Below are 144,179 nucleotides of genomic sequence, written 5' to 3' on the forward strand. Positions count from 1 at the left end.
TGGCTGCCAGAGCAGGCCCACAAGTAGGTCTGAACAGCCCTTTGTCCACAGAGACCCCATAACCATACTTAGTGAACAGAGACACAGATTCCCTCCACCAAGTGAAGGTAGCCAGCTGAGGCACTGAATGAATATCATAAAATAGGTCTTACCAGCTTCTGCAAGATGAGTTCAGCCCTGTTGGTTTTAACAGTGACCATGGGGATGTCTGGGAATTAATACAAGCAAGGAACAAACATTTAGTGCTACTTAGACAGAAAACTTTGCCGTTCTTCAAAAATTGCAGCTTCGAGGCTTCCCTCTACAGACCTTGCTGGATTTCTCTTCCACAAACTTCTCCAGTTGCCTCCTGACCTGCCCCATAAAGAAACAAAAATCACAGCATGCAGACTTGCACTGTGCAGAACCATCGTGGTCCCTTCTGGGGCTGTGCGTGTCACCTTCATTTAATCCCCACACTTCTGGTATCAGAAAAAATAGTGGGCACTTGTTCATCTCCATGGCAGTCATGATCTTCAGACCCTTTTTCTTATCTTCTCTGCATTAGCTTTTTGGTAGGCTGAAGAGTATGACATATGTGGATGTTCCTTCTGCAAAGGATGTGAATTCAGGACTCCAGGGGTCTGTGGCTGCTCCTCTGCTCCATGGAGAGTGTTCCCATGCCTTCACCTTGTATCTAATGGTTTGTCTTGTATGGGCTGAGTTATTTCCCAAATATTTCTGGTTTTCCCTAGAGGAAAGATTCTTGATGACAATATCTGGTTTAGATACCAGTCTGGTGTTTTGAAGGAGACAGACTTAGAACAAATTGCATTAAAGTTATCAGGTGAAGATCTCAGTGTGTCCGTTTAGTGAGATGCAGAAATTTGTGCCATTAATGTTTGCCACTTGACAGTGGTTTCTTTTCATTACATGAAATGGGAAAACTGAGCCAATTCATTATGAAGATAGTGAAAGTTTTAATAAGGCTAATACAGGCTGAATCCTACAAGTGCATGTGGGGAAAGTAATGTATAAAAATGCAACATCAAAGAAAGATGAGCAGAGAATGGCGAGCAGAGAAACATGTAATGAGCCAAGTCAGGCTGAAGTCTAAGATAATTGCTTAAAGATTGCAGCCCTTGGGAAATGCTGTCCCACAGCAGTAGTAGAAAATGTGTAGGAATGAATGGGACCCAGTCAATCTGTAACGATCTTGAAAGGGCCCAGAAAACTTCCACCATTTTTCAGGTGTAGAAACTGAGGCTCTGGATAGAGCTAGCAGTGAGGGTCTCACCTGGAGCAGATCATTTTGATCTGAGATCAGACCTGACCCAAATTGTTCTTTGCCCAAAAACCTCTTCTAAATATTTTTTGTATTAACTTTGGGGCTAGAGAGAACTTAATAACCTGTCAGTGTGAAGTAATTAACTTTCTTAATTGCAAAGAGTGGGGCTTGTGCCCCAGTGTAAGTTCTTGCTGTTTGTAGAGTATTAAATAAGCCAGTTGGTCAATGGGGCTCTGATGATTTATTAACATCATGTTGCCAATGATAACACATGCTGAAACTTAGGATGGCTCAAACTTAATTTTAAAATACTGAAGGGAATCTCAAATCTTTCAAGGACTTATAGAACTGGTTGTATATTTGTCATATATTAACACAAATACAAAAAAGCAAAATACATCTAAATAATAAGGAATGCATCTTTCTCCAGTTCAAAGTACTGCCAACAACAAATAGCAAATTATTTTTATAATGTTTTCTTGCAATTCCACAAAAATGGCTTGATCCCAGTGTATTAAGCAATTCCTACATTGTGTACTAAGTACCTCTGTTTTTTCAAAAAGAAGAAAAACCAACCTAAATCTATTTTCGTTTGGATAGGAGTACTTTATTTTTTAATTTCAATGAAGGCAATCCAACTGAACTAAATTCTCACTAAAAAAATTGATCATTATTAAAACAGCTGAAACGAAACACTACATATTTTTATTTTTGTGGGTTTTTTTCTGCTAAACATACACAACACCAAACTGCCCGAGTTAAGATCATTATTTCTAAAATTTGATTCATTATTTATACCTCACTTAAGGTGATAGTGCACATACCTAGTAAAGATTTATTTAGCAACTGTCTGCTACCCCAAGAGAGGCTGCTGTTCTCCTTCACTTTTCTAAATACCCACATAAGCAGCATTTCAGTGGAAACTGATCCATAAACAATTACCAGGTACTAAAAATCATATGGGAAACCAAGCAAAGCTTATATTAAGAGGATTTGATTATGTGCACTGCCATTAGCTTGGATGTATTTTTACAGTTCAGATTAGCAACTTCAAAATATATGTATATAGCACAGAGAATTGTAGGAGGATTCTGGAGATGTAGTAACAGGTAAAATATTACTACACTTCAGATTTGCTTGGGCTTTCATCTGAGATGCATCTCATCTAACCATCCATAAAGATGGTCAGGTATTATCTTCCCCATTTCACACTTTAAGAACATGAACTGTAGATAGACTGAACAACTTCTGAATCCATCAGAAAGATCTTTCTACACTGGGAAAAAAAAGCTCAGCTGAGCCTCAAGGCTACATCCACACTGGTAAACAGTGCAGACCAAAGATTTTTAGAGCAAAAGAGGTGACAGTGAGGACCAGAAAGCTACATTACAAGAAATTTTAATTTTAATTAATTAATTTATTTTTACTTTGGACTATCTTTTGTTTAACCCCACAGACCAAGTACCTATTTCTCTCTGGAGTGCATTAGATGTAATTGGTTTACTTTTATTCAAAATTATTCCAGCTCATGCACTTGAGACAGTTCCTCAACACGAGCAAAAGCATAAACAATGGAAATGATCACAAGACCTACTTTAGAAGTTCCCATCTGATCCAAGCTAAAATTCAAGGGTAGACTCAGCCTTTGCTCTGCCAGCTGGATGGGGCCTGATTCAGTGTGGAGCCAGCAGTGAGGTGAGGATAAGGGGCATTTGCAGAAGCTCCAGTGGAACCAGGCTTTGGGGCACAATGTTTTGTTACCCCTTAGCTATCTCTGCACAGATATGCTCTGCAGTTCTTGGGTTTGCATTCTTGCTGAAAACACACAGAACTTGCTTCATACCACATGTCACAGTGTGCGTGAAAGCCATCCACATGACAGGCAGTCTTCCAGAGATAACAGTAATCTTCAGGTGATGCCAACAAGTTTTACTGACTGACTGTGGGCAGTGCTCTGCTGAGCCCAGCCACTCAACTCAGTCTGCTGAGCAACAAGAAAAGGTCCCCAGCTTTGCTATGCTCTGTCAGCTTTCCTTACTGCTTCCAGAAATTAGTTCTGGGGACTTTGTTGATACATTTATGTGAAAAGACAATGTACTCTTCAGCCTCCTGATACACATATTAGATTATAACCACAGATCGTGTTCCATGAGAGTCCACGTACATCTCAAGTGTCAGGGAGTTTTCCATGCTTCCAGAAGACAGAATTCTATGAAGGCAGCAATGTGTAGAGTTCCCAAGTCAGCTTCAGTGGATTTTCATGCCTGTGTAATGAAAATGAACACTGAGATATTGCTTGTCATCAGAGACCTGCTGTATCTGTGATGCAAATAATAATAATTGTTGAATAATTGTTCCTTTGTTACTTTTGCTTTCAATAGATAGACAAGGAGAAAAGATATTTAAAGCCAGAGAGGTCAAAACATACCAGAAAAATTCAAGAATTTTCTTTTCTGGAAGAATATAGCTTTTATATAAAAGACTTGAAGGAGCAGATTAGTTTGTTTACACTCATTTAGCTTGAGGGATTGTCCATCATGTGAACACATCATGCCCCTGTTGAGGATTTTGGACCCAGCTAATTTTCAGTGTAATATAAACCATGAGAACTCTGGCCCTGAGCACTGTCCCCATATCCTAGAATTCCTGAGGTCTGGAAAAATTCTGAGTAGTCTACAGAGGTTTGTATGTGAATGTAAGGATTTTTATATGGAGATCCACTCCTAAGCAGGTTAAGGGACATACTCACTATTTAGACACAGCTGTTAAAGCTTTTTTTTTTTTTTTAAATCAAAGAATATAGAAGTATCATTTAAAAGTTGAAGAGGATTTAGCACCAAATCTTTAGTCCTTTATGTAACCAATTGCTGCTTTGTACTTCATAAAATATAGTAGAGCAGTCGAACTGCAGGCACCATAACTTGTACTTTGAATCTACCTAAATGTAAAAAGTAATAAATTACAGTGAGATATCCTAGCTTTTTAACTGGGATTCCAAATCCATTTGCCTGTCTAATGCTTTTTCAAAAAGATAAATGCCAAACATGTAAGCTGCACGTAAGCTTCTTGGTCCTTTATATTATTTCCTATAAATAAAAATATAAATGCTTGTGGTCATGCAATTTGATCTTTGTGCACATGGTACTATAAATCTAGTCATGATACATTTCCCTTGAAAATAAATATGATCTTTTCTTTTAAGATGTAGGACAAAAAGGTTCTTTATTAAGGACATAAACACCTAATAATCCAAATAGCCACTTAGCACAGAAGGTAGACACATTGCCCCTGGGCATGGGTGCTCACTGGATACATGGTCTCCATGCCAGGCAAAAAACAAACTCTTAGTCAGGAAGTTTTTGGGACAGAGCTGTGCTATTGTGAGCCCTTTTCTCTCATATGAGAAAGATTTTTTATGAACAGGATTAAATAGATGTTATATAAAGGAATGTCTGTATTCTGTGTCAGGTACTTACTCTACTTTGAAGTTATGTTCTCTGCTTCACAATTGAAACTATTCTTTCCCTTTAACTGAAGTTGCCAAAATACAGTCTTCATCAACATTGATTCAACACATCATCATCTAAAACAAGGTGATAAAGCTGGTATTTATATCTGTCAGGGGACTGATTATAGATGATGGCAACAACCATCTCAAAAGGTGTAATTCTCTGCCACAGTGTATATCAGTATTTTTCTTAATTATTTTTGACATTTTACCTATTACTCCAAGGACTTTTTCAGAGGGCGGAAATAAAGGGGAAAAATGGGTTTTGTGCCACAGATGAAGAAATACATCTTCTGTAAGTAATTCCCAGAAGAAATCTTGGAAATCTTATGGGGTCAGGAAAGAGGCAAGAAAGCAGAATTTGTCACCCTTGCTGAATTGGTCATCTAAACTTACAGTAACACTGAAGCTGAGTGACTTATCTGCCGCCCCTTAGGGAGGAAGAAAAGTGAAGCTAAAGAAGTATAGAGGGGGTGAAAAGCACACTGTGAAGGTATCATCTAAAATAGTGCCTAAAGATTCTGATCTTTCAGTCACTTAGCTCCTATTTCCCTATAGCAGATGTGGGCATTATTTCTGATTTTAGAGATCCCACAAAGCAAAAATGAAGAAGTGTACAGCTGAGGTTTTGGCAAGAATAAAAGTTCACCAAGTTTAGGACAAGCAAATAATGTTTGAGAGTGCCTCAGAGAAAAACTGAGCTGAAGAGCAGTACAGATGCAAGAGAAACAGACAATGATCACCATCTACAGGGAATATTAAGGTAGGATGAGCGATAGGCAACCCACAAAACCAAAAGGAACCTTGAAAAAAGCATGTGAAAAAGCTTGTTACAAGTCACTGCTTTTGACAACAGTTTGATGCGGGATGGACAACATCCCGCAAACTTTTGTAGCACAAACTGTGCTACAAAAAGCAACTTGTCATATCTCTAGAAAAATTTCAGCCACAGTTGGCTGCTCAGTTTAATGACACCATTATTAAACTCAATATGGGTAAAGCAGCCTATAATAGACAAGAACTTTCTGCTTTTATCCTAAAAACCAGTGAACACTGCAGTCATTCCAGACTAATACATCAGCTGGTTTCCAGCCTTGGAGTTAGTTTCTTTACAGAGTCTTCTCTCATCCTCTGAATCTTCCAGCATCCCATGTTGATAACCTACCAGCATGAGCATGGTTAACAAAACACGAGTTTTACATAGCTATTGGGCCTATCTTATCTTGCATTACACAAATACAAATAAAACTAACAGCACTCCATGGAAGTTCCTATGTGTTAAAATGGATTTTTAGGTACAACAGAGTTTGTAATATGGGCCACTTGACATGCCAAAACCATGTGAATTATTCTGTATCTAACAGAAGGAAACATTTATCTTTCAGATATTTGCTAGTTATGTTAAGGTGGTTTGTCCTTAACTTATGCTCCATCAGAAATGAAAATGCCTTTTTCCTTCTACATCTAGTGTTGGCTACATGGTGGCCTGCCTTTAAGAAGGCATTTACTGCCTACCTCTCAGAGATAGTAGAGGAAGGGTGAGTGATTTTCATGCTCTGGCACTCATTGTAGGCTGTTTAATTTGTCAGGACTACTAGGCCATGGTTTTGTGCTTTGACAGGTTTTTGTTATTCCTGCTAATCCCATTTCTGTTGTGTAATGTGCGTGGCAGCATCTGGTGACAACAGAATAGAACACCTAATTGTGAATGAATACAGCGAGCCCTGTTCTGCCACATTGCCTGTTGCACTATTTTTGCATTTTTATGGCTGAGGGTGGGCTTCCAGGAGCTGCAAAGCAGACAGCCCATCGTTGTAATCAAATTTGCCATTTGCATGTGTGTGTTCTCAGCAGCCTTCCTGTTTCTACAGCCCCCAGGATTCCCCGAGTTTGGTTTTCTGGCTCCCTCTTCTGAATGGAGAGCATGATCTTAAGTATTTATTAAACAAGTTCTCATTAGCTATTTAGTCACAATGTCAAACTGATGGTTTTAAGTGCATTTGGGTGTCACTAAAAGGAGCAGTATGTGAGGAGAGCCAGCGCAGTACCTGCACAGCTGTCACTGCCTTCACCCCTTGTATGGCTTAGTTCACTTGCTGGGCACAAGGACCCAGCCTGTCCTGATGCCTGGGGTTATTATTCTCCAGGTGCAGGACCCTGCATTTACCTTTGCTGAGTTTCATATGCTTCCTCTCTGCCCATCTCTTCAGCCTCTCAAGCTCCTTCTGAAGGGCTACAGGGCCTTCTGGGGTATTGGCCACTCCTCCAAGCTTTGTGTCACCAGCAAACTTGCTGAGGAGGCATCTGGCCCTTCATCCAAGTCATTGATGGATAAGTTAAACAGTACTGGGCCCAGCACTGAACCTTGGGGGACACCACTGTTGACAGGCATCCAGCTAGATCCTGTGGTAGTGATTAAAATCTTCTGGGATCTGCCACTCAGCCAGGTTTCAATCTGCCTCACTGTCCCCTCATCCAGTCCACACTTCCACTGAGTTTGCCTACAATGACATTGTGAGAAACAGTGTCTAAAGCCCTGCTGAATTCAAGGTAGACAATTTCCTCTACTTTGCCCTCATCCACCCTGGAAGCTGTTCTATCATAGAAGGCCATCAAATTGGACAAGCAGGATTTACCTTCAGTGAATCCATGCTCACTACTCCCATCTTGCCATGCATGTGGATAGAGACAGGCTCCAGAATGAGACACTCCATAAACTTTCCAAGGATTTATGTGAAGGTGACTTGCCAGTCATTCCCTGGGTCCTCCTTCTTGCTCCTTTTGAGCTCTAGGGTGACATTTGCTTTATTGCAGTTCTCAGACATCTCCCCTGATCACCACGACCTTTCAAAAATGATTGTGAGGGGCCTCCCTGTGCATGGGCACAGCCTGTCAGGCCCCAGGGGCTTTTGGATCTCAGGTCTGCCTGGATGTTCTCTAACCCAATCCTCCTAGACCAAAGAACTTCACATATTTCCAGCTTAGATTCTTCTCAGCCACAAGCATTAGTATTGCAAAACAAGGCTGCCAAAATTCACTGCCCACATCAATCTTGCAAGAACTTTCAAAAGATTAATTAAAACAAAGCTCTAAAACCCAAGAGATCTGAAGTATATGAATCACAACTTCAAAAAGAAAAACTTTAAGGAGAGTGTTCAGAATTTTAAATTAAAGTGCAAGCTTCAATTTTCTCCTGGTACCACTTGGTACAGTTTTCCTTCCAGTAAACAACACAGCTCTTCTGTATTTACCACAACAATATGGAATCAAAACACAAAATCTGTTGGATGCAGAAACCAAAAAAAGATCTAAAGCTGGTATAAAATGTAACACATTACTCATAAATATTTCTTCCTCCTCTGTATTGTAGGATGTTGGATTTACTAAGTTTTAAAAAGGTGGTCAAGCAATACAGTAAATATGAAAGTTGTTTCAGGACTGAAGCAAGAGACAGCACACAATCCACATATGAAAATAAGATTTTGTCTTATCCTCCCTCTTATAAGATACAGTTCAATTCTAAACTGAGTTCTAAGAAACATATGATAGTGTGAAAGAAAAAACATTTATGAACGTTCTGTATATAGAATAGAAACCAAGGGAGAAATGTTCCTCCTTATCAAAGACTTGTATTAGATGTATCCTCCTTCTAAGCATCTGTGGACAGGTTCCCCAGAAAAGATGCCTTTCATCAGCTATGGGAGCTGTTATTCGTTATCATCATCTGTTTATAATCAATGAGAACAGTTGGATGCTCAGCAGTCTTGAAAATTGAACCAATTACTTAGGTCAGTAGTTTCTAACCTTTTTCTATTTGTGGACTCTTAAGTATTTTCCACTGGATGTGAGGCACTGTTAGAAATTTTGCTCATGTAGATAGCTGTCACTTTCTTTGGCACTTACAACAAACTGTCTAGAATTTATCCCTTCCCTTTCATCTCCTTATGAATATATCCTCAGACTCTGAGCTGATCCTCAGACTCTGAAAAAACCCCAAACCACATTAGCTAAGTGTATATATTTTTGGTTATTTTTTTTTAAAAAAGCGACCTGAATCCACGTGATCTTAAGCACCCTGACAAACTATGCAAACAAAACTTCCTCAGTTTGAGTCTGTTATTTTGATTACAAGCCAGGGAAGATGCAGTTCTGCAGACATTGTTCTCCACTGGCACAAGCAGCTGCTGCTCAGCTTCATGCCTGTGAAATGTTGCCTTTCCCTGGCTGCCAGGCACTGGCCTCCATCATGTGCCAGCACGTGTTTCCTTTCTGATCAATGAGCTGTGCTGTGAGACCGAATGGTCAGGTAGGGACAAGCATCTTTAACTCAGAACTGCTACCAAAAATACTTAAGTGACACAGTAACCCTTTACTTTCGTGCTACAACCTTCAAAAAACTTGTGAACATACCTTTGAACAGAGAGTGAGGGAGAAGAGCAGACACAAGTGAGGGATGGCATGAGCACCCTAATTCACCCACAGCAGCACAAATTAAAATGTCCCAGATTTGACTTCACGTTCCCAAGCAGAAAGGCCTGGGGCTGCCTTGGGAAGGAGCTCTGACTGAGCTCTAACCACAGGTAACTTCTGCAGTCCCACTGGAAGGTGTTTCCACCGTGTCTGGTGAATAGTCACAGCAGAAACTGTTTCTGGAACTCACACCACTCGTGAATATTGTTCTGCCCCCTCATGTCACTCTGTCAAAGGAGAGTCACTACAGCAAGTCCAACCAAATCCAACAACCACACACTGAGCAGAGATTTCTTTGTAAAATATTTCTGATGTCATTTTGCTATTTATTCTAATTATTATAGTTACTGGGATACACAGCAATTACATATATTTGATCTAATCTCCATTACATTACTGTTCTGCACATAAACATGTACAGCCAGTGAGGAAAACATAGAAGGAGCCACATTAATCAGAACAGGCTCTTAAGGCTCCAAAGCAGCTCAAGCTCTACCCTCAGTTTAGGCAGTGAAAGTGTACCCAGGTCAGCCCTGTTGAGACTTGGGTAATGCCTGATGCAAATGCTGTGGGAAATGCTCTGGACCAACAACTGACAACATACGTAAAAAAAGTAACTGCTGACAAGTTGCCTAAAATAAAGAAAGGTTTGGGAGGAGGCAAGACCCTCCCTGGTTTTAATGAAAAAAACCTTAAGTCTGGACTACTGTATTTAAATTAAATCTATTTGCTTTTTGCACAGTTCGAATAGATGCTTTTTAATTATTGCTAATTGTTTAAGATATTGTTGTATCCCCCTGAAGATTTAAACTGAATAAATTTAATTCTTTTAAAATATCCTTCAGCTACAGGCAATAAAGTAAGAAGCCCCATAGGTATGGCAGTAAAAATAACCATAAAGGCATAAGCATTTAAATGAGGAGAGCATGGAATACTTCCCACTAGACCAAAAAAAAAAAAAAAAAAAGAAAAAAGAAAAAAAAAAAAAGTGGGAGAGAGTAAAGAGAAAGAAAAGAAAAGAAAGAAAGAAGGGGTGGGGGAGGAGGAGGGGGGGAAGCTATGTGTTTTGGAGACACAAGAACCAAACCATGAAACACACAGTTGAAACATTTAGGATGACTATGAAAAAGGTCTATGTTCACTTGTTAAGGAATGCGCTAAGGCAGACTAAAGCATATGAATGGCCCTTTCACAGGTCACAGATTCCATTCAGTTCTTGGACATTGTTATTATCCGACAGAAATAGATGGGCCTAATTAATATTCTGGACATACCTGAGAGAACATTCTTAAGGAAATCATCCTATGGTGGTTTGGGTTTGTTGTGTTTTGGGGGTTTTGTTTTTTGTTGGGTTTTCTCTATGCTTTTTGGTTTTGTTTTTAACAAACAGGAAATGTTACAAGTAGCATCTGGTAAAAAAACTGTGAGCGTAATTTTGATGTTAGAAGTTTAATAAAGAGTCTACTTCTGAATATACTTGTTTATGCAAAGTCTTGGATTTTTTTTATTTTCGTAAACAATTTTGCTATGTAGATTAAAGCTGAACTGCACAGTCATTTTGCAAGCAATTATAGTCTTGGCACTTTTCTGAACATAATATAACAATTACCACAGCAACTGCATTTTATCAGAGCACTCCAAGCATGCAGCAGGTTAATATCAGTTTTCAGCAACTTCAGATAATATTTCTAAGATGCTAATGTTAGGCAGTTTCAAATGACCAAACAGCTTCTGATATGAACTGAGCTCTGGTCTTTTAAGATAGTGTGGTTATACAGGCCCTAATCTTTTAAGTAATGGGACTACTGTTCCCCTTATAAAATACTATTAAACTTGATGGGACCCTTTGCAAACAAACCCAAATGCAGGGCCAGTTTCATGGCAAGAAAGATAGACTGATTGAAAGGTCAGTTTTCCAAAGAGCATAATATGCTGCACAGCTGGGTTGGGATCTTGGTGCTCCCACTGCCTGATGTGGGACAAGCTGCCCCCTTGTACAGCTTCTCCATTTACCTCAAAACCTTTGCAAGAATCAGCTACTCACTGAGTGTTCACTGCCCTAAAATTATTTTATTATTAGGCTAATCTACACTGAATGTTAAAGATATGTGGTTTGGTTTGAGCTATTTGATTCCTGCTGAAAAATCCCCAAAAGAATAACCTCATTTTTTGTATCCCAGTTGCCCTCACTGCTGACCCTTGTGACAGTTTTGCTGTTGACTTCACAGAGAGTAGAAGTAGGCCCCAAAAATGTATGATCCTCCAAAGTCATCCAAGCAGTATCACTGCATTTTGAATTCAGGACACCTCTTCCATACAGTGACTTGTTATCATCTTAAATGTCTGGACAGAATATAAATATAGCTAAAAGTAGATACTAATTATCACATCTATTTTCAAGGCATGCATGGAGGGAGGCAATAAAGAGGAGGGGAAGTTTGTGGGTTACTCCCACACATAAATCCTCTATGTGTCAATGGGTGAATAGACTATTTTAGTCTATTGTGCAAAGCTGTTTTATAACAACAGTAAGCTGAAACAGAGAAGAAACTATACTGGAAAGGCAAATATCAAAATACATCACTACTAAAATGCTTGCAGGTAATCAAGTAGTTCTGTAGTATATCCAGAAACAGGAGTCAAGTTTTTTGTACTCAAACCTTAATACGGCATATGTAGAAAAAAAAAATCCCATTGAAATAAATAGACCTATTCATTTCAGAGACAGTGAAAAAGAGACGAACTTTCTTTGCCTCGCCACTTTAGAGCCCCTTGATAGCATTTTCCTTTTTTATTGTCTTTTAGATATAGATGCCCCTCTGCTTAAGTATCACCAAAGCTACTAGTAACAAATACCTAAATATATAACAGATGCATAAGTGCATCTTGGGATAAATACATTATGGACAATTAACTGTCATCATACCCCTCAATTACATTTTCACCCGCTCCTGTAGTGTACACCTGTGGCTTGTTAGTACTGCAATAAGTGTTGGAAAGCAACTCTAAGGTTCAAAGGTAGCGCTGCTAAAATCTGTTTTCCTCTTTTTTCTTAAATGTGTATTATTTAAATGTGAAAACAGAAAAACAAACACAAGAAAAAAGAACAGTAGCCCTTTTTGTTTACTGGCTGACACTGTTGATCTAGTGAAAATTTTTCACTTTCCTGTTACCTCACACAGGAAAGACCATTTGCATGGAATATTGGGCCTGATTCTGAATTCAGAGTAGTGTAGAAATCTAGTAATCTCTGTAGTAATCTCTAAATAATGTAAAAATTAACCCAGAGAAATAGCAATCCAAATTCACTTTAGCACCATTTTCAACATTATTTTAAATGTGGCTTTCTCATCTATGAGGGAATAATATAAGGATCACAAACACAACTTGAGAATATTCTGTAATGCACATTGTATTTAGTGAAATGTAAAAGAACTTGTTAGAAGCATAATTAAAACTGACACATAGTTAGGTTACATTATAATCAAGTCTGCAAGTTTGCAAAATGGATATTGGTACAAGTTGAAGTAACTATTGGATATCTTTACTATAACCATACTTAGATCCATAATAGCTCCTGGAAAGATTACTTATTATTAAACATGTAAGTGGCATAATTCAGTAAGCTTTGTATATGACATTGATAGATTGCCTGTAAAGAAAAATATTAAACAAAAAATATACTGTACAAATGGCCTTATAATTGTAGCTGAAGGCAAATCCAGCACAGAAATACCTTTCTCAGCTCATATCCCAATGTCATTAACACATTTATGTGGCTTCTATGTTTGTTTATGTACTGATAAGGTAAATCAGCTGAGAAAAGCTAACCTTGCCCCCATTGATTCAACTACAGTAAGATATTTACCTACTCACCAATAAATTTCAGCAGAGGCTCTTACTACTTTCCTTTTTCCTTTTGGCAAGAGAAAGTTTTTTTTCAAGTCTTCCCATAATTTTTTCTCAGATCATTTGTATACGTAAAAGTCAATAATCTTTTCTGTATAATGAACAGTGGTGTCAGATGACAACTCTGCAGCTTTTTGGCAGCTTGCTTTAATTGTATTGTTTTTTCTTTGCTTGTCTTTTTAAAATCCTGTGAAGGTGGGCTGAAGGACACATACCCAGGTATTCACAGGTAGCATTCAAGAGCTGCATTTTGTTCTACATCCCCTGTGACTTACCTGAGAGACACTGAGAGGCTGCAAGTTGGCTCGCAGAATTAATGAAGAATATTGCAGGTGCTTATTTATAGGCAAGAATCAAATATGCCTGGTTTGACCAACAGTGACTCAGGGATTATCAAACAGCAGCATTTCAACGTGTTCAAGCAGCCCTTTGAAGAACTGGGTTAGCTCACTACATGATAACAGTGACTGGCCAGTCAGCATAAGCTGTGATGAGTTATATCATCTTTGCTAAATCCACAGTCTCAAAAGAGTTTAATCACAGTTGCATGACACAAAGCCAATGCTTTGCAATGACTTTCAGTTAATTTGCCTTTTTGCACCCACATATGAACAAGATATCATTAAGTGGACCCTAGAACGAGCAATAGAAGAGACGTAAACACAAATATTTGAAAACTGTTAGCATTATCTATGGGGAAAATACTTAGCAGAAACAGAAGAGGAAATACTTGTTAAATTGAGAGAAACCTTTCTGATACATGCTGTGTGCAAATCCTCTGATGTTTGGGTGCTTCATTGCATGTCTGAAAAGTCTAGAACTGATCAAACAGCAGAAAAATGCATTACAAAGAATAATCCTGCATGATTCAGGAACTGGACAGGATGATCTAATAAGACACTCATTTCTAGCAATTTTTTCCTTGGAAGTATTACTACTGTTGCTAAAAAGCTTGCACCATTACAAACAATAATAAAAACCTGTCTTTCCTATGTCATGTGTTCTTTTAAATTTATTTTTATAATTAGGAACTTAATCAGAAAGCATCCTTAGGATTTTAACTTCTTAAATGATAATAGGAAACACCCTAATTTCTATTGTCTAAGCACTTTCATTGACTAGTCAGGGAAAAATTAGTATCAGTAGCATTTACATTGTTCTATAAATGGCCCGAGCAAAATCTCATAACAAATCCACAGTGTAGTCGGAACTCATCTGTTCTTTGCACTTCCTACTTTGCAGATGAGACAGTCTCTAAAGACTGGGTAGGCTGAAGACTGGTTGGACAACTCTATAAGTGAAGTCTCAAGACTCTTGTCATTCTAGCTGTCTAAATTACTTAAACAGGACTCAGAGGGATTTAAAGGGGAGAAACGACATGACAAACAATTATATTCTAACACACTATTTATAACAATGCCCTTTCAGATTATTGTTCCACTCAGACTGACACATTACTGTAATCCCAGGGATGAATCAAGGGACTTAGAGTTAGATCGTGCACAGCTTGTAGGCATAAAAAAAATAAGAATAAAGAACTGACATTCAGGAAATATAGAGCGACTCAAGGATAAATTCTGCTGGGATGAGCTTAATTTATCAATGTCAATAACAACGGTGAACACATCGCAAGAATACATGCATATTAATTGAAAATAACTCAGATTAAATCACTGCAGTTTGACATTTTGAGATAGGCACTTTATCTTTTCAAGAAAGAGAGCACTATAAAATCTTTAATCTGAAAACACATCTTAATTGCGTGTTATCACCTCCTAATTGCTTCTATATTATATTAAACATTTTGCTAATTACTAGCCTGATCATGGTGTAAATAGCTTCAGGCTAGAGCTCATAACCAGCTGAAGACAACTGGGCACAATGAGGGCCACAAAGAAGTTTATCACTTCGGTGTATTATCGCGGACTTCCATCATTATCAGTGTCTATCACTCTTTATCTCTGCTTCCCCCGTGAGATAAAGAAGAGAGGCAATAATGTAGATCAGAGGTTGGGTTGCATTTCAGTTAATCCATCTATTTCTAGCTCTAGATTTCTAATATTCCCCGGGGACAAAAGTTGTCTGCCTACTGCTGTCACTAATCTACTGCTGGAAGACTGAGGCCAGAATGCTATTTGCTGTGCCACGGGCCTGGGTAATGGAGGTGCTCCCGGACAGCTGGAAGCGCGCGCTGCAGCGGAACCGAAGGACACGGATGAAATGCGTTGCTGTGAGCAATCTTCCCACTTAGCTTCAGACACCAGCCAATACACACATGATACATAGGGACACTCTGAGGCAGCAGCCTGAGAATTCATCAGGAAAGAAAATTATTGATGTATAGGCAATGAAGATGCTCATACAAAACTGCCAGGTGACCCAGCAATGCAAGCAGTCGCTGGGGCAGCGACTAATCATTTAGGTACAGCACTTGTTTAAACAATTACTGTAACATGAAATGAGCTGACCAAAACACAATTGTTAGGAGTTTTTTTGAAAGAAAAAAAAAATTGTCCAATATCACATTCAAGAATTAAGAGGCTTTTGGGGTTTCAAACTGCAAGGTAAAATGTACCTTTGTAAAAAATTACTTGCACTTCTCAAAGAAACCAACCTTAAATAGGAATAAATCATCACAATGGTAAACAGCTTTTCTCACTGTCCCCATGACAGAACATAATTCTCGCCAGTGCAAAGAGGATGTGAGCCTATGAATTTTGCTCTCTGTGTTTAAAATTAGATTTTGTCAGGGCCTGCTGTAAGATGTCAGAGGCCCAAGTTCATCTCTGTTAATAAAAGCTCATTTTTTGTCTGTGGCTACAAAAAAGACTTTATGCCTTGAGCTTCATTTGCTAGATGGATAAACCTCACAACTTCTACTTAATAGAAAGTTTACAAGTCAGGCAGGAAGAAAGCACACTGAAAATGAGAGAATATTTTCAGTATGGATGAAGTATGGATGAATTTAGGCCTGAGTTATGAAGTGCAAAAGCAAAACATCCTCAGCTCCAAACTGTTTTTTATGGGAAGACCATATTTAATGAAATTGTACATAAAAACTTAATCAGAAAGTAATGCTCAAATCTGAAGAAATCTTCCACCCTCCCCACAAAAAGGGAAGCTTCATGGATGAGGTGACACTTTCTCCACTGAGATAAGAGGTGCTATCTCTGCTTCACCCTTTACCTTCCAGATTCCCCTGCTCACACCTCCTGGACTCAGCTATGGAGGTTTTGTTTTCCCACTCTAAGGATGGTGTCACTCTCTCTTTACCTAGGTTCCTATTTTTCAGAAGCAACTTAAAATAATTTAGAGAAGTGGATGGTGTCCCTGACCCTGGTTAAGGGGTTGGAACCAGATGATCTTTAAGATTCTTTCTAACCTAAACTATTTATGAGTCCATGAAATAGGAAGTGCTAACTGCAGCCCTTTGCACTCCCTGTGTCCCCCCTGGTACTGCAGGTACTGCTCCCCGCTGGCTGCTGCAGGTGCTGCCCACCTCCCAGGGTCTGTCCCTCTCCTCCCCTGTGCCTCCTGCATCCCCTTGGCTGTCCCATCCCTGCTTCACTCTCCTGGGGCAGCACGATGGATTGCTTCAGTGACTTGAGCTTCAGCATGACAATGACATGGATCCAGGGCTCTGAAAGACTTTATGTCAAAGCTTGAGAAACTGGGTTCCTTGTTAAAAAAAAAAAAAAAAAAAAAGAATGAAATACAGCACAGCTATCTTGAAGGAAGCAATGATGCACAGCTGTTTTATTGCCTGGTAAAGGTAAGACATTTTAGGGAATATATTCTGTCTTTTAATGAGCCTACGGCAGAACGCCCTGGATTTATCTCAGCTGCCAGGATCCTCTCACTCTTTCAGGTTTCCATTATCTTTCTCTATTTCCACTTTTCTTTGTTTCTAGGCTGTGTCTATTTAAAGCGCCTCAGCCGTTTTCTTCTTCTCCTAAGCAGTTTTTACAGGTGTCTGTGCTCTCCCCAAGAATTCCTTAATTTGCCATCTCACCTTTGCCTGTGGTTATGGGAAAGCCATGCTGGATTGTCTTCCTTTGCATCCCAAGTGAGGAGAGGGAGACATTTCCCAGTAATTTAAATATTCTGACATGACAACTTGGTGCAAGGCTGGGCCCCCTATGTGGTGGTAAGGGTTCAAGAGTACCTTGTACACACAGGGATGCACACAGCTCAAAGGACAGGCTGTGCTACACAACATACAACTCTTCCAAGGGCTCATTTCTGCAGTTGTATTTTAAGCCCACGCTACAGATGAATTTTATGATATTTGCTTGTTTGTGTTTTCTCCTCTGTGTTAGCATATATTATCTCCACAGACACTAATTCTTGATATAAATGATGCTAAGCAGTAAAGTATGGTCCATTAACTTGATTTTTAAAAGTATCTAAAATTTACGCAGTGATTTAAATAATAATATAAATTATATTAAGTATGTGCAGCAGCAGAGGGTACGGCCTCCTAAACAGAATGAATTTCTCCTTGGAGAGCACTGATTAGTTCATTTTTCCTAATGAATCTTTCGTTATAGTCAGAAGTTCCTTTTTTCCCCCCTCACTGTCTCACTTATGAAGCATGCATATGTATATATGTATGTTCCATTTATATATTTGATAGCTAGATTAAGTAGTACCCTACTTCACCTCCAGAAAGGGCACAGCACTCCTCAAGGAGGCAGCTGCATTTCTTAGGTGAGGGAAACTGAGGCCAAGGCATGTCACACACAGGTCCTCGACCTCTTTAATCTATGGGCCAGCACTTCAAAGCAAGAAATTCATGGCTAAAATCCACTCTGCAGAAAAGTGGATGAATAGTGCTGCTTCTCTCAGCAAAATTTATAGTTGGGGCCAATTAGAAAGTGTTACCTGTTAAGAATGATGGAGTTATTATTACTTCTGCCCTGTCAAAAAGGTGTAGCAGATGGTTTTGCACTGCCTCTCCCAGTGCTTAGCAGTGCCCCCCTGCTTGAGCTCTCCCTTTGCTCTGCATATTCACACAGCTCTTCCCCAGGGCAGGGTGAAGGAAGAGAAGTCCCTCCATTCCCTTAGAAGTGCTTTACATGCTCCTGGAAGACAGGCTGCCATCTGGCCTAATGAGCTTTGGAACAAACTGCTTTTAAGACAACTTTCCTTTACCTGCAGCGACGCTCCTTTGGTGGTTGTTTACCAGCACCCCGGTCATTTAGGCAGCAGTTTAAGATGCATCACAGTTGTTGGTTTTTTCCCCTAGAAATATCAGTGGAGGTAGTACTTTCCAATAAGTGGACATTAATTCATGCTGAATTACAGTGGGATTCCCAAGAAACTACATATGAATACTGAAAGAAATCATTATGATTAATGATATAATTTATATGTGCATGTTGATGAAAGAATCATAATCTAGAGTAAATTAGTAGAGATTTATGTACTAATAATTTTGTTGTGCTCTAAGGTCCAGATGAAAACCAACTAAGTGATGTTGTATTGACAGCAGTTCATATTAGCATATCTTAAAGGGATAGTATAACAGTATCAAATAAACAATTTCCAATGCATATCAACTCAATTTCTCTTCCCCTTCCCCCTCAATCTATATTGATGACATTGATAGGAATAAGGTTTCATCCCTTTTATTTTCACCTATGTGCCAAAGAGTCAAGGTGAATGAGATGACTGAAAGTATTTAAACAGAAATAAAGGACTTCTAAGTGAGAAAAGTAAATGAACTGACATGACCCATCCACACGCTCCTGAGTGCATGAGGGCCATGTGGCTGCATTCAGGGAAGAGGAATTCCATGCCCTGCAGGACAGCTGGTGCAGCTCTCCCCAGGGCCCCTGGTGCCCCAGGTCAGCAGCACCCCACACACCCCCGGGCTCCCCAGGTGCTGCAGACTTGGCACAACCCTCATTATCCCAAATGCAGCCTTTATTGCTGTGGCACAATGCAGCCGTGGCACTGGGGAGAACAGAGGCCATGGAGTGAATTCATATTTGGTTTCCACACAGGAAAACACCAGGAGAAGCATCTGTTTTATTGGCAATATTTTTTCAAGTGCTTATTGCATAAGCTGGAGCACACCTGAAGCTCAGGGTAGTGGGGGCCTTTTTGAAACTCTGTGTGGCAGGGGCCACCCACCAATGTCACAGAGTCACCTTGTGGAGTTTGAAATGCCAGCTGATGGTAACATGTGAAGTAAAGTGCATTACTTGATAATATAAAGAGGTGGTTGTGAATTGTCACACATTAATCACTATAGTAAATGTTTATAAAATGCTTCTCTGAATAATTACTAATAGATCTTGCCTCTGAAATTCTTATGGAAAATAATAAGTGGAACTTAGGTGAAATTGTCTATTCCAATTTATTTTTAAAAACAAGGATAAATCACTGATCTAGAAAAACCAGCAATATTTTTTCCTAGGGTGCTCTTAGTACATAATATTAATTTTCAAAAAGTTTTTTTAAGAACTGGTATAATCTAGTCAAAAGAGTCATATGTTTTTCTAATTAAGCTACTTTATCTATCTATAGCAATTCAGAAAAAAACTCCTCCTCAATCTTAAAGGGTTTGCAATTTCCAAGAAGAAAACATCCCCTGAGCTTTGTGTCTGAGGCTGTAGTGATATGATTTAACAGCAGCACTACTACAGTACAACAGTAATTTAAACAAGATCCAGGATATTTCTTCCTGTATCTTCCCTTTTAAATTAGGTATTTAAATTTTTTGCTGCAGGAGACATACTTTTTGTAGGACAAAACTGAATACTGCAGACAATGTTTAAATTTTATAAAAACTTAGATATATTTGTTTGTAACAAAGCCTTTAGAAGAATTAATTCTCTTCTACAGGGAACCAATGTCAATTTACAAAGGACAAACTACTAACAACAATATTTCTAAAGAAAACCAGTGCCTTTGCATTTTACCTAGCTATGGAACCTGTAGCCACCACTAGACACTATGCAAAATATCTAACTAATTCTCAAAATCCTCACTTAAACCTTAATTCAAGGGAAAGACCTCATGATCTTACAAAAGGCATTATTGCTGGAGATTAAACTGCTTGATGCTATGTATTGTTCTAGCTGTAGTCAAGAGGGAATATTAATTGAGATGTTCCATGGATTACAGTGTGTATTCCACCGTGGTTCACATGTTTCCTGGTGGTCTTTCCAACAGGAGCAGCACAAATGAGGAGAATAAGACAGATCATTTTGAACCTTAGTTGTTAAGCCATTGTTCTGTTGTGCACAAAAGGTAATGCTTGGTTGATTTGCTTTATTTCTGAGCTGTTCTGATTTTTTCCCTGTGCACCTAATCTCTGCCACTTCCTCTGTGAGTCATCAGCAGCTGGACCCAGTGAAACCACAGGAACTAGCTCCTGGTAAAGAGCTCTAATGGTGCTATTACTCAAGTTCAATTCTCTTTAAGCCTGGTAAAGCAGCATCATGAGTCATATGGTACAGACAAGAGTTCTTTTGCATTTGTTTCTTTAGGAAAATCAAAACCCATGCCTTGCTTTTTGAGAGTGATTACAATAGGTGTCTCATATACCTATGTCACTCTGCCTGTCCTTTGCAGGAAGGATGGAGTGTCATTTTCTTTTCAAGTCCTCATTATTTTTTCTTGTACTTACCAGTTGCACTGCCTATAATTTAAAAGCAAGATCTTAAAAATAAAACAAAACAAAAATTCCCCACCGTTTAGCTCTGTCCTTTCTGCTCATTTTCACTGCACAGAAGTGCAATGTGGTTCACACCTCCATTCAGCTGATTTGATTAGTTGTTGCTGCCATACACCTGCTGCTGTCACTGCAGTAGTCTGTATTTGTGGCAAACATTCCTGCTGTCTGACAGAACAGGTGGATATTGTATAGGAGATTGAAAAGAATGGATGAATGGTAATTGTTCTGCATCCCTGCTTACATAAACTCAGCAAAAGTTGGGTCTATAAAATGAGTCTCATGATTTGCCTTCAGTAAATAGAGTGGTCAAGCATCTCATTTTAAACTAAAGCCAAATTTTTAACTGTAGAAGAGACTAACCTCCTCAGATGAACTTTACAGTGAGATGGCTGGAAAGATTTTATAACCTTTGTTCATTTCTGATACTCAGGCATTTCTATACAAGACAATCTGAAGACTTCAGAGAGCTCTGGGGGATCTCTTTGACTCTTGGTAGGAGTTCCTTTCCTCTCCTTCAATTAAAACAAGTCATTCTTAACATTTAAAAATGATCCTTATTAAAAGAATATCTCAGTTATTATCCTCTCAGACTGTCGTTTTGCCTTCTGATGAAGGCTTGCATGCTGGTTGAAGGAGGTTTACTTGAATTGTAATGCAATGCTGCTCGGGGATGGATGGTCTGTGACAGTCTGTAACACTGGGCAGCAGGAAAAGAAATGGAGTTTATTGTTCAGACTATTAACAGACTGAATTATATGGCAGACAACAGAGATCCTCTTGCAAAGTGGACAGGCACCTCTGAGCATACAGGTCTTTGAATTTTTCTTTAAGCATGAAACAGGGAACACCCTAAATCCAACATGCTTTCCAAGTCAGAAGTATTTCAGTGAAAAACTGAGTGACAGTGCAAGTAGCATTTAATGGGTAGGGAGAAATGGAGAAACCCAATACAGAAAACATGAAACCTCCCAAAGAGAGGTAAAGTGACACTGTAGTCTCTGAATCAGATAGTTTGTTTATTAGCACAGTTGCATTTTAATGGATTAAGAGCTTCAATGCAGCACTCCCAAGTTGCAATCCACATACCACAAGTGATATGCAAGGATCTGCCCTCTGACATATGAGCCTGTGCAGAGCTGCAGGCTGAGGCTGCTGTCACCACGGCTCTGGTGGCAGCACTTGGCAAGAAAAGGTTTGAAAATCATAGTCCTGGTGATTGAACAGTTTTCCTTTTCATTCAGGATAATTTTTAGGCAAATAGTGTGCTTCATCTAAAGCACACACATCATTCCTCCAGTCTGAACTAAACCAAATATTTTGATGTTTTCATGCAATGAATGTCATCTAAATAGCAATTTGGCAGCAGTGCCAAGATTTAAAATTGTTTACTTCTGCCTATTTCTCCAGCTAGCTATTAAATTTGTAGCAGATTGTAAATCATGGTTCTGTAGAAGAAAAATCCAACAAATATTTGAAGACAATATTGTGTACATTTTTAATATGCACTTTTTTTCAAATATGCACATCTGAATGTTGTGTGATGGAAGAATGTATTTTTCTAAAGTCAGGAAAGAAATATAATGAGATAAAATTTTAGGCAGACTTTGATTTGAAAGTTTCCATAAAGTTTTATGACATCTATTTCAGATTAATATTTCATTAAACTACTTTCATGTGCTATCTTTAGAATGATTAATGCGATACTTTACTTTAGTTTTACCTTTTATCTATACAGCCCACATTAGTGTTTTGGAATCATGCTACTGATGATTTTTTAGCTCTCAGGTACATAAGAGGATAGGATGGAACCAAAGAGCTTTCAGTTTTCATCCAGTTCTTACAGATGTACTTGATTTATAGTAGAAGCTAGTTTCATATCCTTAAAAATGTTGTAAACAATTTGCAGCTGCTTGATTTTTTGATGCCATCATAAATATTCATGATCATTTTCCAAGATCTACAAAGATAAGGTGACCTTAGACAAAAAAAAAAAAATCAGACTTGGGTGGTACAGACTGTTAAGTCATTGCTTTTTCACCTTTCTAAGAATTGTAGACAGCTGCAATGTCTGTACTAGACATCCCATGCACAGCTTCTGGAAAATGTTTATCAATGTATTTGAAACAGAACTGATGAAAAGCCACTGCAGTAAAGCTATGTTAGCAGAGAGTCTGATAGAACAGTTTGGCATAAATATAATGGCCTGACAAGAAGTCAGTGGGTGTGTAATCAATAACTGTGAGCGTGACTTTTAATCACCTTAGTAAACATTTTTCAGCATGCCATAGCATAGTTCTCTGACCATAAGAATGGAAGAGAAAGGGAATGACTGCTGGAAAATGGATAAAGGTATAAAAAAAAAGTAGAACTGGCAAAGCTGTTTGAAAACCTGTTAATTGTTCAGCAAATAAAGATGACACCAAAGCAGAGAAAAAATATTGTCTATAACTAACATTTTGCTCATCCCTCAGCAAACTTCTCTCTGTTTTGCCCCTTGAGATTTTTTTCTTCAGTGTTTTCACACACTATCTAAAACAGGTGTGCTTGTGTTTCAGGTGAAATTTTTTACATTTTTTAAGACTACTAGTAGAGTGTATATGGAGACAGTAATTGCATCAGTGCCACAAGCCAGTCAGATTAGCCAGGGATGGGAAGGTAGGGGGTTCTGACTAAAATGAAATGTAAGAAAAGACTTGAGAAGGTGAAACAGTTTCACTCAGGAAACTGTTCACTCAGGACTTTGAGGGGGTTTATCTTCAGTGGCATAAATTGCTTAAAGTGATGTTGAATTACATGAGCTTGCCTTAAACACTTGGGTTATCTGACATGTAATTTAAGCATGGCCTATGTGACTCAGATTTCTAATGATATAGCTCAGCAAGTAGTGACTAAAAATGACACATCAGTGGCAAAACCCCAAGATTTGTCCCAAAATTCATGGCACACATTTCCTACTAACACAGTGCATCTGCAACACACCTTTTTCCTGGAGTGTTCACAAGGTTTAAATAAATTACAGGTAAGATTTTCTTAAGTATATGATTTAGAAATCCATGCCCCATTTTTTAAATTGAAGGAAAATGTTTAAAGTGATTTCAAAGGGACTGAGGTGATGAAACACTCTAAAAAGAATCCTACCAGGCTCCTCTTACATTCAGTATTTGTCCATAGATGCTTAGATGTCCCTTTGAAGGTCAGTGAGATCTAATGTACTAAGCATCCAAGTTCCTTTTAGAACTGTGAATTATACCCCTAACATAAGCAATTTTGAAAATGAATTCTAGCAAAGTCCTGTGGACACATTGGGATCAGTAAGGGATCAGAAAGTCTCACCTGTAAGTCTTAATAGCTTTAGGAAACCTTTGAAAAAATCCCATATTCTTCTTGTATCATTCATCATCAGATGTAAACTGAATACAGTCCTATGAACAGAAAGAACAATATGAGTTATCTGGGTTTTAATCTTTATTCTTAAATTAGCATGCAGTCTGAAAGAAAAAATAAGAAAAATCCAAATAATTCCAGAATAATTCCCACATACTCAGAGATGTCAATGTCATATGGCTGACTCCGAACTGAGCAGCACAGTGAAAACTGCATCACAACCAACTCCAAAACATCACCATCACTGCTGCTTTCAGGTTTCAGAAAACTTGTATTGAGATTAATGCTAAAACATTCACTCCAAAAAAAAAAAAAAAGAAATTAAGGATAATCTATTAGGAAGAACTAAAACAAGGTTATATTTTGATATATTACTGTATTTTTTTCTGAGATGAAGACTTTTAGGAAAAGACAATGACATATGAGTTATACATCCAACTGATTAATCATCTTTATAGAATGTAATTCCCTGATATGAAAAGTCTAAATTTCTTTTTTCTCTCTGCGATTTTAATAAAACTTTTGTTATGCCTATAAGGCCTGGAGAACTGTTGCAATAAATTAAGGAAACATGTTTTCCAAGTCAATTTTTAAACTGTGAATATGGGAATTTCTCAAGATAGTGAACACTATCTAGACAACAGAATGATCTAAAGAAAGTATTCACTATTGGCAGAAAATTAAGCAGCAGCTCTGCTGCTTAATATTTTCATGCAAATTTGAGTCAGGTCAGCCTTATCCATCTGAGGATGCTCAGGATGTATTATTTGTTAATGCTTCCTTTACCAGGCAGCACAAGGCACTTGGGTAGATGTGACTCTTGGTCACTATGAAACCATGCCCAAGCATCTTCATGATTTTCCCCTTAAGAACCTAAACCCTACTTCTCTGAAGGCTACTTTTGGAGCATAGAGAGGGATTTTATTTTAAAATTTTTTAAAAAATCAAGCCTGATTCACAGCCAGTCACATCCTTTCTACATTTCACAGACTTGACATATCATTAGGAAGTGGTGCTACTCTTGGTTACATTGGCATGTCATGTTGCATTAGGAAACATGATGTGCTGACATAACCATGCAAGACCCATCCAAATGACAAATTAAATACTGACAGTTAAGGAAGAGGCACATTTAGATCTCAACACACATATTCTGCATATATCATAATCTGCACAAGCAAAGTGTAAATGATTGGAAAAAACCACACAGGAAATAGTGAAATTATGAAGTCAAATCATGCTTTATTCAGCATTCACCCAAATTCCCATCTCAGTCTGTTCTTGTGTACACACACAATAGTGAGCACAGTCCCTAATTGATCATGTATGCAAAACAAGACTCAAAAATATATAAATAGTTGGTTTCAAATACTAGAAGAAAGCACAGTAACTTTTTATGACCTCCATAGCTGTTACAGTTGATCTTTATATTTCATTCTTTCCCAACTTTTGGTGTGTGTTAACATCTGGGACTCATCACGCTATCCAGCATTTCAACAAAAATGATGTCACTGGTGCCAAATACTTTGACAAACATGGCTACTGCATAAATCTGAAGAACAGAAAAACCAGACAAATTATGTTTAAGATTAGAGACAAAATGTGTTGTTTGTGCCATGAGTTTAAATATGTTGAACACAGACTTGCTTCCCAGAAGGAAGACATTGACTGAAAACTGTAAAAGCAAGCAATTCTTTTTTTCCTCTCTCTTTGAGAGTCTGGAAGAGCTTTTGATCTTCCAGTGTCTGTTACAACCTTGGGGAAGGTTAAATTAACCCTTTGGACAAACATTCCTACCAGCATCCAATTCACACAAAGTCACTTAATCACCAGCTAAATTGAATTTAAACTTCTCTAGAGAACATGAACTGACGTAACCCAGCTCTGATGACAAGGAAATGAAAAGGGCTGACTTTGCTGCCGAGATGCACTGAGGGGCCCAAACCTTTGGTTCCATCTTTGGAGACACCAGGCACTGTGATTTCATTGCACAGAGATGTTGGTGCAGGGATGGCTGAGGTGCAAGTTGTGTGCTGCGGTGCTGAGACCCACGACTGACACCTTCCCTTGCAGTGCTGCTTGGAGGGCAGCACACGACAGGGGACAACTCTGGGCAAGGCTGTCCCTTCCCACCCTGCTGAAGGAGCAGAGGTGGCAAGTGCAGGAAGTGCTTCACGTGCAGTCCCTTCTCCTTCCTTCGGAGGATGAATTTCTTTCTTGCACTTTTCTTCCCGTGCACCCATCTGAAACCCAGCAGACCTTTTCAAGAGTTGTTTTGTTAAAGACATAACTCAAAAGGGAATTATTCAATTCAGTATTGGCCACTCCCACCAAGAATTCATAAAAGCAGCATGACTTTACCAGTCTGACAGGGCAGGGATGCAGGAGATTTCAAGGACACAGGTTTATGGAGCAGAATAGCACTACAAGCTCTGCATTACTCCGCTGCCAGCGTGTACCTACTGTTACAGGAGTTGTGATCAGTGGCTTCTCCAAAAAGGGTGTAAACAAAAGAGGATGATTAAAGGAGGCACAGAAGCACCAGTTCTTGTTATCAGGCCTAAACCTGGCACTGCAACATTTCCAAGGGGTGATAATTGCACGGGGAATTTCTGTGGCATAGACACTAATTCACATTGCAGTCAGCTTAATCGTGTAACCTCCAAACAACTGCAAGCAATATGGGATGTACATAGCAAGGTATGTTTACTACCCAAACAGACAGACAATTATCTTGCCTGAGACTTATCAGTCTCTAAATAGAAAGTAAAATATTCAACAGAAAGATGTATTTCAGCTATCATATAAAAGGGAAGATGAGACTCTAGATTATATATAAAATGGCAGATAACCAAAAACAACACAGCAAAGGTGTCAGATAAGGATTTGAGTCTTTTAATCACACTGCTAATAGAATTCCAATAAAATTAAGTCACCCATCATTTATTATGCCAGACAGAGTGCAAGTTCAAATATTAAGCTGAAGAATTATTAACTCAGCTTTCAGCTGGCTCCAAAAGCTTTCATCTGCACTTGATATTGGTGAATACTTTCGCACCAGCTACTATTACTTTCAGCCCTCGGGTATAACATCTTGCACACAGAAGTAGCAGGAACACATGGATATTTTTCCCACACACAGGAATATTAGCTCTGATACAAGTACAATATCTCTTTATGCTTAACCATGCCAGTATTTCCTTTTTGCTTTCTACCACATGCCTTTGTGTAAAATCTCTGATAAAACTAAAAGGACAAGGAGCTTTATAAAATAGAATAATCCTACTGGACATGCAATCAATTAACTGCAACATGGAGATGGATATTTTCTGAAAGCTCCTTACAGGGTCTAGACAAACACAGAGAGATAACAATGGAAAATTGTTTTGCTTACTAATTGTAACCAAATGTATGCTGTTCTATCAAAACATTCTCAGGAGGATGTCAGAGACTTTTTAAAGTAAACATATTGTGTCATCCTTTTACTGAAAGTGGAACAAGGGTCTGCAATAAAAATCCTACATATCAAGGACACTCAAAGAGGTTTATATATATATTACTGATCTTTGAAAATGCAGCTTGAGGGGTACATTAATAATTTCACCCAGCTGGGCAATAAACATTCCTGCCAAAAGAATTATGTAAAATTACATAAACCCTTTTTAAAGAGAATAAAGTTTCAAGAAGACAAAGTATAGACTTACTTCACTTTTTTTTTACAGCTGTGTTTTACAGAAAGCATTTTAGCATGTAATATCTCTGTACTTGTAAAGTACTCCAAAGAGAAGCCAAAATTCAAACCTTTATGCAATGCTGAATTTTAAAATGTTAAAAAAGTTTAGCAGCGAGAAACCAACAAATCTCAACCAAATAAAAAAGCTTTTCACAGCTGAAACAATAGATAAAGTAACAATGAAAAGCTAAAGGCAAGCACTTTCATCAAGGCCTACTTTAACCTTTAAATACAATACATATCAAAAGGGAACTACCATACGGTTAAAGCTTAGATCATTCTTCAAGTGTGGATTAATTACAGAGCTGGACTCCTATGCTGAAAAATTAAGATCAAATAAAATCTCACATTTTTCAAAAGAACCCAAAAATTGTAACAATGGATCCAAGCCTGGAACATCCATTAGCAAAACATTCAAGCATATTCCTCGTATTCCTATCCAAGCTTCACAGGAGGACACGGTACTTAATCAAGCAAGCAAAAATTAAGAAAATCAAGAGTAAACAGAAGTGTTTTGATAAATAATAAATAAATCAGTTTTTCAATTTTGACCAAGATGACTAAAAATAGTTAATTTTACTCAGCAAGATAACTAATTTTGCATTCATTTCAGTCACAGAGAGTAAATACGTTACTAGAAAAGCATATGCTGCCATGGAGTCTTAGCAAGTGTTAAGCATAGAGCTACAGGGAATTTCAGCCTTGTAAAATCTACAATAATTCTTGGCTGGGATTTCTGAGAATTCCCAGTACAACTACAACTTAAAAAAAACTTCTCCTTTATAACTTCATTTTCAGAAAGAGGAAGGAGTTTCCTCAAACAGATTTTTAATGGAAATTCTTCTAATGAACATGCAAAATATTTTCCATCTAATGTACTCTAGAAAAACTGTCTTTTATGAGAAAATCACACAAAAGTTTAAAGATCCTGGAATAAATTATGAGAGATTGCTACTTACCAACTAATCTCCCATGGTCCTCTGTGAGCTCTGACATGGGAGAGCCAAGCCTGCAGGAAATATTCCTAAAGCTACTGGGAAAACTTAGCTCTAAGAGGCTGAGACTGCAACTGGCTGGGTTACCAGCCTCAGGAAAGTAAGGATGCCATATTTGTTCTCCTCTTTTGTTTTCTTTCCTCCTTCTAGGCAGTGCAGAGATTGTCAGGTGAAAAGTAGACAAGTGTGAAAAAAAGATAGGGAACTTTCTTTTGGTCCTTTGATCCTTCAGTAATCTATCTGCAAAATAGAGAAGAAAAATCAAAGCATAAAATTTAAGCATAAGAACAACTGGATGAGAGCAAAGGTCTCTCTGGCAGAGTCCTATTTCCTGCAGCAGCCAGTGGCAAAGGTACGAGGAAGAAGTGAGGAACCAGGCTTGTATGTTGAGATTCCTGTGCTTGGCTGTACTTTTGCAACCAGCAGTTTCTAAAGCACTGTAATAAAGGTGACATAATAAAAAAATTTAGTTGTGATTTAAAAAAAAAATTACTATTTTTGTAACATCACTTTGAATCCAGATGCCTAGTGAGTTAGTTGTCCTGAGGAAGCACAGGCAGATGCAATTCCCATAGAAAACTGAGTAAAATGTAAAATGGGGAGCTCCAAACAAGTCACTAAAGCATAGAAATGAAAAGTTAAACCATATTTGGGGGCATGACATTGCTAGAAAAAAGATAAACAACATTTTTTATAATTTCTTTATCATTTCATAAAAGAAAATTGGTAACAAATAAAAGTCAGCCCTAGAGTTTTTTTATCTTCCCTGGAGCTGTGGTGTTAGTGATACAACCTAAAGAATGGAACAATATGAAATGGATGGCTGAAATATCAGAGGGAAGAGAAGCTGGATTTTTTTAAAATTGCTGCTAGCAGTATCCAGTAATAAATTTAATAACTGACTGCCTTTGGTTCCTCATAGACATTTTTTCAATATCTGCTGTTTACTATTACTTCTTACAGGCCCAGTGTTTCATTTCACACTTTCCATCCACATCAGAGCTCCATAAGACCCATTGGTTCAGAGGGACTATGCAAACACTGATCTAAGTTCCAGCCTCAGTGATTTTACAAACTGAAGCGTCTCAGTGCGTTTCAGGTTTTTAACCAACACAAAACTCCAGAGAAAATGTCATCAGCACATGTAAAATTATTGAAGTTTCTGAAACAGAAAAACCTGCCCTCCAATATTGTGAAATGATAGGTTATATCTGGTATATTTAAAGATGAATTTGAAGCATTTTCCAGCTTTTTAGTGGAATTTTATTGTTTACATGAAAAACTGTTTACAAACATAAAATCCACTTACATTTTGTAGAAAATCAAAGTCCTTTGCTAGAATATACATAACTACATAGATTCATTTGAATTGTCTGCAGAAAACAAGTGTTTATGGGCATACAGATGCGTAGATGGACATGCACACTCATACATTTCTATTTCCTACTGGCTCCTAACTTTAGCCTGCCACAGGGGAATCACTGCAACAATTCTGCTATCAGACAGGACTTGATTACAAAGCAAGGGCAGAATTTACAGCCTCCTGATTTTAAACTCCTACAGTCTGAGCACGTATGTCAACTTCAGCTTGAAAAAAAGTTACTGGTTACCAGCACATTGTTGTGTCTTTTAGCTGAACTTTGCAAGACATGGAGTAGTTATATTAAAAATTAAATTTATTTCAGTTAGAAAGGAAGATCCTAATACTGAACAACACATAGGTTTGTATAAAAATATATCTCCTTTATAGATATGAAAAGAATCCAAAATGTGCAAACAGAACCCCCCACAAATGTATGCACAGAGATGGTGGGACATAACCATGCTAAAATTAAGACTCTACAAAATCTGAAGTAAATACGTTTTGTGACGTTGTTCTGGGTTGCTCCATGACAAAGAGAATTCATGGCAAAAATATTATTAAATACAGAAAGCAATGTTATCCAAGTGGCATAGGAGGGAACTTCACAATGATCTTTTACCATAACTTCTTACACAAAACTCTTCAAGTCACTTTTTTGGAAATTTAAGCCTTTGCTGCTATACTAAAGGTGCTCTTTGGGTATGCTAAAATTTCATAATTTAATGATAAAATTAAATATTTTGGCAAGAGGAACTGATAAGTTAAGAAACTGTATTTACACAACACACCAATAGAAATACCAGTCAGAAAACCTATTTATTTTCTAGGTAGGATTCTTCCATGCTTGCATGTGACCATCCCAACCATTTTAGAATTTCTCAGGTAGATAACATGCAATATGAAATTATTCATTAAGACAAATTACTACAATCTTCTGCCTAAATTCATGCAAATTTAACTCCTTACTACATAAATTATTCCACTACTTTCATTGCAATTGATTAGAGTCAGTTATCAGCCAGTGTGAGTGACAATGGCAGAAAAAGGCCCAATGCAGCTGACAGGAGAGAGATTTTTAATAGTTGCCCTAAACATACTTTTGTCTTCTCTACCAAAGCTTGACAACAACCTTTCAGTGTATTTCACTGAGATATTTTACATGAATGATATATAGAATTTTCTGGCTCACAGTCTGCAATCTTCTCCACTAGATTTTGGAAGGAGCTGACACAATAATCAGTGAAAGTTTTCCAGTTGCAGTTTATGCCCTTAAAACACACTGCTATAATAAAACAGTCTAGGGGTTCATTTTTAGTTTTGTCTGGATGACAAAATATATTCTAACTTCAGCAGTTCAGGCTATGCTTTCAAAATTTAAAGCTTAAGATTCAGATATTATCACTTTTCATCTTTTCTGTCCTCTCTTTCTCCTCCACTTCATCCACTATGCTTTGTTGTCCTTCTCAAAAGAGATTTTTTCTTTTATTTGTTACATTTCTTTTATATGTAGCCCTTCATTCAGCCTGAAGTTCAGAATAAAGTCCTCACTTTATATTGAAATTAAAATGCAATTGAATAAAGTAAATTGAAAAGACCCTAACAATATTTTCAGATGTTTCTTCCTTTGTTAAGGAGAAGAGACAATGATAAGAATTCTACCCAGAAGCTGCACTGTGCTGCCTGTGATCATCTCCATCCTCTCTCTGATTTGTCAGGCTGTGTGTGTGAGCAGCTACTCTGACTGCCTTTTGCTGCCTGTTGTATTTTGGAGCAGGTGAAATATTCCAGCTCCACTGGATGGCCAGACTGGAGTCACCTGTCAAGACATGAAGGAGTGGCACAGCTCAGGGGTGGCTTTCTCTAGGAATGTCACGGGGTACCCAGTGCAGTTCTAAGTGGACACCCTCTCCCAATAAACCAGTGGCATGTTACATTGGGGATATTCTGGATCTATTTTGCAGAGACATCAGAAATGGCAAAGAGAAATGGTTTCAGCAGGAGATAATAGGCTTTATGACTTTTCCCAAATTATTCCCTTTTTAGTAGCCATCATCTTGTCGGGTGACATCTGGAATGATTAGAAGACGATATTTTAGAGTGACAACTGGGCTGTCATTCACACTGTCAGTCAGCAAACACCCAGGTTGCCCAGGGTTACAAAGCTGGTTTATGCCTTTGTCCTGCAGTATTTAGTGCTGCTGATTCTTTGCCTTGATTCCAGCTGAAGCTGTCTGACAGGCAGCGCCAGAGGCAGGCAGAGCGCTCATGTCGAGGGTGGGAGTCCCGTGGTGCCTTTGTATGAGGGGGTTTTAGAGCTTTGGTGGCAGCCCATCAGGCAGGAGACAACCCCAGAGCATTAGGCTGGGCCTAGCGAGTTCATCTGCTTTCAAAAAATAGAAGGGCAGTGTTTATCTCTGCCCTAGGAACACATCTAATTATTTTAGCCCTACATACCTGAAAGGGAGCTTTCTTACACAACACAGCTGTCTGCAGAATTATTATCCTAAAGCAGGCCTGCAAACAAACCAACCCAAAGCAGCCTTCTGCTCCAAGGATGAGCAGCACCTCTGCATTCCTCAACAGGCAGAGAGCATCCTCACCAAATTGGCATCAAGAATAAATGTGCTCCACAGCAACAACTTCACATTGCTCAGCTGTTCCTTGATACACAATCAAAATTCCATTTCACTGTGCACATCTCTGATGAATACAAAGATCTGAGACTTTGAATATTTCAGTTTGGGTACCAAAACCCAACTTTGGGTACCCAAACTCTGGTTTTCAAAGGGAAAATTCACCTGCAGTTGTCAGAAAACTCAAAGGAGTGTTGTGAGCATGTACCAGCTCTGATACTCAAGACCTAGGACAGACCAACAGGGAACCCAAGAAGCAGAGCACCAAAGACAGCCTGCCTGCAGCTTCCCCCCATTTCATTTGCCTCAATGCATCCTTTTGACATAAAACTAACATTTCTTACAGACATAATTAGCAAATGGACTACTAATAAATCCTAATAATTTTAAACTAATAAACTAGCTGACAAATTGAGATAAGGAATGCCCAATATCCAGCGTGTTTTCAGTGAGCAGGTAAGTAGCTCACTATTATTGTGGTTTCAGACTTGTAATAATAAAAATCATCCTATTGGAGTGTTTCACAGACCAGTTTAAAACTCATAATGTCTCTGTGACATTTGCCTTCTGCAAACAGGCTTGCAGCCTTGTCATCAGAAAACATAGGATGAAAGACTGTGCTCAAAGCAAATTTGCTTAAAAAATCAATAAAAATGCCTTAAAACACTGGGACAAGTTGCATAGCCTGAAGGCAAGGAACTCCTTCTGTAATGTTTCTAGCTAATGCTTCTGAAGCATGAAAAAAGTAATAAAATTTCATTAAAAAGTTGGAAATGAACAGATGACTATTTTTGTGTTTTTGAGACCATAACACCTTTATTCAGGGCTGTATTCTGCCTCCTGTGTACTTCATTCCTGGTGCTCTACCAGAAGATGCTTGCCAATTACAGCAACAGAAAAGCTGAAACTAGAATTCAAGAAGCACGTAGAAATGTGTGGACATGATGTTAAAACAAAAGGAGAAAAAAAGCTGTTTGAAACATGCTTAGGTAACATTGCCCTGGAGCTCAAGCCAACAACTTTCTATAGAGCAACAGGAAAGCAAATAAATCACTATAATTTATTTATACTAACTTTTTAAATAGTTCACTCTGATTCTTTTTGAGTACCATCTCACAAACCTAGTTGTTAAATATAAATTAAAAGTATTCAAGAGGTAATATTTGCAAAGCACTTTTGCATCCACAGATGAATGCTGCTGTATAATATGAACATTGACATATTTGACAAGGCAACAGAGTTAAGTGTGATACAGAGTCAGACAAAAGATTTTTTTTCTTGTCTGAAAAGCCCTTGTTTTGTTACTAATATTAGAGCTACAGAGGCCTATTTGACAAAAAGCACCTCCTAATTTGAGAGCTGTAGCTCTTAAGCTCCATAGTAGCAGCTATTTACCTGGTTGGCTCACTCTTCACAAAATGTGCCCATTAAGCTCAGGGGATAAAGCAAAAAAAAAAAAGCTAACCACTCTACTGAGCATGACTGAACAAACGACTGTGCTGGTATGTGTTTGATAAGAGACAGCAGAGGAAAAGGAGATAAACCTTGGGGTGTAAGACAGGAGTTACATATTCCATTTAGAACAAAAGGGAAGGCTATTATTGACTTTACTGGGAATAACTCATGGTAGCACAAATTCTGGTTGCAGGTGTTTGGAGGATTTTCCCTGAGGGAAGGTTTATGGTATATATACATACATACACATACGACACCAGCTTATGTCAAGGGAATTTATGCATGCACTCTCAACCGAGAGTAAATTTTAGCCCTTTTCTTCTTCACTGATGTTTTACAAGCATTTTCCCAGCTTGGCAGGGCTAAATTAAATTGGGCAACGTTCTGTGTGTGTTTGATGTCTGCTAAATGAAGTGAGCGTCCAATTCGTCATATTTACTCAAGCTCACTCAACTCTAGTAAAAATTAAAATGTTCCAGTTAATTTAACGAGATAATTCAGCTCTCTGAAATCTTTCTTGCTCAACATTTGTTGCCATTTAGAAGCTGAGGGTATGTGGTGCCATGTAATTCTTTGGACAGATCTGAGGACTTACTAATAAACAGTAGACTTTTAAGACACTGGACTGACATTGTATTTAATCTCAAGCAAGTTCCTGAGCTGCCACTGGAGAGGGGAAGTCTAGGATCAGACCCTTTGTGTTCATTTTATAATGAAAAGGGATCACAAACAAAAAGCCATGGAATGTTTAGGCAAAAATTGGGCTGACTTAGGTAGAAGTCGGAAGATGAAAATTACAAAACTGCCATGTTGAGTAACTTGGATAAAAAATATAAAGTAAGCAAGGGCTCCAAGAACCAAAATAATCAAGTACCCACTCATGCTTGGTACTTGGAAACAACAGCTCTGCCTTGAGGTGAATACATCTTGATCTTGCAACTCTATTTTATGTCAATACAGACAAGGAAGCCATCATGCAATATTTGTGGTACGTATGTGATAAAGTCCACTGAAATATTAGTAAAACAAACCAAGACAGAGAATTTACACATAGCACTGAGATTTACTCACAGGAACTTGCAATATTGTCTCTCTGCAAACTGGCAGCACTTGAGCATTCCTTATGGAGGAGGGGAAATCCAGGGAGATCAGCCTCCTGATGGCACTGGGTGTCTAAAGCTAAACAAAACGATTCTAAGCCTCCCATTCAGATGCCTTCAAACATTCTGCCTTCAGTTCCTCAGGTTTCTATGAGACTGTGGAAGAGACACATTTAGGTAAGAGTCCATTAAGCATCTTAGCAGCTTGGCAATGATCAGTACACTTGGAAGAAGATGCAGGTAGGTGAAATGTAAAAAACTAGTACACAAATGCAGAGTAATTTAAGCATATAGGTGCTGGGGATTTTAGCAAAATTACAGCTATGTGCTACTCCTGTTGCAGAATCAAAAGCAATGCAGAGCACACCTGGTTTCATTAGACAAACCATGAGCAGCCAACGATGACTATCATTCACCCTTGGAGAGATGTAAGTCAGATGGGTGAAGAGCTACCATGACAATAAATATATTTTATTGTGCAAATATATGGGGATTTTCAGGGATTGTTTTTCTTTTAGTGATTCTTAAAATGTTTTCATGTTCCATTCAGAAAGACAAATGACCTAAACATTATTAGTGATCATGTTGAATTGCAGTGAGAAAACCAGAAAATACATTTGCAAAAATTAAAATATAATTAAAGTACTTTAACAAAAATAAAGCTCTTTCAGAAATACATCATTATTTCTAATCACTTTGAGCAAAAGATGTAATGCAGAGGTAAATGGGAAGCTTTTTAAAAAACTAGACAATTAAGAATAGTCAAGAATCTAAAAAAACCCCAAACCAATCCTCACCTGAAGAAAAGTTAAAAGCACACGGTTATTTACATTAGAAAGGAGACACATAAGAAGAACAAGATCCAAGTATGAAAACAGAATAGATGGAAAAGGTAAGAAACTTCACCTTAGAACAAGGGATTTACTGAAATTAAAAGATGGCAAAAGCAAAAATGATAAAAAGAAACTTATTATCTTCATTCTATAATTGAACTATGGTAGAGAGCTTAATAAAATATTTTGCAGTTTTCTGTTGTATGGTGCACTATAGTAAAAATAGAAGCATTTTAAATAAAGTATCCATAACAATATTTACAAATGTTATAAATCTAACGAGCACCTTTCAGAGAACGTAAAATATTGCATTTAAACTTTAATGTGTTGATTCAGAGTCTTTCATTGTATCCTATATGAGATAAATGTTAAAAAGAAACATTCAAATGCTATTGAAGCAAATTATCTCAGTGATCAGAAATTAGCATTTTCCCAGTAATGGGAATGGGGATTTTTTGATCATTTTTTTCTTTCAATTTTTGTATTTTTTATTTTACAAAATGGAAATTCTCATTTCCAACTACTTTGGAGCTCACCGACATTGGATTCCTTTGAGTGCAAGAATTTACCACAGCTGAACTTTAGAAAAGGAATGAATATCCACAGTGATTAGAGAGAATGGGAAATAATATTTTGGGAAGAACATTAAATCTCTGAGACTTCCATTACTTTCAGGCACTCTGACTTGGTTCCTGGGGCGGTTTACTGTTTTTTCTCACTAAAACTGTTTCCTCTGTAGCACCTGTAGGAGGGAGGCTGTAGGGCTGGAAGGAACACTGAGTGTAATGGACTCAGCTAGACCAGCTCCCCAGACAAGCAGCGCTGATGGGAGCCCATGGGTTCAGAATTTCCACGGGGAAGCAGCTCCCTAGAATGATGCTGGAGCCCTGCAGCTCTCCTGAGAACTCTCCTCCAGGAGAGAGCTGACATCAAAGGAATTTGGCCAAACACTGTCCTTTAGTACCCAAAACCTCAAATACGGTAACAAAAATGAGAGAATGAAACTGGAGCCAGAGGCGGAGATAGTAGAATAAAATACATTTTCAGTTCTTTAGAGAGTGAAAAAACCTATTGTCTGCCCCTACGCTGAAGATGGAAAAAGCAGACACATGCCTTGAGTTCATAGGCTGAGCATTATTTGCAGCTCTTTCAGATGATGAAAAATGCAGATGAGGCTGATAAGACGACTCAGGGGTTTCTGCTGGGTGCTGCAGCATGAAGAGGTTGCCTTTCATACAGGACAGAAAGCCAAATTAGGTCCATGTAACTGTTCAAAATTCATTAGAATGACCTTAGTCAAGCTTTGCTTCCATGCACACTATGGTATATGATAACATAGCCTGAAGCAACAGCAGTAGTGGTGGTAACATTTTCTGAAATATTTCTACTACTTGAAAGCCATTGGATTTGTTAAAATTTCTAAAAGGATTATAACAGGATGAACTGTTTTTTTTCCTTTTACTTTCTCAAAGCCAGTATAATAATATTACACAGAGCTTTTCATCTTCAAAGATCTTTACAAATCTTAGCAATTCACAGTAACTGAACAGTTATAAAACTATAGTAAAACTCATATTTGCTGCTTTGTTAATTTTTTCATATTATTTTTAAGAATTAATTTTACATAGCAATAACTTCTTTCCTTGGACTTGTTCTGCAAATGTAACATGAAACTCATTACTAAGAAAATTTGAACAGTCACATCCTCCATATAATCATTAGTCATAATATTAATAAAAATAAAATATATTCTGACTCCCCGCTATTCCAACAGAAGGTGACACACTTTCAGTGTAGACATTTAATTCATTGCTCCTTCACTATTTAAACCACAAGCAGGAATAATGTTGAAATGAGTATTACCAAAAAATCATCTTACCAAGTAGGACCATATACAATGTCTGTGTCAGGTAAGAACACAAAGTAATTTTACTATTCCCCTTTCAATTTCTAAGCATTTGCTATAATAACATCCAAAATATTCCCACAATATTCAAGTCATTGGTGTACAAGCAGGCAGTTTCATTACTTAACACTAAAGGTCTGAGCTTGCCCACTGTGGGCAAACACCCTCTGCTCCTGCTCTTGCGGGTGGATGCTGAAGACACTCACCAAGCAACAATACTGACTTGTCTGGCCTTTAATTCACATCAAAAATGTACATTACACAACACAAGATGCTTACTGCAGGGAAGGGAATCTGCATCCAGGCCCCACTGGAGCAGTTTTGTGCACCTGAAGACTCTCAGGCACCTTTGCTCACTTATTCCCAACAGCACGAGGGCAGCTCAAAGGCTGCCAGCTTGCTCTGGAGACCTCGCCAATGCAAAATGCTGCTTGAAGCTGGAGCACTTTCTGCTCCTGGCACTATTACAAGTGTCCCAGTTTGAACACTCTAATAGCAATAGCTTTGAAGTCAGAGAAGGGGTGAGGCTTTTGGTGGCCCTAAAACATCTCTTAAATGAGGCCCAATTCTGCAGCCCTTTCTCACACTGAGTAGTACTTAACTGTCCCAGTGATGCCAAGGTGACAGCTTGCATGGAATTGTCACTGCAGAGGCAGAAAAAGAAAATGTAAAAACTATATTTAATCACAGAATAACTGGGCAAGGATCAAATACTTGAGTCTTAAGTGTCACTCATTCCTTTGTCTTAGCTTGCTCCACAGTAAGAAGACATTTTACATCATCAAACTGCCCTTTGCACAAGGGTCCCACAGACATTTCATAAACCCTAACATTGCCCTAGAGAGAAAGAAGCTGAGACATGTCCTTCAAAGGAAATGGAGTAGAGAGGAGGGAGACAGGGTCTCCTGATGTCTGGACCAAGTCTGGTCTTGTAGTTCAGGGTAAATGTGGAGGGGAGCTGAATGAATAGCAGACTACATACCTAAAATAATAGAAAACAGAAGAGTGGCAGGTCATAATCATAAAAAATCCTGCAAAGAAAAAAATACTCTTTTTTTCTCACAACATCCTTGCAGTATGTTTTTTTTTCCTGCCAACTGATTCCAATACTGAACACTAAAGCCTGGGTTGTGGCCTCCTGGTAATACATGATTTGCAAGAGCCTGGTCACAGAGACATCAGAAAACCATGTAAATTGCTTGGATGGGAAAGCCTCTTTCACAGGAGGGAGCTGTAGGTGGTAGAGAGGCTCCCTGCCACAATTTTACATTCCCTGGACATAGTGATATAGAAAGAGACAACAGGGCAATGATGATCTTCAGCCATCGGGCACCCTCCGCCTGCCCTCTGTGGCAGGGATGGGTAAGAGTGAGGGTGGTTCCTGTCCCTTGTAGCAACCACCACACACACCTTTTAGAGGTTGAGCTGTTTTAAACAGTGTCCAAAGGCTGAAAATGTTATGGTGAGTTTTACTATACACCTAGTTGCACATATTTAATTTTTACTGTCACTTACACAGAACAGGGGATTTACTTCCCGTATTTGACAAGGTTTACTCCTAGGGGATTTACTGCAGTATTGGAATATAATTTCACTTTGAATGCAGCCTTGTGATATCAGAAAAACAGAAGCTAACAGAGCATGCTCTGGGAACTCTTATTTCTTCAGCCAAAGTTATTCTTATCCACATGCAGAACTAAGCTGATGGCTTGATCTGGAGTACCTGCCAGAGGGGAAGACCTAATTCAAGGAAAAGCAACACTCTGTCATGCTCTTCCCTTCTGGCCTACCTGACAGGACCAGGACCCCTTTCCATGGGTTGTATCTTCTCTCCCATGCCATGCTGTTTGACTCCTCTATTCCCTTTGCAGACCCTCATGGAACATGGCTGGGTCAATAATGGGAAACACTTGAGTGAGAAATGGATACTGCCATGATGCACAAACCCCACTGCCAGGTTATGCATCTTCCTTCCACGTCAAACAAGTGTTTCACTTTGAGCACACAGCAAAATGAGCACTCAGCTCTGCCGACTGAATTGTTCAGCTGCATCTCAAATCCTGCTTGTTCGGTGCTGGAACTACAGCAACCTTATCAAATTAGTCTAAATTATTTTTACCTGTTAAGATACATGTCCTGAACATTTTCTTTCAGATCTCACTAAATACACAAGCCACAAGATATATCAATCAGCATCCTACATTGTATTACTACCCAGACACAAATGTCAGAATTAAATGTAGTTGTCGTGCAATAAACACCATCGCATCTCCCTTCTAGGGACATTTTTCAACCAACCTTTCTGCTAAAATCAGCATGGCTGTTCTGTGTTATTTGCTTATTGTCTAGGCTCAAAGATCACCCTTTCCTTTTCTTTAATTTGAAAAAAGAAAAGCCCTTTTTTTTTGGATTAACAAAAATATTAAACAGCAAGACTGTGGAACATAAAGGCCATCGGTTGCATTTTGCACAGGATAGGTTCTGGTTGAATGAGATCTGGGATGTGTGCCAAATTAATAGAAAAAATCCTGTTCTTCCTCTCCAATAGCCACAATGTTCATTATTAAGAAAAGCATATGAACCGCAGGATTTGATTTTAATAACACCAATGTCTTCATTAATCTGTACTTTCCATTTAGCCTCATTATTAAGTAAATGCTGAGTTAATGCAGCACCTATTATTGTTGGATTTTCCATGAAAAACCTCCTTTCCCTCTTCTTTTTTTATTGATTCAAGGACTATCAGGTGTGTGTGTCATGTTTTTAAACAGGCCATCCGCTGTCAATGGCTGTTTTCTTCCCTCAGGTCCTTGCAGCTACTCCAGCGACGCGCAGTCTACAAAGCTGATAAGTAACAAAAAAAAAAACAGCCCAAGAGAACAAAACCCTGATAAACCCACTCCTAACTCAAAACCATATTTGTTTTGGTGGTGTTTTAAATGCTGTCATGTCAAGGAGCCTCTTACTATCACCTGCAACTGAGCTGATCTTCCCTGGATGCTCCACGCAGCCTCCTTCTAAATCACGGTTCCTGATGGCCAACACCGCTTTGTATCTGCCGAACAAATAGTGGCCTTTTGTCCAGCACAAGTTCCTAAACAAACTTAATCTCTCTAACACTGTGACAGATGACATTTAGATGTCCTTGTTACCCTTAAAATGAGTTTTATTGACAATCAGAGAACAAAAAGAAGGCCCAGATAAAGCCCAATGTTTTATAGGCCTGCTAACAACATCTTAGTTCTTAGTGCAGAGGGTGTAGAGAAAGCCTGGAGTTGCCCCCATTTTCCCCTGCTTTGCTATATCACCATGACAACAGATATAGAAATCACTTAGTGACTCCTAGAAAGAAAACACAGTGACACAGTACCCCTTGTATGGCGAATCAAACTAAAGCTTGCATTCAAATGGCTATTCAGCTTGGGCATTCATGTAGAGGATGGGGTGGATTTTACACAGGTAACAACAACAGAAAGGCCAGCAAGCACTCCAGCCACAGCATATGGTAAAGTCTCTGTTTAATTAATGCATCCTCAATAGAATTTATCCATTTTAAATTTGTTTTCTTTTACTTGAAACATCATTAATGTAAAGGGCAACATTAATCAACATCTTACAACTTAAAAGGGCATTAAAAAGTGATCTTTCCCCCTCCATGCCACAGAATCTTTTCAAGTACTTTTGCTCACTGCGACTGATTCCAGGCAGAGTTCTTAATCATAAGGCAAATCTAGAGAGGCCTCTACTGGCCAGCCTCTCCAGCTGCAATTTTTTCCATTTTTAAGTGACTTGGAAAAGCGAGCACTAGAGTAGCTGCAAGCTTTTATCTTAAAGTTGCACACAGAACGGATTACTGATAAATATATGGCGCAAAACATAGGATAATTGGGCTTTTTTGAAGCTATCATGTAAGGTATAACTTGGCTGTTTTAAAAAAGTAAGAAGACTAGAAAGATTTATCCTGGCTGTGATGTGTTTGCCTCTATGACATTTTGAGACATTTTAAGATTAAAGGTCTAAAAGTTAATGGGTAATCATTTTTCTTTGTGGACAGGGCTCTCCTTAAAGTTGGGGCTTAAATCCATTTACACTTGAAATTCTCATATGCATGTGGCATTTTATATATGCATTTCTCACAACTGGAGTAAAACATACATCAAAGCTCAGAGAAATGAAATCAAGAGCACAAGAAAAGAAACTTATTGAATGATAGAGGATCCCTGCTTCTGTGGGGTTTACACAGTGACAGCACAAAGACAAAGAACTTTTAAAAACCCCTTTTAGGTAAAATTTAATGTTTCAGGCAATGGTTGTGCTTGTGTTAATATCAGCAATTTTGTTCAGAAAATAAAAGAGTTTCTCTTGTATCCTTTAAACAAAAATATGCAGTGTGAGTTTGAAGACACTTGAAACTAAATTGACTTTCTTTAATTTTTTTTATTCTACTTATCAACCTCAAACCATGGGAATAAAAAGTACCTAATAGGCAGAGAATGCAGCTTACTAGGTTTTAAGTTATTGCTGTGAAGATAGGAAACTTCTAAACAAGATGCAAGGAGAATGGGCAAACTGACAGATCTGGTGAAATAAATCCCAAAGCTGAAGGCTGAAAGAAGACACTGATTCTAAAAACAAAGTGCAAAATATTGATGGAAATTACAATTACAAGGGAACTTATTACCTTGGATTGTGGTAGGCTGCTCCAAAATCTTAGGCTAACTTACTAAGATTTTAATTTTTTTCTGTGTAGAATACATACCATGGTAACTCCTAATGCTATTAGTTTTTTAGGTCTACAGTCTCTAGTGAATTCTTAGGAATCTTTAGGAAGTTACACAGGTTATTTGTATTACACTTATGATTTAAAAATTTTCAACCTATTAGTGGTCTGTAAATAAACATTTTTTCTTAATAGAAGAAGATTTAATAAATTTCAAATACCTTGAAAGCATTATCAAGTAAAATTTTAACATTTACAAAATAAATCTCACATCACATAAATCCTTATAAAGTATTAAAATGAAGAAGGAATCATATCAAAATAATTCCTCCCTGACCCAAGACAATTTTTTATAAACACCTAGGAATAGAATAAACACCTAGAATAGGGAAAACCCCCTATTTTAACAAGGCTGTGTTAGTTTGTATTTCTCACAGCACCAAGCACTGAATATCTTTCTGTATTTTTTTTTCTCTGTTACACTCTATAAGCCACCAGCTAATTTTACCTGTGGTTACCTTTTCCCCGGAAAGGCTGGGGGCAGGGAAGGAGGTGTGATACAGGTCAGCTCCTACCTCATGGTCAATGTAGGCTGGAAAAGCTGAGAGCAGCTCGGAGCTGGCCCTGCCATCCAACAGTGACACCTCCTGGGGCAGGCTGCTCCGGGGGCTGCCACGCTCTGCCTGGCAGCAGGCACAGCCCCAGCCCAGAGGGTCTCTGAAGAAACTTTTCAGCTCTGAAGCACTGCAGGGAGGAAAATGAACAATCCCGTTTAATTACATCAGTTTAGTGAGGAAAGCACAGGAGCCAGCGGCCATGTGGACGGACAGTGTGAAACACTAATGTTATCCTTCAGGTATTTCCTTAAAATAAAAAGGGGGATTCAATTTGGAAAGTAACGTTCCAGAAATAGTTTAGGGGTATGTCCAACAATGGTGCCCAAAGCGCAGGGCTAACATTAGACTTTCTGGTTTTAATGGGTTTTGTTTATTTGTTTGGTTTGGTGGGGGTTGTTGGTTTTGGGGTTTTGTTTGTTTGTTTGTTTGTTTGTGGTTCCTTTGTTTCATGGTTTGGTTTGGTTTTGTGTAGTATAAGCTCACCTATGCAGAAAAGCTGGAAACATTTTAAATGACAATTTCCTCTGGTCTCACAGCATTTCATACCTAATTTTTAAAAACTATGGGACAAATAGCTTACAGTCTGCAAGTCCAGTTCTGTAAACTCTAGGTAACAGGGACAAATCTTCCAACAGCAGGAACCTAGTAAGGACTGGTCATCACAAAGAGATTTTGTCACAAGCCACAGTGTCCTGAAAGAAAATTGATAAAACTGAGTTGGAGGAAAAAACATATTGTAAATATGCCTAGATTTACAATATCCTTTACTTGCATTTGAATTAAAACAGAGAAAAAAATTGCAAATTTAACCCAAGACCACTCCTTTGCAAGAGGAACAATTTTTGCTTTAGATTCTCACAGAACTAATATTGGGTAACATTATTACCAATCAGTTCACAATGGTCAAGATATCCACCGTGGTCTTTGACGTTAGCCTAATAAAAATAAATTTTAAGATTCATACATTTTTAGGAATATGGACTGTGAGCATTTCATCGAGGAATCTCTGGCATGTGGTAATTTCCTGACAGAGATAGAATTACACAGATTTGGTGACATCAAAGTGTAAAAGAGCTCACACAAATTGGTTGAGAGGGATTTTGTTTTCTTATTTCTACTGAGTTCATTATTACTATTTAAAAATCCAAACAAACAGCATATGAAATACCAATTAATAAACATTTTCAGTATATGACTTTCAAGGAAATTCTGTGAACAAAAGTGATCTCAAAAGGATACACAATTTCAGTCAAATCTAACAAGTGATCTGACAGCTTTTTGGGAACTAGCACACTAGAAAGTGCAGAGAAGCACCCAGGGGGAAAAATCCCCTCTACAGATCTGCTTTTGCAGGTAAAGCTGCAGTAGAATGCAATCGAATTTTCTGCATTTTTTTATTATAATAATTCACAAATATGTAGTTTATTAATTATAAAAACCAATCCAGAATTAATAAACTGGAAGTTAGAAATCCACAAGGGAGATGTTAATCACCAATTAAGAAATGTATTTTTTTTCAAATCAGCTACGCAAAAAAGGGAAACAATACAAAAAATATATAATATTATTAGCTGATTTAATAAAAAGCCCAAGAATCTTACCTACAAATATCTTTTATAAATATAATTATTCTAATTTTCTTCAATAATGCATTTGTAAAAGAAATATTTTATATTAGCTGCATAGCAACATACGTATCTAATAGAAGAAATTTTTGAAAAGATTTTAAGATAGTTTTATTCACATGTTCAATACAGAAAAAGCAGAATGACTTAAAACTGTATTTTATATACCTAATTTATATTTTAAAGTATGATTGAATTACAGATAAATTGGGATGAAAAGAATTGCATGAAGTACAGAACTCATCTTTTTTTAATCTTATCGTTATATTTGAAATACCCTGTTTACTTTCTGATGGTGTGGTGTTGCTAATATATCATAAAGAGAGTACAGTTAAAGAGTTTGCAAAAAAACACAGAGTAGCAAAGATAAAAGATAGTTAGAAAAAAAAAAAAGAAACGGGTGAGGGGGAGAGGACTAAGACTAACACCTGGGGCTGTACCTGGCTCTGCCTTTGTGATTAATATTACAGCTTAGGGAAACCAAAAATTGCAAAATGACCAAAGTTTCCCCAAGTACCTGAAGCAGTCATTTACTAATGTCTACAGCAGCCAGGAAACAGATTCCCTCTCTGCCCTAGAAGAGCCCATTTATCTATTTCACAGGGGATTTGCACAGTGCAAAGCTTCCCAAAGCCCATGGGCTGACAGAGGGAAATGGCATCCAGCAGCACAGGGCAGCCTGGGCAGCCCATCAAGAGCAAAGCCACAAAACAGAGCCAGAGGCAGCTCTAAGGCTGCCAACACAACTGCCTACAAAAGCTGCCAACGAGCCAGAAACTGCTTGTGGGAAAATATCACTTACCCTTAGCATCTGGGTCCCGTGATTACTGTCCAAAGAAACACAGACTGGTAAGATAATGGCAGGATAAATAGCACTTCATTGCTGCTTTTACTCTCCCTTTACTCCCAAAAATTTTTGATACATCACCCCCTCCAAAATGGGTACAAATTTTTAAAAAATCATTTGTTTTAATCTTTGTGTTACTCATGTAGAAGAATGAGTCTTCCTGCCACATCTCTAAAAATAGCTTTCGCACGCGCTTCCCCTGGCTCTCGATGTACGACACATAGTGGGGCCATTTGTTACCATTATTGACATGTTTGTGGTGAACTGCAAGCATGTTTACAGTAGAAATGAAGTCCCTGCTCTCTTGGAGGTAATCCTGGGGTGTCTAAAAGACTCATGGGAGTCCTTGACGTGGATTCTCTGAAATGAATTTCTGTTCCCATATAAATAAATTATCTCGGGGCCAAATATTTATATTTTCCTTCTATTTCAGGAAGGCGGCAGATGCAAAAGTTCCTGATGGTTCTAGCAATAGTGCCCTGTACAAGCTGTCTGCTATTGGATGTAAGGATGAATGGGAGCAAAAGAGGAAGAGGAGGGCTTTGTGCTTACCCCTTGCAGTGTAACAGAATGAGAAATGGGGCTTTTGCAGCCAGTAAATAGGGCAAAGTGAGAACTGGCTCCCTGAGGTGATGGGTGTCAAAATTGCTAGTGGACCTAAAGGCCAGAGATGCCTCATGGCGAGTGAATTGGCCTTAACTTCCCCAAATTATGCCAAAAGTTGACCAGAAAATTTTACAGTCATTAGCTTTTGATCAGAATGGATAGATTTCCCTTTCTATTCACTGCAGTTTCTGTTAAAAATATACAGCCTTGTCATCTTACCAGCATAAGCTGGATTTTTTCCTGCAGAAATTCACTAAAGAAGTAAGCTTTAACCAGAATTGCAGTTTGTAAATTTGTACCCCACTGAAACATACCCAGGCAATTGCTCATTAAAGCTGTCCACTTATGTGCAACATACATGGGATTGTGCAACATGTCAGGTGTTAAACAAAACATGAGGTGACATCATTCTGCAGACTGGGCTATAGAAAATACAATCTCCTGGTGATCTACAGGGAAAAAGCTCACTGCTTCGTGGTGAACTTAAAAGAAAACGACAGAAGAATACAAGTTGTTATTGTCTTTATATTTTGAAATTGGGCAAATTTGTCTCTGCATTCACAAATTCATGTTTATAAACAGCAAGACTACACTAAATCTGCCATTAACATATTCTTTCTAGTAAGGAATAAGGAGCTTAGAGTAAAATAAACAAAATTTATAGGAATATCTGTGAGCTGTAAATAGATTTAAGAGTATAGCCAGCAAAAAAATATCCAAGGGAGGCTAACCAATAACATAAGAAGAAACTGTAAACTGGAGTTCCTGTATAATAAACAATATGAAGCAATATGGATTCAATGCCACAATCTGTTTTCCTGTGGTTTTTTAATCCTCAAAGACAGAAAGGTGTTTGGCTACAGCTATGGACTCCTTTGATTGATAGATTATTTGATCAAATGTTGCTGAGAGATGGTTATTTCTATTCCTGTGTAAACTAATGAATTTCAAAACCTGCTCATGCTTGTAGTGTTATTAGTACCTTCATTAAACAAACAGCAAACATCATTGCTAAACAGTTGAGCTCCCCCCGATCCATTGGACAAGGTCTATATTCAAAACCAAATGTATCTCCAGTGTGAGGTTGAGCTCTGAGAGGAAGTTACTGTACATGTCATTACTTGATATGTACAGGTAAGCCAGTCTCGTCCTTGCAAACAAGAAAAAATAGATGTGAAAATGCATTTTTTTCAGTGAAGCAAAGTACAGAAAACCCAACAAAGTACCCATGATGTGCTACACAACTCTTACTTTCAGTGCTGTGGGAAGATGAGTACAGAAAATGTTGTTGGATGGCTCTGAGTATCGTCAGGAGGAAACATATCTTGGACAACATCACATGTATGACAAGAGATGGATGATAGGTTAACTCTGTTTTACATTAAGCAGAAAGGTTGACAGTGGTATAAAAACACTAAAAGGTTGTTGCTAGAGTCAGGCTTTACATGCTTTCTATGCAATATCAGAGTGCTTGTTGTGGAATAAATCAAGAAAGCGAAGTAGGTTATTTGTTCCTTTTAATAGGAAGCCACTAGACAGAGCATTTAGCTTGCTTTTTCTGTTCATACACACTTTGTTTACTGCTTTTTTTTTTTTTTTTTTTAGTGTCTTGAATATTTAGTGGCATACGGATCTTGCTCACATTCAACATTTTCATATTTCATTGTATTTTAATTACCACAAAACCTTATGCATAAGCTGCATCATAATATTATTTGCTTCCACTCCACTGAAAATAACATTCAATTTCTTGATCATGGAAATATTTATAATTTTTAATATGGAGTTGTCTGAGAAGACACAGTTTCAGCAGTGAGGCCCAATGTTCCAAATAAAACACATCACCTATGTTTCAGGACAAAAAAAAAGAGACACATATTGTATCTTATGTATTTGAAAAGAATGTCAGTGCCGCTTCATCCTTCATAATCTTATAGTTCCTACATAACCAACAGAAAAATGTTGAAACTGTCACTAGTATTCATCAATTAAAAAAAGCAGATTTTGTCCTAAAATATGTTTGAGTGTTTTTTTCCTTATGCTTTTATACAGGCAGACATTTCTTTTAAGACATCAGCTGAAAATGCAGAGAACTAGTTAGCTGCACACACACACTCCATGTTCATCCTGTATTCTTTGGAATAACTGTCCAAATTTTATTAGGATTTTCTTATAATGATGTTAGATGATGTCCTTGTGATACCTGCATATGTAGAGATCTTAATATTGATTTACTGTGTCTTTTGCCCATCTTTGAGCAGTGTAGATAGCAATTACAGCTGTTGGTGGTATCTATTTTGTCTTTTCATAATTGTCATTTTTTGGTTCTACTTAGGATTAAAATATGAAAATTGCATCACATGCACATGAGCAGGGCTTTAGCCAAGTTATCAGCAATTTCACGGCAGAATCATAATTTTAAGCAGCATCCTCTTCATCTTGTTTATGAAAACCACATACTGTAACATAAACTTTAGAAGGAATGCATCATCGTAAGAGCTACCCTGACAAGAAGCCTTCATTCAGATCATTAATATCTTCCCCCAAAAATCATCAGGGACAGAGAAACACCTGTACAGTTGTACCAGATGCTTCTGAATAGTTCTGCTTGGGTTGCTGTCTGAGATTGATCAATTCAACCCTATTCCTTAGCTGGATCTAAAATCACTTACAAACTCCTTGTGGTCAGCATTTTGCTCAGCTAAAGTTGCAAAGGTGCAGTGGCACATGCACTTTCTCAACTGCACAATGGGTTTTTTAAAAAGCAGTAAAAACAAACATTCTGATGAATAGTAAATGTCTGTTCATTCTTCCCAGTAATCAAAATAAAACATATTCCAAGGATATGGCTAGAAAAGAGGTAGATAACATATGCAGAGAAACAGCAGAAAATATTTTTTTAAACTGCCGAAGTCTCTGTTTATAAAGCAGTGATTTTCTTTAGCACTAGAAAAAGAAATCCTTGTGCAGGGTTGACTTGGTGCTGGTTTTTGTATATTCTGTTCATGTACAACACAGAGCTGAGATAATAGAGAGCAAACATTACATGTAACATCCTCACAAGCATCAACTTTATGTACCAGTCCTCCCAAGCAGGATATCTCCTCACTTGGCAATGAACTGAATCTTCTATTAAAATTAAGTTGAATAAAGAAAAACAATCTGAGAAGGTGTTTGGTTTTGGTTTTTTGGTTTTGTGACATTTTGTTTTTTTAAACACACTCTGACTGGTATTTTAAAAGAACTTTGGCACACATTTGGATACAGATGAGAACAATTAAATGCCCTCTAATAATTAATGTATATGCAATCTATAGCATGCATTCTCTTCTTATTAGAGGCTGTGGGGTTTTTTGTTGCAATCTAGCTAATAAAGGCTTTCTTTTCCACAAGAGAATTTTGACAGGGTTGACTCCAGACGGCTTTCCAGCTGAGGTCTGGGGCCTTGCTGAACCTTCAAAATTTTCCCATTTGAGCTGCATCAAAGTGAAGGAAATTCAAGGATCACTAACGTCTCAGATGGTAGCACTTGCCCTAACAACCAAGGTTCAGGAATTCTTTGGAGCAGGCTGAGGTCATTTTTCTCCCCTTTTCTCCTAATGCTTTTCTCTATTAATCAGAGCTCACAGCTCAGATTGGTCTTCAACTTCCTCCCAATCCTTGCTAAGCCTGTCATTTCTAGCTATTATTTACTTTAATGGACTTTGGCTGATCCCTTATGAAGCTTTGGATCTGAGAATAATAAGGCTGGAGAGTAACGGGCACAGACATGGGTGTGGGTTTGCCTGCAGATTAACCGTGGCAGATGGGCTTTATTGCGGTTTCCTGTGTGCCGAGTGTTGATTGAGAGGGTATAATGAGAGAGGTGGTGTCTGCACAATGGCTGCAGCCACTTCATTGCACCTCGCGTCTAAACAACCCCATTTTTCTAAATCTTTGGGTTGTGAAATTTTAGGAAGTCAGAGCACAAGAACAAGTACAAAAACAACTGTAAATAACCATGAATGTTAATCCAACCCTAATTGGTCCCTTCTTTCATTATGGGTGCATTTTGCTGAGCTTCCCCCCCACCCCCCGCCTGCCTTTTTCTTTTAACAAATGAATGATATGGACAGCTATGCATACATTTGACTTTTTTAACAGTTTACCACAAATATTACTTCATATCAACTAATATTATTATTAATATTAATGTCCCATTAGCTTTTGCATTATTAACATCAGCAGCAAAAGCTTATCTTGCGATCATCCTGTTATGCTTTAGGTTTTTGTCATCTTGGGAAAATTTGTTTGAATTAAATTATCTATTGTCTAGAGAATATCAAAAATAACAGCAGGAAAATTGCTTAGTATCTGGCAGAATGAATCAAAAATACGCTTTTCTAAGTCCAAATGCCATTAACTTTAAACAGCGATCAGATGATAAATTATTTTCAGCTATAGGTACTATCAAAAGATCTTTTACAAATTCCCCATTTTAAGGATTTTACTTAATTCCTCCCTTTCACTGATGGATTAAATCACAACTATTGATTCTTTTCTTCCTTTGGGGCTTTACCCATCTGTCCTAACGCTTTCATCCCAGCACCCCTTGGGCTGAGAGAAGTGTTCTACAAATGAACCAGTGAAAACCTGGAGAAGATTCCAGGTCAAGTTTGTGTACAAGAGTTTAAATTTTTAGTGACAGTCTTCCCTTCGCACAGACGAAAGTTTCCACACAGAGCCGCACAAGCTAGCCCCACCAATTATCCTCCTCCTTTGAAAACCATTATCAAGTTTTTCAAAACTTCTTTCATTTCACTGTTGTCACTGGATGAAAAGGAAACTAACCACCATGTCAAGACAACTCGGCTGCCTGGCAACCAAGGGCCACATTTTAATTCTGACTTGCTTCTGGTCTTGACTAATGGAAAGTGACTATGTTAAGCCAGTCAGAAGAGTTGTTTGTCACTTCTGAAATGCAAACAAAACTATATTGTTTCGAAAGTCCTGGGCGTGATTGATGTAAAGATTTACAGTAACATCATTCATTTGCCCTTGTGTTTTAGTGGGATTGATGTCATATCTTTTCATGCTTTATTAAATGCTTTTGGAGAGCTCAAACACATGATGCTTTTTGTCCTAAAGAATCTAAAGAGATTTTTCTTATGCAGGAAAACTGGAGTCCAACTTGAGAGATTAAATTATTCGACACAACATGTGTCTGTAATTTAATAAGAAACATCAGCTGAGAAATGTGAATATATAACCTGATAAAAAGCAAAAGAAGCCAAGACAGGGGGAAAAAATAAAATCAACAGTTTGGAGGAGGGGAAGGAAAGATACACTGCTAAATTGCCAGCAGTAAAGCTTGTTTGGATAAACTTTCCCACAGCTGAGTTAATTTTTTCACTTCTAATACAAAAAGACAAGTTCAAATTCTGCTCTCCACTTCTTTAACTGTAAATATATGCAGTCACAATTATAAAACATGTGTCCATTTTTCTATAAAATATTACTAAAAATATTACAAGTAATATCAACATCAATTTTCCTGACTAACTATGACAGATTCAAAGAGGTTTAAACAGCTTTTTTCTAAAGTCATCTTAAAATTCCCTCTAAAAACAATTATATTGTAAATCATTTTTGTAAAAGCCAGGCTGACTTTTCTATTAAATTAAGAATCAGGAAAGGATGAATTGACCTACAGGCAGTTTTCTTATCTGCAACAGTGAGACAGACTCTCACATTCTCCATGTATAGATACAATTTTTTGTCATGAAAAATATATGTGAATATATATGTGTGTATATGTGTGTGCATATGTGTTAAACAGAAAGGAAAAAACAGCTAATATGGCAGTTTCTGTTCTATTTCAAGTATATAAATTACTCTTCAAATGCCTATTATGCATAAGGCAATAATTTAATGAACATTTAATGTAGTAGGTTTAGGCTTTTGGAAGTATATTTATATACTTCATATACATCAATGTTGTGCTAGAGCTGTTTTCCAAAATAAGTACAATAGCTTTTTGCTGTTCTGATGATACCTGTTAATAAGCAGATCCTTGCCATTACCTTTTTTTTTTTAACAGATATTAAAATTTAAGCACAGTAATAACACACCGTAATTACTGTTGCCATCTGGGATTCTTAGGGCTAGTCCAAGAGGACTCCAGCATGTCAATTCTCTGTGCAGAGGTTTAGAAGTTTGGATGAATGGAAGGTATGTGTGAAGCAAGGAGAAGCAGTTCAGCCTTCTTGGTCCATGGTGGACGGTGTTCTATTCCACACCCTCCTACAAATCAAGCTGTCCGATACTCAGCCTGTGCAATACCAAACCCCTGCCTAGAACTCTGAGCCCATGAGATGTGGGGATTTATCCCCAATGCTATCCAACCTTGACAACCAAATCGTCCAAAATATGAGTGGTCAGCTCAGCACCAGCACTGTGTCCTCCAAAGGGAGAGGATAATTGATACTGGTTACAGGTGTCCGCCAGGAGGTACCACATGCCTTCAGTCCCCAGAATATGCTGCCATCAGTGGGGTGAGCAGCTGCCAGAGCTAAGTGAGCAGGTCTCAGCTGAGGGCCATGGGCCAAGAGGGCAGAGCACCCAGCAGAGCACCCAACAGGTGAAGCCCAGCACCACTGCCGTGGCTGAGCTGGGGAGAGTGGGGGACTCCCAGCACCAGCACCAAACATTGGTTTGTTGAAGCACATCAGTACGGATGTGCGCCTCTCTGCTTTCCAGAAAATAGTTAAGATCTCTGCATGGCCTGCTACTTCAAGATTGCTCAATGCATGATTAAGCTGAAGGATTAGTGACTTCAAGGAAGGAGAAGAAGGAGGAGGAGGAGGAGAAGAAGAAGGAGGAGAAGAAGGAGGAAGGGAAGCAGCTGCCCAATCTTTCCACTGAGGGGAAGTCAAGTCTGGCTCAAGAACAATAACTCCATTGACTCAGGAAAATAAGTATGCATTCATTCAGATTATCTAATCAGTCTAGGTCTAGATATTAGGTCACTGCGTTACCTCAGTCCACCACCAGTCTCAGCAAGCTCTGCATCTCCAAGAAGAAACAATTTAACAACATGCACATTCCAGGATCACAGCATTTTTTCAGTCCTTATCATAGCCAAAATGCAAAAGCTGGGTGTAAAACTGTCTCTCTACAGCCAAACTGCACACAAAGCATGTTGTAAATCAGCGTCACCCCAGGGAAGGCAAGCTGTAAACTACCTTTCATTTTACACAGCTACATCGAACCATCATGGTGGAGGAAGCCTGAAAAGGTCAAGAGATTTTTCTAAACTACCTACATCTCCGGAGTAGCTCAAGAAGCCACATAATCTAACGTCCTCAGATAGTATCTCTCTGGCTTTTTTTTTCCCTTATGGAAAAGAATGTGTAACATTCTAACTGCCTTCAGCTTCTGCTGAATTAAACACATTCCAGCGTCTCTAGAGCAGCACTCAGGCAGTTGCACTCCCCCTTGCACTCTCCTGGGTAATACTTCTGGGGGAAAGAATACATAAGGAAGCCCTCAGCTGACAATCTGGGAGGCCTGCCACTGCTTATTGCCATCAGTTATTTTTCAACTGATTCGAAGATAACACAAGGGCTGAAAACTTGTAGCAACTTCTTTTGAGAAAATGGAGTCCAAAGAAGTTCCTCTTATTCCAGGGGATTACTCAAGAGATTCCAGTACTCTACTTTAGACCAACTCAAGATTCAAAAAAAAAAAAAAGGACAAATTCTTCCTTGCAGTATTTGAAGGCCCATGTTCCTTTCCAAAAACAAATATGCAAATAAAATTGCAATGCAACTGACTGAAACTTTATACAATTGTTCCAGGTTCATAAACATTTCATGAACTCAGATTAAATTTCAATTACAATACAAGTACTTCCACGAGCGGCAGAATGAAAGATGCCTGTTCTCCCCTGGCTTTGTGCTCATAGTTAGATTCCCTGGGACCTCAGGGGGTGCAAGTCTCCAATGGAAAATGTTGTTCCAGGTGGAATATTCTCTGTTCTGCAAGGACTCCTGATACCTTTCCCTCATCAGAAATTACGTACCTCTTCCCTTGCTACCAATTTCCACAAAACCTATGGTCCTCAGATTCATTTCCTGTAGGGAACAGACTGAAACAGACACAAAAAATGCAGAGATATGTGATGGTATAAAACATATTTACAAACAGGACAAGAACTAGATTTCCTTGGGTCTAGACAAAACCAAAAATAAGAAAAGGCCAAGGCTACACATGCAAGGACTGACACAAGCAGTGAATCAGCAGTGTGCCACAGAAAACACCTTCTTCTCTGGCTCCTGGCTGAGCCTTCAGACTTGTCTGCCTTTCCATCTGGTTTAGCCAAAGCTCTTTTCTCTTTCACCTTGCACAGTGCTGTTTTCTCTCTCTGAGGGCTGCCTTTGGGCTGCTGCTGAGCTCCCCTTGTCCCAGCAGTGCCCGCCGTGATGCCCTGGCACTCTCCGGGCCCGGCACAGCCCCGGCGGGCAGGCCCTGCGCAGCCCCACGGGCCTCCACTCACGGCTCCCCGCCAGCCCTCACCTCGCTCCCGGCTACCAGGGCTCCTCAGCCGGGCTCACACTGCCCCCTGTGCCAAGGCAGCCCCTTCCAGCCCCCCAAACCCCCTTCTCCAGGATCGCTGCCTCCCGGAACTCCAGATGATGCACCGGTGCCTCACATTGGTGCGCGTTCGTCAGCTTTTCATTGTACGTCCTTTTCAGCAATGAATGCAGCTTATTTGTGTTGCACGTCGTGCCATGCAAATTTAGGGCACTATTTTAATGCATGATAAATAATTACTATAATTAACAGGAAAAAAAAAATGCCTCCTGGCAATTTGTCAGGACCAGACACCTCTTTTCATGCCAGATATTTTCATATGTATGACATGTACATATAAGATCCCTCTTGCCTCTGTGTGGGGACATGCATCTCCCATTAGCAGTAATGGGAATTATGTGTGTGCACTGAGGGGAAACTGTAGTCTACCCTGGCTGGTGTGCTATGTTAGTTGTGCTTTATTGGATCATATGGAGCATGCCATATAAGAAAAGAAAAAACACCTTTCCATCTTCGTTGTTGAGAGAGAAATATATAGAAAGCCCCTGTACACAATCATGCTTTTAATTACGTGCTATTTGCAGGTGCTGTTTGTCTCCAATCTCTTATAGCCATTTCTGAAAGAGCAATAACACAAATAATCTACAAAACAAAGTGATTAGGGATAAAAATAAGCTAGGGTTACTAGAATGATGAAAATTTTTTCTTAAAATGAGCATTTTTAATAAACCACATTTTGAAACTATAAACATTCTCGTATTGGTAGATGTTGCACTGCAAAATACTAAACTTCATTTCACTATCAATTTTCTGATTCATCTGAAGAAGTTCATTATCTGTTAAATTGAAGGCAAGCCTCCCACAGAGGAATGCTATCTAAAGATGGATGTGTTTGTGTGTGAAAGGATAGCCTTTCTTAGCTGTTTATCAAAAGGGACAATCACAGAGTAGGTACCATACCACACTACTTTGTAAATAGAAAGCACAATACAAATATACATACAATCATGACACTGGTTCATTTTTGTTGTCTGGTTGTAACACATTAATACAAATTTAGTCCAAACATCCAAAGTTATGCTGCTAGGAATGTTACCATCTGGTTTTAATGAATATCTGGGGTCCATTTTTCAGTTAAGCTTTTCATAGTGTGTTTGTATGTTGCTTTTTCCAAGCTATCTGCATAATTGCTTAAAGATTTTACTGCAAAATTAATATCCTCACTGTGAATGAGGGAGAAGGGCAAAAACCAGGATGACAAAAGCTGAAATGAGGTGAAAGGCAAATTCAATTTTTCCTTGCACCATAGAAACCTCGTCAGGACTAGCTTTATCTGGTAATCCACATTTAAACTTTAACCTGTAGGGGGGCTCTTTGTGTTAGTTAATGTAAGCATAAAAAGAGTCTGAACCACTAATCAGATTAATCATATTTTGTGAGACTCAAAAGCTTCATTAAAAGGACCTCGTTTCCAAGCTACACATTTCAGAAAGAGAAAAAAAGTTGGCTATGAAAAGGAAAAAGTAACACTGAAATTCAAAAAGACACAGACTGTGTGTCTCCTGGAATTAAACCAAAGACAGTTAAGACCTGGAACAATATCCACCTTCATAAGACATACCTTGAGGATGCCAAAATAATTAGGATATTTTGCTATTGAAATTATATATTCCCTACATTTACAAAGCTTTATCTAACCACAACAGAGAACCATTTATTAGGTAAATACAAAAAAATATCTTCCCATTCCTCACATTTATGGAAGTCTCCCTCTCTGCTTGCTGAAGCAATAGTATTTCCTAAGTACTTCAGATGACCCCTCAGGGACAGGAGAATGTGAACATCAGAAGAATAAGAATCTGTCATCTCCAGTTGGGTTATTACACTCTCACAAGAAACACTCAGTTCTCTACTAAGCATGAAAGTGAGGGAGCAAGTTACTCTCCCAGGTTGGTGCAGCATTGTGCTCTCTTCCAAAAACAAGAGAATATCTCCATTTTCAATAAACAAATTGTTTCCTAGAAATGAAGCTTCACTGATCTGTTGTTCATGGCTATGGAATAAAACACGGTTTACTTAAGGTTTTCATGAAGTTTAACAGGAACCATCTGCACTTGAGACAAACATTTTGCACTTAGTGTGAAACTCATTCCTATCTCAGCCTACCCTGCACTGATCTGGACTTAGTGGGCCTTTGAAATCAGGAGACGTTTTGAGAAAACATTAACAAAGTTGAAAGTCTATGGAAGATTATTCAATACTGGGCAAATGAAACATATCAGAGCAGTTATATTCTCCTTAAAATATATTTAAGTGCTGAGGAGAGAAATCAAGACATGACATCATGGGAAAGATCGTCTGTAATACAGACTCATCCATTTTCCAAGCTTGGGACTGCAGAAGTGCAGTTAGTCTCACTTTTGTTTTCCAAGTCAGGAGGAGCAGCCTGCTGCTGTATCACAGCCAAACTCTTTGTTAGCTTTTCACCATTATGTGTTCATTTTTCTTCCCCCATAACTTGCCAAGGTAATCTTGCTCCCACCAGCTGCACAACCCTTTGCAAGGTCAGTGTTCAACTGATCCTTTACTTCTGGACAAGTCAGGCAACCTGAAATACATTGTTACTCACACATCCACAGTCCTACACTCTACATAAGGTTATGCATTTAATTAGTAGCTTTCTGAATGTCTATTTACAAGTTTTGTCTGTAATTGCACTGAGCCTGCACTGCTTGGCATGGTCAGTTATACCTAAAGGCACTGCTTGTTCCCTGGCTAAGATGACAGCAGGTGAGGAATCTTCTGTAGGAAATTACCAGTCACCAAGGAATTGTTGCCACATGCAAAGGTCAGAAAGGAAGGTCAGAGCTTGGTGGTAGGCCAGTTCCCTCTCCCACTTCACTCTTGGCAGAGCTGATGATGTTTTCCTCTTGCTGCGTGTGCTACAGAGGCTTTAAAAGAAACACCATGGCCAAGCTGTCTGCACTTGATAGACCAGACACTTCACACAAAGTTTTACCACAAGCTGTCATTGTATGGCTACATTTCCAAGTGTGTGCCATTGTGTGCCATCCTGTGCCCTGAGGTCTTCACTGTTTCTTCATCAAACCAAGCAGCTGTCGAAATGTGCCTCAGCTCCATCCAGCACACATTCCCCAGCTTTCCTGTCCAAGGAAAAGGAGGGGAGAAAGGACAGCAAGTACCAAGGTCTTGCTCCAGTGAGGAACTGGGATGTGGCCAAGGACAAGCTCCCAGGCCCCTAGCGTAGATGTAGACTATTATACCAATGAATTCTGCAGAGAATGTCACAGAAATCTAAGTTGTTTATAAGTTTACCTGACTTGAGAAGGTTTGCACCAGTGCAAAACTGGAGCAATTGCACTATCTTCAACAGAGTCCTTCTAAGTCTAAACCAATGTAATTTAAAGCAGAATCTGTCCCTTTACTTTAGATAATGATCTAGAAATGCTGCCCAAAAGATACAGAAACAAAGAATTTTGCCTGAACACAAAGAGAATTGTTCATAGGTCTGACCCAAAGCTGTGAATTTAAATTACTCAAATGTAACTCAAAGAGAGCCGACTTTTGTATTAATAAAAATTTAGTAAAGCACTGAGACGCGTTAGGACCACCAATTTGCATTAGTTAAGGTTTTCTCAGCCTTCCTGATACTGTCTCACCTTGGTTTATGACAAGTTCCAGTGACATGCATATGAATACTCCTAGAGTATATTTCTGTGCAGTGCAAACCGTTATGGGAAAAAAATATCCCCTATCAGGTTGTCATCCAAGCTGTGGTACTTCCCAGGCCATAGCAGGGCAGAGTCAGAGGGATTAACATGCAGCACTACTGCCAGTCTGCTAAAAATGCTGGAAATGGCTTCAGGCTCTCTGCTTGCCTCTGGCCTGAACTGCACTGGGGCCGTTCCTAAGTCAGGTTCTCGCTGACCTTGAGGGCTAGCTGAGAGGAAGCAACTACTGCAGCTCTTCTGAACATATTCTGCATATTTCTTATTATATAGGTTGGGAAAATGAGTCTCAGAGACAGAAAAACCACACACTTGTTACCACAGAATTTTGTGCTGGTGACCCTGACAGAGTCTCTGACCTCCAGGTGTGCCGACCTTCCTCCTGCTTGTGCACTGTTTGCACCCTGGGCATGATGGCACAGGGTGCAGGACATGGGAACTCAACAGAGCAGGTTCATTTCTCCAGAGATGGACCTACAGTGGCACAGCAGCCAACCTAGTTCAAAGGCTGGGAGGATTCCAATTATATTCGCCATCTCACAATAAATACGTTCAATAATTTTTTTTTCTCCCTCATTTTGATACTACTAGGTTCAGATAATGGGATATCTAGTGAGACCATGTTAAAAACTGGCCAAGTCTGTATAATCTTTCAGTCAGAATGTTGTGTCTAGTAAATGGGATAAGTTTTCCACAAAGAACTTGAGAAACTTCGTGAAAATAAGAAAATAATTTATGAAAATCTGACCCTGCCTTGCTTTAAATTTGCAGGTCTGTAAAAACCAAAACAACTTTTGAGTTCATTACATAAATTGGATAAGGTTCACATTCCCTGACTTGCATAACATGACTTGTCTCTGCTCATTCCAGAATAGATTTCTCCTTTTCCTTTTCTTTTCTTCCTAAACACATACACATACATACACACACACAAAACCCCCAAACAAAAAACAAACAAACAAACAAACAAAAACCCTTCAAACAGAAAAACAGCTTCCCCATTGTTTTATTTCCATAACTGATGAAGTAGTTATTTTAAAAGGTAGTACAAACCTTATAAATTCAAAGAAAGGCAACACTGGAATGCCCACCGGTGCTGCCCACAGTAAAGAAAACACATTCAGAGATTTTATCACTTCAAATAAAAATTTCTGTTCTGCAAGGAGAAAATCCCCTCTCTGCTGTTGTTCCAGGCTCTACAGATCATTAGGTAGGTAAAGCAACTTCTGATCTTTTGATCATTCACAGCTCTTTGGAAAGAAGTTTCCCACAAGGCTCATGATGCTCTAAGTCACTTTTTTTTCTGTTCTGCAACCTCCTTCTCTCCAAGTTAAAACTCATGCAGAACAAAACAGCACTGCTGAGCTCAGCAGCATCACGAAGGAGGAATCTGTGGCACCCTAAGGCCTGATTGTATAAAAATGTGTAACGTTACCAGAAAGGGGATGGGAAAACATTCCCATGACTACTTGGTAGGGCTTCATGCCTATGAGGCATGTGTGAAGAGAGCTTCACACTTATGAATATCCTGGAGTCCAACCCTCATCTCTTCTCTGAGATCTTAAATAATGTTCCAGCTGGGGACCCAGCTATAAACATTTTTTGCACTTAGAGAGCAATAAAAAAAGAACACACAGGATAGGAAACACTTGGTTAAATTTGCAGCTTTTCTCTTCATTATAAATAATGAGGATGCATCTTTTCCTTCCTCCTCCTGTCAGCCACCTTCTGTTCCCTTGTTTCTGCTGTACCACCATCTAAAAACTCCTATCTTTAATCTTTAAATACCTGGATTAACTCATAGCATCTAGAATACTTTGGGACATAAAACTGCATATGGCAAACTCCTACAAGAGAAGAGTAAAATTAACTCCCTCTTCTGTCAAAGCTGTCCCCAACACAGAGAGGACCCCAACCCTGAAAATTCCTGATATGTCTGACTCTGCACAGGGAACTGCAAAATTTTTCCATCTCCGTGAGATCCCACAGAGAAAGTCTAAACCTATGCACTTGCCTAGATTGGATTTGGGTGCGTGTAATGACAAAAATACAGAAAGATATTGTTCATTGAGCATCATAAAAGATTTGGATGGAAATAGAGTACAAAAGATCAGACCAGGTCCTTAAATTGTAGATGCAATACAAACCAATCTTCAACTGTTTGGATTTTTGTTTGCTGTTGCAAGTCAGAAGAGGTATTTCCCCAGAGAACCTGTTGGTTTGCTGTATTTCAGAATGTTACTTCAGCTGGACAAACTATAAGCATTTTTGCAGCTGCAAACATGTTGATTATCCTAAAGTTTTAGTGACAAAGTGGCATTGTGTCCTTAAGACATTATATACCTATAGTATAGCATATATTCCTATATTTTCATTCAGATATCAGAGTAATGATAGAATAGTTTTCTCCTGCCCTAATTGCTGTTGAGCCAAACAGCTCATTTCTCTACTTCTCACTGAAGAGAAATAAGGTATTTTTTTCCTGTGCTTGGCACTGGAATTTTAGGGTTTTTTTAGAATGTTTCCATTTATGGACCCATCTGCATCCTATTCCACTGTTACTGCACAAAGGAAAGAGAAGCAGAACTGCATAATAACAGAGGGACAAAGAAATTTCTCCTCGTATGCCCCCCCTCTTAACATGAGAACAGATTTCTAAATATTATTGCCTACCATCTCAATCGAGAGGCTGCACTTCACCAGTGATGAATTCTCTCTATTGAAATCATAGTATGGGCACACTGGTAAACTCATGTGTGCAAGCTAGCATCACCTAAATTACAGTTTTATGACACAGTATTAGAAAAAAAAGGTTATGAACAGAGAACCTGATTTTAACCGGGAGTGTAGTACTCAATTTAGTAGGGAAATCTAGTCATTGAGGGAAGCGTTTTTAAAAGCCATATTGTTTGGAGGAACAGATATATCCCTATCTTTCAAACTATCCTCTCATGGGTCTTAATAATAGTTCTTTTCAAACAGCTTTTTGTAATGAAATAAACATTAACCCACATGCATAGATTGCACACAGGTCTCAGTTGTTATAGCACAGTCTCACTCTGCCTCTCACTCATCTCATATTGCAACTTTCCTGCTTTTAAAGGGTTAGACTTCCCCATAACAGATTTGATTGTAAATCTATTAAACCCTTTATAATGCAATGCTTCAGCTATGGGTTGTATCTTTAGCCCACTACACAAATGCAGAACGAGCTGCCTAAGTTTATACAGTAAGTTAGCGTGAGAATGGAAAGATGAAGTTTATTTTCCTTCCAGTTCCACACTTAGGCTACAGTTTCTACAATAACATAAACAGAACCTATGCAGAGCTCAGGCAAAGTCTGCTACATTTGCCTGGTGATTCCTTTTTAAATGGACAGAAATTATTTGTCTCTAATTCCTACAGGCAGAGTTTGAGATCATCTTAAAAGGACTCAAACTAGGTTCTTAGATTGGTGAATTTTTTGAAAAAATTCCCTAAAACTATCTTTATTTTCAGTTTGAAAGTAAATACTGTTTTCTGTTTATGCCTGGTGAGTCCCTGATGTCAGTAGGTGAATCCCCTCTCCTCCTTGTCCCACCAGGGAATTTCTCTACCCTTTGGTTAGAGAACAAGTGAGAGCTGTGCCTTGAATGTCACATGCCAGTGGAGGAACGCCTTTTCTTCCAGGAAAAATGTGCACTTCCAAACATAACAGGGCTCATGCAGAGTAAGTCAAAGACACTAATATTGATACTGATAGTTATGTAACCTGTGCGACAATATGTTTAGTTCAGAAATTAGGAAAATGGATTGTTGCATGAATGTCAAATGTTGTTTTCTTATAAAGGAGAAATATAGTTTGGAATCCAAAGGACATTTCGCTTATCCTTCCACCAGTAAATAAATCCCTCAGCTCTCCTCACAGGTAGATCATCTGTCTTCTTGAAACTGTTATCACATGGGTGAATTTTCCAGTAGCTTTTTGAATGATTGCAAAACTATTTAGCAAAGCAATCCTGGGGGAAAATGCATAAATGGTCTTTAATGCAGCACAAACTTTTACAACTTTCAGAAAAACAAATACATTTCAGTGAAAACCAACAACTTCATAGTCAGATATGAGTATGGATTTACTCAGCTGGCTGGTGGTGGATCACCCACTAAAGAGTTTGAAGGGTCTCTGTTAAGAACTGGGAAGTTAGCATTAGAAATGTGTCTGACTTAAGAGGGAGTTTTAAGCAATTAACTCTGCAAACACACAAAAGTGAAGCACAAAGAAACACTAATGGGAAGAGATCATTAATGCAATCCATCCACATTCTCCATCTATACGCTCATTACCTGCTGACAACACCAATAGGATTTGCCTATATGAGGAAATGGGCCAAAATAGCTATTGCAGAATAAGCCATTCTTTAATAGCTTTCTGTTTGTCCCTGTGTAGACACTGTAGGAATAATTAGTGCACTTATTCTGTTCTAGAATAATTGCTGCACTAATTATTCCAGACTAAAGTATCTTTTATTCCAAAACAATTTGTCCACAAGGGGAGCTATTGTGAAATCTCCTCTGCTCAATTTCCATGTGTAAAAAGGCCATAATCCGTGTGGTAGGAATAGCTGCACCCCAGACTCCAGGAGCAAATCAAACTGTAGACAAGTTCTAATTCTCACATTGCTCAGGATGGTTTTCTTAAATTGAACACATAGAGTTGTTGTGTAAACAGGATTCAGTTGAATGGCAATGAGTAAGCTCTTCTTTTAAGAGCTTTTCCTTTATAAAATTATTTTAGTCACATTTGCATCCTAGTCTATTGGATTGGATTTAAGGATTGTAGTGAGTAGAGGCTGACATGGTAGATGAGACTTTGCCCACTCTTTTGCAAAGTGTGAAATGCTGAAATTGGATAAGCACGTATCATAATTAGCTAATTTGTTAGGGTAGCTTTATGCAGTCTGTGTGTTTAGAAACATCACTGATCTCACAGTTTTTTGTGATGAATTTCAATTAAACTAAATACTGATATGCCTAGACAGTGACCCTACAGCACCAATAAAAACCTTTTAAAATGAAGGATGGAATTGGTGGTGTCAGATCTTCCTAAACTGGAATGAGAGTACCAATTCTCTAGTCTACTACTGCTTTCTTTTCAGACAGAATCAAACCTCTATTTCGTTCTGTTTCTGGGGTACTTTTTATTTGGTGGGTATTTTTAAATCTTTCCATTTTCTCAAGCGAAGCATAACCTTATCTGAAAAACCTGTTCCCTCCTTCTTGCTCAGGAAATGGCAGAATAAAACAGTGAATTAGGTTTCCCCAAATCCTACCCCACACAGGATTTGGCCCAGTACTTGAGAACTGTAACGATCAGATAGCAAGGCTGCATAATATCCTACTTTTTGTGAAACTGCATACAAGGTATTTATAAGCAATAAATATAAATTTTCCACTTCTATATTTCAGATGGGTGGCACTGTCCCATCACTCAACCTCTACCTTTTTTGGTCTAGAGAGAAATCAAAATCAGTTTGTGCTATGTTTCAAAATAAGTGGCTGTATTGCTTAGTGTGTATTTTCAGAGATATTTGTAATGGTCATGGGATATGATTTGCACAGCATTTACCAATCTCTCCCGTGTCTGGCTAGGGTCTAGGAAGTCTAGGGTCTAATAGGGTCTAATTTTTCTCAAAATACATTCATTGTCTTGAAGCATCTAGCCCCTGCTCACAGTATTATTTTGGTATAAATCCCTCAGCCTCTGATCTTGAAATTTGTTGAGCCCAAGATATATTGTTAACCAATAATTCATCAAAATTTACTACTAAAATTTCTTTCTAAGTATGGTAGTATTCTAAGAATGGACTGACTTTAATTCTATCACATCACATCTATTGATTTCTATCATAAACAGAATTCAGCACAGGAAAATTGTCAATAAAAGGCTCCTTAACAAAAGAAAATATTGGCATGTTCAACATCTGTAGCTACAGAAAGCTCTGTTGATGGATTTCTTTTCACTTCACCAATCTAATAGTATGAATTTGATTCATTACAAATAACATTTGTCTATTTAAGGCTCATAAGACAGCTTTTTGTGATTCTTGTAATAAGTTTTTTGTCAATTAAAGTTTCTGTTCATTTACGAGATGGATGCAATTAGAAATACAAGATGTTCAGTATTCTCAGCTCAAACTCTTATTATCTTGTGTTTCTCATGTGCTACTGTAGCTGTTCTACCCTGAATTGAACTAGATTATGATTACTAGTTAAGAACTGAAAACACTACCACTTTTTACTTCTCTCTGTTACTTTGTAAATAAGTACTTTCAATTACAAAATTGTTCCCAAAGAAATAGGAATTATGTTGAAAGTACCCCACTGTTGCTGTAACAGTTTCAAATTTATTGAATCCTTCTCACTGTATTACAGCAGTTCCTGCTGTTTTACCTGGACTGCAGCAATACTGACTCCAGCCTTGTATTTTGTGATGTTTCAAACCATCTGGGACAAAAAAAACACCCTCAACATTCTTCTATCTTCAAGTTACTTATTATAATCAGAATGGAAATGCTATGAAGAAATAGCTAAGAAGTTTTATAGCTATCTCAGATTTTACATGCAAGGGTCTAATTTTATTCGTATTTATTAAGGGCAACTCTAGCATAGCAGCACAGGCAATACAGCTGGGAGAGGTCGGCGAGAGAAGCAACATGTTTAACATTAAAATGATGCTGAACTTGGAGAGACATCCTTCCTCATCTGCAGCTATCCTACACGTAGTGCTGTGCTTTTAAAGTCATTCTTGTGAGGAAGTTTCATATCAAGTTTCTTGGTCTGATTGTCATAATGATTAAAGAATGAATAGAGGCCCTGGATATGGTCTCTATCACTGTATGAAGGCATGGAAAAAATTCAAATTCAACCATCCTGTTGCTTTAGTACTGGATCATTCTCATTTCTTTTCCAACACATCAATAATTTCCACATGAAAGCTGTAGGATGATACTCTTTTGTCCTTATATCTATACTGACCTTGTATTCAAACTTTGCCTCAATCTTTTAAATTGCTTCTTTAATTTAGGTCATGGGAACTGACCACTGCATCCCAAACAACAAAGACAAAAAATCCAGAGTAGCAAAGGTGCCAGAGTGAAGAAGTACTGGCTTGGTTTTACACTATAAATAACTCCATTGGACCCTTCTGGTGCACTGAGAGAAAGCATATTTTTTTCTATTTAATCTTTGGAGTCCTTGTTGTATACATGCATGGAAGAGAGGGAAAACCTGCTCCTACCTGCTACTCTTAGTACTTACTTATTTGAGCATCTAGTAATCTAAAACCAAATATTATTCTCTTATTTAAATTGTATCACTGAGTTTAAAGGGATTATTTATTTGTCTAAACTGGTCCTAAGTAAGAGAACTAAATGATACATAGAGATTATTCCAAAACAATATAAACAAAACCAGATCAGCTGTCTCGCCAGTTGCTCACATAGAGATTCCAGAAAAGCTATCCATAACACATCAAATTCTTTCTTTTTATTTTTATTTTTGACAAACTATTCTTTCATGAACACAAGGGCAGGAAAAAATCAAGTGCCAGATGGTGAGCTAGGGTATCAGCAATTGGATCCAACGGCACATTGAAAGCAGCCAACATTCTCAAGGAAAGACATTCAATAGTATCTGAAAGAAAAATCACCCATTTTCAGGGAAAAAAAGGAAGATAGAATCAATGAAATAGACAACTGCAAAGCAAATCCACAAAGAGAATGACTGTGTAAGCCGAGATCAGAAGAAACTGAAATAGTTTCAAGAGAGCTGTTTAGACAGTGATTTTTGTTATAAATTACATACACAGAGCAAGTCCTGCAAATAACCAGTTTTCCATGCCAGGACAACAGGGAGTCTGTACAGAAATTTATGCTGAATTTGTCAGAGGTACATGACATCTTTGGCTTTTTGTGACATTCCTGTGCCTGTTTTTCACTGGTATTCTCTTCACTCCCAAAAGCATTACAGAATGCTTCCTCTGTTCCATCCCTTGCCACCTTTGTAGATGCATTCACATTACTGAAACTAGCCCTCCATGAGATCCTGGCAGTTTAGAACAGCCTCAAGCAGAGAAAGAGATAAACACATATTTGTATAACTATGAAATGCCTCAGTTGAAGGTAAGCAAAGAAATTAGACTTGGAGAGTTCATAAGGGGAATGCAGATTGTAAAATCCACAGACTCCCTGAGATAAAAATAATGACCAAGTACTTTAAGCCTTTAACACACTGAAGATCATACAAAATGAGCTTGGCAAAGCACAATACACAGAACAGTCATTTGCAAACACCATACCATGCTCAAATCAAGGAATCATTCCATATAACCTTGCTGATTTGGGGATTTGTTTTATGATGGGCTATACAGTGAATTTCCAAATGCACTGTCAAATCAGACCCTAATCTCTACTTACAAGCTGGACTCCTTTCCTTTTTGAGTTTCTTACCAAATCCCAGCTCCCTGCCTGAGATTTAAAAGGGCTTTAGTTTTCCCTTTTGCAATTAGGGGCTTTTAATATTTTGTCCAAGCATTTTAATTTTGCTTGCCAAGTGCAAGCAGTGTCTTCAAACATAGTAACTCAAGCAACTACAGTGGGGTGACTGTAGATATCCATTAGTTTAACCAAGACAAACATTTGGCCTATAGAGGATTAGTAACCTTCTCACAATCTATTTTGAAACGCAACATGAAGCCACCTTTAGACTGTGACAGAATCTGTTCTGTCTCTTGAATGTCAGAGAAAAAAAATTTCTGAGTTCAGTTTATTCTCTAACGATTGATGATAGAGCAATTTTAGTTTCTTCTGAAACACATTCCTCTGGTTCCTACTTTATTCATTGGACTAAGTGGACCACATGTAAAATAAAAAGGAAATAACATGGATATCTACACACTTCATTTTCATTTATAGACCTAGCAAGAAAATGACCTTGTAAAATTACATTCTTCCAATTGATATCTAATACTTTTCACTATTCTTTGCACAGTCCGATTTGAAAACCTGCTGACATCCAGATGTCCCACAGTTTTATATACATACCATATAAGAATAGCAAGGGAAGAGGATCCATTGTTATGTCTTTCTACTGTGTTACATAAATACAGGACAGAAGAAGGGAGGAAAAGCAGGACCATGACTGAAATTCACTCAGTGTTTTGGCTACCAGAATGGGCTGACAATATAAACAGAAAGATTTTTCATCCCCTGAAGTGGAGCAGCAGAGTGACAACTACTTTGGGCTGCCAGGACACCCAGTAGGGCTTCTGCATTTTGAGACATGAGTCCTTGAGGCAATATGACTGAAGGGATGCAGCTCCCTCCAGTGCGGGGTTTTGCTTAAATGCAACACTGAGCCCTGGAAAAAGATATTAACTCATTCCTCATTTGAGCTGCCAAACATACCAGGAATACCTGGCAGCAGCTCTCTACCATGCTGCCAACCATTCTAGGTACACAGCTGGCTCTTTCAGTGATTTCAGAAGAACTCAGAGGATTTACAGCACAGCTGCAAAAGCAATGGAGGGACAAAACCAGAATTTGATTTCTTTGCACAGAGATCTATCCCAGGCAACTTAAACTGACCCAGGCACAAACCTCCAGAATTAAGTATTGTCCTGCATGGCCCAAGCCCAGGTTCAACTCCCTCTCTGTAAATCAGATAATTAAACAGCTGATACCAAGCAACTGCCTCTCCCATTCTCAGAATGTTTTATGTTCACATCACAAGCAATCCTGCAAAGCCTTGGTAAGTATATTCATTATTTATGGTCTGCCATAATTATATTTGGTACTTCTAGCTTAGCCCACAGGAGGCAGTGTCATCTGTGCAAAGTAGAACTTATCAACGCTCATGAACTTTTTCAGGAGTTTTAAAGACCATGATTTCTCTTAAAACCAAGAAATTCAAAATGGCAAGAAGTTTAGTAAGAACATCTGGTCTAGGGCAAAACAGGGAGGGGTGCCATCAGTTTAAAACATGAGGGTTTACCCTCAATTTTTTTCCCCTCCAAATAAAAACTGCAACCTATCTTCTGGTTTCTATTTTTATGGTGTCCAGGTTCTCAGTTCTTTGCATAAATTTTCATAGACTGCTTTGGAGTTTCTTAATAGCAAGATATTTAAGTAGAAGCCAGTGCTCACCTTCAGGCTGGAGCTAGCTACCACTGACTGGCAGCATCTAATCTGCCTGCTTTTGAATGTCAGAAACAAAATAAAGTGATAAATCTGGATGGAGATGTCTCTGTATTTTTCCTAATGCAATTTCATTGAGTAAATATCAAGAAGGTGGCTGGCAGGCATACAAACAGCATTGTTCCTATTGGTGTATATAGGCCCAGGGACATCTCCAGGACTATAAAAAGTTGAAAAATGTTAAGGTCAGTGGTGTAAAGAAGGAAGAGAGCTTCAGACTACATGGTACCCTATGGCTATGGCAGAAACTGTTCAAACCAAGAAACTGGTGAGACAGGGAAGGTTTCAAAAACAAACACTCAGCTTTGAACTGAACCAGTAAAGAAACAGATGATGAAACAGACACTCAACAAAGGCTCTTCACAGAATGCCAGACAAAGTTTCAGGGGTTTTTTTAGTCTGCTAATTTGTGTTTATCATCACAATGAAAGGTTGGGCATGGAAATATTCTCAGACATTAAAAGCTAAAACTGGACTGTCTACATTTCATTCTCTTTTTATTAACCACCAACAAGTGTTCTGAAAGTAATAATACAGGGAAATTAATTAGATGACTATATTTCAATCATGGGGTTTTCTTGACATTTTATACTAAAAGAATGCAGCTCAAGCAGTTTGTAACTGACAGCAATGCCATGAAATTGCACTACAGCCTTGATAATTATCCTCTTCATTATTTTTATAATATATAAAGAGATGAAGTACAACATCCCCCTTTCATTTTATAATAGTATGCAGTATAATGGAAGCAGCTGAAGGGGGATGTTTGTCTTACAATGCTACAGTTTAAATCTAGTGACAAGAAGTATCACATTAATGATGCACAGAGAAGAGCACTACAAGCAGCCATCCTTTATATAATTACTCTATGAAAGCTGTAAACATATGGGATAGATAATATATCCCAAATATTTTTTTTCTCATTCCTTAATATTCAAGGAATACAAATGGCAACTCATTAGAGGGAAAAGTATATAATTCCATTAACATAAATTTCCTTCATTGTTAAAATTTAGTGTAATCAAAGCTTATAAAAACATTGATGACACAGAAAAGTTGATAATTTCTTTTGTAGAGCAGTACCAAGAACTTGTGTACTACACAAGCCCAGATCATTAATTGAAAGGGGAAGAGTCCTTTTGGATCCAGATGGGGACACTAAAGTAATAGAAGTCTTATCAAGTATTATGGATAACTTTAATTAGGAAGAGTGGTAATAAAGCAATAACAATTCCATAAATTGGTGAACTCTTTTGGAAAATATTCAGAAAATGTAGTTGAGGAAGTCTCAGCTGGAACACAACAAACATGGACAAGAAGATGAGAAGTTACTCTCTGCCTGTCTGCCACAGCACCAGCTCAACTTGGTATATGAACAACAGAAGTCAGCTCCAGATGGCTACAAAAGAACTCAGTCTGTTATCTTAGTAAGGCAGAGCTGGAAATCAGGGTAGCTTCATGAACAGCAACTTTGCAGGTAGTTTCAGTAGAGGTTTCTGAATTAATCATGTAAAGATATGAAGCACTTAAAGCAGCTGTGGTGAACAGTAACCTCCTGTCTCTGAGCAAGAAGTTGGGATATTCTCTTGGTGCAACTCAAATAAAAAGTAAAATTTATTTAGTCTAGGCAACATCAGGTTCTTATTCTGAACTAATTTATCCTAATAACATGACAATATATGGCTCCTGTTATAGATTGCCTGTGTCCAGGAAAGGAGCTGGTTTTTTATTTTGCTAACTTAAAGACAATAAGAGTACCTTTAGAATTCTTTTCTTCAGTCACTGTAAAGAAGCGTGGCTTGCACATTAGTGAAAATCCATTGGTAACTTTATAATTTTTTCCTATCCCAAATGGAATAGAGACAGTGGTATCATGACTCCAAAAAGGAGCCTTGCATCCACAGAATACTGTCGTGGACCATATTTGCTGCAATATATGGACATTAACTTGAGGATTTCTGTTTCTATTGTTTCTATTATCCTTATGACATGCTTGTATGTGGGTGCTCTATGCTACTTATCACATCAGTCAGTTTCCCTGAGGTTTTTTCCAAATTCAAGCTTTTAAAACTGTGGGGAAAAAAAGCCAGAAATATTTGGCTCTTTGCCCAGGTATTGTACATATCATAAAACATATATTCCTGCATTTTCAGAGCAGTGTGTTCTTTTAAACATACCTGACAGCTCCAAGTGTTTTGGCAACACATACACTTTTGCAGTGAGTTCTGGATAAACCTACAATTTCAGTCATTCACTCATCAATTTCTGTGTCACACAGCCCAGCTAAGCCTGTCGTTTTCTGGAAACGTGGATACAAGTCCAGGGGCAAGGGCAATGTCTGCTCTGCATGGCTTGCCTGTACAGCACAGAAATACAGAACATGGGGTAGGTAGGATGCTAAACACAAATCATGCAGGTAACCCATGCATCCACGGCACTGCCAGTGTGTTCTCTGCTGAAAGGTTCACAGTGCATGTGATGCAGGGCCAGTCCACAAGTGTGTGGTGAGTACAGAAGTGTCAGATCTCCTGTGCACACAGAGATCACCTCAGTGTGAACAGCACATCTCTGAGACAAAATGAACCACTGCAATCCTGCCCAGTGACACAGTGGAAGACAGCCTTTCCACATACTTAGAGCCAACTTTATCACTAAGGAAAGCAGTTTTCTGTTCTAAAACACACTATGACTCTTCAAGAATGCTCTGTATGGTTGGGTGTGTACCCCAGGCATTTATTTTCATCATTTTTCCATGGATCAGAACAGATGATGGTGTTTTAGGGCTTACTAGGAATAAGGCAATACTGGCTTTTGATCCTAAAGAACAAAAGGCCAGCATTAACCTATGTGCAAAGACAGAAGAGCTGAAAAATGGGGGGGTGGGAATGGAGGGGAGAGAGAGAATCTGGCAGATCTTTGAAGTAATCCAAGGTCAAAAGTTTCCCCTTAAGACTATATGAGCAATGTGAACTTACGGTACCCAGGAAGCCACCTCTCAAGGCAAACACTTTCAGAAGACAAGTCCTTGAAACTCTTCATAGTGTCAAAGGTTGAAATGAGCAAAGTGACAGCTGGTTTAAGGCATTTCTCCTTTGAAATTTCCAAACTTCCTGAGTTTTCTGAGACATTTGGCTGATAATGACAACAGTTCCCTAGGCATATTAAAAAAAAAAAAAAAAAATCACGAACCTACACCCTTGAAATAAATAAAGGAATTCAAGACAAACCAAAAGGAAAAGAAAAATCAGAACCCTCTGCACCACTACCAGAAAAAAAAAAAAGTGACTTATCTATCCAAAAATGTGAGTTATCAAAATTGCCCATTAGAATACAATCAGAGAGGGCTTTAGAACGAGCTGAAGCATTGAAGACCTTCTCACCCATCAGGTGTTCATTGTTTGCTTCAGTTGAATTTCCAGAGCAGCTTCCATGAACTTGTCAGTGTCCAGCCTGCCCATATCACTCTCCAAGCAGTTTATGCTGGGAGAGTAAGTTTACACTGAGCTGACAGCAGGTGTGCACACAAATCATTTTAGCAATTTAGGAAAGTTAATGAAGGCTACCTGAAAGGAACAAACATCCTCCTGTGTTAAATCGTAGAATTTTTCACTTTTATGTATAAACATAAGAAAATTCATACTTATGGGAACAACAGTGTAAGAACCTTCCAAACAGCTGTTGCTTAAATAGACAGACATTTTCATTTATCAAAACTAAAGTTAATATTTTCACTATTTCCATCACTAAATCAATAGGATATTAAGCACATGAAAAGTCTTTAGGACATGGATAGGATCATTAGATTAGGCCTGTTCACATAGGTACTACAATTTCCCACTGACGTAAGTACTTAAAAGAGATCTACAATTAGAAGACAGACAAAGAGAGGTCATTTCTCAGAAAGAAAGCTTGAAAGGACATAAAGTATATAGCAGATACACTATCAGATTTCTTCATATGGAGGCACTGCTGCAACAGTGTTGTTTCTTCAAAGTGATAAGCCCTCAACAACAAAAAAATACACAGATTTTCAAACACAGTGAAATATTTTCTAATATGAACATCCTAAAAAGGGGAAATCAATAAATGGCATGAAAAACTTCAAAGACGGACCTCCTGTCAATGACAGAGGTTCTTCAGCAATGTAAAGTCTTTGAAGAAGGACTCCCAGTGCTGGGAAACCTTTGAAGTGACAGAAAGCAGACATTTATAATTACAGAAAGGTGCGGTGTCCAGCAGAGATAGTAAAAAGATATAACTGGGGTATGTGTGGGGGAGGCTGAGCGGTGGCTTGGGCCCTGAGTGACCCCGTTCACTTGAAGCCTAAAACCCTGCAAGGTCAAGCCTATATCCATATGAAAGAGACAATTTGTGAATTGGAGATGTGGGTAGGGCTTAGAAATGAAATTACTGCAGCTTTCACACTTTTGGCATATGTTTATTAAACAAGGCATCTCTGTTTTCTCACTGCCTCAGATTCCAGCACACACATACCCACACAGCCCCTTCTCACTTTGCAGCCCACAGTTCCCCTGAGGAGAGAGTGAGGCTTGTTATGTCCATTGGCTCAGAAGCTGACTTAAAGCAAGGCAGTCCAGCTTTACTTATATTTATCTATACGGTTTTCATGAGTATATCACCCCTGAAATATTTGCTTCTGTCTTCTCCCTGTTTCCTGGTTATTTCTTGATAAAGTGATATAGAAATCCAGAGAAGTGAAAAATTATATTCTGGAAGAAAAATAAACTGTCTGGACTCTGGAGTTCTTTGAATTCTTGTGTGCAAGAAATTGAAAATGTGAAAGTTTAATTCATAATAGATTTCTGCCTTCCCCTTAGACTACAAGGCAAGTCTCTGGTGTGCCTTTGGAGCAGAGCAGGGTCTGAGAGCAAAGATATTTCAGCATGGTATTGAGCTTACACTTGTGTGCCCAGCTGAGAAACAGAGGAAATGGCTCTCACTTTTCCCTGCCTTCCATACATTCCCAGACCCAGGTTCTCCTAAAGCACAGGGTTGGGTCTCTTGCCTGTATCCCAAAGATCATACATCTACATCCCAAATATTCATTTTTAGTTATTTTCCTGTCTGTGACATGTTAAAAACATAAGGAAAAAAAAATCAGCATCTGATTCAAGCCAAGTTTTCTTGGGAAGATTAAATGAGAGACAAGCAAATGAATCAGCAGGTGTTGTCACCTTTCTGAACTCATCTGTTCTTTCTTGTATAAGGCCAGGATCTGGAAGCAGGACTGCTCACAGTGGGCTGAAATGGGACCCCAGGTCTGTATTCCTCTGCCCTGGTGTGAGGAGGACACCGGAGAATCCTCTTCCTCAATGACCTAGAGCTCCACCTGTGAGCCTCAAATCCACACAGTCCCTTGGCTAGAAGTGAGCTATCCAAAAAGCAAACACCAGCTCCCACATTCTTGCATAGCTCAGAACTTCCATGCAAAGGCTGGTAGAAGATGGCACCCTTTAAACCCTGAAATAAACTCATGAACAGTGGTGCTTGTTTACTTTTACACACACATGACACCCTTAGATTTCAAACCATTGAGTAACCTGGTTTATGAATGGGAAAACTGAAACATTGGAAAGAAACCTTGTAGAAAATGAAGTCTTAACACAAATATACCAACATTTATTAATGCAGGACATTGGGAGTATTCAGCATTAAGTCTATTTTTGTCTTCACATAACTTCCAGTCCTAGGTTAAGGTCAGAACTGGAGGAAAAAATACCAAAGTCCGATGGAGTCTTCAGAGAAATTGCTGAAGCTTATTTTGTTGAACTCTTCTTTTGCTGGCCAGACAGCAACCATGTAATTAGGATAACTATGCAATAGTGTTTTTAAGGGAGTGCTATAGAGAAAAACTCAAACTACAGTACATATAAAAGCACTGTATTTGTTTTCTCATGCATCAACAATTTAGTTTTTGTTCTGTTCAGGAGGTTGGCCCGAAGGGAATGGAAATCACAGAGATTATTACCTTTTTATAACTATCTTTCTAAAAGTTATGGCATCAGCTACACGAGGTGTGTAGTAAAAGGATAAAAAAATCCTAAATGCAAGTGGAGAGACCGTATGGAAACTCAGAAGCAATTATCATGCAGACAAAATTTTTAAGAGTAGTGATGAAATTAAGCATTATTGCCAGAAGATGTTTACTAAAAATATCTTTCAGGTCTTTCAAAATTTTGCTTGGAGGATTTGGCATGACAAAGAAAGCAGATGTCAGATAACACATAACACATCAAGAAAACAATAATATATTCTGAGCTTAAGAGTCCTGCTGGTGATATGGGACAAAAATATGCCTGGGCAATCTGAAATAGCTTTTAAATAAAACAAAACCAAAACAAATTGAGGTGTTTTAAAGTGCCTACATAACATGTAAATTTTTTGCTACAAAAAGTTAGGTGACAGACAGGAAAAACTCAGCAAAAACTATATTACCCAAATGCAACAGATAAGTGGAAATTGTTTTCTGATATGTAGTATTTGCTATCTGTGTAATATACATTATAAGATTCAGACCATTCTGAAGCAAGGTACACAGTGCTGTTTATACCACAGCTGTTAAATGCCAACACTTTCATATAATAAGCCCCCTGAGGGGGACATCATTAAAAGAGGAGGGTGCAAACACGGAGCTTTTCCAGCTGAGCAGTAAGGGTGTGTTCCTCATGGCTGCTGGAGGATGAGCCTTTTGCCCACGCAGCAGTGCCACGTTCTGTGTGCTCTGCCACAAGACAACCATATGGCAAGAACCATCCCTTCTCAGATACCTCTCTTTTCTCCTTCTGTCCCTGTTACTGGGCTCCTTCTGGAGTCACACACAAGGAGTTCCTTTCTCTCACATCCTGGATTCCAGGATATTTCTGTGGTCAGTTTAGCAGAGCACAGGTGACTAAGAGCAGCAGCTTCCCCCTGGGCATGATGAGGACACTGAGTCTGCTGATGATTCCAATGGCAGCAGCAGTGCCCCCTGGACAACAGCACAGTACCAGAGGTCATTGTAGCACCACGGCCTCTGGGGTAATGTCTTATTTGTAAATAAGGCCAGAGAAAAACAAAATTATGTTGAGTGCACTGATTACTCACAGGGACATCCTGTATTGTAAGAAAGGGATCTGAGTTACTATCCACTGAGGAACCAGTGGTGAGGTCTTAAAAATAGGAACAAAACCACCTTGAATTTAATAATGTAAAACAAACTAAGAGCAGAGAGTACTACGGTTCAGAAGAGGGAGGCTGCAATATCACCAGTACCAGTATTTCTGTCAAATGGAAAAACCTCCAGGCTCATTTCCAGAGAAGACAGTTGCTATCATTTGTGTTACAGGTAACAGGAACTTAACAGTCTCAGTGGGAAGCTAGGAGGGACTACATTATTCATATATTTAAAAGGAAAAAAATCGTCAGATTTGGCCACAGTCTAAAAATCAAGAGAAAAAATAGCACAGAATGACCTAAAGTTACATGCCTGGTTGATATCCCTGGTTTTTGCTGTAGATGATAATAAGTTTGGTGAGTTTGCCAAGATGTCATCTTTGTCATATTCTTTTTTGCTGTTCTTTCCTTATATTTTTCCTGAGAACACAGGAATCAGATTTATGAAAAATGTATGCTGTTGTCAAGTACATACAAGTAATTTCTGTGAAGTGTTAACTAAGAAGGACTTACCTGCCAAAATTTAAGTATATGTTTGTTTTTAAGCACTTTTTATTTTCATTCTACTGTGGGAATCATCAAAATATGATAATATATTGTTTAAATTCTAAACTTCAAATATAATAAACTAACCTGAGACAGGACTAATGCTGAGAACTCAGTAATTCTTCTTATACCCATTGCATTTCAGGCACCCTTCAAGCTCCAAAATGTACTTCAGATTCTAGAGAGGTCTCACAAAAATAACAATCAAAACCAAAACACAGACTTTTCATTTTTTTCAAATATCAGCCAGAACACATTGTTTACTCCTTAAGATAGCTTTTCCTAAACAAACAGGGACTGAACACAATGAAATATTGAAATTTTATATTAACAGCTGACAGTGAATCTATAACATTATAAAACTTCTCCAATACAGAGTCACTGAATGTATTTAATTCTATCAGGTAGCACCAATATACAAGTCCCATAATAATTTCTTTAAAAAAATATACTGCTAAGAAAGAAGGACATGGGCGAGACATCTAGTATTCTTTATGCAGCAAATCACAAACAGAGGAGAATCCCTTGTTCTGACAAGTGCATCATGTTATGGTCTTATCCTGCAAAAGGTGATGCATGTGTGAAATCCAAAATCAGTACTTGTGAAACTAATTTTATCAATATTAATTAAATCTACTTTTTAATATTAACTGCTTAGCAGGATTGACTTAACACATGAAATAGAACAGAAAAAAGAAGATAAAAGTCACCATGGAACAGAAAATGTTAATCAGTTTAGTTTTCTCGGCAGCTTTCTCAGGACTTTTGCTGTTTCTGGCTCCAATCTGTGTGTCCCCCGTGCAAGACAAGTGTTTGAAATGAAAAGCAGTGGACAAGAGTAAGACTTCAAACACCACAGCATCAAGATTTCTATGGCTTTTCAGGCATTAAGTATTAAATGGATATTCAACTATTTAGCAGTGAAAAGGAAGCTAAAGATGTCAGATATGACAGGGGACAGACAGAAGCTGGAATTTTCTGGAATAGCAGAGAGGTCAGCAGAATATGGCTTCTTAAACGGAACTAAACTGCTGTGTGGAGGCAACTGAATGCTTCTACAGCTCATGGCATGTGGGGACCCAACTCTGAAAGTGCAACCCAGAAAATCCCTCCAGGTCCCTGTAAGCACTGATGTGTTTTGTCTGCGAGTTTCCCATGAACACCTTAAGACTTGTCCCTTCACTCTGGACAGGTGAATGCATTGCTTTAGGATCCACAGATTACAGGATATACTGTGGAACAAATTCAACATGCCAATCTCTCTAAACACAGCAGATGATAAAAGTTTTCTCCAATTCTTGAACAATAATAAAGCTCACTGTCACTTGTAGTCCCACTGTTTATTCAGGATTTGGAGGATAGTAACTTCGCTTTCTGCACTGAAATGATGGCCACTGAAGCCCCCTAGCTACTGGGATTATTTAGGAATTAAGTGATTACCTACTTAGATATGTCTAAATATATTTATGTGCTTTTATGGAAAAGGGCCAGGGACAACAGTCTCCAGGACACTTGATTGTTGTGCTGCTCCCTGAGTGTCCGGTCCACTGCTCAGTCAGACTCATTTCTCTCTGCCTGAAGGGTCACCCTTCCCTCCAAAACCAGGATTCAGCCACTGCATGACAAAAGCCTGAATCCCACATCCTGAATGAGTCAGATCACAGTCTAGGTGTGCATTTATATCCCACAGGTGAACTTATTATGGTCACACTATGTTGGCAGTGGTGATGACTGCCCTTCCTCAGGCATCTTGGGGTGGGAACAGACCCAAACAATTAGGAGGCTGTAGCTGCTGGGATGAGAAGGGTTGTCTATGACACCAAGCAAAATGAATTCGATTCCCACAGCTGCTAAATGACAAAGACTTCAGAGACACCACTCCTTCACTTTGAAGGATAGCAGGATACAGAACAGGAGGGGAAGAGGTGAGCCTCATCCTAGAGGAAGAACAGCTACTTAGACTCCTCTCTGCTATATTTTTTTTTCTAAAAAGAAACCACATGGACCAAAAACCCACAGGTGAAAAGGAAAGCAATAAGGGAGCAGAAGATTGATTTTCTGTAAAATCTAGATTCTTTGAGCATAACAGAGTTTTGTTGTATTACAGGGAAGCTGGCCATCTAGCTGGAGTCCACTGGCAGAATTTAGAACCCAAAGTGTGTAGGTCTTTGACCTTAACTGATTTTCAAGGTAATTTTTCTCAGCTCTTTTACAAACTTATCTCTATTTCTGTGGCAGTATCAGCGTAAATTCCCAAGCACAAAATTTAGATATGTCCCAGACTGTTTGCTTTTTTGTATTTTACTGTCAATAATATAATACAATATATTCAGAGTCGAACTTTTAGAGGGTTTAGAATTAACCTGTTCAAATTGTTATTGTTTGAAGAACATGCATTTTTCCAAGAATCACCTACCTCTCATATCCATAAACTATGCATAGTATGGTGAGCTGGATAACATCAAAGGAAGTAGATCTTTTTCAGTAATATATCTTATTCCGTAAATCAGCTTGAAAGGTATTTTTCAGCTCATTTTGATTTTTATGCTTTCTTTTTCCTGCTGCTTGATGTAAAACTGACAAAGTAAAACTGACAATAAGCTGCACAGAGATGCAAGCTTCCTGCTACAGAGGAGTAAACATTTCTCCTAACAGATGGAGTAATTTTCACTTCTATCATCATTAACAAACTTCAAAACTCTATGCAAGTGGAGAAGCCAGCAAGCTAGCAGTGTACCCCTGGATGCTCCTTTACTGCTATATTTTTACAGATATCTGTATTTTTAGAAGATCATGTAAGTTAAAACATTATCAGCTACATATTGGGCATCCTCTCAGCCTGCAGCCCATCCATTTCAGCAGCATCACAGCAGTTGGACTGTGAAGGACAAGACAGACTCTTTGAGTAACTAAACTCTCATCATTCAAAAGCCAGTATTTTCCAGCCCACAGCAACGCTGCCCTGCAGTTATTGCCTGCTCTCTGTCACAGAACAGCTGCATTTTCATGTGGAATGGGTGACAGTAAAAATGGGAATGTCTAGGTGGCCAGTGGGGCAGCCACACAAACAAAGCAACTGCTTGGGAGTGAGGAAATGTTTGGGGGAGCAAATCTCAGGGGACACCTGATGCTGGAGCTGGCAAAGCTGTGCAACTAAACTGTGCTTGCCCCAAAATGTCCACAGGAACAATTTTCCTTTGACCCAATCTTTATGAATCTTCCCCATGTAAAACACACCATCCCTTTCCACAAAAGGCAAAGAGAAGGTTCTTATTCTCTGAGTAGCCCACAGTCTACTGCTAGTAATGTGTGTGTTACTGAAAGCAGCATTATACAGTGGTGAAATTGTTCTTTCAATTAGTCAAATTATGATAATTTTTTCTTTTTGTTGTTAAGCCTTTTCCTGTCTACAATACACTTATTTTTTTCTAATGTATAAAGACCTCTAGCATCTGGAGTTGTTTTACATAAATTATTTTTGAAAGGAATGCACATTACGAATTACAGGGGCTTAAAACTATAACTGCATTTACAGACCCACTGAAACTGCTCCAAATTTAAATATAAAATCTCCTTATACAATGTTTCCTTTAAAATTTCCATTATTTTATGCATCCAAGCTGGTAGTAAATTGTAAACATAAATAAAATCTGTTGAGATATTTTTATAAAGATTTTTTAAAGCCATTATGATTTTAGACATTTAAGACATTATTAATTTATTTCAGCATTTGTGAGATGTAAAACTGTAGCTATAGCATTTTGTTTTCATGTGTAGTTGTAGACTTTACTCATCATGAAAAGGATTTTTTTTTTCTTTTCACAATTTCCCCTTCACATTTCTTTTAGCTACAGACTAATCTGTAAGAGCATTTTGTTTGACTGAAATGGGCAGCAATTTAATTTTCTTTTTGTTTCTCTAACATATCAGCAGAATCAGTTAGATGCTGCAAATTACTAAGGAACAATATTATCCAGAGAAAATTACTGAAATAAAGAGTAAATAACTCAGTGTTAAAGAAGAATTAATATAATGGGATCACTCAGAAACTATCAGGATCATTAATGAAATTAAAGTATAACCCCTACTAATTTAAAATTTCAGTTAAAGGCTACATTTAAAATTGCTAAGTGTCAGGGGAAAATATTTAAATTATGAAAATTATTATAAAGCTCTGACTGGAAAGTACCCATTTACACAAGCCTTGAGCCACCCATTGATTTTATATGCATTGATACTCACACTATATTATTGAGCAGAAAATTATTAAAGGAAATGGTTTAGTTCCATTTACTTTTAAATATATTTACAATACAAATAAGGATAAAAATACAATTCTACTGTATTTCCTATACCCGAATTTTATGAAAAATACTTTTCAATTGATTTTCTGAAATATATATACACTTGTTCATGTACTTAGGGGATAGATTTACTAACAACATGTTGGGTAGTGAGGGGGCTGTAGCATCATATCAGGGATGAGGCTGAATTGCTGCTGGTTCTTTGAATTCCTCTCCCTCATAACCATACACTTACCCCCAGCCCCAACCCCCCTTCAAAGCACATGCAAACACAACCATCTGTGATGCACTGGCCAGGATTTCCGTGTAAATACCTGCAAAATTTTCTAACTTGATGTTTAAAAACTCAAAAGATTTTTTTTCTGACTGTACCCTACCAGGAGGTTGGCAAAATGTTAAACTCTGAGGAAGGAGCCTGGAACTCCTGCTATGGTGAGAGACTGAAGCAGCTGAAGAAATGATTAATATCTGTCAGGTTCCCAAGGTGACATCTTAAACCCATGGATGTCTGACTGATGTTCAATGGAGAGAACCTTGGATTTCACCCACCGTTTATGGGAGTGTAGGAAGAAAAGCTTATAGACAGAAGTAGCACCAGTTATTTGATAAGAATCACTGAATAGTGGAAGCTACAAAAGCTTTCTTTTCTTAACACAACCACTGGAAGATTTTAAGCCACTTGAAGCCTTGAATCAAGTTTGTCTATCTTCACTCAGCTCTCCCAGTTCAATCAAAGCCACTGCAAATAATGGAGAATGTAGGCCAAATTCTAGGCTGTGCTTATGCAGAAAGTCTGAGCAATCCTTTTTCAATTCTTTCTGTTAGATGTAGAGTTAATTCTGATACCTAACTCATATTTTGTTTCACACCCATGGCACTGATACATTTTCAATCCTGGAAATGCTACCAGCAGATCTACCTTCTTCCCTAATGGCCCACATCTTCCCTAATTAAGCTTATGTTGTTGCCCAGTGTATTTCCTATTTGTCCCAAGCACAAGGATAAGTGTGGGAGAACTGAAGGTGGCAGCAAAGGAGTTGAAAAGACCACACCCTTCAGGGGTTTTTATAAAATCAGTCCAGTGACAACACCAGGGTAAATAATGCCTTAGTGTGCTGTAAATCAATTACAGTATTTGCTGTCAGTGACAACCTCCTGGCCATCTCCACAGTCATTCCTCAGTTACAACAATTTGCTAAGACACCAAAAATCAGATGATAAAGTCAATAAACATGTAAAATTTGAATTAGCTTGCTGACCTCAATGGAGGTATTGCAATGTTAGAACAGCAAAACTACAGACAGATTCCAGATGTACATGACATATTATTTTAAAGATGTTTCAGAGGTCTGGATGTACTCTCTACAACCTCCTCAAATGTAATCAAATGAGTACTCCTGATCAATTACAGTACTATTAAAATATACAATCAGAATGATCATGGTCTCTCAAATATAATTGATTTTGTCCAGTTTGTGAAAAACATTTTAGGAGATAAGTTGAGAGGGGTTTTGTGTTGGATTTTTCTGTTGTTGTTTCAGGTGACCTCATGATTTATTTCCAAATCTGGAGCAGTCTGTTCTTTTGCTTTCAAAACAAACTGAAAAAAAACGTAGCTTTAATAACAAAAACAAATCTACAGAAAGAATTTACTGAGTGTACTTCTCCTTCATTCCATTTGAGATGATCAAACAGCAGTTTTTCTTTGAAAGTGTTCATTGGCTCTCTTATAGCTAGGATATTTGATTATATTTAATGCACTTTAAAGATACTTTAAAAATGTGGAACAGAAGAATGAAAGGAAGGGAAGTGTCGTTAGCCCATTGCAGATGGGTCAAAATTATTTTGCTGTCCAGAGAAGTTTAAAACTTGAATTCTTTGATGGCACTTCAGGGGAAAATAAAAGTAGTTATTAACACAAACACACGTGCACTCGCACACACAGTGACATTTTTATATTTGAGATGAATCATGTGTATAGATGTCATATATATACATATGAGATGGAATTTAGTCATATCAAAAAACAAATAAATCCTTGATATCAATTACTGAGACATTTTGCTTGCCTTGTTGTAGGGATCTGACTCTGCCCCAGTTCCTATAAAGTTTTTACAGATGCAATTTCCATCAAAAACAGTGGAGGCAAAAAAGGAAAAGGGAGAGAAGAGGAAACAGTACCATATTTTCTTTGCAGTATACAAACTTAGCTTGGAAAAAACCCCAACACAACACCTCACTTGAAGCCAGGTTTTTTAAACGTAACTGCAAAGTACCAAATGCAAAGTCCAGACTGTTCAGTAAATCACCTCCAGCCCCTGACAATCAGAGAGCAAGCAGAGCAGGAAGCAAACAGCAAGAGGCTTCTTTGTTCACAGACCCAAAAGCTTCCTCGCCAGTGCTCATCTCACATCACTCTGTTTTCTCCTTCACTCTCTTTGCTCTCTCCCAGAGCAGCACCAGCAGTGATTCTGCAGAGCACAATATGGATTTTCATCCTTGTCTCTTGCTGCCCATGGCCCAGCTGCTCCCAGGTATGGTCCTGTCAAAGTGCCCTGCAAAATCCTTCCATACATATAATTAAGCTTCTCTCTGACCTGCTGTGTGGCTTTGCTTTTGCATTCCCAATAAATTCAGGGCTTTTTTACTCTATATATGACTTTTCTTATATATTCTATTCACTCTTCATTGTCAGGTAGCTGTCAGAGGCTGCTTTCTTTAAAATCACTGTTCAAACAGTGGTGCATGAAAAGAATAAAACTCCTTGCAGGTGTGTTTAGTAACAGACTGAAAGCAGATCTTAGAACAGAGAAATATGTAAAGAGGCAGAGTTTATGAAATCTAATAAAAAAACAAACCTGCATTTTGAAGTGTTTCAAGTCACATGGGCATCAGAAAGAATCAAGTGTTAATATTTTCAAAAACTCCAGGTTAATTTTTAAAATACTAGTGGAAACATATATGATTTTTGACCTCTTAACTGGAAAGGTATAAAATATGGCTTAACTTGTTTAAAAGGCAATTTGATCTTGTTAAAAGGCACCAGTGGTAGCATTTCACTGAGCTGCTCTGCAGTTGAGAGCCAAGGACTGTGCCTTAATTCCTGAGTTTGTCCTGAGCTTTCTGGTTACTTGTCTAATTCCTGCCTGAGTTTACCAGTGGACCAGTAAAAAAGAGGGAACCATGTGGATTTTTGTTGCACCTCATGTAATTCCTGACTTCAGAGAGCTTCCACTGGATTTGATTTCAGGGCTTGCAAGGGTCAAGGGAGAATTTTGTCCAAAAGAGTTGGCCTGTAGATAGCTGACAGAAAAAAAAAAACCACCACTGATAAGAAGCTCTGTTATTTTGGAGTGGGTAGGGGATAAAATAAGTCAGAATAACTGAACTAGCTGAAGAGAAACAGAATTTCATCAAAAGACTGCAAGTGAACAAAGGTAACCATTTACTGTGTGTTTACTTGAGACCAAACCAAACAAGTCATTTGAAGCAAAAAAGGCCTGTCTGTAAAGAAGCAAAGTATAAAATAGCAGCAGCAAAATTCACTACAATGTGGGCTCCTTCATGAAAATTACTACTACCATGATGCTAATATATATATAACACACAGGAACAATTCAAGCATTTGCACTAGAGCAAAGCAGATGGGAACTTTCTTTTCCCTGCTTTAGCAACATTAAAATAATTACTTATAATAATCATGTTTACCAACCTTAATGCATGCACAGTATATCAAATATTGCCACATTGTGAGACTGTCTACCCTCCCTTCTTCCTGCGTCTCATCCAGCCCAGACTTTCTTCTCTGCCTCAGCCCACAACTACTGCTGCTTTACTACCAGCAAGGCTCCAGCACATCCTGACCCCAGGATTTTACTATGGAAATTTTTCTCATTCCTATCTGTCTGGCGTTTCCTTGTCTCTTTGAGCTCATCTTTATCATAGTCCCACTGTGACAGTCCCCTATCTACAGGAAGTCCAATTTCTACAACTGCACCAACTTGTTAGTGATTACTGACCTGAACTCAGACTAGATCTGCCATTTGTGAAGTTTCCCTCAATGTTTTGTTCTGTCAGCATCCATTTCCTCCACTGATTTCACTGTTCATTTGACTTTCTGTGCCACTGCCCTCATGCACAGAACTCCTTGACAGCTTACAAAGAGAGGCCTTTTTTCCACACCACCATAACTTGCAGACTCTCCTACTACCTCATTCCTCGAGGGACTTCCAAACATAGCAGGCATCTGACTTCCCTAATTGCCCTGTCATAGAAAAAGCAAAAGCAAACGCCTTTCAAACTGCTCATAACGTTACCATCCAAGGGAAGTAGTCAAGTTCCTATTGTCTGAATTGTTTAAACCAGACAGTGCAAAGCATTACACCACACACATGGGGAAAACCCAGTATTCACAAGGGACTAAACTTGGCAACCTTAAAGGTGTTTTCTGTCTCCATTTTTTGTGATATCCTGAAGTGCTTTCCTACACTAAGGTGGAAATTGGCACTTGGAGGTGAACCTTTCTTCCAGTATAAATAATGGCTCTAGGTTCCTTCATGCAACTTTACTTCCTTGCCTTAGGTCTGCATCTGCAAATGCCAGTTCAATTATCCTTAGTGATTTTATTAGTCATTTCTCTACTACCTGTGAAAGATCTTCTTTTGTTCCCTGCTCAGTGGAGTGATTTAACAGAGTAAAATCCCATCTCTGAGGACACCTTTAAGAAACTGGTCTCTCCAAACTATGCACTGAATGTCACAGTGCTGGTCACCTCTCAAACTGTGCTCTGCCTTCTTTGCCAAGTGCTGAAGGATTGGCATGCTTCCACGAGTGGAGACAGGACAGCACCGTGGGGAAGGCATGGGGAGCATGCACATTTGTGTACCACATGGGAATGTAGATGCCTAAGGAAACGCAGAGCAGGAGAATGAGCCGAGTCAGGAGCTGTAACCAAGCAGAACCTTTTTCCCCACGGAGCCACAGTGCAGGAGGAATGCCTCCAGGCCTCTTGGCTCCACAGCCCCTCTCTGACCAGATGGGTGCTTTCTTCACACATGCAAACCTTCAGGGTTTAGCTGGAGTATTCACCCTGTGACCAGAAATGGGTTAGACCTGAACCATAACTCCTACAGTCAGCCTTCATAGCCTTCATTTTATTGTATTAAACCATAATATTTGCATTTGTATTTGACTCAGCCACTTTTCAGACTCTTCTGTCCATTTGTGAACCAATTTTAGATTTTTCTCTCAGGTAGTTAAGGAGTTTCAGCTGCTGGTGGAAAGAAACAAACCAAAAAGCCAGTGAACATGCCAAGGGGAGAGCAGGGATAATATCCTGTAGCCTTTATACATCTACTGAGGCTCTGTGTAAATTGTAAGGCCTCTTGTTTTACTGCACACTGTTGGCATAGTTGAAGCAGGAGTCTTGTAATGTCAGCCAAGAAGACCCACACACAGTCACTGAAGCCCCAGGAAGAAAAGAATTAACAGCCTTCAAAAGTGGAAAAGTTTTAAAAAGAGATATTTAAAAGCTTTGACTTGCAGCCAAATGTTAAACAGTAAATACAAGTTTTAAGTGTCTCAACGATTGAGATGAAGTATCATAATTCAGCAGCATGGAATGGGACCTCTTACTGGGAGAAGCTAAAGAAGAAAAATGAACCAGCACAAAAGGAACCCCCTCTAGGGAAGATCTCACACATTTGGGTCTGGAGTCTAGTTAGAGTAGGCCAAAACCTGATACTTTTATCTCCAACCTTTGACCCTGACATCTGGAAACTTAGTTTGAGTCAAACAGAAGGAAGTTTTCTTTTCTATTTCAAATACTTTATAGAAGGAAAACTTCAAGTATCTACAATCAAGTCTGTTAGTACAAACTACTTCTATTTGTGCACTTGTAGTGAACTCTAAAATATGGAACATTTGTGCAGGAAATGCATGCGTCAGAACTTTTGGAAAAAGAGAGTAACTTGGTGAAACTGGCACATTGTTCGATGCTTGTATGGGATCCAGATAACAGCACAGATAAACATCTCCAAGGGGGTGCTGAAGAGTATAAAAGGTCCAGTTCCTTTGATGTTCTTAGATGTTCTCATTTAATAGCTATCAGCCCTAGTGCCAGAAATAACAACATGTTTAAACATTCTGTATCAAAACACAAATTAAATTCATTTAGCGTAACCTGTTTCCAAAGTTAATTTTCATCTTTAGCTGGAACACTAAGTGTGATGTAACTCATGTTCTTCCTGGCAGTTATTTTCATTATTATGTTTATTACTCATTTAAGAGACTTTTTTTTTTTTTTTTTTTTTTTAACAGAGGGATTAATGAATTTAGACTGCACATTATAACATCAAAAGCTTTGGTTTCAAATAAGCCCATCTGAGCTACAGGAGATTTTCTCCCCTTATACGAAGCTAAACAGCAACTTCAAAAACATATCTCAGTTATAGTATTATTTTCTAGTTGAGTGAAGTCATGGGGTTTATGTCAACCTGTTATATTTGCATATAATAAATGACTACTTATTTGTATTGTCCAAGTGACTCCTTTGACTCCTTTAACCCACAATCTGTTCAGAAGTCAGATGCTTTCCACAGATACCAGCTCTCTCCTCAGGAGGACTTCTCACCATGTGAAAGAACAAAAATAATAATAAAGGGACCTCTTTTTCAGGATTCAAACAATTGTTTGATATCAGATGATCAGAAGGGGGGAAGACACATGCTAGCATTTTAACATCATGTTGTTCAGGCCAATAAAAATAAAACAGGAAATAAAGAGTACAATACATACCAGTTAGCAGAAGTATTTCTTCCCTTATGTGTTACTTTTGATCACTAAGCCTTCTGTTTACTAGTGAAATTTTTTTCACCCAGTATTGATTAACAACAAAGTCTCATAGGATGAGCATACAGAGGTCTCAGAAATAAGCCTGAATTTATAAATGAAGACAGAGATCTGCAAAATTTTCTGTTTAATAGTGCTCTCTAATATATCTGAAGTTCCTCATCAATTATTTTCCTAGAAATAATAGAATATTGCTTACCATGCTGGCTGAATTATTTTATTTTTACTAATTAATACTGTTACTGTTACTGCAAGATATTCTCCTGATTGGTTTTGGTGATTATAGGGTGGTTTGCAGCACTGTTTTTTAAAGACAGTAATGTTTGAGTTAGAGGCCCTGCCTCTGCTTTTCCCCATACGGACAAAATATCTCTCACATCAGTGGAAGATACAGGCCCCAGCTAAGGAAATTACTTCTAAAGCATCGCTTTTTATTGTGCTGAGAATTTCACTGTGTCTGAAGGGATTCAGGCAGGAGGAAGCAGCAATACACATCTGTAGTCAAAACCAAGGTACTGTCTGTGAGACTGTTTGAAATTCACTGATATATCTTGAAGTTATTGTGGATAAATACTACAAAATATCAGATTTTTTTAGAAAAGGCCAGCAAAGTCCTCTTTGGAAGAAAGTACACACATAATTGTTTCTAGTCTAGAAAAGACACCCTTGCAGGGAACATAAACAAATGGAAAAACCCTCTGTCATTTTGAACTACAAAATCAGAGGAGTTCTTCTCCATACTGTTTTACTCAAGACTACATGAAACACATTTGCATTGGCTGAGACTTCCATCGTGCTCTCAAAATCACCTCCCATACTAGAACATCCAACGTTCTAGTATGAAATGTTCTAGTATGTTCTGTATGAAATGCCCTCCTGATTTCCTTCTTGGTCTCAACCTGCCCCCCATGATCTCTCTTGTCATGTGCAGCTGTCCACTGCCCTCCTACAGCTCTGTTTTCCACAAAGGTGGCCAAACAGAAGAAGGCACACAGGCACTAAAATGTGCATTTTGGCAATACAACCAGACCACCCCAGTTAATATTTACATTATGGAAGAGTGAAAAAAAATCTTATCTTTGGGCGCATCATCTCAGGTAGCAGACTGCTTCTGTCCTCATATCCTCTGGTCCTCAGAAAAGGCCACTGTGTGGAGCTGCCACCCACTGGAGCAGGTGTGCTCTCCAACCAGCAGCCCATTGTCACAGTTCTGGTTTGCATGGCATTTGGCTCACCATTTTTGGGTGACTTGGGCTCCAGGAGAAAGGCCATGCTATTCAGATTAAAGGATTTGGTTCAGTGAAACAGCACTCACATTTTCCGTGTTGAAGCCAGAGCTGTGGCAGATGATACTTTCCAGGTTTACAGGTAGGGCTGTAGCTGTTGATGCACCTATTCATGTTATCTAGACCTCTTCCCAATCTTTACAATGAATTCAAGGCTTGGATTAGCATGCTCCAATCACACAGGCACCAGAAGATTTAAGGTCAGGTGGCCTTTTTATCAGTGATCATCTCTCAATCCTGACACAAAAACAGTGTGAGTGGCTCAGCTGGCAAAGTTTTATTTTACATGTAAGTGTTGGAGGGAAAAGAAAAAGTTAATACAAAAATCAAGGCAACCAAGGAGAAAAACACAGAAATAATTTGATGTTTTAGTATGATATTTGATAACTTGATAGAAATTGATAATCTGATATTAATAAACTGATATTTTAGTATGCAGAAACCCTAGAAAATATTATGTAGAGAGAATTAATTATCTTGTTTCTTTGTAGTCCAAAACCAAATAAATATCAGGAGTGCCAAGGCAGAGGGGTTTTTCAGGTCTCTAAATTTTCTTATGTCTTAACTCTACAGTACAGCAAGGGATATATTCTCCTTTTGAAGCCAAGACCTAGCATTAACATTTATAGGAGTTATACACACATCAAAAGAAAAACCTACATTAAGCAATTTATAATCTGAATATTTTTTCTCTGACCAGTGCAATTGCAGGATTTATCTAAAGGAAAGTGCAAAAATTTCTCATGTTATTTCTGCTGCAAAGTACCTGTATGCTGGGGGAAAGATAGGAGCTAGAGAGCCAGAAGAAGAAAAGGAGAGGCAAAAAGAGGATGAGGAGGAGGAGAGGAAAAGAGAGAGAAACACGCCCCTAAGATTTGAAAACTACTTAGAACAGTTTGTATTCTTCTTGGTATGTTTTCCTTAGCCTTTGAGGGACCCAAAACATATTTGCATATATTTAGAACTGTATATAGAAGTGCTTCCCTTCCCTACAAGACCTTTTCATTTTTTTCCTCATTTGAGGAATGTGTACATGGCACAAGTTCACAATGTTTAAAACCTTCCTACACAATGCCATGAAGTACTTGTACTCCTTTCCATTTTTTCAGTTTCTTCTAATCCTCATCACTATCTTGTGATTAAACCCTCTTAATAATTATATGCACAAAGGGATTCCTTGGTCATACTTTTCTATTCAAGTTGGTTGATTAAAGATGTCCCTTATTCTGATCCATTCTATACCTTTTTAGTTTAATATCTTAGAGAAATAACCACTTCCTTTTCCTTGCTTCTTCCTTGGTTATTTTTAATAGATTTTTCCCATACATATTCTCTTTTATGTGATGTATAAATTTAAATTCAGCAGAGAAAATCCCAAATTTCAGCTCTTCCTTTAGAAAAGTAAAGTGCTTCTGTGACCATTTAACAACTTTTACAATGAATTCATACTAAATTTGTGCTTGGCCATAGGGCCAAAAATCCCTGGTGAGAATCTTTTCAATCCGAGCTTTGGATTAATAGGGTCAGTGAACCAAAAACACTTCAAGAAAATATTCTGGGACTCACAAGTAAACACTGTTCAGTGGTACCTTGTTTGTTTGGCAAACACACCTGCTGCTAATTGAGACAAGACCTGCAAACCTGAACCATGATTATGTGCGAATTTTCAGTACTGCAAGGGACCTTAGTTGTCTTTTCTGTCTTTAAACCACATCTAACCAGCCCACTCTCAGACCACCAGCTGGTATTGGGTTTTTATGCATTTGCAGTGCTAAACCCCACAGTTATCCATTCCATTTCTCACTATATTGTTTAGTCCCTCAAGAGAAGCTTTATTTCATGAGCTGTAGAGCAAATTAACCTCAACAAAGCATTGGAATCCTGTGGCTGGGGGGATGTGGTTCCTGATTTACAGCTGGCTGGGGTACGTGCACATTCTCCTGGAATCTGCAACATGGGCCCTACTTTAGGCTGTAGATTCAGGCAAAAGACCTTTCCTATAAAACATCTTACCTGTTACCACCTAGTTTTAGAAAAATGAGATCTGATGCATTGTCTTTAGAACATTTTGGTACTGTAGATGTTTTCTATACCTGTTTCTGGCTGTGAAACATTATTTTTCCATCAAGTTGAAAATGGCAGCTGGCCAAAGTGTAGCAAATGAGGTGTTTCCTCAGAATATGACTGATGTTCACATGAGGTTTGCTGCTCTCTTAAGAAATGGTGACAAAATATTAAGCAGGCTGTCAGACAGATATGCAGGGATATCTTTGCATTACAAAATCACTACATAAAAATATAAGGATTTCCTTGTCAAAACTTTGCAAAGCCAAGATAGGAAGTTAGTATATGCAAGCCAGTTAATAAAACAAAATTACAAAAGTAGTAGTTGGCATACAAGTTGCTATTTGGGTGCTAGTGATCAGATTCTATAAAATAAAAAAGAATTTTACATGTAAGTTAAAACATTTATTACAGGTGCTTAATCATGAAATCCGCTTAATCGGGACATTTCCCAGGGAACCAAATTAAGCCTAATGATACTTAATGGCAAGGACTGCTGCTTAATTGGGGTGGTAATTCCAGTTAATTGGGATTCCTGCAGGTGAGTAAATGGCACTCAAATAGAGATACTGTATCTGGCCTTCACGATGTTCCAGTACTGGTGGTGCTTTGTCTTTCCTCAAACAGCCTCTCCTGCCCCTGGATCAGCAAAGCAAAATTACTTCTGTGCTTCCATTGTGGTCCTTTCAAACATTGCTTAAAGTTACAATCACTCTCTCTGGGCTGGAAATACAAGAGAACTGCTTTGAGGTCTAGTAATTCTGAATTCATGGATTTATTTGCATATCACCAGGATTTTGGAAAGATCACACTCAACCCCTTACCTGACCAAGGAGAAGCTTTTTGTAAATCTTCAGACATCATGGAGATGCCTCAAAGATATTTCAAAACTGTTGCTTGCAACTTCCACTACAGAACAGCATGTCCTAATTAGAAATATTTCTTCATTGGCTTATGAGAATAAATATTCAACTACCAAGCCCTCCCCAACATATATCCTTTCTTCAATACTAGGAAAGACCTGCACTGTCATGGCACACCACTCAAGGTTTATTTTAGTCCTTCACACACACACAAAGCCACTTGCTAAAATACTTGGATTTTTTTTTTTTTACCATCATTAAAATATGTTTAAATATTATTCAGGCTTTTACACAGCACCAGAGACTCTGAAAATGAGAGCTGATAATGGCATTCAGGTTATTAGAAAGATCTGTTTTCGTCATTACTCCTCGAGGTGCTCCTGCTCTCTGGAGGAGGCGGTACCCAGCGCTCTGCGAGTGGAAAGACAGGCAAGCTGCCAGTTCTGGGAGAGAGAGCTGTACCTGCAGTGCCTGCAGCTACCTGGGAAGAGCCACTATTCTTTGTAGGCTCTCTTTAAAAGCACAGCAGAGTGGCCTGACTCCAGAGCTACCGCCTCTCACAAATCCACAAGAGGCTCCACAACTCCTAGGCTGTCTTGGGAATTTTGTGGAGAGAGGAAATCTTACTCGCTCTAGTCCCTGCAAAACCCAGGCTGCCACTGAGCCTGTATTCCCCAGAGTGCAGGAGGGGCTGCCCAGCCCAGGGCTGCTGGCTGGAAGAAGATCCCACCAGTCAGCTGAGAGAGGTGGTTTCAAGTTCCAGGCTGCTATAAAACAGCATCTCCAGGTGAGTTCAGGTTTAACTGGAGCTAGAAGATCCCCAGACAGCAGACTTTGGCTTTTCAGAGTGGCACATTCCCCTTTGTGAGCTTGAGGGGGAACTACTGCAGCTCCAGCAGTGCTGACAAGCAAGAACAAGCTATTACCATGAGCTGGGACCCCCACAGCCCCCATTTCATACAAAAATCAGGATTGCACCTCTGTCAGAACCAGCAGCTCCTGACTCCTGGCTCCTGCTGAGATCAAAACCATACCTGATTTTTCCCCCTCCACTTCAAGCAGTGGTTCATTTTCTCAAAACCTTTCACAACAGAGGTGCTCTGAACAGAAAAGGAAACATTCTGAAAATACTTTGCAGGGCTGATTTTTCTATTAGCACAGTGTACCCAGCCCTAAGGATTAGTGCATTCCACAGCTCCTGTGGGTGAATGCCAGCAGGAGCTCCAGTTTGTACAGCTAGGGAATGGTACCTCTGCACATATTTCCCTGAGCCTCTATGGACCTCCTCAGTCTCAAACCAACACACAATACCTGATTTTGATTCCCCTTTACAGGGGAGAGCTTCAGAATGAGAAATCAGACTCAGTGAGAAATACTATGCAATAAAAGCACCAAAGTCAGATTTTACATGTGCTATGCTTTGTGTTCTTAGACATCTATAAGCTGCAGATACATTTGAAGTTCTAACAATAAGCACTTGCAAAAGGAAAACAAGAATGATAACCTCAGAACTAAAACAACTTGATCTTTGTTGCAGAACTGTTTAAATGCTGTAGTTAAAACACAATGAAATTCTCAGGTGAAGTATGGCAAAGGTTTCACTTCAGTTTTTCTCCACCACATCACTTTCATGTCACTACAGATAAACTAAAATAAAGGAGAATTAAAAGACTGGGCCAAAATTAGGAAGGATGTCTGTTAATCCACTGCTAAAAGGTCTTTCTGCAGTACAACACATAAAATCTGTACTGTAACAATTAACCTAGTTGTTAATTTATACCTAGTCATGTGTACTGCATCAAATGAGCAAGAGCACGGTTACAAAATAGTGAATACACCCAGGGAAATCTAAATGGAAGCTATTTCTCATGCTGATCTCATGCTTGAATTTACAGATTCTTCCCAAAGCTTATCATAAAATATTCACAGAACTAGAAGAATATCAGTGTTAGTAAATTATTCACAGTCAAACATTAACTTGAAGTAGCAGCTTTTTCTCTTCTTCAGAGCATCCTCACACAGAAAATGGGTCCCTGTGTAAAGCAAAGATTCATCTTACACATGGGAATACCTCTGATTCAGGATTTGACCAACAATATCACCCTACATTTCCTCTGCACTGGCAGAAATCAGAGGTTTGCTGCCAAGGTTCCCATCAGAAGCAGAATAGCAGCAGTAGAGGTAACATCAATAAACAACTAAAACGGTGGAAACAAAATGATTTTTCTCTCTGGAATTCCGGTTCAAAATTTTAACTGTTTTCTACTGGTTCCTGTATGCTGCCAGTTCCAAGCCAAAGAAAGATAATCAGGATTGCTTATTCTCAAGAAATGCTGCTCTAGCAACAAGGACTCACATAGATTGTCAGAACCCACCAGGAATTAGCTGAGGGATTTTAATGGACTCTACAGCAATTTTCACTGTTTAAGGGGAAGAAATTATATGAGTTTAAATAAGTGAAATGTAAATTATTAATCATCATCATGATGAAAAAAGTTGAAGTGTTAGGAAAAAATCTGTAACAGAAGATTAATGAGGACAACAAAAGAAAAAGGAGAAAGTAAGAAAATAAACAATTATTAGAAAAGTCAAGATTGTTACTATTAGAAATTAGTTATTGCAATGAAATACAAGGGCTCAAAAATGATTGAGTCAGCAGGTGATCAAAACCATAAATGAATATTAAAATAATGAAGGACAATAAGTCAAGGTGAACTAACTGAAAATCAAGCCAGAATGATTTTAAGGCATTAGTAATGAAGAGAAGGGGACAGCTCCTCAGCAGGTAGAAATCCACCAGAGCTCTGCTGATTTAGACCGGCTAAAGTGGTGCCTGTGTGCTGTCAGCAAACAGGAAAAACCTCACCTCTCACTCCTGCACCCCAACTGGAAAAAAGAAAAGGTGGCAGTCACCCAGATGAATTTCTGCCAGGAGTACAGCATGCTAAAACTTTTCAGACAAATAATTTATTCACTCAGAAAAGCAGTCAGGTCTGCCATACCTATCTGCCAACTTGGACCTAATTCACCAGGCAGCATTGGTCAAAAAAATTAAATCCACAACACGTGCAATTCTGAAACATTTTATTTCAATGTTTCTGAAAGCATTATTGAGTTTTTCACACGAAGTATTTTAAACTGACAGAAATTAATATCAGAAAGATGTTAAAAATCCATTTCAGGTTGGAAAAATGTTTCACTTGAGCTAAAATAATTTGGGGGAGTTCATTTTGTTCAGAAAATTGAAAATCCATTCTTTTCACAGTTCTGTAGCTTAGACCATTTATGGAGACTCATATTTGCTCTAACCTCAGAAGCATCTAAAATACAATCAAAACCTATATATTTCCAGTGTGTACAAATGATTACCTTTTAAACAATGCAATATGCATAAATGGAAAACCCTACTCCAACAAAGACATTTGTATTTATTTTAGGAACACGAGCTCTTAAACAAATGAAAGATTTTGCGATGTGAACCATGAATAAATTTAGCATACAATACCTCTACATATTGAGATACTTAGCAATGTAGACAAAATTACCACTGAAAAATATTTTGCAAATTATAATGCACAAAATTGGCATGATATCACGGATTTATTTGAATTTTTGAATTTATTACTCACTTCATATCATATAGTAATTCAGTTAAGGAATGTCTTTTCTAATTGGCAACACTAACTAACTTCCACTAATGTGGAAGACTTAATTTTATTTAAAGGCTTCAAACAAGAAGGGAATTAAAGCTTTGGTCTTCCAAAGGTACTTACCTAAAGATTTTCACAAGCTTCTCTAAAACACAGTAATTAAGTAATTACCTAATACAGGGCAAGCATAAGATTCTAAACTGTTGTTCCCTTAGAGTCCCAAGTACAAAGCTGAGCAAGAGACTCATCTGGCCACAAAGGAGTTTTAGACAGTAAAGAAATGGTGTGAGAATAAAAACATGGATGCTAGTATCCTGAGAGGAAGAGGGCCAGCAGCACAGAATGAGACAAGTGTATTTTCTGTGTTCTACATTGTATTTCTTTCTCTTTTCAAGCCCCCTGGTGAGCATGGTGAGCAATACCATTGACACCCAGAGCTGTAGATCCATGTGAAACCTGGTGTGACTCACTAGAGAACTTGCCTCCAGTCCCTGACAGCAAGAATCAAGCTCTCCTATCACTAACATGACCTAAGTCCTCAGCTACCACCTGTCACACTCACAATCAGTTTTGCCAGCTCCTTGGTAAAGGTGTGCCAGGTTGTTCTACCAGACACTGCAATCTCTCAGATCAAACTTTGCCTTGACTCTGCCATAGCCCCAGGGAAAAGTGTCCCAACAGAGAGGCTAAAGCAGGAAATCAACAAACCTAGACTCTCTTCTCACTACTAACTACTTTACTATGTGTCCCTGTACTTCCAACACTGACATGTCTTGTTTTTCAAAAGAAAATTCATTAAATGCTTATAAAGAATTCTGGGATTCTCTGAGGGAAATCGTTACTGACATTCAATATTATTAGAAATAGCATGTAGAATAAGCTAAAGCAATCTATCTCAATTTAAGTCAATATAGACATTTTTGTATCATCTCCCCAGCATAATGTCCCTGCTAACTGCTGGTAAATGACTGCTTTCTAAGACTGGTTTAAAAAATTGTTCACACAATCAGAACTGCATCGTGTGCATTTTAAACAAGACTAGAGCCAGAAGCAAACTCCAATTCCACCCTCCCCTGCCTCACCCAGTGAAGTCCACAGTAATGTACATTTTCAATTATTCTCCATTCAAAATTCAACAATTCAACAAACTGTCATATTAGAAACAATTGTAGCTCGTTGGCAAAACCTAACACTATTATTACACAGAAACTGTCAGCACAAAAATAGTGTCATTTCTCATTGAAAGAAATGCTCTTGTAGAGGTCCATCCAGCAGCAATGGATGGTACAATTTAGGCTATATGGTTTCTAAACAGAGTAGGGTCATTTAAATATCATTTTCAAGCAATCACTATCTCTGCCTCAGAAAAGATAGTAGTATCCAATATCTAATTATTATTCTGGAACATTCTACACACTGTATCTTGGAACAACATGAAAACTAACTTCTATTCAAACACTGAATAGTTTAATGTTATGATAAATCAGACTGAACCGGAATTAATAACTACCAGGTGCAGAATATTATTATACTAATTCATAAAGCACAATTCACATTTTCCAGTATGATGAATTATCTTGCTAATGAGGGCTGCAATATAATGGAGCAGCTAATAGACAGATTCTTTAAAGTCATGCAATATAAGTTACTTCCTACTCAGTTACTTAGTTTAATCAGGTTATGTATTATTGTATTACATTTCCAAGTACCTTGGGGAGATTGTGTCTCTTTTGATGGAAAGCAAGGTTACTTTGAAATAACAGATCATTTTCATCAACTGAGGACATCACCTAAATTGTCTCATGATTCCTACAAGTTTGGGAACACAACAAGTAATTACTAACAGCCAGCTGATGAGTGATAACTTTCAGAATCACTGCCTACACAGTTACTGCTTCTAACTCCACAGCAAACAGAATATAATTTGAGATTGTTTTTCAGAAGAAGGGTAGGTTATTTCTGGTATACTCTGTCCATATCCACAGAAGGGCTGATTCCCTCTTTTTTGTTTACATGGCAGTACTGTGTATTCATTTTATTCAAAATGGGAACAAGATAGGGAGAAGATTGACCACAATCTCAGAAAGATGCATTCCCTGTCTTGAGCTTTGAGAAAGGCCAAATCACCATGCTGGAGATGGGGCAAAATACTGCACAATTTAGCAGAACATCATATATGATCAAAACAAAAATTCTGCTTCAGGACTGTGTGCAAAGTTTGCAACTTCATATGATGGCACTATTCAATATGTGATTGACATCATGTGATGTTATAAATTAGCACATGGAAGACTACTAGAATTAATGAAACCCAATTGGATAAGAGCCAGGGTGCACTGTTGCACACATCACATCACAGTTCTGTTCCTAAATCAGAGAGACTTGATTGTATTTTTCGATTTCCTTGAACCCCAAGCTGCAAGCTACACTGCTGTCTGCTGAAAGACACTTACAGAAATGTTTCCAACAACCCTGACAAATGAAAACCACAATACTCTGCACAGCTCTTTTCTGCTAATGCAGTCCCAGTCACATCTGGTGCTCCTTTTATCTTAAAACAAAGATAAATTCATATGTGAGAACAAAGAGATATCCATGTCATTTGGTGTTATTTTACAAAAGAGAAAAAAAAAAGAAAAAACAACAAAACCTTTCTGGTTTTCCCATGTCAGCAATCAGAGCTTTAAATCCATGAAAGGAGATTTGCATTCATTATTTAACCACAAGGCAAGACAATATTTTTAAAAAGCATCCAAGATTGACTAAACTTCCCCTTGGGTCTCCTTTCAGACACATCTTCTGGAACCCCTCACACTACAAACATCCCCCTAGAAAAATGCATCTGCCAGGTTTTAAGACCTCTGCAATGCACCTTATTAGCATATTATTTTCCTAGCCCACCCCCAATCAATAATACTTACCTTTCTCTTACAGCGTTTGATAGTTCTTAATCCATCCTACGGTATCTTGCTCAGCCTGCAGCCCTGGATGTGTCCTGATTTCAGAGCTTGTCATCCCTGGACATACCTCAGATAATTGTTTGATTCTCTTCCTAAATCCACCTGCAATTTTGGATACTTGCATTACAAAAAAAAAAAAAAAAAAAAAAAAAAAAAAAAGGAATTTCTTTAGCTCCAAAACTGCTGTTATTAATTATTACCATGGAAAATGTTATTTAGTGACTTAGAGCCCAATCCTGTTCCCATTGAAGTTAATTGCAGGACTCCCATCACCTTCAGAGAAAGTAGGATCAGGTTTTAACTTCCAAAGGCTTAAATACATCATTAATAGAGTCTGAATGGACTTTACAGCATATTTTTGCTTATCTCAGGAATCCTATAAGAAATCATAACATTCTAATGCTGAACTCTGATGCTGAGACACTTGACATTGGGAGAAAGCTGGATGTTATTTTACCACTGCACTCTGGTACATACCAGTCAGTGCAACTGCTGCAGAGTGCTGAAAATAAAACTGCTGCAGGTAACTCCTGATGCACAGCTTGGTACTGGGCTGAGTTTCTCATGAACACTGCAAGACAACCTAATTAATCTAAGAATGAAGAAAGGAAATGGGGTAGTGGGGTAGAAACTTTTGGCATTACATGAGACTGAAGCAAGACTCTAAATCTTTTCTTAAACTTTTGCTTGTTCTGTAGAAACCATCACAAGCAAGGCAACACAATAAAAATGGCATTACTCCCCTACCAAATGAAGAGGGAAATGCTTCATATACAAACATTCAGGGCATATTATAATTAAACTTTGCACCATGAAGATTTAAATTGTGTTCTGTTCTGGAAAATCATTACTCACATGCTTGTTCAACTGTGTGCATCTCTGTGCCCCACTGAATTCAAATGTGCAGTTAGGTATACGTATAATTATTTTTAGGATTATCACTTTGACTTTAAGCTCCCTGGGCCAGGCTGTGTATACATCGTTATCCATTACAAAGTACAGTTTGCAGTAGCAAGTAATACTGTGATAGTTGTGTGCTGAATTATACAGCTCATGATAAGGAAAATCACAGAATCACAAATTCTGAATTGGAAGAGATCCACCAGGATCATCAAAGAACTCCTGGCCCTGCACAGCACCATCACCAAGAGTCACACCCTGTGCCTGAGAGCATTGTCCAAACACTTCTTGAGCTCTGCCAGGCTTGGTGCTGTGACCACTGCCCTGGGGAGCCTGTTCCATTTCATTCCTTTTCCTAATATCCAACTAAACCTCCCCTGACACAGCCTCAGGCCTCTCCCTGGGGTCCTGTCCCTGGTCACAGAGCAGAGCTCAGTGCCTGCCCCTCCCTTCCCCTCAGGAGAAGCTGTAACTGTGCTGAGCTCTCCCCTCAGTCTCCTCCAGGCTGAACAGACCAAGTGCCCTCAGCCACTCCTCACACGGTTTCCCCTCAAGGCCCTTCACCACTCACAGCCCTCCTTTGGGTGCTCTCTAATAGTTTGGTGTCTTTCTTACATTTTGGTGCCCAAAACTGCCCCAGCACTGGAGGTGAGGCTGCCCAGAGCAGAACAGGACAATCCCCTCCCTTGCCCAGCTGGCCATGCTGTGCCTCCTACATCCCAATAAAGAACATGGATTCTGTGCACATATTATTATCATTGTTGTTGTGTTTATGTTTATACTATAAGGACTTTCCACACTAAGTTACTCAACTGCATAAATTTGTCCCTGGGTGAAACATGTGAGACTTGATTTACTTTACAGATCTATTTCATATGGTTTGAATTATATCTGGTGGCTGCACATTTAGATTCCTATTTGGCAATCAGAGTCACATGTGCTGACATGTAAATTTACACAGGCTTAAGCCAGAATCTCCCTTTTTGGCAAAACCCAGTATCTGATCCTCTTTCCCACAAACACCAATACAAGTAAAACCCCTCTGAGATCAGTGGAAACTACCTAAGCCTTATATTATTTAGAGATAGCTACCAGCACTACAGAATGCCAGAGGGTATATCTACATCAGGATTCTGTTTCAAATCCAGATTTCATTTTTCTACCTTGTCATCCACATTCACCACATTTTGCCTCATATTGCAGGGCTCTCTGAGGCTGCACAATCCCCTGGATGAAACCCAAGGCATCTCCTGTGCTCCTGCTGCTAAAGGGCATTCAGCCCATGGGACCTGGAGAGACAGGCAGCCTACCTGAAATCCCCAGCACTTGTGATGAACATTGGGACCTTACCCATATCACTCTACAGACTGGATTTTACCTTCAGAGCTCACCAGAACACTCAGGCATTCATATTTAGTTCCCTATCACATTCACATTCCTCTATACCAGGACTTGTATTGATGTTTCCTCTAAATATGAGGGCTGATTAGAGGGTAGACAAGAATAGGCATAAACATTCAGTTGTACAGGTATTATTTCTTTCATACTTCAATTTCAAACTCCTCTGCAAAGCCAATAACTAAAAACTGGTGGAAAAGTTCATGAGCACTACGTTATTTTGTGCTAAACTGAATGCAGCTTCATCCTAAATTTCTGGGGTTTCTTACTGTTTAGCACCCACTGTTGATACAAGCACCATTGCAGCTGTTCTACTAGCAGTGTAAACATTTGGTTGATGATGTCCCTTATACCAGCAGTATGAGCAGTATGAGCAGTATGAGCAGTCCTCATACCACTGTACCTACGAGGAAATCAATGATATCTGAATCAGAATATCCTTTTCACTCACTACTCTCCATCTTTGTGGCAATTTGCAAAGCCCAATTCGTCCTTTTCCTCAGTTTCACTAATCCAAGATGAAGATCTTAAAATCTCCCACGAGGCCTTTAATTAATGACTGACATGAATACACAAACATTCTCTCTCTGACACTGGAAGTTAACAAATATATCCGCAGTCCCTCAGGATTTATTGACAGTCTCTTCTTAAGCTGCAGCTTGCTGAGCTGCTGCTTATTTGCCCTCTAAATATTTTGATTTAAGTGTGGCCAGAATGCCTTCTCCTTCTTCAAACATTGACATAACTCCATGGAGGAAAACAAATAGGTTTTTGCTCACTTGTTTTCTGTTCTACTTGATAACGAAGCACATCAAGTACATCCACAGTAAGGACATGCACTCTCCAGTATGTTTAGAACTCAAGCTTCAGCTCTTAAAATGCATTCTCAGGAAAACCCTTCATTCTACCCCTTTTCCAAGGATATATCATCCCAGATATGGTAAGGCAGGCCAATGACTCATACAGAAACAGCAAGATAATTTGTATATTTCCCACTGCATCATGGATTCAGTGTGTACAGCCACTCTGCCACATCATTACACATGCACGTGATGACTTTCCTGACATCTGCATTAGTTGTGTTAACAGAGATGTCAGAGAAATGTATTCTTGTAGAGTGCTGTTGACAGGATCAGAATGTCATTGCAAATGCTTCTCCTTCCTTCCCACGGTTCAGCAAAGCTGTTTGTGTTTATCGCAAAAAAATAATCAATTTATGAGAACTCTAATCCCTCTTTCTTTACACAAGCTCACATCAGTAAGCAAGGTAATGGATATTTTAATAGGTTTTTGTTGGGGTTTGGAACATGTTACTTATTTACAGGGATCCCACTCAGGAGAGCAGTGGGAGCATCACTGTAAATGGCAACCTTCTCCCCCTGGCAGGCTCGCCCCAGAACTGGACTAAGAGCTACAGGTCCCTGCTGTGACGCCCAAAAAAGGGACCAAGGCACGTAATACTCACTTCACTGCTGTCACAATTTAGCACAAATAGAATACAAAAGTGGCTTTATAGAGCAGCAGCAAGGTCCTACAGAATAAATCTTTATTACCTTACTCAGCATGACCTGAAGAAGCAAAGGGCATTAAGTAAAGTTGGAATATCTAAAGCAGTGTGGGATCTGCCATGAAATACTAGCAAAATTCTGTTACAATAAGTAACACTTTGTGAGTAAGCTGGGCAAGAGAAGTGAAGAAAGTCTGTAAGATACTGAAAACCTCAGATTGATCCTGTGCCTGCCATTCAGGGGATATGTAACCCAGCACTTTTCCTTCAGCTTCATGGGTACCACGTCAGCCTTGGCTTCGTCAGCTCAGCAGCAGGAAACAAATTTCATAGAAAGAATGTTTCATTTCTCAGAAACTGCTCATGGGGAAACGACTATTTGCAAGCTTGTCTGAAAGCTAAAAAGGAAAAAAAGTGTGGGTGTTCTTTTAAAACAAAAACACAAAAAGCCAAAAAAAAAAACAAACCCACACACACAAAAAGTGAAAAACCTGAAATTACTTCATAGCAGTTAGTATAAGTAACAATACTGAACAAATTGCAGTGATTACAAAATCCTCTATAAATATGGGTAGCACTATTCTTGACAATAATTAGTGTACAGCATCTTCTCAATAGTATCATGATTAATATTTATTCTGATGTTGGTTTTGTTCTGGGAGATAGGAGGGGAGAAAGGGAAGGGAGACAGCATTCTAAAAGAGCTGAGTATGTTTGAGAAGCAGAACCAAAAGAAAAAAAAATCTGCTTTATTTTCCTGCTTACTGTCATTTCCCCTCCCCTGAAAAAGGCAATGCAAATGGTGCTTTACTGGTTTTAAAAGTAAAGACAGAAATTATGTGGAGTTGGGACTGCTGAATTATTCATGAGTTCTGATTGAATGGGATCATTATCTCTGGCCTTACAAGCTAATAAATACTGTCTAATGCCTGGGTACTGTTTTGATCTAATAGTGTCAGAGAAAAAAGACAAAAAAAAAAAAAAGATTTCTTTTTTGCAAGCTAGAGCCTAAATTAGGGAGGAGCTCCCTGATGAGCTCATTGCAGGAAAACCATGGGGTTTTTTCCCTTCCATTGACTATAAGGTTCACTTTGCAGTTCTCAGTCTCATTTGCTGCAAAGGCATTTTAACTTAGGCATGAAGTTAAGATGTTGCTCAGTGGCATCTACACAGTTACCCATAAATTCTTATTCCTTTCTTATCCTCAACAGTCTTATCCTTTCCCCCCGTCCCAAGGTTTCCCAATCTCTTTCACCTTGCAGTAGAAAATACCCAAACCCAGAGTACTTGCAGAGGCAGACAGAGTACAGGAAATTATTATGCTACCTAATCATCTGCCTGTCAGCAGTCAAATAATCTTAAATTGCATTGTTCTGTGATTTATTTCAGGATTGATTGTCCTGAGTCTATACTCACTTGATTTAATATCATAAACTACACATTTTGTATGGAACCTGAATTAAGGTTCTGTTCAGAGACTATCAAAAGAGAAGAGGAATTTGTTAGAGTACAATACAAAACAATATTTGTTGATAATATTTGAAACAACAAAAATTAATGGTTCAGAACCCACATAAATTAAAATTAAAGCCAAGGTATTTCACTGGATAGTTTTCCATATGCTTTCTTGAGGATTACTTCTAGAACAAGACTTGTTTCAATAAGAGGAAATAATTAGGATATTATTACAAGTTTAAAAACCCCTCATAATTAGATAGGGATTAGTAACTTCGTTTTCATATGATTAACACAATAAAACCCATTTTTCCCCAAAGTAATCTGAGACCTATTAAGCAACATGAGATCATATATCAAGGGACCTTTTAGTAATTCAGCAGTTTGTAACATTTATGCAGACTGAGAGTCTTCCACAAAACAGCTGGCTTCTTTCTATCAAAAAACCCACAGTTTTGGGCATATTTATTTCAAGATCTAACACAGCCCTTGGAATCATAATATTTAATTAAGGATTTTTTTTTAACACCAGTTAGAATTGTGTGAACAGCTAGGGGGAAAGTGTGAACAGTTTCTCAAATTGTTTATAAGTAATGGAGCGCTCTGCTCTTCTTGCTCTAGCATGGAAGGACCCACCTGGTACATCTGGATTTTAAGGAGTATCTCCTAATAATTGGCACATTTAAGCTTAAAAATGCCCAGTTTTATGGTGTTTTGGTAGTCTAATAATGTTAAATGCTTAGCTCCACTATGATAACTATGCTAAATATGAAGCAAATTATTGACACATTTGCCATTTGCACACACAGCTCATAAACAATAAGTAATAAAGAACAGATGCGACATAAATTTAGAGTTTGTGGCTCTATTCAGTGGAATAATTCTCCAAATATTACTTTTTAAGCAGGCCTTTTTAGTGCTTTTATCTGCAGCAAAAATACAAAACTGTTCCTTTTGTTGTTATTAGGTAGGAACATGTTCACCCGTCCCAGCTTTTCTGCATTTTCTGCATATGATGCCAGTCCCTGCAGCCAATGAGACCTTCAGACAGTGGCCATTATCTGTCACACTCCTGGACAAAAATAACAAATAATATGCCTGGAGGTGCTGCATTTTGTGACTGCTAGTTTCCCCGCATGGCATATGCCTAGACAGACTCAGATGAGAGGTGATTGCACAAAACTGTGATTGTGAGATGACTTAGCAGAACCCGTGATGATGTCCTAATGGCCTCCTGCAGAGGGGAACAGGGGTAATTGTTTGTCAGGGGAAGGAACACATCTGTAAGGAGGCATCCTCTGCAAACCAGGCAGCCATGTGGAAAAAAGAGAGGCAGAATCATAGTGCAGCAAGGCTGCATTCGGGTCTAATAAAATAGAATAGGTCTAATAAAATGAATAACAAAGAGGTGAAAAATAAAACAAAATTACCAGGTTAAAAAAACTGTTAATGGTGGGCTCTGGGTTTAAAAATGAAGAAGTCACCTCCAGATAACATGGTTCTTTTATAATTATTAATTTAAATTCTGTGACTCCCAGCAAGGAAAATTAGTGCAACAAACCCAGGGAACGAAAATGCATTCCCCAACATCAAAAATGGGCACAGAGAGACCTCTGCTTCCTCTGTGTTCTCACCTGTGACAAGGTGACTTGATAGTCACCACCCTTTTGCTGCATCATTTTCTTCTTCCAGCTCTTTAATCTTCCATTTAAAATATTTGTTTTCTGTCTGATCACTGCTTAGAAACCTGACATCATACCAACATCCTAGAGCAAAGCTATTGGACTTGAGAAATGAGAAACCATCAATGTCAACCCAGGCAATTAGGGCATCAGCCACATCAGTGGGAATTCGCCTTTACTGTCAACTGGGGCAGAAACAGGCCCTTAGAGTATATTAAGGACCTTATTTTATACTCTTTCAGCATCTTCTATTTGATCAAAAATAAACTGGAGCAAATAAGCTAATTAATTGCACACAGAACAAATTCCCATGCCTTTCCACCCTACATCTTAATTATTTATTTTCTAACTACGGAGTAACAAACATATGAATCTCAACAGAAATAATATTAACTACAAATCAATCAACTGATTATAGCTTCACGCTCCTTTAGGTAAGAGCCACAATTTTTAAAATTTCATACAATCATGTGTTTGTTATTCCACTCATTATACCTTACCAATGAGCAGCTGGTAAAGAGCCACACAAACCCCGAGTGAGGCGGGGTAATCCTTGACTGTCCTATATCCAATGTCAAAAAGTTTGCTTGTTTTTTTTAAAAAGAAGCAGAGCATTGAAAAATGCCTTCAAATCAGATCCAACAGAACAAACAGAACTCAGGTCTGATGAGTACCTTCCTAAAAAATAAACCAAAAAAACAGGTCTACATACTTCCCAAGATGTAATAAATATAATAAACATGAAAATACAGACAGTGTGGTGTGAGGAGAGACATTCTTAGATGTAGGTTTAGATTTTACTTGTTGGTTCTGTTCTCTCATTCAATGTTCAAGTTCTGAGCAATTATCCTTCTGCTAAATTCAGAATTCATGAAAATCTGTAAATTTTCTGTTCTATGTACAATGTGCTACAAATTCTTACACTTAATATATTCAGTATAGATATATTGAATCATATAATTCAATATTAATATATTCAAATTTTACAGCTTGGAAAGGTGATTATTGTAGGTCCCTTCCAATTGAAATATTCTATTCTATACAACTCCTTGAGATAGCAAAAGTCTTTTCTAGTTCTATTATATTGTGTGCTCAATTGAAGCTTGAATCTTTTTATGATACTGGAAAATCACATGATTCTTTAAAAAATATTAAAGTGATAGAAAAGATAAAAATCACCATTTCTTTCCTAAAGCTTTTACCACAAGCTTTACAAATACATTTTAAAATATTTTATTACACCACTTAATTAATTTTTTTAAATTATTGAATCTGTAGTTCTGAGTTTCCTTCTGTTGTAACACTGAAGAGAACTTACAGGTTCAGAATGCCAGCATAGGCTTTAAAACAGAAGAACATTTAAATATTTTAAGCACTGCTTTTATCTTATTTGTTTTGAAAATGATAAAGTCAACCAAAAAAGTAAACTGACACCAAAGCAACGTTTTAGCAGTGATTCCCAGGCAGCACACATTGTCTTCCTTTCAGCACACAGAAGGCATTTAAATACTCCTACAGGTACCCTCACCCTGAAGGCAGAGCCCAGGGTATGCCTTTGAGTCTTCACACACTCTGGCATTTGGGGAGCTTTTCTTCTCAAAACCACATGAGAAGCAATTCATGCCTCCTCCACCTTCTTCTGAATAGCTTTTTCAACTGTGCTGAACATTTTCTACTAACTCTCTGAAATTTGGTCGGAATAAAATAAAATATGCCACAGACTAATGATAAGGACAAGTGTCAGGAAACCTTCTGAAGGGACAAAATGCCCCAATATCTTTGCAATTGAACACTAAATGTTTTATATTTAGTAAAGAAAGGAAAATATATTGAAAACAATGGAGGAAATTGCTAGATAATTAAATACTGTAAATTCTTGGGTATGATAAATCTAGGGCGAATGGCTGTCATGATTTCTTTTCTATATAAAGTAGAAAAAGCAGTGAGACATAATTATCCCTGAAATGCAAAATCATGCAACTCTCTTACAGTGTCTTGAAAAAAACCTACACCTTTATAAAACATGGTGGGAGAAGAGAAGATCTTGTAAAATGTGGTAGAAGTACCAGCAAGACTGCATGATGATTCATGAAGAAACCTCAGCATACAAAGAAGTAGGAAGACTGGAGAGAAATCACAGCTCTAGGAATTCAACACAAGTTTTATTCTTGAGATATCAGGCAGGATTTCACTGCTACTTCAAAATAAAAATTTTCAACTGGAAATCAAAACAAGACTAATTTGAAAAAGAAATGCTGTGCTAAATGAAGTCTAATTTCTCTCCTACGTGCTTTACTTCAGTGAGTATATTAAAATACTCTGTGCTAAATGTGTGAATAATAATTTGCTGAATTGTGTCCAAGCTGGTTACTTGCCTGAACTAAGTCAGATAAAGTAGACGTGGGAATTTCAAACTCAATAACAGCTATTTTTTTCATTTTCTTTCCTTAATTTCAGACATCATACCTTGTTCAGTTTACACCCCTGGCAGTCTGCTAAATCATTCTTCTTCAGAACAAAAATAGCATAACAGCATAAATTCCACTTTACACGAAGTGTAAAGAACAGAAGTGAGAACAGAAAGTATTCAGTTTAGCAGGCACTTCAAGTGAAATATTTCCCCTCCTACCAGGTATTACCTCTCTGTTCCAGCTGTATTTTTCTGTCTTGCTGTATACTCCTCTGGCAGAATCTCTTTTGCCTTGCTAGGAAAACATAAAATGAAATTAGCAACCGGCCAACAGTGAATCACAACTGGTAGTGACTGCAGGCAGCTCTAAAGGTGACACCATTACTTGTCCATGCAAGAGATAGGACCAGAGGAAATGGCCTTAAGCCAGGGGAAGTTTAGATTGGGCATTAGGAAAAATTTCTTTGCAGAAAGGTGAAGGTTTGTTCAAGCATTGGAGGCTGCCCAGGGAAGCCATTGAGCCACCATCCCTGGGGGTGTGTAAAAAATGTGTAAACAGGGCATTTAGAGCCATGGATTTGATAGTGTTGGGTTAATTGTTGGACTTGATTACGTCAAGGGTTCTTTTCAAATGAAATGATTCTGATTCTAGGAAAAATCAATTGTTTTGTGCTATGTTAAAGCTTTTATAAGCTTTCCTAATTTAGTCTTGACCTCAAGTAGATTTTTTTGCATTATAACGCACATTGAATCTTGCTGCTATATTGAAACTTAGTATTCTCATCTTTGAGTGAATGTTAACCAGCAAACACACGTGAGTATTTAAGGGCAAAGGTGGCACTTTCCAGAAGGTGTCTGTTTCTGAGTATAACTGTGTTGCAATGTTATTTCACCAAGTTAATAAGATTTAATTTTTTTCCTGTTCTAACAGCTACTAACAAAATATTGGAGAGTTTTTTCATGGAAAATTAGAGTAAAAATATCAGGAGCTGTCTTCTCTAATAGATTACTCTGCTCTGCTAGAATTTGTCCATAAAAGTTTCAATTAAAGCTACTCTTTTTACATGCAACACACACCAAGGGGTGAAAAGCACTAAATAAATCCCTGATGTCATCAAGAGTGAAAGAGATCAGGGACTTCACAGGGGGTTCTAAAACAGGATGTGACAACAGCACCCCGTGGGGATCCATCACCCTGTGGAGAGCAGGACAGTTCATTCTGACTGCTGAGCTGTAAGGGATCCCTCAGGCTCACTCCTACTATGGATTCCTGAGGCCACCACAATTCCAGAAGAGAGCATGACACAGCCCCAGCCCAGGAACCATGTTTAAACTGTCCAGGAGGCAGATGTTGGCCGTGTGCCTGTCCCTCTGAGCCAATGGATAAGTCATAGCTATACAGAGTGGAATTTTATATTGAGAAATCTCAGTGAGACAGTCAAGCCAGACACCTGAAAGTCCACAGTTTGACCAAGGTAGGGCATGAATTTGAGGTTTGCAGGCAAGCATTCTGAATCAGGTGTTTCATAACGTGCAGTTTCACTCTCAGTCTGAGGAAGTATCAACAAAACTGGTATTGAAAGTCTCCTTCCAAAAATGAGATTTTTCTTGGGAAAAAAAATTAAGCATTTTCCAGTTAATTCCACTGTGACCTAGTCTTACTTTCTCTCTGGCAGATATCCCTGAGAAATAGCATACAAAACAGAAAAATGTTGATTAGCCATGTTCTACCTCAGTCTGATTTAGCATAACACTGCAGTATTTTCCTGTGTCTTTTATATCCCCAATCACTTGATTACGGAGTTGCATCATTGCTGAACCCTGGGCCATAAAAAATAAAGGAACACAATGACAGTCAGCCAAAACAACACAAACAGCTGCTTGTCTAGACATACTAGTAGTGTCCTGAAACCTTGGCAGCCTGGTGATATAATCTAAAAAACTTTGTGCCACTATTCTTGCAATGTCTTATTGTGATTATGTAAATCTACTCATTTATTTTCACTGAAAAACATAAATACAGGCAAAGGAAATCATGAATCATTTCACCCTTGGTTCCTAACAAACAGTAGGATTTAAAGGGTGGTATCTGCAAGCTTTCTTCTCTAATGAAACTCTCCTGTGACCTGTATGTTCTATAACATGAAGGGATAAATTAATAACAGTGTTACGACATAATTGTTTTCTTTCTGTTATGTCTGCTTATTTTGCTTTGGCAATTATTTGTTTATAAACCATTAAGTTATTTGTAAAACCTATTTGATGTTCCACTGCTGATTTAATTAGTAGAAGACAGTCCCTTTGCAATTAACAATAAAGGTGAACTTTTTACAAAATTCCCAGTAGAACTGAATATTTCATGTCTTAGTTTTTTTACATCCACTACTAATTATAGATAGGTGGCTTTGTTCAATTAAAATGTGCACATAGACTCCACAAAATATCACCACCAATAACAGAAGATATCAATAGTTCCCACATAATCACTCTGTAGTCTAAGTTTCTGGTTGCTCAAATTCTGAAGGAATTTAAAAACCAGGAAAGCAGTTAATGGGCTCTGGCTTGTCCTAGCCACAAAAGACATTAACATCTACAGTTAAAACAAGTTCTTGAGTAACAGGTCAGAAGTTTGGCTGCTACTTCCCTTCAACTTGCTCTTGTGACTTTTCAAAGTTACATAGAGTGGTCAGTGATCCAACCTGCAATTTTGCTGGACTTCAGCTGCATTGCATGCTTGAAAAAACTGAGCTCCTTGGAAAAAAAGCCAAGGTTTAAAGACAAAGCCTTACACCAACTGTCTGAAGTTCCAAGGGCATTTAATTGTTAGAGATATTTCTACTTTCTTGGCTGCTCAGAAGGGGCTGAGAGGCAGGCAAGATGAAGAGGGAGATCAGAATTTGACCCTCTGTTTCTGTCACTTTAATATTTGGCATTTCTGTGGCCTAAAAAGACTGGGGAAATCATTTAAGAACTAATGAAGAGCTATTTACCTCCTAAATCTTCTTCCCTTGAGTAATGAAATAATTACCCTCCCATAATCATGGAAATATTCAACTTGAATCTTAAATTGAGCTGTTGTGAAAAGTGGTAGTGATGTTACATAGGTGATCACCATGGTAACGTTTGGAAACTGCACTGTCGTCAGCCAAGAATATCATTCTGCTTTTCCCATAACAGTGTAAGAGACTGGAAATGAACTCTTCCAAGATTCCATATTGAGAAGGGAAAGTGAGCACTTGTCTGTCTTACCTGCTAGGACAAATGCTTAAAAACCCATCAAAACCACAAAGCAGCCGCTCAAAAATCCACTCAGCAGCACACTGTCCATGCACTGAATTACTTTGTAATGTGATATTACTGTTTTCTAGTTTTGTTTTGTTTACTCTCTGTACATTAAGTCAAGACAGATCCCAAAGGAACAACGTGGTAGGACTACAAGGAAAAATCAAAAGATTCTATTTGCTTAACTTCAATAATTAGTCATCCTACAAAATATTAGAGCAGTTACCTTTTAACTTGGCTTTTTTACAAATGAGCCCTCTCTTTCTGCTTGAATCTTTGATTTCTTATGCAATATGATTTTCTACACTGGCCGTAGTAGTCTCTGCAACTGAAGACTGTTCAATTCAGGCTACCCAGACCAAATACCCCAAGAATAAATCTTGCTCCCTACTCAAGGAGAAGCCCAAGGGAAGTTCAGTATTAAGAACATTGCTTTTATCAACAGTCAAAGAGATATAATGAAGAGCCATATTTTTAATATTCACCCCTTACAAAAATGGTCTGAGGTTAAAACCTTTCAGAGTATGTAAAACATTCATGACAGAAGAGATGGGCAATTTTTTGCTACACTTTTGCAAACCAATGGGTGAACTAATGTGCACTACAAATAAGGACTGGAGTTTCTGTATCAAAACTGAAGGAGCTGCACATCTCCCAGCTCTAAGATATCTTGATTTTCACAACTTGATAGTTGTTTTTCTGCTTTAATGATGAGTGGGATGAAAGCATAACCATTCAAAGAAGATATTAAGTATCTTGGATACTAATTTTCCATTACTTAGGATAAAGAAATTGAAGTGTCAATGATGCTCGAGTACACACTGCTATGGAGATGGTAGATAGGATGCCCAAACTGCATTGGCAGTTTACAGTTAAGAATGATTCTGTGAGGTTTTGCTAAAATATAAAGTTAATTAAAAATCCAAATCATATACAAGAAAATTTTCAGAAAGAACTTATACACCTAGCAAATTACAAGGAAGCAGAGGATTACATTCCTCTGTTAAGGATATTCTCTACTGAAAAATTACCTGCAGAACATTCACACACATTCTTCAGGCAGTGTAAGGGAAAGCTGCCTTCCAGGCTGCTGCAATAAAACAGCAAGTGGCAGGTGAGGTGAGAAAAGTAATAAAGACAACATATCCAGACTGAAAATATTCTCTACTTAACTTGAAGTCACAAGTGATCTATGGAGTTCATAGTGGATTTCTAAAGGCCTAACCTTTATCTAGTGGTTACTGAATTAAACTATTCTCTGATAATGATGGGATTTATCTCTCCTTACTTTAGCTACCTAAAACCTAGGGTATCTAGTGTAAACTGGCTTTCTTTGCAGGCAGTGACAAATGATGCTTGAACATACAAAAGGTAAGATACCTTTTCTTAAACACTTCTCAGTGTTCAGAGGGCAGTCGTCACATCTTCCCACTTCTTTTCCATGGAACAGAGTTTTATATCCTAAACTTGGCATCACATCTTCTAAATTCTTAATTACCTAAGCAGTTGTTACTGCACATGAACCCCAGCCCTAACCAAAGGGAGCCTGTTCACACCTGCTCACAAATGATATCAAGCCTGGGATGGGACAAACTGGAGTGCTGCAGAAGGCAGCCAAACTTCTGCCCCACTGAAATGGGAGCAGAGGCCACAAAGGCTCATTCTGTCTGCTTAGCACAGAAGGAGAAGATGCAGATACTGCAGAAGGAAGTAGAGCTCAAGATCACTTTGACAGATGTAAAGAGGTGCTGAGGCAGAAACAGCATGTGGTATCAAGCGAAAAAAAAAAAAAACAAACCTGCTTTAGCCAAGTACAGATAAGGACAGCTCAGTGACTTTTAGACTGCTCCAAAGGCACAGATCAGTGCAGTGTTAGACTTTGAGCAGCACTTCTTTCCTCTGTGGGCAGCGGGGGCATCTGACTAATACCAGAACGCCTACAGTTCACTCCTGGAGACTTTAGAAGCTGTAAGAGGGCTCTTCATTCCTGGGGAGCCTGGGATAACCATTTCAACAGATGACACACTCCACATAGACTATGGCTGTGTGAAAGAAGAAGCAGATGTCTTCCCTGGAAGAAGTTCTGAGTGAAATGTCCCTTTCACTGACTCCACTATCCAAGCCATTTTAAATGTGCTTGCCAGTCTGTGGTCAGATCCTTCTCAGAAGCTTCCCCTAAACACAGCACTTTCAAGTTGCACCCCTGTTTGTCCTCTTCCTGTCACTGGGATCAAATGGATTATGCTCTCACAACCCCTTTCCCAGAACTGTCTGTAACAACCCTGGTTCTGGTCAGGAGACCAGGTGGCAAGTAGGACTGCAAAGTCTCTGCCCCACAAGTAGTAGGATACGGCCTTAGACCATACACATAACCAAATTATTCAGGTCTCATACATGGGGGTTATATGCACAACAGGAGTTGTACTTGGAGAGTGAGAGAAGAAACAGAAATACTCCCATCCCAGAAAATACTCCCATCACTCACATTTTCAAGACGTAGTGCTCAGAGTAAGAGCTCAGTAGGCACACCTCTGTGAGGTCCACAACTTATTTCAAGTAGAGTATCCAAAACTGGAACAAATGGTCCTGCTCAGACCCTTCTGGTGCTTATAGTAGCACTATTCTGCATGCTTATATTCCAATCCATCACTTGAAATTTTGCAAGAGCTCACCAGTTTTTAATTGCTTCTGACCTGTGGTCTACCAGGATCATTACATAATTTTCTACAAAATCCTTATTTCCCCTGTGCTCTCCTATGTATTTTGTAAACTTAGTTTGTCACTTCCTTCTAGTTTGGTGGCACATACAAATGCAATAGACTACTCTCAGGCCCATTGGTTAGGTTGTTAATGAAAACAAGAATAATACCTAAACCAGAACAGAAACCTTTGGGTGCTCACCCATCACAGATTTTTGGAGCGAACAACAGTTACACACTTGCTCTGTATATGTCTGTATATTTCAGTGCCTTTCCAGCAACTGGGTGTTTTGTAAATCCCTCACTTTTCCAACTCTTTCTACACAATCACTAAATTTACATTTTATAGTATCTAGGTAACTTGTCTGCCTCTCAGAAGATCCTGCAGATAACTGTTAGAGGCTCTGAGAGTTCATCAAACCACACCATTAAGCACCAAGAGCAAAGTTCACCTGCCCAGCTGTCATGAAAACATCTAGATTTTATACACACTATCAAACCTGTTTCTTCCTTATTCTCCTGCTGGTGCTGGTGTTAGGCCACCTTATTGCAGCTGACCTTCATCCTGAAATCCAGCAGAAAGGGCCTGACACTTGAGCCCTTGCACTGTCCCCTCAGACAGCCTTCCCTCTCGCAGGAGCAGCTCCTCTGATTTACACTCGTGCAGTTTGCCGTGGTGAGCTGACCTAGTTTCCACTTCGTGCAATCCTCCTTCTCATGTCTGAAGTATGGGAAGTGCTCTTGATTTAGCCAGCTCAGGCTCCTGCTGTATTTCCTATCCTTCCCCCTTGATGGGATAATTTGCACTGTACCCTTAGTAGGCAGGTCCCTTCTTACCTTCTCACTCAGACCAGACTCCTAACAATCCTGCCTCTGCTGTGCATACAGTAAGATGTATTTAGAAAAAAGTTATTCCAAATAAGGACATCAAAGATCACTAAAATCAGGTCTGTGCTGCTATTTTTCATTTCAGGCACTTACTGTACTGTTGGATTAACAGATTTTTCACTTCACCCAGGAGTGGCTGAATTTATCTACATTCTTCCACATATTCTAAACAGCAAATTTTCTTCCAAAAATTTTAAACTGATTGAAATGGCATTCATTAATTATTCAAATAGTCACTTGTCATGGCCTCCAGTAAAAACATGCAGATACTTACAGGTGAAATTTGTGTATCCTATTTTTATTGACATGCTGGTCAAATGATTCCAGTCTCACTTTTCTTGGGCACTTTTGCATTCAACACATTCAGTCTTTTTCCTTGACATCATTCTACTCAATATCATAAGCTTTGATAAGGGCTTGTTTTGACACACTGTTCCCAAGTCTTCTGTGCATGTACAGCATTTTTTGGCACTGGTACACAAATAAAATACAAAGAGCAAGAAATGTGACTTGTGACATGCTACAAAACCAGAGTGTAAGTCAATCTTCTAGACCTGCATCCACTGAGTTCTGGGGTTTGAGGGTTATTATTGCTTTTGACAGTTTTATTCAACTGCTTTTGATGGACTTACTAAAGTCTGGATTCTCTTCACTTTGAGGTGATCCCAAGTTCTTAACTTGAAGAAAAAACAGTATTTTTGACCAATCATGAAATTGTGTGAATTATCAGTACATATTACAATTTAAGGGAAAAAAAGTCCCAAACTAGTGAATCACTAGTGATTTCATGAGAAAGAGGGATCAAGACATTATTATAATCTATAAATATTACAGCAAAGAAATAAGAACAGAACAAAACCATCCCAACTTTTCAAACAATCTAAGTAATTCAAGGAGATCTGTGTCATTGCCCCATGCCCTTGTTCTCTAACCACGTTTGAAAATTCCCACTCTGTAATTAGTGTTCTCTGTCAACACTACTGAAATAAAAGCATAGCTTGCCTGAAATTGGGCTGCTGTTTATAATGCAAATTAGTAAGCATTTTCCCCCCATAAAAAATCCTTAATTTACAATGTTTAGCAAGTTTACATTCTGGACCAGACAAGATAAATCATTCACACAAAATTATACAGAAATCCAGTCAACATATCTTTAGTAAATATGCTTTGAAGTGTTGGAAATAAGAAAGCTGACAATTTTTAATTTTTTTCCCCTTTCAAACTCTAAAGAGAATGATACCTGTATATACCAAGTTTTCCTAAAATACCATTTTCAAAGAGTACGCAGGGTAAAAATAATGTAGAATACCTTGATCACAAGTGATCGTTGAAAATGAGCTTTATACTAACAAAAATATTCAGTACTTCAACTATTGAGGGTTAAGCCCTGAAATTAGTTCACTCAATGAAATTCTATCAAGACAGAGCTAGACAGGAGAAAAGGCTATAGCTACGTATGACATTTTTTTCTATATAGGGATTGAAAAATGTGGATTATCTTCATAAACCAAGCCTTTTCCTGCTCCATATCAGCTGACCCAATAACAATGCAAATTTCTCATAAAACTATCAATATAAAAACCCCTGTTATTCTAATTATCTCTGGTCTACATGCATTCTACTTAACACCATCTTCAGATGCATCTAGTGTCCTCAGCATACTGTGCCATTTTGCAAATAGGTGGTGCATGGGTTTGATGGGCCAATTTGTCCCAAATCTCACATTCTGAAAGAGCAGCAGACATAACTGCACTTACTCAGATAACACCCAGGAATCAACTCTATCTCAAAGTAGCAGATTTATGTACTATTTTCACATTCTTCTGAAGAGATAAGGGGGAGGGGAGGGAAAATTTAACACCAAGACAGTGTGGTGAGCAAAGAGAATGGCACCATCTCTACCCTGGCCGTCCTTTGTCTCCACAGAGAAAAACAGCAGTCAGTCTCATATGTTCTCCTTATAATTTAACTGAAAATTCAAGAAGGACAGGACAAAAGAAAAAGAGGGTGCTCATTTACCTCTGCTGCTAAGTGAGGCAGATGAAGGTGCATATTACATTGCACAGTATATAGTCAAATAAACTGATCAGCAACATACAATCAACTCCTTAAATTTCAAGTTATGTACCTATTAAATCTAATCTGATAATTAGCTTCAGGTTAAAGATATAAACTATCAAAGGCAATCAATAAACAGAGACAGCAAATATTACACATAATGCATATTTGTCCTATCATAATTAAAAATCTCCGTTCTTTGCTCACAGCATAGGCAATGTGACTTTTCCTAGATTTCCTGCTGTGACCAGGACAAGAGGCTTGGGGTTGCTCCTGCTCACTCTTCTGACCTGCACTAGTCCAAGGGCTCAGCACTTGTGGGAAAGGGCACTAGGGGTGGAAGGTAGAACAGCAGTTGTACCACATTTCCACACTGTAAATCTGCTGGTCTAGCTTGGGAGCACCTCTGTCCTAAATGTATTCTGTATTTCTGGCAAATAAATACTGCATAGCTATGCAATACACTATTGCATAGAGGAGGAATAGGGCTTCTGGGGAAGGTTTGCACCTCACAGACACCAGGAGCTTTTCCTGTGACCAGGAAACCCAGAGCAGTCCCTTCTAGCCTTATTTCCAGGCTTTGCACAACATTGGGATAAACTGTTCTAGCTCAGAGGTTTTTAGCCTGGGTTTTCCAAGGAAACCTTTTGGAAGGCCACCTGAAGACTAGAGAGCAACATTATCTGTTTACACAATGCATGCCTTTAAACCGGGATTTTTCTTTCTGATTAATTTCATTGATACAAGAATCTTATATTATTGCCTCATGAAATAAAGATCAACAAGTGGTACTTGAATTCATGCCACTGGCAATACCCCAAAATGTTAACTGGAACAGCAACAATCCACTATCTTATAGCATTGACTAGCAGACATCCTGGACTCACTAAATTTGATGAAATAATGTGCCTGGAAACGAAAAGCAGAGTAAAAAAGAATAAGGCCTGAAGCAGGGTAGTTCAAACTGCAGTGAGAGAGTTGATATCTTGCATCATTCTTGTGCAGAAATTAGTTGGCAATGGGATGCTTGTTTATTATCCCTGCATTACACCATCTTTGGATGGCTCAGCTGTACAGGCCAGAAGAGGCAAAAGCTGCAAAAACATTCGTGCCAATTTCTTGCCTCTACTCAGTCATTTATTATGGAAAAAAACATCCATAGATGCATCACCTGTTCCAAATCTTCTGGCCCTCAAGGCTTTAAAAGATTGGTGGTTATTTAAATCCATAAGACCCTATTTATACACAAATCCTGATGTAACTTGTTTGAAGAGACGGATTCTGAAAACTTCAACTAACATCATTTTCTCAGGGAAAACTCTTTGAAATGAACAGGAGAAATTCCTAAAGCATTCTACTTCTTGGTATCAGTGAAATCCAGCCCTTGATTGTTAGAGGCAATGCTTCATGTTACACCCCTTCCCACTATAACCACCTGCCTTGCAGGGGTCAGGCATCACTATTCCTACCCAGACATAATTAAATTCTTACTGAAAAAGGTAATGCATCATGAATTTACATGCAAATTCTGAGGAAAAAAAATCATATATTATAAATCATCCTTTTAAGGTCTAATCATATTAATTTGTTTTTATAAAAATATTCTAAATTAAACAAAGCACAAAGAAAAAAATCAGGAGAATTTTCTTGCATGTCCTGTTTTGAGGAAATTAATATTTAGAAAATAAATTCTTATCTACAAAACAGTTTTGTTAAGAGATGATTTCTTAAAAATAAGCTTGTAGAGCTTGAATAATATCTTTGTTAATGCCATGCCTTGTTTGTAAGCAGAGAAATCCTTCTTGAGTTTACTTGTCAGTTGAAGTCTTCATGGATTGATATCTCATATAAAACTAGATAAAGATGATATATCCTTTAAAGAAAGAACATCTTTTCAGAATTTGCTAGGTACATTTTCTGATCTTTTTTGATTTATGGCTATAAATTTTGATTGGCTGCTTGGCTGACAACTGTCCTGGGTAAGAGTTATTTGATATTCTCAATCTTTTCTTCCTGAGGTCCCCAGAAAATAAAGTGGTGTCTTCTGCTGTTCTTTTACCCAGCCTCACAACTCTGTGTTCCTCTAAGCATGAAAGCCTCCAGATCTGAAGATAAAACCACATGACTGCAGAGGGAGCCAATTGTGTGCAGCTCCAGGATCCAACGCTGTAAGGTTAATGCCTCCTTGTCGAAAGCATATAATCATTTTGAAGTATCTTCTTTGTTTTGTTTTGTGGTTTTGTTGTGGTTTTGTGTTCTGTGTTTTGTTTGGGCTTTTTTTTTTCTGTTTTGTTTTGTTGGGTTTTTTTAAAGAATGACAAAAAAAAACAAAAATCCAGAGCCTAATTTTATGTGCCTGGGAGTAGCTATGTGAGCTTCAGGCAATACAAACGCTGCTATTACTGGGGAGTAAAAGCTCTGCATAATTAACAAACATCATCAGCCTTACAGTTCCTGTAGAATGTAGTAAGTTCCTTGCCTGAAGGCTGCTCTCAGCCTAGTAAGTCTGTTTACCCTGTCCAAGATTAGATTAGTTTAATTATTATGAAAAGGCTGCTAAGATCTTACAGCCTAATTATGCAAATGTTTCTAAATGTTCACAAAAGTAATTTATTTATTTGGAGATAAATGAATCTGTTTTGTCATAAACCAGATTGCAGTCCTGGCAATGTACAAGCAGGGTTATGTGCCCTTAGGCATATCCTTCACCACAAATATCAGTGGGACCCCTGGATTACAACATTTATAAATACATAAATGTTTTTTAGCAGGTTTTTATTGTTTTTATAAATTATAGTAATCCCGGAAAGAACTATCACAGGTTTAATACTCACCAACCTTGTTATGAAAACAGGGTTTCTCAGCAGAAGCATTTAAAAGATGCTAACAGCTAAAACATTCCTGGCAGACCTATTAAGATGCACCTGTTTTATTATGCTTTGGAACTGATATCTTCAAAAGAGTTCTCCCCTCCTAGCACAGACTTGCTGCTAACATAACCTGCATCAATACAATACTGTTATTCTAAATAAGGTGGTAGTGCTCTTCTCAAGGCATACAGTGCTGACCTTAACTGGAAACAACCTCTTTTACATTAGGAATTCTCTAAGTTTTCCTCATAAACCTCATTACAGGTTAGAGATTTAGTTCTTCATCTATTTGTAATTACATGACAACACATGAAATAGATGCAGAAAACCTGTTCTATATTTAGCTACTGCTCCAGTTTCATTGCTATTATCATGGAGATAACACCTCAGCAGCACACTGCTGCCTTCTCTGAACTCCTGCACGTTCAAGGTAGAATACTTCAATTTTGGATTGTTAGACACAATCTGATCTTGTAACCACAAATACATCTGAAAAGCTTAATGTGCTCACACTGTGTGAAATGAAGTGGGACATAAACCAGAAGAAGACTGGCCTTTGCAGGGGTCAAATCTTGTCTTAATGAGGCAACACATCTGTAGACAGGGGCAGTTTTGTGCACGTCAGAGCACATCCTGATTCCCACAGGCATCACTTCAGAGGGAACTGAACTACCACTACCTTGAAAACAACAAACACAAAAGGTTTAGCTGGATATTAGTATCAAAGCAGATGAAGTGCAAATCATATATTTATTAAACTCAGATATTTTGAGCTAAGTTCCTTTACACTGTAACACCAAATTGATGCATCAATGCCTTTCCACCATCAATGTTTATTTTCTACAGGAGACAATAGCATGACATTTTACTGGGAACATATTGCATTAAAATCAATGCAGAGTGACTTCTTGATTTGTTTATAAATTAACCATTCCTTAAATAAGCAAGGCGATAGCTCTATATGGGAATTATACCCACAGTTCTCCTGTGTATTAAATGGAGGATGTGAGCGATTATTTTTACTGGCTGCTATGACATCACCATTATCATGGATATTCAAGACATTAGAAGCTGTGTGCTGTCAGTTAAATGATCACATCTCAAGTGCACCTGTGTTATTATTATTCATTTGGAGCAGGATCATTAACATATTCCTTAAGTCATTTACAGGCAATTTGACTCTACAGTAATGATTTTTCCCTCTTTGTAACAAATTAATGAGATATATATAAATACCCAAGTACAAATGAAATTCACACAATTCATACCATAATTAGCGTGCACCAAAGGTCTGAAGATTGTATAACTTCTTGTTGTTTTTCTTTCTGTGGTAGGCAGCTATTCAGCACTACATGATTCCTTCAGAAGAAAGATCCCTGTCAATATATATTTAGCAGTCATAAAAGGTTAGCAATCATGTAAGCTGTTGGCACTTATCAAGCAATACTTGTAGTCCAGGTTCAAGAATTTAAAATATGAAAGTAGAAGAGGTAAGAAGATGGAAGTTTATTAAATCTATCTATTGAACTACATAAAAAAGTTATTTTTTCAGTATCACCAATGTAATTAACTTGCCCCAGTTTCAAAAACTCACAGTTGTTTCTGGCTAGACAACTTTGAGAATCCTGGAGCTGATTGATAAGTGTGTACAAATATAACAAAACACATTGTTTTTCTATATCCATGCACCTGCCAAACAGCCTAAATATTGATAATGCATTTGAGGATTTTTTCCCATATCCTTGCTGACAGAACTTCCCTAAAACTGTAAAATCTCTATCATTAGTGCAAGATAGCACTGATCTCAGCTTACATACAAAGCTCTTTGGAGCATTTGGACATTGCTGGGGTGAAGGATGCTGTGATACTGTCAGAAAAGTGCATTGCACACTCACTTGGACCCAAAGAAACCTTCATTCAGTAACACCCAAGATGCAATAATTGTCTACTCCAGGCATCATCTTTTCCTCACTCACAAGATGCAGTGGACTGAAAAAATTCACAGCAGCATTTACACAGATCAGCCCTACACACTGTTTGCCCTTACCATGTCATTAGCTGGTATCATTGGATTGAAATAAATTGTTTTGATTGCAAAATAATTCTCTAAATTATATGCAGGAGAGAGGCAGTGTGGCTCTGAACTACTGGGTTGCAATCTGGGTACTGGGCAGGTGTACCCTGTCTCTGGATTTGTTACACTAGCAATGCAGCAGTGAGCACAGTCTTGTCCACTGGGAGAAGACACTGTGAGGTGGCAGGGGTTTTTTCTAGCTCGTTCCCCTCAAAATGTGAGTAAAACTCCTGCTATTTGGGGAATTTCTTCTCTTACACAGGTGCTCTTTAGAAGTGACTTGGGAGTATCTGAAAAGAGAGTGGGGGGAAAAGTGTTTCCAGCTTCTCTTCAATTTGACAAGAGTGCTCAAAAATCTCCAAGTACATCCACAGCAATGACATCACCTCTGTCTTGGCTCAGCAACCTCTCTTGGACAAATCTGTAGGAGGAAATAGACACTTCATAGGAAAGAGCAGCTGCATGCGTGCACAGGGAACTCTGCAGCAGTAATCTATAACTCAAAGCATGAGACATTCTGGATGACACACATGATCTTGTATGGCAACAAGATGCAGAAAGGATCCTAGATTTATCTGCAAGCAATTTTGTGCTAGACTTCCATTTGGAAATCTTGACCTTAGGAAGACAATTGGAGTTTTCTATTTACACCATAGCCCTTTTCTCAGGACCTGATGTTTACAGTGTGGTACCAGCAATGGCCTAGGGTTTTACCTCTCCTGGAGTAAAATCTGACAACTCACCCCCTCCCATATCAGTACCTAGAGACTGTCCATCCCTGCCCACCAGCCACCGTTAGTGTTTCCCTACCCAAGCAAGCTCAGAAGGGCTTCTCATAGGATTTATCTTGCACTGCACCAGGAGAGCAGACATTTAAAGCAATTCACAAAAGAAAGAGTTTGCTATTTTTTCAGCCAGTAATGGAAAGCATCAGTGTCATCATAGGCAGACAAAGGAGAGTTCCATATATATACCCTCCTACATACATACATACATCCTCTTTCTCCCGTGCCCAAGACAACCTGGCTGCCTGTCCAGCTTTCAAGCCCTAGCCCTGAAATTTCTTGTGCTTTGATTCTTCCCAGGGTCTGCATCACCCTTCCCCTCCCACATCTCTCTAAAACCCCTCCCTCTCTGCTCAGCACAGAAGAATAGAAATCCTCCCTGGCCATCAAGTGAGCCCTGAAAATGTAAGCCATCCTACACTAGACTGTTACTGTGAAAATTTAAAGCTGTGCATCTGACTTTATCTTACCTGCGCCAGCACTTTCCTTGTCCCTCTTCCAGCTTTAAAGACCATTTTAAAGTGGCATAAAACTGCATTCACTCAGGCAGCAATGTACAAGTTTGAAGAAACCCACAATACACATCAGAATAATGCAGAGCACTCATCATGACTCATTCTTACTTCCTCTGTATTCACTGAAAGCAGTTTTATATTTGTGAACTGCATGATACCACTGAACAGTACCTGAGTGCCTTCTCTGGGTGACAAAACTTGCCACTGCCAATTTGTTGGACTTTATTCAGAGCAGAGCAGGATCCATCCAGTTCCTTTCCCCTGGCCCACCCAGCACCAGTCCCCCACCCTCAGCCTCCAGGCAGTGAGCACCCTCCTGAGTGCTCCTTCCAACCTCCCTGGGCTCCCTTAGCCACAGCCACTGGCTCAACACAGCACCACAGACCTACAGTCCCTTTTAATAGGGCAAAAGGGACAGAGCTGGACCCTATTTACTCTAAATTGCTCTGTTGTTCACGTGCAGGTGAGACAAAGATCTCTCTTCCTCCCATCTTTGCTTGGATCACCTACTAGTGAGTCAACTGAAAATATATGTCACAGTAAACCAGTTATCATTAAGACATTAACATTTACCAGCTGCTCGGGTACCTTGACATCTGACAAAAACTAAAGAAATATTATGGCATCTGTATATCACACAGGCAAATAACCAAACTTAAATCAAATGTTACATCATTTTTCACCTCTGACTATTCCAGTAAAAATCCAAAATAAGGCAAAAAGCAGGCTACATAGTACTTCACACTCAGAATAGATTTATTTCATCTTTCTGAGGTTTCCAGTACAAATCATTACTCATCTATCTAGAAACAACACGTTTAGCTTATGAGAACAATAGCCTGTAAATTTTGGAATCTGAAATATTCATGAGAAATAGGTAATGACATTTACAGCTTAATACACACATACACATTCTGAGTTTCTAATGAGTGATCATAAAAAGCCAGAGTGCAATGTAGCATTATCCTTTGTTTGCAACTATTTTGAAAGACAGTCTACATGGGAAAACAGCTGGGAGAGTTGGGGTATTTTCAGCTACAGCAGTCATTGTCTTGGAGAGGATCTGTGGCTAAAGGACAGGGGGTCCCTTAGCATTGCTGAGCAGCTGCTGCAGAGCTGTAGCCCACTGAGTTGAAGGGAATGCTGCTTGCTAGACCAGTGTTACTGATGGAGCGGGTCTGCTCAGGGCTGACTCATCGATTAACACAAATGACTTGGACACACAACTCAAAGGGATACTAAATAAATTTGCCAATGGTACGAAACTTGGAGGAGCTGTTGATTTCATAAAGGCAGAGAGGCCCTGCAGGGAGACTTTGACGATTTAGAGGGCTGGACAATCACCAGTTGTATGAAGCTTAACAAAGACAAGTGCAGGATTCTCCACCTGGGATGGGGCAATGCTGGAGGACAACCTGGGAATGAGAGGCTGGCGAGCAGAGCCACAGAAAGGGACTGGTGTTACAAAGTTGAATGTCAGTCAGCAGAGCCCTGGCAGCCAGGAGGGCCAGCCCTGTCCTGGGGTGCCTCAGACACAGCATGGCCAGCTGGGCAAGGGAGGGATTGTCCTGCTCTGCTCTGCTCTGGGCAGCCTCACCTCCAGTGCTCGGGCAGTTTTGGGCACCAAAATGTAAGAAAGACACCAAACTATTAGAGAGCACCCAAAGGAGGGCTGTGAGTGGTGAAGGGCCTTGAGGGGAACCCGTGTGAGGAGTGGCTGAGGGCACTTGGTCTGCTCAGCCTGGAGGAGACTGAGGGGAGAGCTCAGCACAGTTACAGCTTCTCCTGAGGGGAAGGGAGGGGCAGGCACTGAGCTCTGCTCTGTGACCAGGGACAGGACCCCAGGGAGACGCCTGAGGCTGTGTCAGGGGAGGTTTAGTTGGATATTAGGAAAAGGAATGAAATGGAACAGGCTCCCCAGGGCAGTGGTCACAGCACCAAGCCTGGCAGAGCTCAAGAAGTGTTTGGACAATGCTCTCAGGCACAGGGTGTGACTCTTGGTGATGGTGCTGTGCAGGGCCAGGAGTCCTTTGATGATCCTGGTGGATCTCTTCCAACTCAGAATATGCTATAATTCTATGATTCAATCATATACTGGTAATTAAAACCTCATTTTTATTTGATATGGGTTTTGTTTTCAGTTTGGCTTTTTTAAGAAAAGGAAATGTTATATCATTTGGTAGAGAAAGTTTCTTTCAATTAAAAAGCTAATCTGTGTTTTGAGATAGAAAAATAGTAGTCTACCAATGTTATGGCTGATTTAATTTTTAAGTCAACATTATCACATTTTCCAGCTTTATGCAACAACTATTGAGTTAGTTATTTCATACCCCACACTTCACAAACATAAATTCTTGCTAATAATAATAATAACAACAACAACAACAAGCATTTCCTTCAATTCATTCTAGTTTCCTAAACCTTGAGTGTGACACATCGTAGAGATACATGCTTCATATATAGGATGAAAATCTCAAAAACTGTGCTCATTTCTTCAAAAAAACAAAGGTATGCTGTGATTCTGGAAGCAAAAAGAAAAATCTCTATTCATGAATTTATTATTGATCTATGAAAAGATCGCATTAGACTGGATTAAATTTGATCTCCCCTATTTCATGTCTCAGAAATCCTTTGCAAATTACGGCAGGGGAAAAAAGTGATATTTTTAAAGAATTTAAATCAAGGTTAAGTTTCCCATTGATAAAGAAATCAAGCATGTTTAAAAGGATTGACACCTTTGATTAACTGGAAATTTGATACCCTCAGAGCACCTGTTGACTACAGCATTTAAGGTACCAGATAGTCTTGTGCTAATCGCTGACCCTTACCTCATACAGGGTTTGAAAAGTGTAGCTCATCCCCTTAACTCAGGAGGGGAAGCTGGAACATCAGGCATCACTTTCATTTTCACTTTATCAAGAGCTCAGACCTTCCTAGACCCACATCATCCACTCTTATCAGAAAGATGCCCTCTGCTCTCTTTCTTCTGCTTGAAGCTGGAGCCCCTCTCTGCTACACAAAGGATTTTGTCACTGCTTTCACATGGTTTGCAGCTTCATTACAACCATTTTGCACATCTCAGGCTGGAACCTGTAGATGAGAACAGCTTTTTAATGTTTTCTGTAGTCTGTAAGAATTGTGCAATTATTCAACTGAAAGCAGTAAGCATGAAGGGAAAAATATTATTTTCAACTCTACTTTCACCGCACATTTCCAAGATGAGGCAGTGAAGCTTCATTTGCAGTCTGTTACAAAGCAAATCAAGATATATATTTAATATCTAAATTGTGCACAGAAGCAATATAGAAAGAAGAGAAGAAACTGCTGATTATGTAGTTCAAGATGGGGCGAAAAACATGCTGTTCACACATATCAAGTGCCAGCAGGCAAATGTTAGAATAGTATCATTGCCTGCTCACTTAACTTGCTTTGTGCAGAAACTGACACATCTGTATAAATATTATAGGACACTCACTCGTAATTGAGGTCTCTCGTTGCAAAAATAAGGTCTCCAGAATTAGCTTCTGGAGTGCCTGGCACCCAAAACTGCACGATAGTAAAGTGATCTTCCACAAGATGGCTCTCTCCCGCTCTGTTCCTATTCCTGACTCAAACCTACGGAGAGGGAACATAAATAATATCCAGGACAAAATGAGATTACAGTTTGGAGGAGTAAGAGTGCCTCCACATGGGAACAGAGATGCTTCACTGAATTAGGGTAACCTATGTGACAGTGGAGAACTACATATCATCCATTTTCTGCTGTCTGTAAAGGGGTTTCACTGGGTGTTTTGAAATTATGCCTTTTGAAAGGCAGGTGCTTTTCCACCTGCAAGGCAAGCTGGTGGCCTCCAAAGAAGTGTCATTTTATCAGCCACATTCCTAAGGGGCAGTGCCTAAATTAACAAACACTACTTTTCAGAACTAACAGAAATGCTCAGCTTCTGGACTTGATTTAACACACAGTTCCTGCTTTGCTATAAGCATGGGCAGTGAACAATCTCTGCAAATGTAAGTTCATACTTGCACTCCAGACTTCAGGGAAAATGAAGCAAAAATAATAATAGAAAATATTTGCACCAGTGTATTTTTTTAAATATTTTTAGACAGAAATTCTATTCATCTCTTATATGTCAGCTGTGGAAAAGTATCTTTGTGACATTTGAAAACATGTGATTTTGAGTAGCTTTAAAACCTATTGAACACACAGAACCCCCTTACCCATATTTATCCTGGACTATTTTGCATCTCTACTGTATTTTCTGTGAAGTGCACTTTCGTGTACATTGTTCTGTTTAATGTGCTTACCAGAGCCTTGAGAGTGTGTGTGACAGATTTGTCTGTGGAGTGTTCATCTACACCTACAGAAAATTCTTTCAGAAATCAAAGAATCTAAAAAAATCTAAAGTACATTTGACTGAAACAGAGATGCTAAGATCTTGCCTATGCCACCAAGAGCTTTACAGTATCTGATGATGACACAGATATTTGTGCATCCCTCTTATGCCAAGTATTCACAGTACCTCACCTTTAAGCAGTTCCATTAGGTGTATTCAGGGCTGCCCACTGAGCAAGAGAGAAAAAAACACACATCAAAATAGGAGAATAGGAATATTTTTCACACTGCAGCTTCCTTCATCTCCAAACAGTACTCTGGGACAGACATAAAAGCAGCAAAAAACTCCCTAGCCCCCATGCTCTTTGCTGTAGGAAGTGGGAAGAGCAGTGAGGGAAACCTCCAGTTCTGTGGGATTCCTGGCACAGTTTGGAGCTGGTAAGCTGAGAGCTTCCTAAAATACATTGTGGGGAAAAGCTGGGACACCAGCTTCCCACATGGCTTATCTAAGGCAGCTCACAGCTTCAGGCTACCTCACTTCTACCACAGCACAAAAGTACATCACTGGCAGCTGCACTAGGGCAGCTGGGACATTGAAATTACCATGTAATTTACTCTCACATGCCCATGCTCATTGCTTCTGGAATATACCATCCTCAGTTGGCCCCATTTTGACAGATGATAAGTGCAGTGTGGTAGGCAGGGACCTTCTTTCTTCTCTATCACTGTTATGTGGTCTCTGCAGAGCTATAAGAAGGTACCAGAAGTGTAGACCCACATTTGGCTTGACAAGAGCCAGCAGAGAGTTCTCTTACCACACTAGGACTCCTCAGTGAGCATTTGCAGCTAGATTACATCTCTTCTTCATAGTATGAGCACAGGAAACTGCTTACAGGGTCCCCTAAGAATATGGTCTATTAAATTAGCAAAACCAAGATTAGGTTTAAAGACTAAAAAGAATGAGAAAACAGTGTTTCCTACACATTACAAATTGATATTATTTTTATGTACCTCGAACTGACTATTGACCACCTGTGCTCCTTACCATACACACTGCTCCCCTCCTCATCATTCAGCTTTCTTGCATGTACACAACACCCTTTTCCAGCACTGTGGATGCCATTGGACCATTTTCCTAGCAAGGTAAAGGAGCTCTGCTCTCTCCATTTTATTTCACCCACACTAAGGAGATCACCTTTTTGTCCATATCACAAGATGATGGAGAAACCTGAGCCCTAAGAGTAGCTGCCTTTCTGTCCTCGGTGCTGTCAGTCACAATTACGGCAGGCAGCTGAGAGACATAAAAAAATGAGAGAAATGCCCAAATTTCACACTCACATGTGCACACAACCACAGCAGCACATGACTGGATCACATCATCCAGTTCTGCCTCCACCACCCATCAGAAATGGTGACTCAGATCTTGGGGTGTGTAGCAAGCTTCTGGCACTCATTTCACAAACAATTTGAAAATTAGGCAAAGAATAAAGAGAACTTTTTCTTCAGAGGTTTTTTTTTAGCCCCTGAAAGATAAGTCTGTCATTAGTTTCACTTGCTTCTTTACAACTACTTCATTTCCCCAGCACATTAGACAAAGTCTGCTCCCAGTGCTATCTCCCAGCTCAGGTACTGACCATCTCCTTTGAAACACTGACCTCCTCCTCAAAAAACATTCCTGTTTTCTACTTGTGCACATAGGTAACAGCATTGGGGAGGGGAGTTCAATTATGACTTGGCAAGTTCTACACTATGAAGCAACTTCTTCTGTTGGGACAAGAGAAAAGGAGCTTGAAATTTATAATGAATGTAAGGGCTGCACAGGCAGCACTGTGGCTTAGCTCCATTCTGTCAAAAGGAAGATTTTTTTGGAAAGAAACACAGGGATATATCTTTCACATGCTCTCAATCTGTGTTAATTAAAAGTTATTTAATTTCACTGTCAGTAAAGCTTAGGCATGTTACTGAGAGCTCCAAGATCCAATTCTGATGCCCTACAGATTCAGAGCAGTGCAAGGCAATAATCTTATTTTATAGAACCAAACACAAGGTATTCTGAAAAGAGAAGGAAAAATAAACTAACATTTTTGCTTGCAGCCTTGTAATTTTCCTGAACCATGCTGTGCTGTTGACTTTTAAGCAAAAGTCTTTATTGAAATTCACTAGAAGTTCTATTTAAGAACTGGTGGCAAGATATGGGCCATTGACTTTAGTACAATTACTCCAAGTTGTACTGCAGAAGTCTGAGACTTAAGTTCCGAGTATTTCATAAGCTTGAGCAGGCTTAAGATCCATTATACAAATGAGACATTGAAGTGAGTGAAAATATACCCAGAAATCCTGTGGAACCTGACTGGACCTCTTTTCTTTTGGCTTTTGCTTCTGTGGGTTTAATTTAAACTCCAAGATAAACTCAATGTACAGGCAGTTTATCTTTCTCACATATAAAAGTTGACATGAAAAAGGTTGCCATTGTATTACAGATTACTTTAAGGACTTCATACTTTTTTTTAATTTCTATAACATTTTAGAAGAATCTTTCCTCTTTATTATTGTCAGATTTCTTTAAGAAAACACATTAAAATCCAAAAAAAAGTCAGAGAAATGCAAATAGAAATGGTTAATTTTCCTCTGCTGGGATGTTTCTGTATTTTGGGAATATCTTATGTCCCCAGAGACCCAAAAGGCAAGTCATTTGAGAAGCAGTGTGTATGCAGAAAATCACCAGAATGCCCTGTGGGACCAATCTGAGCCCTTCAAAATCCACTGGAGTCTGTCTGCTGACTTCAGAGAGCTTCAGCAATAGTCCCCCATGCACATTTTCTAAATCTAAAGAGTCATTAGGCTTTCCAAAGCTCCCTGTTACTGCCTGCACTTTAACAGGTTCAGGAACAGCACACCACTAAAGATTGATGCTGTACCACCCCACGGACTGCCCGATGCGGTTTTCTTTCCACGCTGCTGACCACGGGAGCTGCCATACATATGCACTGCAGCAGCTGGAATAAATTGCAGGGAGGGAGAAAGTGTTGAGTGCTGACAAGTCAAAGATCTGAGAGCAGCCAGTACTCCTAAAGGAGATTCTGTACAGTGAAATAACACCAAAGCAGGATTAAGCCAACAATCGGAGGAATTTAGTATATATTAACTGGAGTTTGACACAGGGAAGACAGACCAGCAATATTTTTGAATATCAAAAAGTCTCCAGAATACTAAAAGGCTGGCAACCAAGGGCCCCAGGTTTGGGACCCAGCAACTGAAATCAAGAGCCCACAGATGAGATTCATAGAATCAATAATTTCAGAATTACTTTCACTGAAATGAAAAATAAAATTATTACTAAAATAAATTCAAAAATCCATGGAAAATGTATTTTGTTTGCCTGGAGCCTTGACCTCTATCTTCAGAGCAAAGGAACAAACTTTATCACTTTTGTACCAAGCAGTGTTGACACTGTCAGAAAAATGTAAATGGATTGTTATGGGAAATATTATGGCATTTGATGCACATTTCATGTGTATAGGGAAAATCTTTTGCATGTTTTCACATCATTTAAATTAAGCTTGTTCATACAGGCCGTGTCATAAACATCTTAAAAAGAAAAAAAAAAAAAGCAGAAAGTATAAGTAGATGTACTGTGTGGTCTGAAAACTGATCTACTATTTTGGCTGCTGACTAACTGTTTTACACTGACATGAATTTTAGGTGCAGACAAATGCTGAAGAAACTTGGTCTGTGAATTGAAAGAAACCCATAAATTGCTTAATATATTAGTGACTTCTATAAACAGTCAGCATACACAGTTTTGTTTGCAACATATTCTAAAGAAAGGATGGATTTTGGAAACCTGTACAAGTATTCCTGAATATTACAACCCATTGACCAAGCTATATTTAGAGTGGCCAAACATCTTTCTCATTTAAAACCAGGGAATCTCACAGTGGGGAGCAGGAGGACACACAGTGCCCTTGGGCACAGCACCAGAGGGAGGGGAGCACGGTCTGCAAGAGTGAAGCACAAGCTCACTGCTGGAAACTGCTGCCTGCACAGCTGAGGTGTCCTGAGCAAACTGGGCTTGAGGATTCCCTGCCTGCCTGTTGTGTATCACATACAACCCACCCAAGCAGCACAGGCTGAGCTGCTGCCTTACAATAAAATCAATTTATGTCGTTGGAGGGCTGAACCTAGGTGTTCTAATCTCATCATTAAATATTTGGACACCTTTTACCTGTGGTGTACCCTTTCAAAGGGCAGAAGAACTTTTCTCATTTGAAATACAAAAATCAGGCTAGACCTCCATCAAGCTATTTACATTTTCTCACCTAGTTCTAGGTCTTAGTTCCCCATTCCTTATCTAATCCTTTCTAATTTATATCTATTTAGGAATTTGGCCATTCACCCAAGCTCATTTCTTCATATGCATTAACTGTAATACTTGTAAGAAGCATGAAAAGCTTTTCATGTAATGAGAAGATTCCCAAAGTGCTTGGAATTCCTGTAAATTTTTTCTTCCTGGAACACGGATGCAAGAAGCTGGCTTCAACTCTTCACACAAAAGTCGGATGATCTTCTTAACAGATATCTCCAAGCTATAGCAGCTAACACATATTTATGTGTGAGATGGCTCAGCATAATCAATTTGGTTTGCTGAGGTTCCAGTAAAGAAACTACAGCTACAATCTCTTTTTTCTTCTTCCTCACTGTTTTCTTGCGTAATATTTTTTCCTTATCATTGCTTATTTTCATGCAGAGCATGTTTGCTTATTTGCTATGGTCAGTAGACACTCTATTTTAATTACTTCAAAGGTAAATGTATTTGAAGACACTTGGCTCTCATTCCAGGTAAGAAAAACAATTAATATAATGGCTTTAGAAGTGCACAGAAAAAAAAAATCAAAAACATGAGTTGCCATCACTTAAAACACCCATATACATTAATAAATATACTGTTTATTTTGCCTTTGCCTTCCCTTTTTTCAACAAATAGAGTAGTGGCAACAAGTGAACATACTTGCTACCTAAACTTATCAAAGGTTACTGTGCAGTTATTTATCAACTGTGAACCTACTACTTCATTACTATAATTATGTAGTAACCAGCCAATTGACTTCTGGGGTAAGTGCATATTTCTCTTGCACTCCCCCCTCCAACACACATTTAGTGTTTAATTTCTGTTATTACTATCAATGTCATACTGCAGCACCTCCAAGGCTGTTAAGAGATCAGAATGTCACCATTGCTGACACTGGGCAATCAAATAATGTAAGAATGCACACAAACATTTAAGAAAGTGCTGTTAATATGTGAGAGATGCATTTGCTGTAAAACAAAGTGGCAGAGAACCCTCATGTAACGTAGACCAGCTCATTCAAAGATGGACAAGAGGAACTAAATCATAAGCTAACATCAATCACTCTAATTTCAATCAAATCCATGAATTAACACCAACCCACGAGAACTGCCTCTCCTTCCATAACATATGATGTACATTTCATAATACACACTCAAATTAGAAAGTCAGTAATAGGATACTGATACAGTTCATCCATACAGGTATTGATACCACTCTATTTTGATGGTTGCAAAATTCACAAATAGGCCAAAACAACTGCTACAGAAGTTTTCTATGAAACTGAATCGATATCCAGTGCATTGAGGCACTAAGCAGCTGAATAATTTCTGAGTGTTTCCATGTCCAAGGAGACAGTACTGAGCCTCCCAACTCCAGCCCTGGCTGGCAGCACACAGACCGTGCTCTCCACAGTCCACTGGTGGTCCCCAGGGCACTGCTGCTGCCCAACCCAGGCACTCTGCAGGCAAAGCCCATGTTCCAAAGGCAATTCAAGCATGGAAACTTTGCTATTCAGCCTTCCAAGGGAAACTTAATATCTTTTTGTCATGTAAATGTGTTCAAATGACATAAAAAATTCCTTTCCAGACATAGGTGAAAGAGAAGAATTTTAGGGAATTATGAGAAAGGTGTAACAGGATGCCTCCTGATGATTACAGCTAATAGGACTGTCCTGAAATCAAACATGGACACGTCTGTTTCTTCCCTTAAAACCACTTCTGGGAATATATTTACTGCCCACATCCTCTCTCAGATTCCCCAATCTCTTCAAGAGCTTGTAAAAAGAATTGCTTGGCAAATAGAATTTAATTGCATTAAATAGCAAATTAATCTTTTCCCTCTAGATATCCTACATGGTCTCTCCACACCAGAAAACAACACAAAATATAGCCACGCATTGACTGGAGCTTCATTGTAAAAAGTTATTCCAGGATATTGGCTTCTGTCCAAAAGGTAAGAGTAACGGAGGTAATTTAAATATGCTTGAGCACAGGAACAAATCCCTAAGCTCCCTTGCTCTCTTTGTCAAAACCCATTCTTTCAGAAAATCATTTTCTTTACTCATTGGACAACAAAATGCATTGTCAAGAAATTTTATAGCAATAATTATAAAAGATGTCCATTTGAACCCATTGAGGTCTTACTGATTTTATAATACCCAGCAGACCTCCCTGCAGGAGAACGCTATATTTATGTTAGCAATATATGCGAGAATTGAGATCGTAAAATTAAATGACCACATAGAACTGTCATTTATATGATGAGCACCTACAAATGTGAAGGCTGGTTTATCTTGCAAGATAGGGTAGAACTAAATGGTCCACTCTCAGTGTATGCTTTTAATCACGCATTTCTTCACTGTTTCTGCAATATTACACTTGAAGGACTGGTGAGCAGTTTGCTATGAAATGTTAAATGGCTACTAGCAGTACAAGCCCGATGGAAGTGCTCACTAAAATAGAAGTACAGTACATATTGTATGCAATTGTTTTATGAGAGACATTATGGTTACTAGAATAACATTTCACCATTACCAACCGCTGAGAGAAAAGTCATTAAGATATTTGGCAAGCTGGTGTAATTTTTCAGCAGAACTACAGTACCAGACCTCAGAATAGCTTCTGTACGAAAAGGCTAGCTGTCTCAAGAAAACAACTTAAGTCTTTGGTGTCATTTTATTCATAGGGGTTTATTTTCAGATTCCAATGAGAAAGTTATTGCTGCTGGAGAGTGAACAATTGAGCCTTAACCCTTATTATAACAGTGCAATTTCAGAACCAGTGCAATAAATCTTGTGGCAGTGTTTCCATTAAAAATCTCTTTTCTAAAGAGATTTTATGGTGTGTAGTTTCATTCAGACACTTTTATGAGAGATTTCTTTAAACTATGGTTTCAAAACTAGAGAGAGATTAAGCACGTGTTTAGGCACTGTTAAATAATGAGGTGGAAATAAACAAAATTCAAGTCCCTGCTGTCATCTCAGCCTCGTCCATGGTTTTGCAAATACTGCAGGAACAGAAAATTCATGCTCTCCATAAAAATAGCAGGGTCCATGCTGGACAGGGTTCCCCTCAACACCATCACTGGAGCAGCAAGTGCCCATTTTTCATACTGCCATTAACATATTAAAGACAGACTCACAGACACACATATGCCATTCCACCCTGATTGTTTCCAGTAAATACGCTCTCCCTCTTCCTACAACTGCACTCTAATGATGTGACGAGGCATTGCAGCTTCAAGGTGCAAACATTTTGAACTGAAACAGCCACTATGCATCACCTAACTAAATCCTTTTCTCTATAACAAGAACGGTAATGACCTATTACAGTATTATCACAAGGTAACAAGACATAAGTAACAAGGCCCACTGCAACCAAACACTTCTGGTTGTCAAAGTTTCCAGTGGAAACAATGACTTCTGGTTAACGTGAGCTGACAGGAGATCTCATGAAAGCCCCATAAATGACACAGGCCAGCATTAAACAAGCTGCTGTTGTAATCTTGCTTCTTTTTACAAATCTGACCATGACAATCCCAAAATGGTGTCATTTCAATAGGATTTTATATTTATCTGATTTGGAAAAACATAATTTTGTTATTTGATTTCTTTTAATCTGATATTGTGTGATTCCATACACATATTTAACAACATACATTAAAGCAAACAAACTTGATTCAAGATCAAGGAAACATTTACCAAAATTTACCCATTTTCGATGAGAAGAATAAATCCATAGAAGCTCCATCTAATACAAGGCATTTGACACATATGGGAAAGGATTGTTCTGGGGAATATTTTTTCTAGAAAACTTTGTAAAAACATCCATGTTCCACTGTGTCTCTAAAATAATGCAGTTCCCATGAACTGAAGTTTTCTAGTCATTTGTTGCTATCACCCGAGTTCAGAAAGTTCTATGCTAAAAAACTCATTCTAATCTGAGAGCTCCCAAGTTCTGAATAATATTACAGTGTGGTTGGTCCTATGTCTGTAACTGCCAAATAAAGCAAAATACCTAACTACAGAAACTGAAATTGCATAGAAACTTAGTTACTTACTTGCCTGGATCTCTCAGATGATTACACCCCTGATTCACAGGCCTTCACTCCTCAGTAAGGTTACATGTACAGGTATCCAGAGTATTTTCCAGGGCAGCAGCTTCCTGAAGTTCTCTGTTTGGATCTGACAGCTTGGAAGACTAAAACAGGGTAGAATGAAAATCCTGGTTTACTTGATAATTATCAGGAGTGACCCCAAAAGGTAAACATGCAACACAGAAAACCATGGTGAAAATTAACTTATTCTCTAGCAAAGACAGATCCAGCTGAACTGAAGCTTCTGGTCAAAGCCATCCTTTCAGAGAGACTCATACCATAACATTCTAGGCTTGCATCATTACATTTCTAATTTTGCAAACATTTAAACATATGCTTGATTATGCCATCATAAGTAGTTCTTATGGGTCTTCCTCTAGTACAGAAATAACTCCCAAAATTGTCCATTCACTTGAAGAGGTGTTTAAGTCATTGTTAGTTTTCCTCCTCACATCCATTACCCCTTTCACCCTCACGATTACCAAGTGATTTCTGAATAACTGTAGTTCATTCATGAACTGTGAATTTACAGCAGTTATTAATACCAGAGCAAAAAATTTAGAAGAACAGACCTAGATGTCTAGAACCACAACAGAATATAAAAGAAATTGAGACTGGAAAGATTAAAACATTTTCTAGAACTTAACTGCTGAACTTCACAACTCTAATGTTATTAACATAAGGGTTTCTAAATAAAGCATTTAAAATTAAACTTCTTTTTCTTACACAAATAATAGCCAATAACTGCCATTATATCACAAAATTACTCCCTGTTCAACAGAAAGCTAATTTTGAGAACTTCATTCTCAATTAGCTGCAACTGTACATAAAGAGGTATCAACATCTGTATTTAATTCTCATACTCATTTCAGTTCCACAAAATTAATTTCCAAAGGGAAAATACATTTATTAAAGATATATTTTTACTTCCTTGTCTCCTAACTTGATGAATTTGCTTGTGTTAGAACCAGACAACAAAATCAGATATATATTCATGTACTAAAAAAAAAGTATTTGGTCTTAACAATCAATAAATTTTGCTTTTATTTTAAAATTCAGTTATAAACTTTTTTTCCTCATGAAAACATTCATTTTCTTCCTTAGGACTTTTTAGAATAATTGTGAACATAGATAAACATAAACAAATGTTTTGTCTATAAAGCTCATCTGTTGTGCCAGAAGGGTGTGCTCTTCATCATTTTTAATTTAGAATGCTCATTTTACAGAACTGAGAATTCAGAGCTAGCTCTTCATAGGCTCTATCCCCACTAGAGTTTGCGCTGAAAAGTTAATAACTTTAACAGGTTTTTTTATTCATTTCATTTGGATTTTCCCTGGGTTTTTAGGGTTTCACAATATAAAAATCCTAAAAAATCTGCAAGAATTTTAAAAAAAAGGTGCTAAAATTTCCCTCAATAAACTAAAAATATAGAGAAAATATGTACCTTAACAAGATTTGTAAAATTTCACCATCTATATCACTTGGCAAAAAAAAATCTACAATTATGCCTATATCATAAAGCATTAAATGACATAAATTAAATTTAAAACACTAGCTGCACTAGCTGTTTCACTGCTTGGATGTAGAGCTACACATCTTATCAATTTACAATATGAGTGACCCAGTCCATGGTCTAAAAACTTAAAATTTTCAAGCAAAGCATGAGGAGAGACAGTGTTGGCTCTTATGTCATTTACAAAGTTTCTCCTGCAAAGATAGTCCTTTCATAGCTATAGAATCTCAAATTTAGTTCTTCAAATTGGCCACACAAAGCTGCTGCCTTGTTTTTACAAGAGCAGTTCTTAGTATATCATTATATTGCTGAACAACAATTGTTCCAACAGAATTTAAGAAAATATGCACTTCAACCCAAAAGTGGAGCTGGGAAATGTGATGAGTAAACAGGATTACTTGTTTAGGTAGTCAAAGTTTGCCAGGCATTCAAACCCTAAGGAAAACTTAATTAAAGTCAATAAAGAGGAAGAGAAAGCACATGAAAATTAACTAATAATATTTGTGCAAAGCAAAATATGAGCTGATCAGTTATCTGTGCCTGTGGGATAGTTTTGCAAACATAAGCCTTCAGCCTACAGCGTGCTGGGATGGATTCTGAGCTTTCTGTGTTTATCAGGCACGGATCCACTTAAATCAATAAAGTTATGTCAGAATTTTGCCCATGTGAACAAAACAATGATTGCTGCCATGCCCTTCTAAGGACATGAAATGAAAAAAATTAAATTCTTCCTTCATAGATTCATTTCACTGTTTTAGCAGACTATTTGATTGTGCCATTTATGCAGAATTTAGAAAATGTGAAGATCTGAGATCAGATTCTCTTCTTTGCTGCAGAAATGTAATGTTGATAAAACTGTCTGTAAGTCATTATAGACATTCACTGATAAGCAGTGAATATTTATTACTCCATAACAGGTAGTAATCATGCTCTTAACTTTTTCACTCATTATTTTGTTGTATTTCCTCTCTGCATTAGGCACTTTGGGACATTACTCACTCTATGTTCAAAATCTCTCAGGTACTGTCAGCTATTTTCAACCACCTAGGAAAGACTATAAGCACTTTTCTGACATGAATTTGCTGAACTCGCTGAACTCTTAGATTTCTATAGAAATTGAGTTAAAGGCACTTAAGGATGTGGGAAAAGAAAGGGACAGACCCTTAAAATAATGTATTAAACCTGCAGCAGCAGCCTCTTCTCAGTCTGTCTTGAGCCACCAAGTCAGCATCCTTCCTTCGGAAACTCCAGAGCATCCAAAGGGCTCTGTAAGTTTCATACTTTTTACCACCTTGAATAGCATTTGTAGAGGGAAAATAAAATCCTACATCCCTTTCAAAAGTGTACTGCTGTAGCATTCCAGTTGTGAAATTGATCGCTTGCTGCAACTTTGCTACTAAATTTACTGCTGACTCCCAAAAGGGGAGATGTTTCTATTCCCACTGCCCCAGCAACATCACTCAGCATTTTGCCCAGACTGATTTGTTGTCAATCCGCAGGCCACAACCAAGATCAAAAAGTGCTATTCAGGGTACAAAACACCAAAGAATCTGAATTTTAATAATCGTGTTAAACAGCATTTGCAGCACTAGTCAGGATGCAACAGTTTAGTGTTTGTGTCAGATTTGATGTAATAATATGTCAGTTTGAAGCACTTAAATTCAGTTTAAACTGCAGCAGACTGCTGCAAATCCCACAGAAACAAATCTCTCATGGCAAAACAAACACTGGCTGGAATCTCATGGGGGTTTCAAGCCCAACTCCGTCTTCAAGGAAAACGTTTGGGGTGAGGAAGGAATTTCTTTTCTCAGACAACTGACATGGCAATAGTCATGTGGTCACCAGCATCATCATCCAGTACTTCAGGCAGAATAATGCTGGGAATTTACAAACTTTGAAATTATAAACAGTAATCAAATGCTTTTGCATATAGGTGGCTAAAAGATCTCAGCTTTTCCAACCAAAGGAACTACTTAATATTATTTGTAGGAGAAAGAGAAGCCACTAGAGTTTTGCAGAGCAAGATACAGAGGTGTTACCATTCCTTCTGGCAGGTGATTTGAAGGAAAATATCTATAAGAATTAGGCTAAAAAGAGTGAAACTGGGATAAGTTTTTACAGGACTTGCCAGAAGATACCCACTAGACTTGTTTAATACTCACAATTTAAATATAAAAGTGTACAGTTAGCTTCACTCACTGGTCTCTACACTTCAAACTGATCACTATGTCAGTTTGTGATCAGTCACAATAAGTTGGTGCTCTGTTCACACACAAAATGAAGAAAAATTATTTTTTTTCCCAATCATAGAGTCTATTATTTTAGCTTTGCAGTGTAGTAAGGTGTGGTATTCTTGATCAGAAAGGGATGTAGGAAGATGAAAGAAAATATTAAAATTGTAGAAGGACAGAAGTTATTAATGGAGATAATAACAGTTGACTTCACTGTTTCATACAAAAATTAATTTTTAAAATCATATTCAAAGCAAAGGCACCAGAAAAATTGTGTTGAATTAATTACTTAGGAACCACCATGTTTAACTGGGCAAAGTGTTAGATTTAAATTATTTGCCTCCAGTTGAAAAACCCACCACCACATCCAGTGACCCCTGAAAAAGGCTTATTTTTGCAGTTTGAATATAAAAAGCTTAGAAATGTTAATCATTCCATCAGGAAATCAAAATCATAAACTGCTAGATTAATGAACGTTACAAGTAGCTCTCACATGCAGAATAGTTAAGACATTGTCAGTAATTTGTTTTGACAAAAGTGATTAGAATATTTATTTTTGCTAATACTTCTCCTACATGCGGACCTGGAAAAATGAAACTTGTTTGTATAACACAGTAATAAAAATCTTTATTAAAACTCAGAATGTTGTAAGTTAATTATATGATATTAGCAAGAAAAGGGATAATCAAGAAATCCTTCATGAGTTCATAATCTGTAAGGCAAACAACTCGTCACTGGTCTGATCTGGTCTGTAGTGCCACTTAAAGCTATTCTAAATGGAATTGCTAGTTTTTACTATTTATTATTACAATAGAAGAAAAAGCAGAATTGTTGATTACAGTACCTTCTGATCATAAGGAATGTAATGCAAAAGCACCTAAACCATTAGGTTTTCTTAGATTACATTGCCTGCAAATAGTGCTTCATGAATGAGAGAGAGGGAATGTTGTAGAGGGTGTTTTTGTCATCTGGTTTGTACCTGCTTATTCCATTATGTGTGGAGAAAAGAAAAATCTCATTTTTTAACAATGCTGCAATTAGCTGAATTTACAAAAGAAAAAAAAAGAAATTGTAGGCATTTTAACAGACTAAAATTTCATCTGTGATGTCAAACTCAGCTGTAGGATTTCACTCCCATTTTGCTTTCAAAATAAGTGGGGAAAAAAAGGGGGGAGGGGGACAAAAATTAAGAGCAATTATTCACAGATTCCTTGTTCAGTAGGAACCATATTGTTCAGGGCTAACAGCATAGCACAGACTAAAGATATAGCACAATGAGTTCTGTCTCAAGTTCCATTCTTGTGGCTGAGGTATAGGAAGATATTCCACCCTGATTACAAGCAATAGAGGATATCTTAACCTCCTTGAGTTTCAGTGATTAATTACTCTCACTGTATAAAACTATTATGCCTGCTGTCAGTTTCTAGCAGCATAGCTTTATTATGCCTTTCTCTGCTAGACTGAAAAGTCCATCTACTATCACTGTTTTGTTTTTTTTTTCCTACAGGAATAATAAGTTACATATATCACAGTTTAGGTGAACCATCCCTCTTACGTTTGGTCCCAAATCCAAGTTCCAGCTCTGCCCTAGGTTTTACCTGTAGGCTTCCTACTGGACAGATCAGACTAGCAAGACTCTACAAGCCCTAAAATTTTTCTCCAGCCTTTAAAGCCTCCACAACCAAGGGGTCAAGTTTTCCTGAGATGAACGAGAACTTGAATTAAGCAAGACTGCATCCCTAAGTGTGAATATAAAAAGTACAGAGTACTGGTTTCAGAGAAAAATCTACTTTTGACTTGGACAGAGTTTTAGAAACTTCTGAGAAAGTCTGTGGTGTAGGGAGGGGAAGAGGAGAGGAAACGCTGCAGCAGCTCTGGAGAAGTTAAAGGAGTATGATTTTGAATGTTTCTATGTCTCCAGGGGTATGTGGACAGCGTTGGTACACATTTTTTACATTTTATTGTACACAGTAGGCAGGGCTTCTTCAGCCATATGACCTGAGTTCCCACAGTCACAGTTTCTCTGATTACTTGTAAAATAACCACTAACTGAGGTGGAGGGCAGGCTCTAGACAACTGTGTGCTTTGCTGTTAGGAGGAAACTGCAAGCCAGTCACATCCAGACTCAAAGAGAGGAATCCATCCTTACAAAACTATAACCTTAGTCCAGGGCTGGTAGTCCATATAAGCAGAAAGGAGGAAAATGAAAAAGTACAGGTCAAATCTGCTACAAAACTCAGAATTAAGCCAGTCCCCATCTCATTCATTTGGCATGGTTCTGTTTTTGTTATCAGCTTTGGTGGGTATCTGCAAAGCAATGTCAGCACCTTCTCCAGGCAAACAGCTGCCTCTGAAACATTCGGGGCCATCTCTTGGCAGCTGCCTTTCTAGTGGTACATCAGTGAAACACTGCCTCTCTAAAAAGCAGCAGCTGCTAATTCTGGTGTGGTACATAACAGCTTGCTGCCACATCAGGTTGGGTCCTGCAAGAAAATGAGTTTCTCTGGCCCAGATCATTTGACAATTGCTACCGTATGAATAATTCAGTCCACAAAACCCAGCAAATGCAAGCAAGCGAATAAAACAGCAAGCTGTGTACTGCACTGGATGGCCAGCAGCAGCCCCAGGTCAGCCAAAGGGTGTGACAGCTGCTTGCTGATGGTGATGGCTGGCCACTGCAAACCGGCTAATGGACCCGCCAGCAGGAGGCTTCCCGGGAAGACATTTCCGTGTTTCACTGGATGCCTTGCCATCCCAGTCCCTTTGATTTGAGCTGGCAAAATTAGCGTTCAAACCTATTAAAATATGTTCACACAATTCTTCCTTTGGATTAACTGACCTGATTGAAAAGGACACATTTAACTGAAGCCATGCAATCTTCTCACGACTTAAAAAACCTTTAGCTTCATCTTACTTGCCTTTGGCCTCTGTGTCTGCAAATCTGTACGAGCATGAGCTTCACATCTTTGTTCAAAAATGTTTCTTCAGCTTTAATTTTGGTAATATGTACAGGAAGGATACATTAATTGAAAGGAGAAATGCTTCCTTCTCTGTCCTTCAGTATGTTTTCCTGCCCTTGTTTCATCCGCTTTTAAAGCAGGAAAGGAGAATGCGTTTAAAGAGAATTTTGCTGCTCCTGAGATGAATTTATTCTGCTCATCAGTTCAGAGATACTCTCCAAAAGAGGAGGTGACTGCAGCTCCATCCCAGGCTGCCTGGTGGGCTGTGTCACCTGCCCTGGCTTGTAGGCAGCAGCCTGGAAATCTGGGAGCCCCAGACCCAGGGTAGCCCACCTGGCAGAGGAGCCAAACAACCTCCACATCCTGTGCATCTCACTTTGTAGCTGGCATGCTTCCAGGAGCTGTGTGGGTGAACCAGCAGGAAACCAGGCTGAAACTTTACTTGTTTCCAGAAAGAAATTTGTCAAATTGAACTATTTGCATGGGCTACTCGGGTGAATTAGCAGCCCCCACCATTAGAAGTTTTCTGACTCAACGTGCTCTGTGCCATGTTTAGTTAACACAGTAACCAGCAAGTATGGGTAAGAGATTCACACAGAAACAGGGGAAAAATAATAACAAAAAAAACCTCTGTAAAACTGCAGTTGTTGGGGTTATGATCCAGGCTAGAAGCATTTATAATGCTTGCCATTAAGGCTTTCCAAATTTAGGTTCTCATTGTTCCTTCTCTGTACTGCTCACCCACAATCACTCCATCATACACTGTCCCTATTTTCCTAGTGTAAGCAGTACCTCTAGCCAGGGATTCTCTTCACCTTTGGGCACTTTATTCTTCACCTCAGTTACCCACAGAAAAAAAAATCAGGCTATCAACAGAGACACTTGACCTTACTCTTTACACAGGAATTCTACCTGCAATGGTAATTTTGTATCATTTTATTTGCTCATATAAAAGAACAGAATATGTTTATTGATTGAATTTGCCTTGATAATTAATGGCACTTGGCAGGACTTGACTTACCTGTGTATAGAAGTAAATTAGATTATTTTCCTAGTTTGTACAGTCAGTGTGGGTTTTCTTGAATAATCAATGTTTGGGTGTAGAGCTGATTGACAAAGACTAGGTAGTAACATTGTTTTACTCAGAACCATTCATTTTCTTCCTTATGAATGGAATTATTCCAAAACACTTAGACAACATCTCTTCCAGTGAATTAAGAGGCTTAGCTTGATCTCAAATGGTTAACTAAAAAGGAGAGCAGAA

Source organism: Prinia subflava, chromosome 11 (assembly GCF_021018805.1).
Source record: "Prinia subflava isolate CZ2003 ecotype Zambia chromosome 11, Cam_Psub_1.2, whole genome shotgun sequence".
In the NCBI taxonomy this organism is placed as follows: Eukaryota; Metazoa; Chordata; class Aves; order Passeriformes; family Cisticolidae; genus Prinia; species Prinia subflava.